At 43.8% G+C, this 144,179-nt stretch overlaps 2 protein-coding genes across 2 annotated transcripts; one reads left to right on the top strand and one right to left on the bottom strand.

Moving 5' to 3' along the window:
* Positions 1 to 43,902: 43,902 nt before the first annotated feature.
* IGFBP1 (insulin like growth factor binding protein 1) lies at positions 43,903 to 53,482 on the top strand. The gene is made up of 4 exons (XM_084857731.1): positions 43,903 to 44,315; positions 47,862 to 48,040; positions 49,653 to 49,781; positions 52,205 to 53,482. Exons 1-4 carry the CDS (start codon positions 43,973 to 43,975, stop codon positions 52,334 to 52,336), a joined length of 783 nt encoding a protein of 260 aa, XP_084713857.1. The 5' UTR covers positions 43,903 to 43,972; the 3' UTR covers positions 52,337 to 53,482.
* Positions 53,483 to 68,230: 14,748 nt separating this feature from the next.
* On the bottom strand, positions 68,231 to 100,984 carry IGFBP3 (insulin like growth factor binding protein 3). Its single transcript, XM_084857730.1, has 4 exons — positions 99,652 to 100,984; positions 93,179 to 93,399; positions 88,174 to 88,293; positions 68,231 to 69,159 (listed from the first exon to the last, which is right to left on the bottom strand). The coding sequence occupies exons 1-4, from the start codon at positions 100,076 to 100,078 to the stop codon at positions 69,034 to 69,036; spliced, it is 894 nt and encodes a 297-aa protein (XP_084713856.1). The 5' UTR covers positions 100,079 to 100,984; the 3' UTR covers positions 68,231 to 69,033.
* Positions 100,985 to 144,179: the final 43,195 nt, after the last annotated feature.

Genomic DNA, 144,179 nt, shown 5'->3' with positions numbered 1-144,179 from the left:
GACAAACATGAGCCAAAGTTACATCCACTGGACCTGTATCAACTATGGCATCCAAGTCAGAATGGATATGATCAATTTTATCTGCAACTTGTTCCACAAATTGGTCACAATAGGCTATCAAGTGGTCCACCTCTTCTTCTTGTGAGCCAGAGTGTCACAGACCTCTCACCACCCAAAAAAGCTCTGCTTGGCAACTCTGACCAGAACAGAAGTAATGGTGGTAGAGAAGTACAATTTCTTCACCTCCCTCATTGCCACAGAGTAGGCTTTCAAATGAGCTCTAGCCTATGTTCAATTGGACATGTTCTAAGTTCTCTGCCAACGTTGCTCTAGTCAACATCCCCTTTGCTTCATCACCCACAGTGCCCTGGAAAACCAGGGAGGTTGTTTAGCTCCTCTCCGTGGGAGAGGGTGCTCAGGAGTAGGGATGTATGGACTGTGTAAAATCCATTCTATCTGTGTTTCGCAGATTGTCAGGCGCCTTTTGTTCCATCGTCTGCTCACAGGCAGGTGCAAATTATTATTTTATTTTTCATGCAGAAAAAATTAGGGATGTCAGAGAATTCCGCCACGGATTTCGGTGAGGCCGAATGCCAGTGCATTCAGCCCCCCGAAATCTGTGATGGATCGGCCTGCCCCCCCCATCCCCCCCAGGACAAGACTTACCTGGGGCGGATGTTCCGGGCGGCAGCGGCTCTGGTGGCGGCTCCAGAGGCGGCAGCTTCGGCGGTTGGTCTTCCGACCAGCTGCCGCCGCCGTCGCCATTTGCAGTCCGGCGTTTGGGGTTTGGTTTTGTTTTTTTACAGAGACGTGATAGGCTACATAAAGCCTTACGTAGCCTATCACATCCCAGTAAAAAAAAAAGAAAACGAGTACGCAAATAGCAGAGGTTAAGGCCGCCGCCATTTGCGTTCCTTAATTAGGGATGTACGAAAGGTACTTAACTTTCACGAATTATGTTTATGGTTGGGGGGGGAGGCGTTCCGTCCCTCCCCCTGGAATCCTTGCCAGGGGGAAGCGCTCCGTTCCTCTCCCCCCCCCCCGGAATCCTGGCCAGCCGGCTTTTCTCCGCAGCAGTTCTGCGGAGCAGCCAGCCAGCTCCGCCAGCAGCCAGACATCCGGCCGCTGGCTAGCAGGGACGCAAATGGCGGCGGCCATAGCCACCGCCATTTGCGTCCCTGCAATCAGCCGTGATAGGCTACGTAAATGTTTACGTAGCCTATCATGGCTGACATAAATTTAAAAAAAAACGCGCGTACGCAAATGACGGCAGCCACGGCTGCCGCCATTTGCGTTCCTTATTTTGGCACTTCTTAGTCTACGTAAACATTTACGTAGACTAAGGCGGCGAAAATAAGGGGGACGCAAATAGTGTAGCATCTATTTGCGTATGCATGTGTTTGTTGTTTGTTTTTTTAAAGTCAGCCGTGATAGGTTACGTAAACATTTACGTAGCCTATCACAGTTTTTTTAAAAAACCTAGCCGTGATAGGCTACGTAAATCTTTACGTATCCTATCAAATTTTTTTGTTTTTGTTTTTAAACTGGAAATGGCGGCGGCCAGTCGGAAGACCGGCCGCCGCAGCCACCACCGCCAAACCGCCACCGAACCGTCACCGGAGCCGCCGCCACCAAGAAGATCTGCTCAAGGTAAGTCTCGTCCTGGGGGGGGTGGCGGGCCATTCCGCCACCGATTTCGGGGGGCCAAATGCGCTGGCATTCAGCCCCCCCGAGATCCGTGGCGGAATTTTCGTACATCCCTAATTTTTTCACCATCTTAGTCTACGTAAATATTTACGTAGACTATGACGGCGAAAATAAAGTGGAACGCAAATAGCATAGTGGACGCTATTTGCATCCCTTTTTGATTCACCGTTTTAGCCTATGTAAATATTTATGTAGGCTAAAACGGTGAATCAAAAAGGGACGCAAATAGTGCCCACTATGCTATTTGCGTTCCCCTTTATTTTCGCCATAAGAGTCTACGTAAATATTTACGTAGACTAAGACAGCGAAAAATAAGGAACGCAAATGGTTGCGGCCATAGCCACTGCCATTTGCGTCCGCCTTTTTTTTGTTTTGTTTTTTTTACCCAGCAGCCACCGCAGCCGGAAATCCGGCTGCGGACGGCCCTGGCCTGGCTGGCTGCTCTGCGGAGCCGCCGCGGAGCACAGCTGGCTGTCAAGGATTCCAGGGGGGAGGACCGGATAGTCTCCCCCCCGTCGAGGATTCTGGGGGGAGGGACGGAACGCCTCCCCCCCCATGAACAGAATCCGTGGAAAGGTAAGTGACTTTCGTACATCCCTAAGAGAAATACGCAAACAATTACGTAAGTGATTTTGTAACAATTTACATAATTTACCTCAGTACATAACATTTAGAGTATCATCCCCCATTCCATTCAACTTTTCTTTAGCAGAAACTTGCATATTTTCTGACGAATAACCATGTGTAAATTTTGGGAAAGTAAAAAAATAAATAAATCCAAAAGTCCATGTACTCCACAGAGCCTGAGGGGGTTGCTCCATAGCAGGTTCCACAAGTCAGATTCTTAGAAATCCGAGCTCCTTTTGGTCCATCTCTGCAGCATCCTTACTCAGGCGTGACTGTGTCAACTGCCTAGGGATGTACGAAAGTCACTTACCTTTTCAAAGGGTGACATTCGCGGTGAGGGGGGAGGCGCTCTGTTCCTCCCCCCGAAATTCTCTCCAGCCGGCTCCGCTCTGCGGAGATTCCACAGAGCCACCAGCCGGGGCCGCCCACAGCTGGACATCCGGCCGCTGGGCAGCCTGCAGGGACACAAATGGCGGCTGCTGTAGCCACCGTCATTTGCATCCCTGTATTTTGCCATGATAGGCTACGTAAATATTTACGTAGACTATCACGGCAAAAAACAAACAGTGAACGCAAATGGCAATGGCTACGGCAGCCGCCATTTGCTTTCCTTTTTTTTTTTTTTTGCCATGATAGGTTATGTAAATATTTACGTAGGCTATCACGGCCCAAAAAAAAGAGAACGCAAATGGCGGCTGCCATAGCCACCGCCATTTGCGTTCCCTTTTTTTGCCGTGATAGGCTACGTAAATAGTTACTTAGCCTATCACGGCTTCCGCAGGGATGCAAATGGCATCCCTGCATTAGCCGTGATAGGCTACATAAGTATTTACATAGCCTATCACGGCTATAGTGATGAAGCGAATGGTGGCCGCGGCCACCATTCGCAAGTCAGCGCGAACAGCAGCAGGTAGGTGTCCCGTTTCGCTCACCTTTCGCGGGGCGGGGGGCTTCGTTCCACCACGGATTTCAGGGGGCCGAATGCATTGGCATTCGGCCTCACCGAGATCCATGGTGGAATTCTCTGACATCCCTACAACTGCCTGAGTCATTTCTCTATTCCAGAGATCAAGCAAGGCTATAACAGAATCACCTGCAGAAGTGAAAGGAAAATCCTCAAGAACCATCAGAAAACCATGTGGATCCGTTAGTCTCCTTGGGCAGAACATCTTAATTGGCCCCCACCCCTGTAGAAGCTCCAAGTCCCAGCAAATCTAATCTCCCCCAGGTGGTGATCTGTCCATGACAAGGAAACTATAGAAAGTTCCTCCACCCCCAGTTCACGATCATCCCACCCTACATAGGAGAAAACCAGATCCAAAGTGTGACCTGCTGAATGGGACAGATACTAACTGGGGCAGACCCATGTTCGCCACAGAAGCCATGAATGCCTGACCCACTCCCAACAAGGTGACCTCAGCATGTATGTTGCAGTCCCCCAGCACAACAAGCCACGGAGACGCCAGCACCAACCCGAAGCCCATCTTGGCTAGCTCAGGAAGGGAGACTGGTATTCTATCCCAAACACCCATCTTCAGATGCACACTCAAAATTGGAAGACTCCAGGATAGGGCACCTGGACAGGAAGATAGCATCACCCTCTGCTCCCCCCCCTCCCAGGTCTTGCCTGCCACGACATAGAGAAACCAGATGGAAAAAGCTGGGAGAAATTACCCCTCCAGTCTCATCCAACCAAGGTGGAGAAGGTCTCTGTGATACAGGCCAGGTCGACACATGCAGGATCAAGTCCTGGATAGCTGTTGTTTTCCCATTCACCAACCTGGCATTCAGCAGCGGTACCTTCAACCCAGGGGGACTATCGCCAAGGCTACTCTGGGATTCTGATAATGGGAGATAGCTTGGGAGCAACCAACAGCCTGTGGTGTTCAAGACTCCCATTATGACCCAGTTGCCTCCCACCACCATATCTCCCTCTGCCCTTTACTGTTTCGATGGCCGGTCCCCGTACCCCTCCACCTCTCTGTGTCTTTTTAAAACACATCTCTCTCCCACCAACAGAAAATAATCGTATGTCTAATAATGCTATCAAGAAGGCAAACATACAGTTTGCCGCCTGCACATTGGGGTGGCAACTGAGGGCAGCAGGTTCAATAGAGCTCTGGGTGAGAATCTCACGTTCGGCCAAGTATGCTGAAGGAAATGGGCACTCTACTCCAGAGAAGATGAGATCACTGTGATCCTCAAAATTTACCAGGTTATTCTGGATCAGTACGTTGGCATTACATGGAGAGACATTTGCACCATCATCTAGGTGACACAGCATGACACTGGAAATGTTACATGCCAGGCCGTTGCTCCCTGCACTGGGCTGTATAAAGAACAAGCAATTCAGCTATGCAAGTAGTACATATCATTGACCTGACAGGTTGGTTTCCTCAAGCCACAGCACCTCTAGTCTGAAAAGCTAACTACTAATATTCAAAATGAGGTAAGGGCTTGGTATACCTCTTCTGTGTTTACAAAGGACCAAGGGCTTCATGCTGATTTGGGGGGGGGGAGGGGGGTCTGGCCACAAATCTCTTAAAATAGTTTGAGTTCATTCAGTGTTCTTGCTTCCATTGGGTGCATAGCAAATAAATAACATGCCCTGGATAGACTATTTCCAGGATGTTTACTTGTATGTTCAAAAATGTGACTTTAAAGTGCTTCCATTTCCCAAGCCTTCCTTCGTCTCCTTGGGGACACATAAATGTAACTGCAAAGCCTCTCCATATGTACTCATGGACTTTTCCTCTGCATAAGAACATATGGCTCAATTATCTGTACACCTAAATGACTGAGAAGTAAGCTTAGGCTTGAAATGTTTCCTCTTCGAGGGGTTGCAAGTTTGGATTTCAGCAAGGCCAACCCATCCCTGCATTCTACTATGATATATTTATTGTTATTTATTGTCATATTTATTAGCCTTATATGCTGTTATTCTTTTACACGTCTTACAGGGGTCTCTAGTGATCGCTCGCCTAGGCATTGATCAGGTCCACACTTGCTTAGCTTCAACAGGTGGTCCAGGTGCATTCAATGGGCCCAAACAAATTCCGTGTAAACGAATTCCATCATCCTGCTCCAGCTAAGACAATCGATGCATGTATCAGGAACTGTGGGACTTAATTGGCTGTGTATCCCAAAGTGCACTGGAACGTGCATCTGAGTTAGATGCATATCCATACTGCATTGCTACCACTGGAAGGTCTTAAGAGGGCTCATTCAAATATGCAGGCCATCCATGTATTGGCCTAAACTAGTCACACGACCGACAGACAGACAGATGCTGATCATCTGGGTTCAGATGATCAGCAGGGGAAACAACGCAGCATTGGCTGTTTCCCTCACCCCTGCACATGTCGGTTGCGCAACCAGGATCCTAATTACCCCGGCCTCATTGCGGGTTACTACTGTGTCATTGAAACCCAGGGTGCAGCACAGCCATGGTGACTTTTCACCCATGCTACAACCCATGGCTTGTAGTAGGGGTTGGGGGGGGGGAGTGTGAAAAGTTGCCATGGCTGCGCTGCACTGCACAGTGGGTTCAGACACTGCAACAACCTGCAACACAACTGCACTGGGTAATTAGGGTAATCTCAGGCATGCAACCGGCACACGCAGGGCTGGGGAAAACAATCAATCCTGTGTTGTTTCCCCCACTGATCATCTGAACACCTGCACAGAGAGACAGAGAGAGAGAGAGAGAGAGAGAGAAAGTGCAGGTAGAGGTGGACTACTGAGTGGGTACAGAATCACCTAAATCATGCCTTGGATAATCTATATGGACATTCAAATGTCAGGCTACTGTCTTCCAGAGAAAACATTTTCAAAGTCTGTGATCAGAACTATCAGCCTTCAAGCCATGCATCTGATGACACTGCCTCTTTGAGTTACACGGACCAGTGCAGTAGGACCGGGTTGTGGGTTCAAATCCCTGCACTGCCACTGGGTGACTTTTGGCCAGTCATAATATCTCAGGCTAATCTACATTACAGGGAAGACAAGGATGGGCAGTTCTGTCAAGTTCATTTCTGAACAGGTTGCTGGATTTCTGCATCCAAAATTGTTCTGACCTGTTTCTGTACTGAATTGAAGATTATTCTTTTAAAAGCCACAAATAAAGCCATGCTTTTGGTCTGTGTGCATTTTTCAAGATGTGCGTAATTCTGTGTGCATTTAAGAAATCATTGGATTTCCTCCATAGGATAAAGTGATGCTATGTGCATCTTTCCAAATGTGCCCCTCTTTGTGGGCGTTTTTAAGTATGCACATTTTTGTGCACAGTCGCAACCACACTTCAATCTGTGTTTTGGTCCGAGTGGGTCTTTGTGGATTTCAAAGTCTGCCTCCAAATACAGACCCAATAAAATTCTCACCCAGCCGTAGCATGTGGATAAAATGAAGTGGGGTGGGGGTGACAGGGGACATAACACCATTGTTGTCCTAAGTTCTTTGGGAAAGGGATGGGATGTAAATTCCAACAAATAAATAAGATTCTGCCATGGCCCACTCATAGGCTCTGCCCTCTCTCATTCCAACTCCCTGGTCCAGCTTGGGCTTGGTGGCATTTTGAACATTAAAAGCAGGGGAGGCTGGTGGATCGAGTTTCGGTGGGGTGGAGATTCCATTCTGGGTTTTAGTTACAACCAGCCAGAAGTCTAAAGGAGCTGTCCAAGGTGCTAGATCCTATCAGCACCTTGGATAGCTTATTTAGATGTCTGGCTGGTGATACCAAAACCCAGAATGGCATCTCTACCCCACCAAAATTAGATCCGCCAGCCTCCCCTGCTTACAAACTGACCATTGTGATGCTACATGTTGAACAAGATGAAAGTGACGATGGGAAAGCACTCCTAGATAGGGATGGGAGAATCAGCTAGGCTGGAGCTCATCAAGGTTCTCTGAGCTCCACCTCAAAGCTTAGGCTGCCTTATTCCTATTCTCAGTTGTGAGCTTTCCCCCGCCCCCCTGTTCAAACAGGAAAAGTACAATTTTGGGTGCACATTTTTAATGCGTACTTTCCCCCCACTGACATGCATTTTTCCAAAATGTGCATTTTTAAATTGCATATTTTTCCTAAAGTATGCATTTTGCGAACAAACACTGCAAGCTTCGAAATGTGTGAGCTTTGCCCGCAAAATGTGCTTGCGTTTGGTGGTGCAAACAGGGCAAGTTCTGGTCTTAAAAAGAAACTAAATTCTCGTACATCTCTAATCCTGGAAGGTGAACCCCGTCTTAAGCTGAACTACAGCAGTCCAGCTCCAAGGTCATCAGGACGTAGGTCACAGTAGCAAGCATAACAATTTTTTTAAACTATTATTTACTATTACTACCTGGGTTTCTTTTTAACTGCAAAGCGAGTCATCATGCAGGTCACAGTGTCATCCGAGTTATTTTGTACATTGAGAATGGAGAAAGAATTCCTGCTCAGCTGTAAAGTTTCTAAACCAGCAAACATCCTGCCCCCCCTCGTCCCCACACACACACTCCCTCCTCTTCCACTCCAAAATTGTCTGGCCTCATTTATGCAGCCAGTCATAACACCACATGAGCAAGGAGCCTACGACTGAAATGGAGAGGGCAGCAAGTTCATGTCTTGATGCTTTGCTAGAGTCACAAGGTGTTCAAAATGCCAATGTCATTCATATCCAAAGCTATGATTTGGAACCAAATAGTCTGTGCAAATTGAGAGAGAAAGGTGTGGAGTTTGGCAGCAATGCACATTAAAAAATAAATCAGGATGCTCTTTCAGAACTAAAGAAAATCATGTCTATACTGTCTATAAATAACACCAGTGGTTGCAGGGTTGGTTCTCTTGCCTCTTCCCGAACCCCAATTTTTTGGAGGATGAGATTCAAGTATATCCATGATATTAGTTCAGGATGTATTTATACAATATTAACAGAAGGGGAGAAATGAATGAAAGGAGAACACCCTATAAATGTAAGAATGACTGTTAAATACAAGCAAATTCCCAGAACACAGTGTAATTTTTTTTAAAATAAAAATCTTACAATGCAATCTGATGCATGCCTACTCAAATGTAAGACCCAATGAAGTCAGTGGGGCTTACTCTCATGTAAGTGCATAAGACTGTATCTGAAAAGAACAGAACAAAGTGTGAGAGAAAGAGGGGCAGATATAATTTTTAAAAATAACACAGGTTCCATGTTGCAGCAGATGGGGCCCACTTTTAACACCAAATTCTGAAAAATGTTGAAGATTTCTCTAGGATGTGTGGCACTCACATTTTCAGTGGAGGTGTCACAAGTGGTCTCTTGGCTTCAAATCAGCCAAAGTTAGGCCAAACCCCCCTATTCTCATCAAACAATTTTTTTGACAGGCGACTCGGCAGTGTGGGGAAAGTGAACAAGCAGAAATTCAAAAGGTGTAGCTTCCCTAATTACTGCAGATCTAGCCAGAGAAATCCTCTACCAACTAAATATACCCAACTAATGAACTGAAACAGCACAATGTAATGTAAATTACTCTTGAACGTGTGCCAACTTGGAAAGGAGAATTCATCTTTAAACTTTTAAGATAAACAACATGTATGAAAAGCTGTTAGAGTAAATTAACAGTCTCTCTAATATTATGTTTTAAGAAGAACAAAATAATAGTTAAGGTATTAATAATACAATACTAATTATTTAGTAATCACCTAAAAAAGACTTGCCAAACCTGCTGGGAGTTGTAGTCCAAACCTGCTACATTGGACTAGCATTTCTGACCGTTGGCCATACTGGCAGGGGCTGGGGGGGAGTGAAGTTCAACACAGGATCCTCCTTCCCTATCCACATCAAAGGATAGGGAAGGATGACCTAAAATCACCAGCTGCAAACCATACAAAGCACATTAAACAAACACACCTGGGACACATATTTAAATCTCATTGAAATCCCAGGGATTTATCTCACTAAACTTTAGTGACTGAAGCCTTTCTGAGTTCTCTGCCCAGCCCACAAGCCTAAGAAGAAATTTCAGCAAGTACAGCTGTTCTCACTCTTGCATGATAGATAGGCCGAATCTGCTAGGATTCCAGGGTCTGCCTAACTCTTTCAAAATACAGGCGTCCTCTCCACCTTGGTGACTGTGTTGCCCTCTGCTTTTGAAGCAGAGACCCTCAACAGGCTAAAACAAACAAACTTTATTTACATAGGACTTAAAGAAGCACATGCACTTTCATTTTCTCAGCCTTCTCACACTAAGGCCAAACTAGACAAGCAACCAGGCATGCAGTTAGCAATGGGGTGAATGATGCCCCATCTAGCTTGCTTGGCCTGTACCTGAGTCAGATCTTCAGGAGGCGAGCTCCAGGCCACACACCAGGTAACTGGCTAAGCATACATACACTGCATGTGGTCACAATAGAAGTATTTTAGTTCTAGGCTGAATTTACACATAGCAGTTATACCATTATCATACCGTTACCATAACTATTGGTGCCTACTAGTGTCATGTGTACATAGTTATGATAACAGTATGATAACGGTATAACTGCTATGTGCAGATTCAGCCCTAGTGAGATTTGATGGCTTTAATAGCCATATGACAGGGAGAACATTTGCAGTCCATGCTTCTCAGATGCCACACTTGCTGAACTTCTCCCCCATCTCCCAGTATTAGGGGTCTGGTTGCCATATGCTCTCTTTTACTTTACCAAGTTCCTTGAAGGACTGCCTTCACCCATATCAGTCTGCCTGCACTTTAAGATCAGAAAAAGAGGCCCTTGTCATTTGCCCACCCATGAGAGCAATCAGGAAGGTGATCACATGTGAGAGGGCCTTCTCTGCAGTGGCCTCACACGTTTGGAACAAGTTGCCATTTGAGGTCCACCATGCTCCAGCATTGCAGGCTTTCAAGAAGGCCTTAAAAACATGTTACTTTACTGTGGTCTTCTCTTGATATGACTGCTGCTGTTGCTATTACTGCCATTGTTGCTGGTTTTATTGTTGGTGTTTATTGCTGTTTTTGTTGTTTTCATGTTTTTATCACTTTTAATATTTAACTGTTTTAAACTATTTTATTGCTGTAAGCTGCCTTGGGAGGACTTCTGCCCTGAAAGGCAGCGAAGAAATGTTTTAAATAAATAATACATTTTACAGAGGACAGTCCCCTATTTGAAGGGCTGCCAGAGGGCCATCCTTTATTTGAAAGGCTGTCATGTCTAGTTCTGGGCTAAAACCATAGGAAGGGACAGCAGCAGGGGCCCTGAAGTTGCCTATCAATAGTGAAAAACCTAAACAATAGGCAGAACAGGCAGGGACACAGGTCACCTGGTCAGTGTTCCACACTAAGGTGAGATGTACTATATTTCTATTTAAATTATAATTATTTCTAAATTTACGTCTATATACATATGCATTAGTATATGCACATTTTAGGCGGATCTGCACCACCACCCCATTTTGTCCCTTTTTTGGTGATAAATTGTTGGTGATTAATATGTGGCCACACTACTCAGGGGCACCATATTAGGGTTCATGTGTCTTTGCGGCGGGGGGGGGGGAGATATAAAGTTCGTTGATATATTTAACATTTACATGTTGTAAATTTTGCCGGTTTTATTGTTTATTGTAAACATTTACAACCATGATCTTATCCATGGTTTCTCAGAACTAAGTCAAACTGTAATTAAAGGCAATGTGTCAGTGACAAGTTGAAAAGTTGGTAACTCTTGTTTGCTATCAGTTCCGGGTAACGATTTATACACAAAACTTTGATCCCATTTGAGCGTCCCTTCCCACTGGAAGGTTTACTTGTGTTGAAAAATTTGCATGATGACAGACATGTGATAGAAGTGTCGGGATGTTCAGCCTACATGGAAATGAAAAAGAGGATATGACTGTGCAGCTCCTCTCCAACTTAAATGGCCACAGGTGGACCCCTTCTTGTGTCGTTCCTTACAACTTGTAAATGTAATTCAGTGGAGACCAAATAAGTCTCTGGCCTAGGCAGGAAGCACACCACGATTCAGAAATAGTGTTATCAATCATTTTGATAGTATAGAATCAAACTCTGGGGAATTTGTCTGCTACCGATGTCCAGGTGGATGGCAGAGAGAACAGCTGGTTCAAAATTAGGACAGCAAAGAAGGTAAGAAATTATGGCTGCAATCTCATACTCTCTTACCTGGTAATGCCCATGGAACTCAATGCGTCTTCTCAATGGGTATGAATAGGATTGCACTGTAAGATTAAATTGCTGAATTAAAATCATGCAGTGGTTCTTGTACGTGGTCTTCTAAATTCTGGTATTTTAAATCCCCCCCCCCCCGTGACTAAGGAGCAATTGCACACCTTCTTTTAAGTGTGACTGGGACTTGGGAGATCCGGGTTCTAGTCCCCACTCGGCCATGGAAGCTCACTGGGTGACTTTGGGCCAGTCACACACTCTCAGCCCAACCCACCTCACAGGGTTGTTGTTGTGAGGATAAAATGGAGAGGAGGAGGATAATGTAAGCAGCCTTGGGTTCCTTGCAAGAGGAAAAAAGGCGGGGTATAAAAACAATAAATAAATGAATAAATAAATAAGTTGTAAAGAAAAGGCCTTTTTGCATAAGAGTTGGGTGAAGAATGCTCCCACTGTTACAGCTCTGGCTGAAGGCAGCAAAATGTGGGAAGGCATTTTCAGTTACTTTCTCTGAGGGCATGAGAACAATCAAACTGTTTAGGAGTGTGTGGGGCTTACTGGTAAAGTTGTGGTGTCTGTTTCTTTTTTTTTCTTGTTTTAAAAAACATATTTTTGCCACTTCAAGTGGCACAGAGCTTCTGTAACTGCAACCAGGCGGTCTACCGTTCCCCGCCGCGGCCCCCATGCATATGGAATGACGTGATATAACGTAGCATCATTCCAAATGAGGCATTGTTTGGGGGGAAAGATGGCATCTCCCACGGGCGAAAGCTTCAGATCAGCTCTAATTTCATGTACAGGGTTAAGGTCAAGGCTCTCAACTTTCTGACTGGTCCTTCTCATATGGGTTTAACAGACTCCTGACACTGGGGGAGGGACTGTGGGAGGTAGGTAAAGATTTTTTCTTCCATGGAACCAAATGCATCACCTCACCTGCTTCATTTCTCTGTGTTATCCTGCTATTGGTTACAGGAGCAGGGCTAGGGGGAAAAGAATTAAAAAAACAAGGTTGGCAACTCTAGTTTGGTTATAATCCTGTTTCTAGTGAAAGTAATAGGAACATTCTCACTGATTCTTAATAGAGCAGGATTGCAGCCATGCAGTGTGATATAGGCCCATTTATTTGAGTTTACTGAGACTTACTGCTTAGTAAGCATGCTTAGAACTACACCTTTCCAGCCTAATCATGTGCCTATTAACTTGGAAGCAAATGTTCAGTGGGAGTTACTCTTAAAAAGGTGCATCACCACATTTTTAGGGATTTGCTTCTGAGGAAATGTGATATGATTGTGCAGCAATTCCCTTTTCAGTGTTGGCATGCTGCAGTGGCGTTCAAACTTTCACTTTCTACCTTCGGGGATCCCTTTCCACACTGGCCAATCTGCTAGAGATCCCTAGGTGTCTGCCAGTGAAACCTGCACGTTGCAGAGGATTCCAGAGTATGTTTCAAGGGGTGGAATTCTCACACTGCTTGTGCAGAGCATTGACCGGTCCTTTTGAATCCTGTCATTGCACATTCGATGAGTGAGTGCCCAGTAATGCACTCCATGGTTGCAATATTGTAGGGGAAGATCAGATTGCAGGGGAAGATCAGTAATTGGTAGGCCTCCTGTCTTTCAGGGAAACGTGTCTACCATTACTGTCATCTATTATTATTATTATTATTATTATTATTTTATACCACAGTATCTTAAAATCTGTAAACAGTTCACATTATGTATATAATAGAGAATAAAACTGATGTAAAAACACTAAGAACAATATAATATAATTTAAAACATTACAACAAAGAGAATAATAAAATGGAGCAGTGTCACAGTCCAGTACAAGTTAGGGAAAACTGGTGTAGACAAATATATCTTCAAGAGCCATTTATTTATTTAATTTCTAAATCGCCCATCTGGCCGGTCACCCAGCCACTCTGGGCAATGTACAAAGTGTATAATAAAACAGTTTAAAACAATAAAATTCTACAGTAAAAACACCATATTTCTAAAAATACCCTGACCCACCCCAAATGCCTGCCTGAACAACCACGTTTTTAATGCGCAGTGGAAGCTCATTAAAGAGGGGGCATGGCGGAGTTCCCTAGGGAGGGAGTTCCACAGAGTAGGGGCCACCACAGAGAAGGCCCTCTCCCTCGTCCCCACCAGTCTAGCTGTCCCGGCTGATGGGACAGAGAGAAGGCCATCCAAGGCTGATTTTGTTAAATGGCCTGTCTGGTGTTGCTGGAGGTGCTCTTTAAGATAGGCTGGGCTGGAACCATGTAGGGTTTTAAAGGTCAAAACTAACACCTTGAATTTGGCCCGGAAAACAACTGGTAACCAGTGCAACTCCTTCAGCACTGGAGTGATGTGATCTCGCTGGCGGCTGCCTTTAATCAGGCGAGCCACAGCATTCTGTACCAGCTGCAGCTTCTGAACCATCTTCAAGGGTAACCCCATGTAGAGCGCATTACAGTAGTCTAAACGAGAGGAGACCAGGGCATGTACTACCGATGGTAGCAGATGGTTGGGAAGGTAGGGGCTCAGCCGCTGTATCAGATGTAGGGATGTATGAAAGTCACTTACCTTTTTGAAGGGTGACATTCGCGGTGGGGGGGGAGGCGCTCCATCCCTCCCCCCAAAATTCTTTCCGGCCGGCTCTGCTCCACAGACATTCCGCGGAGCCGCTGGTTGGGGCCACCCGCAGCTGGACATCCGGCTGCTGGGCAGCCTGCAGGGACGCAAATGGCAGCTGCCGTAGCCGCTGCCATTTGTGTCCCTGTATTTTGCCGTGATAGGCTACGTAAATAATTACGCAGCCTCTCAAGGCAAAAAACAAAACAAAACAGCAGATGCAAATGGCGGCGGCTATGGCAGCCGCCATTTGCATTCCCTTTTTTTTTGCTGTTTTAGCCTATGTAAATATTTATGTAGGCTATTTCGGCAAAAAAAAAAAAAGAGAGAATGCAAATGGCGCAGCCGCCACCATTTGCATTCCCTTAGTTAAGCCATGATAGGCTACGTAAATACTTATGTAGCCTATCACGGCTTCCGCAGGAACGCAAATGGCGTCCCTGCATTAGCCGTGATAGGCTACGTAAATATTTATGTAGCCTATCACAGCTACATGGAAGAAGCGAATGGCAGCTGCAGACGCGGCCTCCATTCGCAAGTCAGCGCGGACGGACAGCAGCAGGTAGGTGCTCTGTTCCGGCCCCATTTCACGGGGGGTGGGGGGCTTTGTTCCGCCATGGATTTCGGGTGGGGGGGGGCGAATGCACTGGCATTTGGCCTCACCGAGATCCGTGGCGGAATTCTCTGACATCCCTAATCAGATGGAGTTGATACAGTGCTGTCCGGCTCACAGCTGACACATTTAAAGCTCATCACAGTTTTCACCTCTTAAACAATGCATGGAAGGGTGTTACAGAGGGTGTGTGACACTACTAAGAAGGCCTATTAACCTAGCAACACTCTATTGGTCATGGAGCTAATATTGCCTACGTACTGTTATCGACCACTCCACTGGTTACAGAGGAACTCAGGGATCGACTGGGTGTATATAGGGAAAGGTGGTCAGCTAGGTATCCTCTGGTCCTGTGTAGTTTGGGGCTTTGTATCTCAACAACAAAACCTCTAACATGGTTTCAAGCTAAACCTTGAACACGTTTTGGTACTACCCTGATAAGATTCCAAAGAACCTCAGGCTCCCCCAGAACATACTAGAAAATCCACTGGTTTATCAAGGAAGATGAGGCAGTCACAGTCCCAGGATAGATGGGTTGAACTGAATGTAGGACAGCATTTAAAATAGTTGAATAACTTAGAATTGCCTTTTAAAAAACGATATTCCGGTCAGATTCCACAGACTAAGGTTTGTTTGTTTTTTTCCATAGGTGGCATTTTGATACAAAGATGTCTGAGGAAAACGACATTTCTTCAAATGTCAAGAGGCTGTCGGAAAAGGCAATGGTGAAACACAGCACTCCAGCGGAGGCGTCAACGTGCTCTAAACTGTCTCTGGGTTTGGTGCTAAATTCCTCTGCATATCTATCTCCTATGCCAAAGAAGTCATTTGAACCTGAACAGTCCTTTGAAAAGCAGACGCTACAGCCTAAGGCACGGGGCTCTTGGGGTCTGCTTCAGAAAAGGCTTTCTGCAGTGTCTTATCCCAGGGAAGAACTGAGCAGCAGCTCCCGGTCCACATTTCCTAGAAGAAGACTCTCGACTATAATCGGCTCAGAGGAGTCCGCTGAGGCTTCGTGCCAAACAGTTGTCCTTCCCATGACATCAAGCAAACGATCCAGAGATCCTGTGGATTTGCACAGCAAAAGCTGGAAGGGCGCTTCAGAACAACAGATGTCCATTTGGCAAGAAACAGCTGCCTTAAAAGAAACCGCAGCGAAAAGAAAGAGAAATGAGAAAACTGCCAAAAACAATGTGGTAAATGCCCCTTTGACTGTCTTTTCTTTAAATCTCTGCACAGCACTAAAGCAATTTTAGGTCCCTGATAATAAATGATAAATAATAATGGGTTGGATCCAGGATCTGCCTTCCACAAGAGCCCCACTCACAGAAGGTCCATCTGCTTAATTTTTGAAGATCCCTCCCTACACACACACACACACACACACACACCACAGCTCACCCCATTCAGCAGGGTCTCCTGACGCTCTGCGTAGCATTTACAGGGGGCTGGATGGGCTGCCTTGGGAAGGAGGCGACAAGGAAGTCCACCTCTGTCAGTGCAGTTAATCCAGCATAAATCTGAATCCACCCCAATATTTGCTAACATGATTTTACCGAGAGGAGGTTCACATTCATTGCATTAAAATTATTCCACATTATGAACAGAAGGTGGATTTAGGATTTGTGTGGCCAAAAGCAAGGATAGGCTGTTTTCTCTTCCTGCAGAGCAGGGGTAGGCAATATTTTGGGGCCATGGGCACATTTGGCAATCTGATAAACTGCCCTGGGCACCACCACAAAATGGCTATCTTGGGAGGCATGGCAAAGTACAATCTGCCAAAAAGACTGAGTACAAGGCAGAGGTGGAGTCTGAGCCCCAACATACTAAACAACTCCTTTGAACCCAGTTTTCAGCACCATCAGAAACCTATTTCAAAGCAATCCCAGCTGCTGGTAAGAAAAAGAAAATATGTTAATTTTTTTTTTTTTAAGTGGGTGGGGGAGAGCACCTTGGTGGGCAGCAAGAAAGATGTCTGGGGCCACATTGGTGCCCATGGGTACCACATTGCCTACCCCTGCCATGGAGCAACCTGAGCTGGAAGAGGCCCTAACTGGTGAGATGACCAAGGAAAGAGCAAGAGGTGCAGCTGTCAGATTCCTGCTCTGACGCATTGATCTGGGAGAGGCTATAGGTGTCTTCAGATATTATTAGCAGAAACACCAGTGATCAGATCCACAAGTGCTAGCCTTGGCATTTGACTAGTCAAAAAACTCACACCCTTGGCCAATTGACTAGTCATATGTTGTCAAATAGCAGTCATGTATTGGTTAATAAACCAATTAATGCATTAATAAAGCATTGGTTTATTAAAACAATAGCATACAAGAGGAATAAATGGGAGTGGGGGACCCTCAAAGAGACTTCAGCTGCTAGACAGAGCACTCTGCTAGAGCACTTGGGGGGCCAAATGGGTTTGAGGGTAGTCCTGGAGACTTATGACTTGTGCAGGGTTGCCACTATGTTTCATTTACAGAAATTCTGGTGCCTGGGCATTAGTGACTCAGAGTATGTGTAGTTTTGTTTTTTTTATCTCACCTTTCCTCCCAAGAATATCAGGCTGGGGTACATCATTTTCCCCTCACCCCATTTTATCCTCACAGATAGGTGGATCAGAGAGAAAGTGACTGGCCCAAGGTAGCCAGTGATCTTCATAGCTGAGTGGAGATTTGGTAATGGGTCTCCTCGCTCTCTAACCATTACACCAGAGTAGCTGTCCAGAATTCCTTTTCAAGGGGTAATTAGTCTTTCAAAAAACGGCCTGAGACTAAAGTGCCCTGGTGCATGTTCAGAGGGCCTTTCCTTTGAAATCTGGTGTCCTCTACTTTGCCCTCAGTTAGGTCCACAGACGCAATACCTTGGATCCAGAGTAACTGAAAGGACTTCTCAGAAGGGGATGCAATCCAGCAGAGGCACTTGCTCACAGGAGAGGTGACAATTTTCACTAATTTCCCCTTTCCTCCTGCAGACCCCCGTGCCATCTCCTACTCTGTCCTAGAGGGCATTCCAACCCTCCAGAGCAGATTTTCAGGGGGCTACAGGAGAAAGGAGGAATCACCTCCCCTCCTGTGAGCAGAATTCTCATGAGCTCACAGGATCCAATTCTATATGTGTGGTCAGTTTTCAGGATCCCAATGGGACTCCAAAGCCACTGGAAAGGGCAGACTACAGGTTGGCAGTGTCTCTGCCCCCATTATCAGAACGTCTGCCATGTTTTTTCATAGGTTTTGGGTTGTCCTTTATCCAGTCTCCAGAAACTTTTTTTTCTGAGAGATTAGCTCAATTTCGAGGTCTGCTAGAATCTGAGCGTACTACCCACCATTGCCTAATGCTTGCACATAGGCCATAGAAGATATTGTTGGATGTGCAATTTTAATTCAGTTACTAATGCTACTACATAGGACTGGCATTCTTTAAGATATTAGAATAATGAATCAAGTTTTGCAGTTGTGTGTGTGGGGGGAGATACTCAGGCTTGGATCCAGATTTACTTATACTTAGGGTACACTCATTGAAATCCATGGGGCTTAAGTCCTATAGATTGCAATGGGTCTCCCCCAAGTATGACAGAATCCAAGCCCCACTGAGTTTTTGGCAATTAGTGTACAGTAGAGTTGAAAAAAGCAGTTGTTAGTAGTAGTAGTAGTAGCAGTAGTATTAGTAAAGCAGGCTTCACATCTCATGTACTTATTTAGCAATTCTCCACATTTGCTTTAAGTAGGAACACTTAAAGCAAAGTTCACGCATCCTAATTTTCCAAAGGTTCAAGGCATGGATGATGCAGTTATATTCCCAGGCATTAAATCCTAAATAACATTCAACCCAAATCCTAATTTTTAGCATCAGTACTATTGTATTGTATTAATGACCAATATGTGGAAACTTTAAGAATCATGAAAAAAAAATATTTCAATTGTAGGAAAAGAGAGTAAGAGAGTGGGAACTACGTCAGCTTAAAAACATTGAAGAAGCCACTACTCATGAACTGACCATTGAAGAAGTTTGAGCCTGTAAATGAACCGAGATTACCTATAACTTCTACAGTTGGTAGGAAGGAGGGGGCACAGTAGAAAGATACTGAGAAGTGATATCAAGTAAGATCCTGCACATCCTGATCCTGCACATCCTGATCCTGTAGTCCGTGAATGCTTATGGGAGTCTACCCACAATCCATTTGTTTGTACAGAATCCACAACTTCGGTAGAAAATTGATGAATGTAACCTCAACAGCATTTATTTATTTATTTATTTATTTATAGTAACCCCGCCTTTTTTCCTCTTGCAAGGAACCCAAGGCGGCTAACATTATCCTCCTCCTCTCCATTTTATCCTCACAACAACAACCCTGCGAGGTGGGTTGGGCTGAGAATCTGTGACTGGCCCAAAGTCACCCAGTGAGCTTCCATGGCTGAGTGGGGACTAGAACCTGGATCTCCCAGCTCCTAGTCCAGCACTCTTGCCACTACACCACACTGGCAGCATGGGGAAGAATTCCAGTAGGTTGCTTGCAACATAACCTTTGTTGGCAAAAATATCTTTTATCTATAGAGTAATCGCAGATGATGCAATGAGGAATGTTTTTGCTGTTAGCATGGGGAAACAGCAAGAGGCATCAAGATCGGAGGACAACCTTTGGTGGATTACTTATTAATGACATCTGTTTGGCATACTTTAAGTCTGGGTTGTTTCTCATTGAACTTGCCGTTTTAATTTTCCCTCCCCTGCCCTTCCAAGTTTTGTAGTTTTCATATATACACAGTATGTGACCTTCCAGAGCTACCTGCAGCATGGTGTTTACAGAAGTGAAGAGGGAAGAAGCACCATGGACTAACAGCAGGCGCTGGTGCTCGAAAAGGGAAAATTTATAGTGCTCTACACATTTCAGAAATGTCTCCTTCAAAAACCGTTGAAAACCGTTCAGTCTCTTGTTCTACAATGAACAATAATGCTTTGCTCTGAATGGTTGCATCAACTACTCCTAAAGGATATCCTTCTCATCAGAAAGGTGAGAAGGGTATGCTTTAGGAGTAGCACAGCCTGCCTCCTCCTGCTTTGTCGCATGGTGTTTACGAACAGGGGCCGCCTCAGGATTTGTGGGGCCTGGGGAAGAGGGCAGCTTGGGTACAGCCACTGCCTGGCACTGGGACTGCACAGCTGTCAGCCAAGGAGGAGGCAAAGGACCAAGAGGCTAGCATGGGGTTGCCTGAGGTTCTTCAGTATCTCCGTATCTTGTTGACTTACAGAGGGCAGCAGATATTGTGAAGTCCAAGGCTGTGGATCCAGTGGCCAGGGCTGTAGGTGTCCAGAGGCTGTCATCTGCTTGATGGGTGCTGGAGCCTATAAGCGAGTGTGATGCAGATGGAACAAGACGTGGGTGGAAGGCAGGGGGGATGCAGAGCTGCTCTGTTGTTCTGCCAGGGAGGCAGAGGTTCATGAGGATTCAGATCAGGCAATGAACACACACTGGAAAGTTCCTCTGTTATCTTGGTTTATTCAGAAAAATTACAACGTAAGAGGAAACAAAACAGATTCACAAACTCACATCCCTTCTGTTGCTGAGGAACCCCTCAATTAGCAAAGACATAGCTCCTAAGCAAGCATGCTGTGGCACACGTCACAATCCCGGCCCACAGAGAGGTTTAATGGTGGAAGGAGTCCTTTGGGTTTATATTCCTGCTACCACTGACTGCAATGTAAATTAAATATTCATCACATGGGCATTTTGGCCTTACTGGTAACGCACACCTGACACTGAGTAGCTCATTGTCTCTAGCCCAAAGCACCTGGACCCAGGTACAGCAAACACCTAGGCATAGAGAAGACTTATTGTATGCATCAAATCCTAACCTCCTTGCCACACAAGGGTCTTCTGGTGGGTCCCACTACAGCTGTATACTGTGCTGCACATTATAAGAAACTGAAGTGGGGCAGATGCAAAGTGCCATTCAAGTATTCCTGTTGCATTTACCTGCTTGTGTCACTGATGCTGACTTAACAGTTCATAGGTTAGCTACAGCCTGACAATTACTTTTAAGTTTAGCTATGTCTTGGAAGCTTTAGACAATTATTGTGACCAGAGAAACAATAGTGGGATGAATGTGCATGGCATGGGCAGTGGTGGTGGTATACCATAGTCTAACCTTGCCCAACCTGGGGTCCTCCATATGTGTTGGGCTACGGCTGGGGGATGATGGTAATTGTAATCCAACACATATGGAGGGCTCCAGGTTGGGCAAGGCTGCCATAGTCACTATGGCATAGCTGATAAAAGGCTGAGTGCTCACTTGGAAAGTCCCTGGTTCAAATCTTTCCTCTTTCATGAAATCACTTAGGTTGCTTTAGGTAGGCCGCTGTCTTTCGGTCTTAGTCACCCATCTGCAATATGGGGCTAATAAGACTCACCTATCTTACAGGGTAATTGTAAGAACTGCAGCATGGGCGGGCAACTTTTGGCCCTCCAGATGCTGTTGGACTGCAGCTCCTATCATGCTTCGCCATTGGTTATTCTGGATAGGGCTGATGGGAGTTGCAGTCCCACAACATCTGGAGGGCCACCTGTTGCCCTCCCCTGAATGACAACAAAGGTATATGAAATGTTTTGCACACCCTAAAGCATATGATGAATACCAAACATTATTATTGGTTTCTCTATTATATCAACTTCAGCTCTAAAATCACATCTGTGTCCAGCCTTGGTGGTGGGGGTGGAAATAGGGCATCTTGAACATTAGTGTCTTCTTAATGCATAAATGGGGTTATCAGTTCCTCATGGTCGTGTTCCATATCGTAACAGTAGGGACCACACCAGGTGAGCTACATGTGTTTTACCAGTTAGCATGCCAGCATGGCAACTGCCAGAGCCATGCTGGCATGCTCATGCTTCACAAGAGGTTGCCAAGCCCTGATTTACATAGGAAGTTTATGTAATGTGACATGGGCATGCACGTTGAGCGCACCTGGCCTCATGTTGGAATTGGGCCTAAGGAAATGCCCTTGAACATGTAGCCATATTGTTTTCTTTCCCACAAAGCTGGGGAATCCCAGATGTTTTGGACTACAGCTCCCATCATCCCTGATCATTAGCCATGCTGGCTGGGGCTGATGGGGGTTGATATCCAAAACATCTGGAAGGCACCAGCTTGGGGAAAGCTACTCTAGCCGGATGGGAAGCGATCTTTGTTGTTGTTCAGTCGTTCAGTCGTTCAGTCATGTCCGACTCTTCGTGACCCCATGGACCATAGCACACCAGGCCTTCCTGTCCTGCGCTCTCTCCCGGAGCGTGCTCAAGTTCATATTCATTGCATCCGTGATGCTATCTAGCCATCTCATCCTCTGCCGTCCCCTTCTCCTTTTGCCGAAGCGATCTTAAAGAACTTCTAATATTAAAAGAAGACTGCTGATAACTTCCAGATGGTTTGCATGTAACAAAAAGGACTCCCCATGATGCTCTCCACCTCTTCTCGGAGATTCACTTCCTTGGAGGACCACATTGAATAAGCTGAATCATTCACAGAAAGCTTCTCAGTGCCAAATCCTATGATTACAGCAGCACCTTTTTTAGCTGCTGTGATAGCAAAAATAGCTGGGAAGCCACAACAGTATCCAGGGCTGAATTCACATAGGATTTCATTTTTATCTGAAAGCAACCCTGGGAACATTAGAACTCTTTTTTGCAGCATGTGAACCGGCACCTAATAAGTTGTTTATAAGTAAAGCAAACCTTTTAAAATTGTGCAGTGACATGAATCATCCTCTGTCTTAATGAAGGGTCGGTCTCCTTTACCCAGTCATGTATTTTTGCATGATACTTTTCGTTACAGGTTATAGTCTGGTTACTTGAACCTTTCATTATCAAGCTGACTTCCCGGTGTGGTAGCCTTTTCAATCGTTGTAAACGGTAATAATGCATCTGAGAAAAGTTTACTCCTGAAGAACTGGTTGTAAGTGTAACAGGAAAGTTACGTTGGGGCCTCTGGATAAAAGCTAAGGTTTCTCAAGGACCAGAACACTTAAATGATGCAACAAAGACATTTGGAAGGAGAAAGGAATTAACAATGCAAGGTGCAATAGAAACAATAAGGGAGGAGTCCAAGTCACATTCCCATGGAGTTCTTTTTACATGACCGGGCAAAAAGCCAGATGGCAACCCAGGTCAAGCTGACACAGGTTGCAGACTTGCATGGTGATGGTGGGTGGATGGAGGGCATTTGCAACCATCTTCCAAAATGTCATTCTGACCTGGCTTGTTTTTGAGCCAGCCAGACCTAAAATAAAGTTGCATCTGGTTCATTGAACTCAATGCAGATTGGTTATTGCTACTGGGAATGAATAACTATATTAAATAAGAACTTAGGGCATATCTACACCACAGACATAAACTAGTTTAATATGCATTACCAGGGAATCCTGCAAATTATAGTTTCCCGAGAAAGGCCAGGCTGGGGATCTTTAAAAGGCCATTCTCAGCATTCTTACTCTGAATTGGCTTTGTGACATTGTCACATAGCCAAATCTGACTGGCATCGTCATATTCATGACATGGCATCATGACATTCACGTTCACTACATGATCTTAATTGGCTCGGACCACCAGGAAGGAAATGCAGTTGAAAACTGGCAATGAAGTAACTGATAACTGGGCAGTAAACAGGCGCCCCAAAAAAGTGAGCAAGGGGAACATTTCAGCCCCCTTAGAAGCACTAGTTTCACACTGAAAATGCTTGCATGCAAGCATTCAGAATTCCACCGGTATAAAACCAATACAAAGCTGTGGTCAGTGTTTCCTAGAGCTTGTTGTTGAGGTGCAACCTGTGTTAGCATGTCTGTTTCCTTCCTTAGTTCTTGATACCTGCTTAGCTGCTGTTGCTTCTCAGCTCCCTTACTGCATTCCTTATACACCCTATCAGATTTTCCTTCCTCCAGCTTCATAGCAATCTTTCCTCACCCTCTTGTCTAGTTCTCTGGCACCTCTTCCTGTTCTGTTTCATGGGTTGGTTCAGACTTAGTTATGGTTGGAGCAGACCAATCGAAATCAATGGGGCAAGTAAGTCATGACTAACTTAAGTCCCACTCATTTCCATAGATGTACTCTAAGCATGAGCCTTCCCCAACCTGGTGCCTTCCAGACATCTTGGACTTCAACTCTCATCAGCCCCAACCAGTCTAGTCAAGAATGCTGGGAGTTGTAGTCCAAAACCTCTGGAGGATACCAGGTTGGGGAAGCCTGCCCTAAAGTATACCCACCTCCCAGGATTGTTGTGTAGAAAAAGGGTGGGATCATGCATGCTGCCCAGAGCTCCTTGGAAGAAGGGTGGGTCATAAATGTTATCAATCAGTCTAGTAACCTAGTGCACCGGAAGACAGGGTTCCTATACCTTTAACAGTTATGGTGAATGAGGAATTTCAGAAGGCGCAACTTTCTTCTGCTCTCCAAGGCAAGATGCACCTACCACAAATCCCTCATAAGCCAGCCAATTCCTCAGGCCACCCGTTAAATTGGGCCAGCCAACACGTTACATGATTCATGCTTTTAAAAAGTCTCCTTAAACTTGCCACCTTTTGTTTCAATTGAATTTTTAAATATTTTAAACATGCAAAGTAAACTAGGTTGTCCTATCCCAAGGCCCATTCTAGCAAAACCAGTCAGTTAAGTGAGGAAAAATACAATATGGCTGAGCCTAGATAGAGGAATAAACAATATATCAAGATATGACAACAATATGCTAAAAACTATGGTAAATTGCTTTTATATGCAACAGTGACATAAAACGGTCGCACTCCAGGGGCTTCAGTTTTCCATATCTGTTGATGACAAACCTCTTCTGAGCAACATCTCAAGTTCTGCTAGCCAAAATACAGCAAAAGTTAACCAAAAAGTGAAGTTCCATTTTCAAAATGTGGTTTGATTATTAATTCTGTTCAGATGTTGGGGCACATAATTTTTATGAAGGAAGTCTATAAGCTATGTGTTACACTCCACAGTGGTTTTCAAACATTCTGTCTCCATGGAACCCTCTCTGCCTTGCTTTGAGTGCTGTCTGCCATTGTCATGGTCCCCTTGCATGTTGCAGAGGACCCTGGGTAGCGTTCTGAGCTGCAAACTCAATTTGGAGCACCAGTTGAGCCTATTGGACCTCACACCATTGTCTTGAGTGAACTCTGTGCCCAAGAGCAAACACCTTCACCTACGGCTAGCTGTGCAGGCAAGGGAGATCAGTAGCAGAAGGAAACCTGTTTTTCAGGGAAGCTTGTCTCACCTTCTTATTCAGGAATCCCTGAAAAGCTTCCAAGCAGACCCAGCTTTTCTTGGAACACCATTTGAAAACCACAGTCCCACTGTGACTCCCACATGAGGCCTGTAGGGTGACCAGATGTAAAGCAGTACAGGGCTCATGTGCCTTCAACAGGTGCAATCTGATTAATTTAACTTTCTTCAAATTAAGAATCATGCCTCCTTTTTTAAATGCAACATTGTATTTACCATCTTTAGATATGGGCACCAAACCCAGGCTGCTAACTAGATAGCTAGTTATGCAATCTAGATAGCCAGGGATGCAATCTTTTAGAGCTGAATGACTGACTCTGAAGAACATCTCAGTCCTCAGATAGGTTTTTGGGAGAGCAAACACCCACCTGAAAATCAAGGGATGGGGAAGACGTTTGGGGGGGGGGTAGGGGGGAGAGGTTTGGGTGCATGGGATCCTTGCAGGTTTACATGGTGGTCTCTACAGGTGTTCTGTCTGTTTTGGTTTCATTTCACATTAAAGAAAGACAAGCTGCTGCATGCAGCAGCAGCTGTTTGCTTTTAAAATCTCTTAGGAATGGCTCTGGAAACGTTGCTTCATGATGACGTAGTGTGGTTCCCAGGGACTACGGTGGCCACTTATGCATTGCAAAAAAGAGAGGAAATGCAACACCGAAAAAGCAGGGACAGATGTGCATAACATTTGTATATGGTTATAGATATAGCTATAAATATAGATATATATGTGCAAATACAAAAATACCATCCATCTCACCATAGCATTGAAGACTATGACCAGGTGGCCTGTGGGCCTGCTCAGACTGCCCCCGCTGCTGATGGGCAGCTTCAGGGCCCTTTTAGGGCTCTCCTTTCTTGTGGTTCATTATCTTTAAACTGGACATGGGCTGGACAACCCTTCAAAGAGAGAATGCCGTCAAACAGAAGACTGTCCTCTGTAAATAGGACACATGGCCACCCCATATGAAGGTCCAGTGAAGTTTGGGAGGGATCTGAATCTAACCCTACAATCTTTACCCAATGCCATTAATAAAGAAGCAATAGCTGATGTCAGTAGTTTTCTGAACCTTGTACCTGTGCTATCAAAAATGCCAAATCACGCAACGTATGCATATATGGGCCCTGTTACCAGAGAGTACTAGCTCACCCACATGTTATCCCCACACTGTCACCTTGATTAATAACCTCCATCTTCTCTGTAACAGCCAGCTGGGCAGGGGCTGGCAATCCAGAACAAGGTGTGTTTGTGGGACGAGTCACCACCCACTATTGATGTTGACAAGAAAGCATGGCCACTAGCGCTCCTGCAAGTCGTTACTATTATTTAAGGATGTCAGAGAAATCCACAATGGAACCAAATGAGTTCAGGTTTTCATGAATCTGACCCACGGATTCTGCAGTGGACCGGCTCTTTCCCTGTCAGGCAGTCAGATTCCACGAACTTATGGGCCCAATTTTCTAAGTTTCCTGAATTTTTTTGCAAATTTTGTCGTAGAAAAATACACACACACACACACACACAGTGGCCAAAAATGCACATTTCCCCCATAGGCTAAAATCCCACATTTCAGGGGATTTGTGCAGTTTTGCACATGCACAATTGTGCAATTTCACAAATGTGAATTTGCGCAAATTTGAAAACAAAAAAATCCAATTCTATCAATGGGAGGATGACAGAACGAAAGGTGTCTGACAATTAGGGATATACGAAAGTCACTTACCGTTTCACGGATCTGCTTCGTGGTGGTGGGGGAGGCGCTCCATCTCCCCCCAGAATCCTCGATGGGGGGGGAGGCGCTCCGTCCCTCCCCCCGGAATCCTGCCCGGCTGGCTCTGCTCCGTGGGGATCTATGAAGCCACCAGCCGGCTTTGCTGGCAGCTGGACATCTGGCTGATGGGCAGCAGGGACGCAAATGTAGCCACCGCCGTTTGTGTCCCTGTACTTAACCGTTCTAGCCTACGTAAATATTTACGTAGGCTAGAATGGCTAAAAATAGTGAACGCAAATGGCGGCCGCCGTAGCCGCTGCCATTTGCGTATGCTGCACCCAGCCGTGGCTGGCCAGGAGATCAGCCGCCCCCGCAACTGCCACCCCCGCCGCCGCATCTTCTGCCGCCGCTGCCACCACCACGCACCCACTGCTGCACCCACCGCCGAAGCCGCTGCCGAATCCCCTGCATCCGCCCCAGGTAAGTGCCATCCGGGGGATTTCGCAGGGGGGGGGGCAGGAGGCCGTTCCGCCACGGATTCCAGGGGCCGAATGCCAGTGCATTCGACCTCACTGGAATCCGTGGCGGAATTCACCACCATCCCTACTAGGGATGTACAAAACAACTTACCTGTTTCATTTTGTGACATCCGCGGTGGGGGGGAGGCGCTCCGTCCATCCCCCCAAAATCCTCCGTCCATCTCCCCGAATGCACTGGCATTCGGCCTCACTGAGATCCGTGGCGGAATTCTCCACCATCCCTAATTTTGCTATTAGTTACAGAGCATCATCAATTTCTCACCTTATGTAGCTGCACAGACATATGAGCTCCCAATAAGCTTACAATCTGAAACAGACAATGGAGAAACAACAGAGGAAGGGAGTGGGAGACAAGAGTGGCAAGGTCTGAATTTGAGCAAACGCAGTTACATGTACCTCAAATTTGGAAATAAGGATTAACAGTGCAATCCTATACATGTCTACTCAGAAGTAAGTTCTACTGAGTTAAATGGGGTTTACTCCCTGGTTAGTGGGTATAGGACTGTAGCCTAAGGAATTAAAGAAAAGGCTTCTTGGAAAAGGTGAGTTTTCAGTTTCGAAGAGGGTTTTGAAAAGAGAGATCCACATGTAGAACTGGATTGGGGATTACGTACCTTGCTTGCTTAATTAGCAGCTATACCATACATTTTCAATGGCTGAAAACCACTACTAGAATATAATTCACTACTATGGTTCAGTGTGAGAAATCACCCCACATTTTTGCATGCAATTAACTCATTATGGATTCTGTGTTTATTTATTCTAAGGGCTACACCTGAAATTATGCAGTACAAATTAGGGAAGAGATCTCTGTTGGGATGATCTCTGATCAGCAAAATCTTGAGGCAAAGGTGGAGGTTCCGAATTCTGAGAAACATTTCAATTAAGTGTTTCAATCAGACTAGGAAATCTTATCTAACAGAAAACTAAGGTATAGCCACACATCTCCAGTTTAGACCCACAGAAAATATTAATTCAGGCTGCAATTAACACTGTGCTGCACATGAGCTGCCTTACAGCAGTATTGAGTACTGTCTTGGGAGTCCAGGGCTGAACCCTCTGGGGTAGGCAACTTGTGGCCCTCCAGTTGTTTTAGCCTACAACTCCCAACATCCCTCACCACTGGTTATGTTGGCTAGAGCTGACATGAGTTGATGGCCAAAACATATGGAGGGCCACAAGTTGTCCATCCCTCCTCTACACTGTAAGTAAAATTGAAAGACCACAACAAGCATTGACACAGAACCTCACCTAAAGCAATGTTCTGAGATAAATTTGGAGATTTCTGCTTGGGAGAAACATCTGCAGGATTTGGAGAGAGGGTAGAAGCAACAATAATGTTGATACTGCTAGCAAAATGTCTCTGGAGGATTCCACACATGCCTACCTGGAACCCATCCAGCCTAGAGCTAGCTTTGGTATCATGATGCTAGAGCATAACAGTCTACTCTAAAAACTTCTGGCAGGATTTCAGACAAAGGGCTTCTGGGAAGTATAGTGATAATTGTGGGAAACCCCTGACATGGGGCTCATAATGCCGTCATATTCCTTTTCCATGTTAGTCTATAACCTCACAAAAGCTGTGTGAATCAGAAATTAGATGTGTCCGTATGAATTTAAGACTCAATCTTTAGGTACCCAGAAAATCCTGGCTGGCATTTTCACTTTAAAAAACCCAATAAACCAAAGGTCAATGGTTTCACAGCCCCAAGACCCTGTGAAAACCATACTCTTTGGCCCCGTGTTCCCACATTGTGAGATTTCCCAGCAAACGGTCTGAGCAAAAACAAGAACTTTAACAAGTTCTTGCCTCACGCTCCCGTACTGCCTGATGAACGTGACGGCTTTCTTCTCGAAAGTTCAAAACAGCTTTCCCTAGGAGAGTCCTTTTGATTCCACAGCTTTCCCACTCTATAAGTTAAATGGTGACCTTGACCAAAGGGTTGTTTTTCAGTACATTTCATAAGCACTCTGAAATGCTGAGGGTGACTAAGCAGTGATGCTGGAGCGAAGACGTCCGTGCATTTCAGGACAAAGAAGCAAATTAATTGAAAACAAATGGTAGGTAATGCCTTCTAAATGTAGGGTTATGATATTGAACTTGCCGCCGAAAATAATGGCAAAACCTTCAAAAATTTAGAACCTTATAATATGTGCAAGGATCTCATTTGGTGAAGAATGTCATTAAACAGAGCTACAACAAGCAGTCTAGCAAAAAGAATGTAGGGCACAATCCATCCTCCTGCATGCACATCTCTGCATGTGCAAATGAGGATGCATATGCACAGTGTGTGTGTGTGTGTGTGTGTGCATGCACGTGCATGTGTAGATATTTCTTAGTGTCATCTAATATTTCCTATATCACCCATCTTTCTTGCTTCCTATTGCTTCTTTATGTGTACTAGCCTAGATCTTCTTCAAACAGCTTTCCATGTTGTACATTCAACTGTATGTTCTTCTACCCTAATACATTGGGTTGGATCCAGATTTAGTCATGCAGACCCATTGAAATCAATGGGACATGCTCCTGCCCACACTCTCCCAGATAATGTACTGATAATTTCCTAGACTGGTTTTTGGAGCATGAGAACAGCTTTGGCCCTATTTTCAGGATACCTGGAGTAACATGGCTGCTTCGAAACTAGATCCGGTAACATCTATAATGCAGAATATCTAAAGCCCATCATATAGGGAACATGGAGTGACATGGTTGCTATGGAATTAGCAGTTACTGCTATCAATATTCAGGATAACTGAGCATGAAGGCTGATACTTACTTAAACTTTCTAATTGATGCCTCTTGCCAGCAAAGCAAACAATAATGAAACTGGTATATACCCAACTGGCTCATGCATCTTTCATGATAATGAAAGCTAACATCAAGAAGGGTCAATAATGACTACAAATAGGATCAGACTTACAAAACATTTCTGTCCTCACAAATCCAGCATACTTATCTATTTATCCATTTGTTTATTTATTAACATTTATATGCTATCAAGCCATCGAGGCAGTGAACAACCATTTCAAACAATAAAACTGTAAGGGCACAATCCTATTGAGACAGACGGTCGCCTCCAACTTCCTCTGAAGTCAGAGGTGACAATGAAGGGTGGCTGATGCACCAAGGAGAGGATTCCCTCCATGCTCCGCCTGCCCTGCAGTTTGCCTTAGTTCCCAATTTTAGGTGTCTAAGCATGACTTTGGGGAGGGGACAGGAATGGGGCTGAAGACCGCATAGGAAGCTGTCTAAAACAGCTTCCGTGGTCCCCTCCCCACCCCCGGGAACACCCCCTTGTTGCCCTGTTTGTGCTCCATGTTATGAGCATGGACAGGCATTGGGGGCAACCGCTGCAGTTCTCTTCACCTCGGTTATGAGGGGGAGGGGAGGGGGAATCATGGTTTTCCGGCTGCGAGCGTATAGTGCTGTCTATGAGCTCGGAGGTGGGAAACCGAAAAATCCTATCTCTCCCAGATGCTGTCTATAGGATTGCTCTCTAACACAATGTTGTTTTTTTTAAAAGAACACTAAAAACGATGAAACACTGAGGGTGCAATCCTATTCATGTTGAGACAGAAAAAAAGTCCTACAACTCCCAGCATTCCTTTGAAGACTGGTATGAAAACCCTGTTCATTAAAGAAGTGTCCTTCAGCCATCGCTGATAATTTCATAAAAATATGTATACCAGTTCATTTCTCAATACCTATGTAACCTCAAAAGATATATTTATAATTTGATAGCTCTGAGATCAATGGGAACATCAATCATGAGCTGCCTTGAGCATTTAAGTTAAACTGATATGCTTTTCTAAATATTAATATTACAGTGTACTGATGATGATTTTTCTCTTCATTTATTTGCCTGTTCATATTTTGCTGGAAATCAAAATAAAAATTTACAACTTTAAAATAAATAGTATCTCCTCTGGTCATTTTTTAGCCCAATTAACCCCAAATTAGGCAAAACTGTAGAAACTGTAGCCTCAAACCCTTAAACCAGTGCCATGCAAAGATTACTCTGGAGTTTTGGCTTTTAAAAATACCTCTAAAAAACCTGCAGGAAATCTTGTGGCAAACATTTAGTCCAAAGTGAGTGAAAGAATTTCTATAACACAATAATTGGGTTTAACTCGGTGGCCTAATAGTGGGATATATAAAAGGCTTAAATAAGTAAATAAAATGCTACAGATCTCTGGGATGTTTGGATAGTGTTATCAACCATCCATTATTTTACTGGTTCAGTAATTAAAATCATGTACTTTCAGGTAACCAGTACAAAGTCTGAAAAGCCAGCAAAGCCTGTTGGACCAACAATGAATTTGTACTAGTGACCCCCCTCCCCACAGGCCTGTTTGGCACTGCCCATGATCCAGCAGACTCAAACAATGACTTGACATATTATGCTAGCCTGGATCCCCCCATGACCTACCAAGTTCCACCTGGCACCATCCCTAAACTTAACTTTGCCTTTGTAATAAAATTATTATCTACAAATCATACAGGTTGAGCAGCAAGAACCATTAGGCTGGCTGGTACTAGTGCCAGTGTCTTTCTCAATGATGGCCCCACAACTGTAGAATTCCCTTCCCAGAGAGATACATATGACTTCATCGCGGCTGGCCTTCAAAAAACCCCTGAAGATTAATTTATTCCAGTCTGCATTTGGCGCTTAAAGAACATTAGCTGCTGATGCTGCTGATGACTGTGTGTTTAACAGTAATTGTATATTCGTGTTTTGGTAATTCTGTGAGCTGCCTCGTGAGTGCAGTGCACCCTGAAACGTGGATTAAAAAAATGCTTGAATAAATAAAATGTTCTCTCTCTTCTCTCCCAGAAAGTGCAAATATCTGTGTGTCTGTCTGTCTATCTAATCTTCACCTCTTACTCAGGCAGGTGGGATATGGAACAAATCTGGATGGCTCAGAGTAGTCACTGGGCATGAAAAACCACTAATCAGGACCTTCTTGTACATCAAGTGCCAGGCAGTACAAAAACCTAGAGAAAAAGCAGGTTAACACTTTTATTCAGGAAGGCAAGTGCATGGCCCTAGCTTCAGATTTCTGTGGGCCTACACACACACACACACACACACACACACACACGTGACCCCATTACTTCCCTCCAGCACATCTCATGCTGATAAGAAGCTCTGCATCTGTGCACCCTCTGCATCAGGCCATAGAAGTCCTTGAAAGGCGTAAGAGGGGATGTGGAAAGGGAGCATCACCTGTGGGGAAATGGGCAACTGCAGCATGTGATGCTATCATTGGGTGCATGGGGCAGGCCCAGTAAAATGGCAGGTGATGGAAGAAAGAAAAAAGAGAGGGAGCAACAAGCTGGACTTGGTTTTCTCCTGCAGCAGGAGTGTGGGTGGGGTGGTTGAAAGGGATAAAGGTGGGTATGTGCACAAAATATTACAATTATGGTTTTAAAAAATTCAAGGTGAAAATGTTGTGGGCTTAGGGTGGCAACTTCCACTTTGCCAAAAGTGAGGAAAGGCATCACCAGAAAAGAGGACAAAAGAGAACAAAGCCTTGCTTAGAATGTGCATATGCTAATATAAATGTATAGGTGCAAATTTGGAAATAATTACTATGGGTCGGATCCAGATTTATGCTGTATCAACTGCACTGACAGACATGGACTTCCCCACCCCCTTCCCCATATTAACCCCCCCAGCCCCCTGAAAATGCTACACAGAGAGTCAGGAGACCCTCCTCAATGGGGTGAGCTGTGGTGTGGGGATACCCAAATATTGTGTGGAGGGAAGTTCCATGAGTGGAGCCCTTCCTCTTGTGGAAGTTCCCTTCCTCTTGCAGAAGGCAGATCCTGGATCCAACCCTCTAGTTTAAATTGAAATACACTGCATCTCACCACAGTGGGGAAGACTGGGACCAGATGATCCATGTGTCTGTTCAATCTGCTGTCCAAGTACTACATGTTTATGGGCAACTTCAAGGCCCCTGGACTCCTTTCTTATGGTTCTTCACCTGTAAACCAGACTTTGACTGGAGAACGGTTCAAATAGAGGATGCCTTCAAATAGACAACTGTCCTTTGTAAAGTAGGACACACGTCCATCCTTTGTGGGCTCCGTTTGACTTTGAGCCCCATGCCGGCACATAGGTCTGACATTTCCAACCTTTGATGCCTGGCTGGACAGTGCACTATATAGCAAGTTCAATTGCTCCTCCGCACAGTGCGTAGCATCGATAAAAATTTCAAGGCAACGTGGTGCACGAAGGAGCGGTGCACATATATACAGTGCCTCTAACAGGGTCATGATGACATTTTAGAGATTAGCAGAAAGAACATCCTGACCTAGTGCTGGTCACCCTATATCTTTCCAAATAATCTAGCACAGACAGATATGGGCTCAGAAAGGGATAACCGAACAAGAAAACATTGACGTGAGGAGAAAGTGAGGAAGGATATTGGCAACAGGAAAGAATGAGCGGGAGCTCGTCATCAGCACCTTCTGCATTTTATCTGCGTCTCACCATCTCAATGAAACCAGACTCTTGAAAGTGACAACAATGCCTCTCAAATGGGACAATACATAAAGGGCAAATCCCAAAGACCGCAGGAACACATGGTCAGCAGATGGGATTTTAAAACTAAGGAAGCTTTGTAGAACAACTTTTAAAGATGGAGACAAATACAAATGGATCTTCTTATGACCAAAAAACCCACAGAAGGTATGTCCTGTGACTGTTTTTGCACCCTCCTGTCCCCATAACTATCATTACCCCAAAGGAATTGGGCTGATTCTTTACCACTCTCTTTATTGGCTGAACTGTGATGAAGTGGAGAAAGAATATGTGCAGCAGCCTTCACCAACCTAGTGCCCTCCAGATGTGTTGGACAGCAACTCCCATGATTCCCATCCTGCATAGCTGGGAATGATGGGACTTGACATCCAACACATCTGAAGGGCACCAGATTGGGAATGGCTGCTGTAGAGGATTCCTGCATGTTGAGTAGTATCAACAGTCAATTTGGGAAAGAAGCCCATTGCCTTAATACAGATGCTGCTAGGGTTCTCCTATTGGTAGAGAATGTCTGGTTAGCTTTTTCATGGCACTTGATAGACAATAGGGTTTGGGGCCATTATACAAAGACAACACACCCCTAGAGACACTGCTAGGGTTCTCCTATTGGTGAAGACTATCTGACTAGGTTTTTCATGGAGCTTGATAAACAGTGAGGTTTGTGGCTGTTATACAAAGGGAACAAATTCCTAACCATCTCAAACTCAAGAGTTTCATGGGACAATCATGGGGCAGTCCATGACCTCCATGGGAAAATTATGACCTGAATAGTGTTTTTCTACATGGATCACTACCACTGCATGGAGAGAGAGCTTCCATACCAACTCCAGCTGCTGCCATTCATGTCTGGCAGCAGCATGGAGAAGTCTCCAAATGATGAGTATTGTCCACAGGACATATTGTGCTGCATGTTATGGCCATCAGATGCAGCAGTCATTGCACAGCCACCAGTTTAATTTCCAGGCCCAGTTCAAGGTGCTGGTTTTAACTTTTAAGTCCCTGTGTAGTCTGGGTCCAACATATCTTAATAAACACCTCCTAGATGAACCCCTCTGTTTAATCAACTTGTGACCTACTTAGGCCAAATGCTGCCCACCAGTGCTGAATGGAGGCCCCCAGGGGCTCAGCTGACCTCCTGATTTTAATGCCCACTTTGGACTGCAAAAACAAGGAGGCTGACAATCACCTGACAAGCGGTAATACATGGCAGGCGGGCTTCATTCAGTTTTTTTTTGGGGGGGGCACAAGTTGTGTACGTTTTGGGCAGTGCCTTCAGAATCTAGGTTAGGCCCATAGGAAGCTGCCTTATATTAGGTCAGATCATTGGTCCACCTAGCTCAGTATTGTCCACACTGATTGACAGCAACTCTCCAGGGTTTCCAACAGAAGCCTTTCCCAGCCTTACCTGGAAATGCTGGGGATTTGCACCTTTACATTGAACTATGGAGTCGTGCCAGGCTGGTGCCTTTCCTGAATTTAGAAGGGCAGGGAATTTTTTATTCTACAGGACATTCACAGATGGCTAAGGTGTGTATCTGCATAACATTTACCAGACTATTGATCCTAGTATTTTGATGGTTGCTGCTGTTTCCGCTGTTGTTTTATTGTCCGCACTGCTTCTTGTTGCGGACCATCTTGGGAGCCCTGATAGAGTGGAAAGGCAACATAGGAGGGGAGTGGGGGGAGTTAGTACATGTTAAAACCTTTATCAAAGCTACACGTGAAAGGTTATATGAAGGCAGCCAATACCATAGAGGTCAATACTATATCAAAACCATGAAGTTTCGATCTATCTCAGCATTGCAGGAATATTTGCCCAACGGACTGTATAAATAATACTGCCATCAAGCAAGGAGATTACACACAGTTTCTACATTCAGCAAATCAATTTCATTAATGTATAATGAAAAAAGGGGGAAAGCAAAAAGGCAAATATAGGAGCGTGGAGGGATGTTGTTAGAGATGAAAGCAGACATCCACGCCTTACAAACAGCCACCTATCAATAAATGATCACTCCCTCTCTACATGACCAAATCAGGACAGGTAACCCTTGTTACTAGACAAAAACAATTTTCTGAGACTGAACATGCACTGAAAACTCTTTGCCATACATCTCCATCTTGAAGAGCAGGCCTGGAGCGTTTGAAAGACCTCAGCACTCTGCACTCAGACAGGTCCCATCAGATTCAAACCCACCTGTGTGGTCATGCTCATGCTGTTTAGAGCTGGATCCTATTCATGTTTACCCAGAAGCAAGCCCCATGGAGTTGAGACTGTTTGTGGTGGACAGCTCTTCACAGGCATCTAGTACTCAACATGAATATGTGAATTGGGTCTTAGATGGAGGCATTCCCAAATCATATAACATGTTTACCTTAATGTATGTTGACATAGAAATGCCAGATTAAATTCTGCTTCGGTGCCTTAAGCCTGCATGGAATTGGAAGCCTGAATTTGCAATTGCTTTTAATAGTGCGGAGTTGGATCCAGGATCTGCCTTCCACAAGAGGAAAGACTCTGCTCACAAAGGGTCCCTCTACCCAATTTGAGGATCCCCCCTCCCCACCACACCACAAATCATCCATTCAAAAGGGGTCACCTGACTCTCTGTGTAGCATTTTCAGGGGGTTGGAGGGGCAGCCATAAGAAGGCAGGGGAGGGGAAGTCCACTTCCATCAGCATAGTTGATCCAGCATAAATCTGGCTCCAAGACTTCAAGTGTAGCAGAAAATGTAACAATTTGACTTTTATCCGATGCCAGCGTCAACCTTTTGTCATTTGTTGGCTCCTTCTTTCTATTATGCAAAAACAGTGTCTCCAGTCCTGTGCACTGAACAGGGTTCTGTTAAAATCAGCCTTCAATGTCAGAATATTTTTGTCCTTTGCTTGTCCGTTTGTCCTTTGTTTTATCCCACTTTGCCTCTTCTTCTAACACAGGGGTGGGCAATGTCAGAGAGTCTGGGGGCCAACTTCCCACCCCCAGAACCCACCATGGTCCACACACACCCCACTGCTGAAATTGCCACTGCCACCAAATTCGGCAGCAATTTGGCGGGGCAAAAAAACCTGCCTTTCACTTTAAAGCAAGGCATATGGGGAGTGTGTGTATAGTAGTACACCTGGTGACAATTCAGCAGCAGCAGAGACTTAGGAGGCAGCAGGAGGGGCAGTGGGGGCACACGTTGCTCACTCCTGGTATAACATATTGGGGCATCCTCACCAAAAACTGAAGCTCCAAAAGAGAAAGATTGGAGGGTTGGTTTAAACATGACAACAGCTATGCAGAAGGCACCAACGAGTACTTGTGACTGGTGTCATGTTTAAAGGAGTCCAAACATGTCTATGTTTGCAATATCAGCACACCAGCTCATTTCAGGCTGTGCCACAGATTGCTTCAGTGCAAAAAATGTGCATTTATGTGCCAGTGCCTGGACTTCAGAGCCTTTTAAATAGGATGCTAGCTGTGTGGAGCATCTACATGGGTAAGCATTCTGGGTGGCTACTGCTAGAGCATTATCATATTTATACTGATTTTTAGGCTCTTCCCCTTAATCTTCTAGTCCTCAGGCCTTTCTCCCAACGGTTTCACTGAGAAGGTAAGTAAAATCAAGAAAATCATGGCAGATATTTTAATATGTGTATTCATCCAGCTGATATCCTCAAATTAAATGTGTCCTCAAAGCAAAACAAATGTAAGATTTTTTATATTGTCATTCTTTAAGGGTAAATGTTACATTAGTCTGCTGATGTTTGCAAATTTGAATCCAGACAACTCCTCCTTAGCTTGTTGGCAAAGCAGCTAATGAAGAAAGCTTTGCTAAACCTGAGTAGCTAGATAGGCCAAATCTAAAGACCTGCAGGGCATGCTTGCAGTTTTGTACAGCTTGCACAGGAGATTCACCCCCCGCATCAACACTTTTTCACTCTTTGATTTAGCAAATAGAACTTTTGAGGCAATTTCACTAGGAACTGATCAGGCTATCAGGAGATCGCTTTTCAAAAGCCACATGGTAGAAAACCTAAAGACCGAATGTCTTCGGCTGCAATCTGATGCCCAGTTACCTGGGAGTAAGCCCCATGGAACTCAGTGGGACTTAAGTCTGAGTAGACACACATAGGATTGTACCAACAGGGAAGGTTGCCTATGAAGTCAGGCCTCACGCATTTTGTGTGTGTGTGTGTGTTTAGTGGAAATGTACAACCTAGTAAGTTATTTCAAAGGTTTGTGTTGAAAACATGAAGTTTCAGATAGCTTTCATTCAAAGCAAAGCACACAGGATGCAAAGCGCCGCCAGGGAAGAGATGCTAGAACAAATGTTTATGTATGTTTTGTTAGAGGTAGTACTATAGCTTCCCCTTCCCCACCCCTTCAACCTTGACATTGCTGTTAACAAAAACAAATAATGAAAATCAGGGCCATGAGGTCAAAAAATATGTTCTGACAGTAACAGCTGGTGTTCCCTCACTACTATCAACTTCTTTTCTGAGTCATCATAAAACAGCAAATGAATCATAGCCGCTGTGTACTTAGATTTACAAGCCCTTGTTTCTACAGTCCAGTGAGCTAATATTTCATTCCACACTCAGTCTGGGGTTTACAATGACATCTAGTTTTTAGATGATGTGTCTGAAATGGTCCTTGAGGGACCATGTTGTACAACTGGTACGTGCAATTCAAAACCATTGCACCATCTTCCTTGAATCCCATTCATGGGCTCATGGGCTTTCAGTGGCTCCCATTAAGCTCTGTGAGCTTTTCAGTGATTGATTTCAATGGTCTCAGGCATGCTGAAAATTAAGTGTACGCACCCTCAAATCAGGTCCCACCAAACCATTTTCAACTGAGTATTGAAATCATCTTTGAAAAAAGAGCCTCCGCAACTGATACAAGAATGTTCACTTTAAATACTGAATATGAAGAGACTAACTATGCATCATGAAACACAATGAATATGAAGTATGGGAAGTGTGGCACTGGTTCTGAAAAAAAGTAACTAGGAAATCGCTTTCTCTGCCATCACAGAATGATGGCCAAAATCAGTATCAGAACTACCTCTGAGGGAACCAATTATGCCCAGACGCCAAGAGCAAATGGATACTTACATGAAAACTTGAGGGCCATACACAGGCATGTTTCAATAAGCAGAGCACAGGTACACCACCACATAGAAAATCTGAAAAAAGATCCACAAAACATAAAATTCATTTAAACTGGAACTCTGGGGGAAAGCAACCATGTTATACTTGAGTTCATGGTTCTAAAGGAAGCAAAAGCCAAGTGTAGCCAAACCCGTACCCTGGATTTTAGGAAAGGTGATTTTAATAAACTCAGAACAATGATAAGTAAGGTCCCATGGCAAGTGACTCTAATGAGAAAAGGAGCCCAAGATGGGTGGGAGTTTTTTAAAAAGGAAATTCTCAAGGCAAATTACAATTCCAACAAGAAAAAAAGGTGGAAGACAACAAAAGAAGCCAATGTGGCTTCACAAAAAGCTTAAAGATGCCCTGAAAACAAAAAAGGACACATATAGGAAGTGGAGAGAAGGCCAAGCAACAAAGGAAGGGTACAGGCAGGTAGCACAGAATTGCGGGGATGGCGTCAGGAAGGCTAAAGCTGAGAACGAGCTGAGGTTAGAGAGGGATGCTAAAAGCAAAAAAAAGGCTTTCTTCAGCTACATGCATAGTAAAAGACAGGAAAGAAATGGTGGTTCAGCTATTAAATAAGGATGCAAAATGATAACAGATGACAAAGAAAAGGCAGAGGTGCTCCATTCCTACTTTGGCTCAGTCTTCTCCCCAAAAAGGGTCTATGACCCCCCTGGCAAGGTGAAGTACAGGCTGAAGGGGCAGGATTGCAGCTTGAGATCGATAGGCATATGGTCAAGGAACACCTGATTACTTTGAATGAGTTCAAATCTCCAGAGCCAGATGAACTGCATGCTAGAGTAATAAAGGAACTGGCAGAAGAACTCTCAGAACCGCTGTCTATTCTCTTTGAGAAATCATGGAGGACGGGTGAAGAGCCAGATGACTGGAGGAGGGCTAATGTTGTCCCTATCTTCAAAAAGGGTAAAAAGGAGGAACCTGGGAACTACAGACCAGTCAGTCTGACATCAATCCCTGGGAAAATTATGGAGCAGATTATAAAGCAATCCATCTGTAAGCACCAACATGGAATTGTCAAGAACAAATCCTGCCAGATGAATCTGATCTCATTTTTTGATCAAGTAACCTCCCTTGTGGACTGTGGGAATGCTGTGGACATCATATACCTCAACTTCAGCAAAACTTTCGACAAAGTGCGCCATGATATCCTGATGAGCAAACTAGCTCAAAGTGGGCTAGATGAAACAATGATCAGGTGGATCCACAGTTGGCTACAGAATCGGACTCAAAGAGTGCTTATCAATGGGATCTTCTCAAACTGGGGAGAGGTAACGAGCGGGGTACCACAGGGCTCAATCCTGGGCCCAGTGCTCTTCAACATTTTTCTTACTGACTTGGAGGAGGAGGTGCAGGGAATGCTGATCAGATTTGCAGATGACACAAAATTGGGTGGGATCGCTAATACTTTGGAAGACAGAAACAAAATTCAAAGTGATCTTGATGGACTGGAGCACTGGGCAGAAAATAACAGAATGAAATTTAATAGGGACAAATGCCAAGTTCTGCACCTAGGAAAAAGAAACCAAATGCACAGTTACAAGATGGGGGATACATGGCTCAACAACACTACAAGCGAGAAGGATCTTGGAATTGTTGTCGATCACAAGCTGAATATGAGCCAACAATGTGATGTGGCTGCAAAAAAGGCAAATGCTATTTGGGGCTGCACGAATAGAAGCATAGCTTCCAAATCCCGGGAAGTACTAGTTCTCCTCTACTTAGCACTGGTTAGGCCTCATCTGGAGTACTGTGTCCAGTTCTGGGCACCGCACTTTAAGAAGGATGCAGACAAGCTGGAGAGGGTTCACAGGAGGGCAACAAAGATGATCAGGGGACTGGAAACAAAGCCCTATGAAGAGAGACTGAAAGAACTGGGCATGTTTAGCCTTGAGAAGAGAAGACTGAGGGGAGATATGATAGCACTCTTCAACTACTTGAAAGGTTGTCACAGAGAGGAAGACCAGGATCTCTTCTCCATCATCCCAGAATGCAGGACATGGAATAATGGGCTCAAGTTACAGAAAGCCAGATTCCAGCTGAACATCAGGAAAAACTTCCTGACTGTTAGAGCAATATGACAATGGAACAATTACCTAAGGAGGTAGTGGGCTCTCTCACACCGGAGACATTCAAGATGGGGTTAGATGCTCTGACTTGGATTCCTGTAAGGAGCAGGGGGTTGGACTCAATGGTCTTGTTGACCCCTTCCAACTATTCTATTCTATTCTGTTCTGTTCTGTTCCGTTCTGTTCCGTTCCGCTCCGCTCCGTTCCGTTCCGTTCCGTTCCGTTCCGTTCCACTCCACTCCACTCCACTCACAACACTGTGACATTTTTTATGTGGATCACTTCTCTCTGAAGTGATCCACATAAATTATCTCAGATACTCCCTAAAGCAGGTCAGGATTACTTCCCCCATGTTACATGTTTGATACTGAAGCTGATGGGTAGCTGCTTGGCTGAGGCTGCAATCCTATGCATGTTTAGACAGGAAAAAGTCCTACAGCTCCCAGCATTCCCTAGCCAGAATGCTGGGAGTTGTAGGACTTTTTTTTTTTTGTCTAAACATGCATAGGATTGCCCCTTTAGGCTGGCAAATACAGCAAGCAGATACTTGAACTTGGGGTTTTCCGATTCATTGTTTGCACTCGTAACCACTAAGCTACAGCCTACTGTCCCTTCCTGCATGCATGTACATACAACTAGGGTAGGTGACCTGGTGCCGTCCATATATTTTGGTCTACAACCTCCATCAGCCTCAGCCAGCATCACCAATGGTCAAGAATTTGGGGTGGAGGGCCTTCAACAAACACACACACACGCTCACACACAGCATTCCTACCCCATTTCCTTCTGCCTCCTTGAATCTGTATGTCTGAGGCCTCCATCCTCCTGTTTTCCCCTGCTTCCCAATTTTCCTCAGACCTGTCACTCCCAAAGTTGTGATTTCCCCAATTTGTGACATTTTGCTTGTTGTTGTTTTTATTTTGTTGCATGAAGATATATTTTAAGTTGTAATATGGATGCCAGGAAGGAGAATTAAATATAGTATGAGACAAGGTTAAGACAGCAATGCTATACCCACTCACCTGGAAGTAAGCCCCACTTAATGGGATGTTCTTCTGAGTAGACCTATACAGGCTTGCACTGTTAGTAACGTACATCATGGTTTCAGTTATTTCCTACAAAATAGTTCCTCAAATATTAGCTGAGCACGAGGGGTAAAGAGGCAGCTCTGTGCAGTGGGTAGAAGTTGGGGTTGAAAACAAAGACCTCAGTTCAAATCCTTGCACATCCCTAAAGCTGCCTCAGGCATTTTATGGAGATGCAGGGCATAAATGGACTAAGGCTGCAACCAGTAGGGCTTACTTCTGTGTAAACATGTACAAGCTTGCACTGGAGATGAATAAATGAAATTCACAGAGTAGTTTCTGACAAATAACTGTTGGTGGGTGTTTCCAAGCAGAGGGCTCCTATCAGTCAGAAGGCACTGTGCAGCTGTTCTGTCTTTTTCTCCTTAATGGATTTTCTGTAGTAAGGGAAAAGACTGAAGAAGTGGTAAGAAAACAAGGGAGGGTCTCAAGTAGAAGACAATGTCATTGTCTGGACCCCTTGTAAAATTGTGTGATGGAGGCAGGGTGGTACCCCCATAAAAACCTTGTCTGGGAGAACCCTCTGTCTCAGCTGAACCTAACTGTTGTGAACCACCCAGAAAACTTCAGCTATTGGGCATGGTATAGAAATGTAGTAAAAAAAAGTATTATAATATAATATAATTAATATAATTGTTCTGGGGATGAATTAAGATTTTTTTAAAAAAATACACTGTAGCCTGTTATGGGACTAGGTCAGGATAGTCATCTAAATACCTTTCTCCCTCATTAACCTCTATTTTATTTCTTTAGCAATTTTACATGTACTGCATCCTAGGGCCTGAAGAATCTACACATTCTATGCTAATGCAAATGCTATGTTATGTTAATACTTTTAACATTTAATGCTGCCAGGTGGGTGTTGTTGTTTTTCTACATTTTCTTTTTTCTTATGTTTTTAATAGTTAATGGTGGTGCCTCGGTTTTCTACTGTTTACTGCTTTGAAATGGTTTTTAAATTGTTTTATTATGTGTACATTGCCCTGGGTCCTGGCAGCAAGCCCATTTCTTTCACCCTTAATAGCAGCGCCATAGAAATGATTTCCAGCCTGATCTGATACAAATTTATTTATTCCCAGTGTGAAGTCCCCCTGGCTTCAATGAGATTTACTCCCAGGTAAGTGTGCATAAGATGCAGTCTTTGTTTATTGATTTTAAATTTATATACCTTAAAAGAGCCACCACTATGGGAGGGATGCGAGATGGCCATCTCCCCCACCCCTGATATTGGGGGCTCATGTTTGAGCTCTGTTGTTAGCACAAGCACATCCACAGGAAACTGTCCCAAACAATCCTTGCAAGGGCACTATTGACATTAGCTCCTACGTGCTGTGTTCAGGACTTATTGGATCTGAGGAGCTTTGATTACCCTCTGGGGGCCTCTTTTGGTATGTCATTGTCCTAATAACCTCCAACCACATGACAAAACTTAAGCAAGAGGTTGTTGCATCCGTTGCCATGGGAGTATGAAGTCAGCTACTGAGGTTTCAGTGAGGTTCTTCTCCCCTCCGCTTCCCCTTTCTCAATCAAATATTTTATGGGCTCTCTATGAAGGGGGAGATGTTTAAGACAGGTGGGGAAAGAACACCTTCTCAACAGACGTATTTAAAACTGTCCTGAAAAGGTTAAGAATGAGTGGAATAGTGATGAATAATTATGTTATTAAAATAATAATAATAATAATAATAATGGGGGAGGGACACAAGCTACCAATGAAATGATGATTTTCTGTCCCTCCTGCTCAGATAATTGTTAACTTAGGGTTAAAGATTAACAGGCTGACAAGGAACTGTATAAATGCCTCACAGCTGGGAAGACAGGACTAGATGAAAGTGGGTAAAGTGACTGCTGCTCCTCCCCAGACTCAGCTGGCTCCTTGCAGTCCTCATCCATCATGCATCCTACAGGCCTCTCCTGTGAGCTGCTGCTCTTCCTTCTGTATCCTTGCCTCATCATGGGAGCTGCCCTCCATTCAATACATTGTGCCCCGTGCACTGAAGAGATGCTGGCACTGTGCCCGCCGGTGCCCGCCAGCTGTCTTGAAACGGCTCGGCAGGTGGTCTGCGGCTGCTGCCATGTTTGTGCCCTTCAGCTGGGGGAGCCTTGCGGAGTACACACAGCACCCTGTGGCCAGGGGCTCAGCTGCCGTCCACGCCCAGAAGAAGCTAGGCCCCTTTATGCCCTCACCCACGGGCAAGGCAGCTGCGTCCTCGCCGCCGACGTCACAGAGAATGCAGGTAAATAACATGCCTTTCTCATATGTACTCTTCTTTCCAGCGCACTTTGTTTTAAAAAGCCTGTGGGAATAAGTGAGGCCTAGATATGGCTGGCTAGCTGGCTAGGCTAGCACAGAAGGTTAAGCTGTCGCGGACTGGCTGGTGTGAGAGAATGCCATGGGTGAGAGGGTAAGTTGCTTCAGCATTCAGCCTTCTCTGCAGCAAGCAGCCTGAGGCAGAGTTTTGTACCTGCATGTTTAGGAGGTTCCCTGGCCCATCAGAAAGTGGAGCTTTAACAAGCAGAGGCTGGAACACAGCGCTTGGGGAAATGCTCTGCAAGTCGAAAGTTCCAGGTTCAATCCTTGGCTTCTTGGCTGTGAGGCGACAGGGCTGGCTCAGACCACTGCCTGCGACTGTGGAGAGCTGCTCTATGTGTCGGGCCAAGGGTATGTCTCAGAGTAGGGCAGCTCCTTAAGTAAAGAGCACAGCCTCACAAAGAGACGTTTCCCTCGTGGAAAAAGTTCATGGTCTGATTATCAGAGAGAGAGAGAAGGAGAGCAACTAGACTGAAGTGGAAGCCAAGAGGGCTGTGGGAAAGTGTGAGAGGAAGAATGCCCATAAGGTACTTTGCCCCACCCACCTCCCAACAGCAGCCAAAGCAGAGACTTTGCCTGTGAATATTGTTGGAAAGAGGAAGGAAAGGAAATAATGATTTCTGCCTTTTTCTTTTGTCACTCCTGTGCCTTTACAGCAGCCTGACAAACAGGAATTCTCTCTTGCTCTCCCACGTGCACACACACAAACACACCAACTACTTAATTTTTCCCTGTCAGGTTGCTCAGCTGCTGCTGTTAATGACAGAGGGGTTTCAGGGCATTAAAAATGGTCACAGTGCTACTGAGGAAATAAAGGAAAGTGGGATTGAAAGCATTTTTATTAGATTCCTTGCCTGCCAGCCCCAACAATTAGATATCTTTCTAAAGCAACGATTCTTACCCTTTCTTTCTGTAGCTCTAACAATACACTTTCAGAAGTCAGTGAAAATATGTTGTATCTTTCAGATGGACCCCATTGGGGACAGATGTGTGTTTACTGTCACTATAGCTCTAAGAAAAAAATATGTGAACCTCTGAACACTCCCTGAGGCCTGCATCTGCCTTAAAGTTCTTGGGTTGGATCCAGGTACAGTAGACCCATTCAAATCAATAGGACCTAAGTTAGTCATGTCTGACTTAATTCCCATTCATTTTAGTGGGTCTTTTCTAAGTATGACTACATCTGGATCCAACCCCTTATGCACCTGGCCTAGCTATCAGTGTTTCAAGTGCTGACAATTATATAAAGCAAACCATACTACACTTTTGAAGAATTGCACCTCAGTCAAGAGTTGCTGGAATTCTGTTTTCCATTAAGAGTAAACCAAGGGTTTATGAATGATAAAGAATCTGAATACTATTGTTCAGAAGGAAGCCAGTTTTGCTATTGATTTAAAATACTCATGAATTCCTGAGCGTTATATTTTGGCAGGTATACTCTCTTTTGGTTTCCTTTCTGTTCTAAGAAAGGAACAATAGGATTCCCGTTTTAAGACAATGGGATTCACTACAGTTTGGGTGGAAGCATCGCTGAACAGAGAAGCTGGCTCCATAGAATACATTACCCAAAATGTTATAATTTGAGATGTAATGAAAGAAAATAGTGTCATATGTTATCACCCACCCCACTCCATGGGGCTCTCATTGATCCCTAGCACTCCACTGCAGTTGTCCCCCATGTACAAACCCCTGTGCATCCCCCACAAAGCTACAGTCTCCAACCCCATTCTGTTACCTCCTCCTTGCTCACACAGGAACTCTCTTGCACACTGTTGCACATATTATTAGCAGCAAATTGCATTATGTCTGCTTCACATATTAAACAGTGGCAAACCTGAGCTTGCCACCAAGTATACCGGGGTGGGATACTTTGGGGAGTCTGGGGGTCATTTTCGCAGGGGTGAAAGGGGTCACATGATGCAGCCTGTTGGCCACATGTAGTGCACCCTTGAAGTGTACACTCAAAAGGGAGCCATAGTCAATCCCATGTACATGGCACAAAAGTCTGAAAATATGCATTCACCATATTTGGACATTATATTTTTAGCTGTACACTGCAACCAAAGCCATAGTGGTCCACTTGTTTATGATCTTTAATCATCATGTTCTAGCATGACTGAAATAATTGTTGCTAGAAGACATGTTCAAAGACATCCTTGTTCCCATGCTCAAATAGGCACATGCTTCTGTGTATCACTAGTTGCCCTACCTTTTGTCTATCTGGCTTATCGCATGGACATTATATCCTCTGCTCATGCTAGCCCATTTTGTGAATGTTGGCATCTGTGAGTGAGGTCATGCAATAAACTGAAACAAAGGGGTGTCGTTTATGGCAGTTGTAGAAACACTCATTTGAGTTTCATCCTGAAAAACCCTCTCAGCTCTTAGTAATCGCCAGACGAGCCTTCCCCAAGTTGGTGCTGGACCCAGCCTGGTCCAGATGTGTTGGACTATGACTCCCTTAATCCCCCAGCCACCTATGTTGATGATGGGAGTCATAGTCCAACATGTCAAGAGGTACCAGATTGGGGAAGGCTGTGCTAGACATTCTCTAATAACCCATGTAGTTGTTGTTTAATAGGGGTTTCATACAACCCAGGTTGGCTGTGTCTATTCTGCACTGGAATACTCCAAATTCTACCCCAACATTTACCCACCTTTTCTGATGAGAAAAGCTGAATCTGGAAACCTGCATTCATTGTACACAATTTATTGTTATTTGTGGCCATTTTAATTCTCACTCCTTCTAATGGGCTCAAGGCAGCATACATGACTCTCTCTTTCCAGATCACCGTGTTATTCTCACGGCAACCCTGACAGGTAGGTTACGCTGAGAGATAGTGACTGGTTCAAGGTTGCCAAGCGAGCTTCATGACCGACTAGGGATTGGAACCTAACTCTCTGTAGTCCTAGTCCAGCCTGGTGCCATCCAGATGTCTTGGCCTACAAATCCCAGGATTCCTGACCACTGGCTGTGCTGGCTGGGAATTATTGGAGTTGAAGTCCAAAACATCTGGAGGAGACCAGGTTGGGGAAGGCTGTTCTAACCATTACAGCATGCCCATGCCATTTGTCTTTTTTCCCATTTTTCTGCTTTAAAAAAATATTTTTCGAATTTATATTGCTTCTGCTAGTCATGGGAAGGGAAAAGGAGTTCTGCTGGGTACTGTCTGGAGTTCCTGCTTTCTGGCCACTGGAAATCTGACTCAGTAACCCCTTCGGCTTCTGAGATTTCACTAGCATTGCCCATACACTGACTTCATGAGTACACTAGCTTTTCTAGGTTCTCATAGAACCATAAGCCTTCCATACCATATATAGACTTATTTTCCATTGAAAGTTGATGGTCACCACTGGCACATGGTAACTGTGCTCTTCTGCAGCTCCCATTCATTTCAGTAGAGCTGGTACAGGAGAATTCCCACCTGTATCATATGTATGATACATCATCTTCCTGATTGTTCCCTTTCAGAGTCTGTGGAACCTGAAGACATGCCCACTGATGACACTGAAATGACAGCTGATCAACTGCTCAGCTATCAGCTGATGCTTCCTATTGGCCAAGACAAGTCTGTCGCTTGGAATGCGATCAGTGCCTATGAAAGCATGAAAGCAAAGAGACTTGCCGAACTTAAGAAATGGAAGGAACAGGTGAGTCCTGCAATACCCCTGAAAATGCTACACAGAGAGTCAGGAGACCATGTGTGGAGGTGGTGGGGATCCCCAAAAATTGAGCAGAGGAATCTTCCATGAGCAGAACCCTTCCTCCAATGGAAGGTCTAAGGCAGATCCTGGACCCAGCCTATTATATTTTAATTTACAAGCTAAAATATAGGCAGTGAAGCAATGTGTGTCATCCTTGGGAAAAGTGAGTACTTGCATAGGAGGGTTTGATGGACAACCATAATAAGTTGCATATATCTGAATGCCCAGCGGTCTCGTTCTGTTACACCACAGTGAGAAAATTCATATTCCTTCACATCCAATGCTTTTCAGTGGAGTCAGTCCACGTATCCAGCTGTGAAGCACCAAATGATGCACATGCATGTTCATACATCCACCCTAAATTGTGTTGGAAGCCTATAACCAAGGCAGGAGTCATCGTACAATTTCAATTTTAGCCTTCACTGAAGTTAAAACACTGGACTTCAGTACCCTCTAATGGGAAAATACCCCCAGATATTGGGCACCACCAGCTGATCTTTCTCTATGGTCACCTGTTTGGGCTCAGGAAGAAGTAATGGTACAATAGTCGTGCCATTATTCTTTCATGCTCCCCCTTCCTGAATAAAGGATTAACAATACTGACCTACCTGACAAATATATTGTAAAGATGATTAAGATAACGTCAACGAAGTTCTTTGAACAAAGTAAAGCACTATATAAATTACTTAGTTGCTAATAAATAAAGTCATAAGGAATATTACTATGCACTAGGATGGGAGGGTTTGCTGATATTGGCATATAATTAAATAGAAGAACCACTTGAGGGCACCAAAGAACAGAAAGTGAACTAACCAGGCCAGAATAGCAGAATTTGATGGAACTCTAGATGATTTGCCATGTTGTTTGTTTGTTTATTGTATTTCTATGCTGCCTTTCTGAGGCCAACCAAGGCAGCTTACAAAAAAATAATAATCAAAACATAAAATACATCTTTGAATAAAAACATAGTAAAACATTAAAAACAATATTAAAAACCATAACAAGTTAAAAAGCCAAGTTAAAAAGATGTTAACCTGTTTCAAGTGTTAACGTTTTCACAGTCCAGAAGTCCCAGACATTCCCATGTCTAACAAGATGATAAAGCAACATGGATTATATATGTCTGCTTTTGGCAATGACCCATGTGTTGAGAATCTAGCAGTAGAGTCTCTTGTCTTTGTCTGAAAGAGACACACAAATCTCTTCTCACCTTGTGTTTTTAGATACAAGAGCAACTGGTATTATTATGTACAATCCATCCTATTCATATTTATTCAGATGTAAACCCCATTTGTGCTCAAGAACTGTAGCCTTAAAATGCAAATTGAAGGACGTCTTAGACAAAAAGATTAATATGGGACCACAGTCCTGCAATGGGTAGAGACTACCTTTAGTTTAAATGGATGCTAATTCATGGAAGTTCTTAAGAATATTGTTACCACATTAACATATTATTTGCTCGATATTTCTTTATAACTGACTTATATACTGAGTCCTATATTTCAGAATTTGCTTTAATGCTTCAATATTTACAATTGTTTAAACACTGTTCTTTCAGCGGCCATGCCAAAAAGAACTCTACCATGCACTGGATAAGTTAGCAAAAGCTCAACAGAGAACCGGAGGAGAGATATACCGATTCTATTTACCCAACTGTAATAAGAATGGATTTTACCATAGCAAGCAGGTAATTTTGTTGTGGGGGTGATTATTCTCATGCTACTGAAATGAATGCTTAGTCTATTACCTTATAAACCAGGGGTGGGCAACATGTGAGTCACAGGCTGCATGTAGCCCCACATCTTTTGTGTAGCCCCTGCCACCCCCAAATTTCTGCTGCCATGCTGCCAAATTTCGATGGTGTGTAGCAGCTAAAAAAAAGCCACATTTTAAAACAAGGTGCACAGGGAGCGTGTGCCTTGTTTTAATGCAAAATTGTGCTTCCCGGGTGCCTAGGATTTTGCTGCCTGCATAAATTGTTTTAAAGGGGAAATGCAGCTTTTTTTCTTGCCACTGCCACATGCCGCCAAAATTCAGCAGCAAATTGGCAGTGGCTTTTCTAGTGGCAGGAGCCTCGTGTGGTGCAGAATAGTAGGCGGCAGTATTGCAACCGAAACTCTCCCCACGACCTGAGTTCGATCCCAGCAGAAGCTGGGTCCCAGGTAGCCGGCTCAGGTCGACTCAGCCTTCCATCCTTCCAAGGTCAGTAAAATGAGTGCCCAGCTTGCTGGGCGAAAGGTAGTCACGACCGGGGAAGGCAATGGCAAACCACCCCACTACAGTCTGCCATGAAAACACCAGCACAAGTGGCGTCCCTCTAGGGGTCAGCAATGACTCGGTGCTTGCACAGGAGGAACCTTTCCTTTCCTTTCTAGTGGCAGGTGTGTGTGCCCCCCCCCAGTGGGTTTCAGGGGGCAGAAAGTGGCTCCCAGACCCACAGAAGTTGCCTACCTGTGCTGTAAACTGACTGGAATCAATAGCATAGAAGCAGTTGTGTTGGAGAATAATAGTAGCCAAAATGCTCACTCCTATGCATGGTTACTCAGAATTAAGTCCTATTGTGTCCAATGGGGCTTACTCCCTTGTAAGTGGCTTTAGGATTGCAGCCAAAAGTATTTTTTTCTGTAGAAGGAACAAACTTGGAGTACTCAGACATGGTAGTGATGCTCTTCTAAGATATTTTAACTTTCTTGAAAATATACAGTCTCTAAAATATCCCTGGATTACTTGCTCCAGAAAAGCAAAATTCAGCAACAACATTCTCTTTGTGTTCAATCCAGTTAAAATTATATCCTATAGATTATTTATAATGGGAAAGTTAAACATATGCTTAATGCTCTTCCATTGAATTAGTGAGATTTTGAAGTGCTTCACTTTGGATAAACGGGATCCACTGACTTCCAGTGGGGAAAACATTCAACTCGATGCACCTCATTCCTTATGCCCCTGGAGAGCACACATCTCTAAAGGGCCCCAATCCAGAGAAAGATGTTGTATCATTCTCTTTGGAATTGATAGGATGAATTAGCTTGTGTGACTAACATGGGACTTACTTAAGTGTGTCTGTTTTCCTTGGAAAGGAAAAGCAAGGTAGGAAGAAAGGAAGGTTAGACATAGAGGAAACTGAGCAAATGTGGAAGCAGAGTGGTGGGAGATTACTTTCATTTGTATTGGTTTAGAAAAAAGGAAACAACACAGAGGAACAGGAACCCTCTTTAGACCTCTGTTTCCCATAAGCTTTGTGAAAATGTTCAATGTTGTTCAGTGTGTGCATGATTGCAATGGATGTGTAATACACCTCACCCCATCTGCATGTGTAATACATTTGCATGGAGGCCTTCATGCAGAGTTGCTTTTGGTCTGATCAATATGTAATACAGATCATACAATTTGAACATATGCATGGCAGAGGGGGTTTACACACATAGGGCCCTGTGCCAATGTTCTTTGGTATGCACACATGGATATTGGATGCACAGAGAAGGCCTGCACTTGCAGCTGCAATTCTCTCTCTATGCATAAAGAAGAAAATATGCACAAGGCTTTAGGGAGTCTCATGATTTTAAACATGCGTTTACAGTTTGTTTTAACTTGGCATGATAATATTAAGTTAATATAGGCATTCATTTACAGTATTATGTATAACTACTTGACTGAGCAATTAGAACTCATATGGCTGAACAACTAAGGTTTCTCTAAATAGGTGATGATTCAGATTACTTTCAAATCCACGTAAAATCTCCCTTTTAGTAATTTACTCAAATCCCTTCCCTATTTCTAGCCTCCTGTGCAATTCTTCTTAACTTTGCCCAGCCCAGCAAGGGCGGGGGGGGGGGGGACACACAACCCAAACAGTTGTCCTCTTTACAAAAGTGGACAAACAGAATATAAATCTGTTTTCAAGGTCTGCTTGGCAACAGTACAGCTGAAGTTCAGCTGAGGTCAAAGGGACCAAAATCTATGTAGTTTAAAAATGTGGTTAGTGCTCTATGAGGATAGGGTGTGGTGTAGATAACAAGATGTTCTCTAATATCTAACCTAGTCATTGCTACATATTTTAAATATTTTTATTATTTCCTAAACGTGCATTTTTGTTTAAAAATCCCATAGTGTGAAAGTTCACTTGATGGAAATCCTGCGAGATGCTGGTGTGTATATCCCAAAAATGGGAAGAGGATTCCTGGATCTCCTGAAATGACAGGTGACCCTGAGTGTGAACAATACCTCAGCTCACAAGAATAAGACCAAAGATGCAACAAATTTTCTACAAGTAGATATCAAATGTTTTGCAAGTCGAGAACCCGATTCCAGAGCCTAGGAAACCATCCATCACAGCTGTTTAAGCATGGGTCTGCTCAAATGGCCTGATCCTATCCTCGCAAGCACATATTAGGGAGGAATGAATCTGTCAATTTTTGTTTCTCAATTTCTCATTTTGCAATCTTAAGTTTGGTTTGGCCTGAACTTTGAGATTTTTTTTTTAAAGGCTTGAAAATTCATAAGCATTTTCATGCATATTATTCTAATACATCCATTTTTGTATGAAATCTTGCCCAAGATACACTTAAAAAAACAATTTTCCTAATATAATGCACTTTTTAACATTATTTTCCCTAATAATATACTTTTTGCCACATTGTTTAATTGGAGAATTCCACTGTAAAATTTGGAGAAGTGTGAATTTTGAAGGATAGCTGAGTTTTGGTTCACATAGTGGTTCAAAAGTGCGAAATTAGGTAGGTCCACATTAAAATATGAACTGAACGAATTTCATTAGAAGCCTTTACACTTTCTAACGTATAAGTAACTATAACAAAATGAGCTGCTTTTGTAGTCTACCCAATATTCAAAAGACTGCTGAATTATTTATTCTATATGGTTTTTTATTTTATTTGTCTGTGTTATTAACTTATATATCCATATTCTTCAACACTTGACAACTATATATGTAAATACTTTAATATTTTTCTCTGAAAACATGCACTTTTCTGTTTTCTAAAAGCACAGTATATCAGTTAACCTAACACAAAAAATATGGAGAAAAATGCTTGTCAATGATGAATTTTGTATCATGTATTTATAACATTTGGAAACGTAGTGTAGAAATGATTATGACACAGAACACAGTTCAAGTATTTATTTAAACGTCTTTTTCATTTGTATATCATGTTAGTTTTGCACCTCCACTTCACTTTTCATTTCTGTGTCAAGGTGTTGTAAATCTGGATAATGTTGCGGAAAAAGGTGACCTTCACACACATGCACTGCCTTTATATTGTAAAAAAATAAATAATAGACATTTGGACAACATTTAATGGGTGTAAATTTTCATGAGTTGACCTCGTCATGTTATTTAAGATGAAATATAAACCATTTTCTTTGGATGCTATTTCTTTTGCTGTCAGTGACATACTGGCTCGCAGTCAGCTGTAACTGACTGGCCCTCATCCAGAGATAGTCCTGCACAAGTGTTGTTATGAGTAATAAATGTTCAGTGATAGCAGGTGGGCAGGTCCATCTGCATCTGCATTTCGAGATGAATGGGAATGTGCATCCCCATCCACACCCCGCCATGCAGCTGGGTTTGCGGTAAAGAGCTTCCACCCATGTGTGCGCCACAATGAAGATGTGTGTCAAGATGTACATCCACATCTAGTCTTCATGCGCAGCCTCAGCCCAGCAAGGGACATCTCCCTTGCTAGACTGAAGCACTTGGATATAATCATTTAGGCCTATAGTATCAAGCTACTCTGTACACAGTGGCCTGTGGGCTCATTTTGTAAAATGAGTTTCTCAAAACAACAACAACACCACTCTGTGGTTCTGTACATGCAATAGAATCACACCACCACCTGGAGATAGTGGTTGGCATGATAAAGAAACCATTTTTATTTGTTATTATTACATTTATTTATTATTACATTTATATCCCTCCTTTTTTCATCTTGTAAGGTACCCAAGGCAGCTTACACAGTCTACCTCCTCCTCCCGTCCATTTTATCCTCACAACAACTCTGTGAGGTAGGTTAGGCTGAGAGTCAGTGACTGGTCCAAAGTCACCCAGTGAGCTTCATAACCAAGTGGGGGCTAGAACTCGGATCTCCCAAGTCCGAGTCCAACACTCTAAGCATTACACTGGTTCCAGTGAAGTCTTTTTGTTCTTTGTGGTGCCCAAAGTTACATGATCACAGATGATGGCATCTTGATTAATTTTGATTAATTCAATGTTTCTTAGTTTTTTGCGGAAATGGTGAACTACACTCTTGATCTGTGTCTGTGGTGATGAGATCATTTATACAGCTGGCTACCCACCTCCACCTCCCATCATCTTATGGTAGCTTTGTCACCTCAGAATGGTGATGTTGCTCTGTATTTGGCTCTAGCCACCATCATCATTCCATATGTTAAGAAGAACTAAAAAGAAAGAATACATCCATCTGCCACGTTTGAACATTTGCAGTGCATGTACAGATCACCTAAGTCTGTTAGTGAAGTAACAAATCTGTCTATGCCTCCACTAAAAGCAAGTGTAAAACTTGCCCAACAAGAATAGGACTCATTCAAGAGTTAGGGGAGGGGAGATACTGGGTTGGATCCTGATTTAGGTGTATGCAACTGGACTGGCAGAAGTGGAATTCCTCACCCCCTCCTCCCTGTGACAGCCCCTCTAGCCCCCTGAAAATGCTACAGAGAGGGTTGGGGGACCCTATTGAATAGCATGAGTTGTGTAGGGGGATGGGTGATCCCCCCAAATTGGGTGAAGGCACATTCCATGACTCGAGCCCTTCCAACACAGAAGGCAAATCCTGTATCCAACCCACAGTATAGTACCCACTCCCAACTCAATTTAGTTTCATGTACCTGACTGATATTATGGTCTTTCATCTGACATTCAGTGCATAGTAGCTGCTTGAACATCTTGCATGTCCTGCTTCTTGCCCATGGGCAGCAAGTTGTGTGAACCCACCATGGTGACAACTTTTGGCCACCTTGGCCACAATGGTTGTGTGAAATAGCTCTCAGGAAGGAGAAAATGATGTATATCACAAACCAGTATGGTACAGTGGCTAAAGTACTGGACTTGAACCTCAGAGACCCAGAGTCTTCTCACCCACACGTCTCACTGGATGGTCTTGGATAAATCACATAATCAATACAGGATTTAGTTACCACAAGCCATGTGTTATTCTTTTAATGGAGTAAGTCTCTCAGTGGTTCTGTGATAGGTAAATGGAACGTACACATTTAGGGGCAGTATAATGGATGGGGAAGGTGTGGTCCTCCAGATGTTGGGTGGCAACTCCCATCATCCCCCACCATTGGCTATGCTGGTTAGGCCTGATGGGAGTTGCCATCCAACATCTGGAGGGCTACACCTTCCCCATCCCTGTGTAGGGATCAATAAGAGGGGAGATCTGGATGCTCACTATTGGAAACAGAATGGTGGATGAGGTGGAGCTTTGGTCTGATCCAGCAGGGCTATTACAATGATAAAATGTGCAGCATCGGTGTCACATGAGCCAATATCTGGGTGGCCATATTCTGCATCAGTTCAGCTTCCAAACCATTTTCAAAGACAGTCCCACATTACAATAGTCCAGCCTGGATGTCACCAGAGCATGAATAACTGAGCCAAGGTCATCCCTCCCCAAATAGGACCACAACTGGCATACCAGCCTAACCAGGAAAAAAGTGCTCCTGGCCACTGCCACCACCTGAGCTTCCCCAGTTAGCGCTGAGCACAGTCAAATTGGACACTTGGTTCTCCAGGGGGAGTGCAATCCCATCTAGGAGCAGATGTAATCCTCCATCCAGATTAGTCAGTTTGACAGTTTCCCTATCCACAGTACTTCCATCTTTTCTAAATTAAACTTCAGCTTGTTTGCCCTCATCCATCCCAAACCTCTTCCAAATACTGGTTCAGAAGTTCAACAGCCTCCATAGGATCATTAGATAGAAACAAGAGGTAGAGCTGAGTCTAATCTGCATATTAGTGACACTTCAGCCCAAACTTCAAAATGACTTTCCCCAGAGGTTTCATGTCAATGCTGAAAAACATGAGGGAACAAGATGGAACCCTGCGGCACACCACATGCCAATGGCCATGGGATGGAGCAGAAATCCCCAAGCACCACCACCTGAGACCATTCATCCAGGAAAGATGGGAAACAACGTAACACCGTGCCTCCTATGCCCAACCCAGACAGACGATCCACAAGGATACCATGGTTGATGGTACTGAAAGCCACTGAGAGGTCCAGGAGAACCAACAGGGATGCAGCCTCCTCATCCATTCTCTAGCATGTCATCTACTAAGGCGACCAAGGCTGTTTCTGTCCCCAAACCAGCCCTGAAGCCATGCTGGAATGTTATCCTGAATGCTTTGACAGAAGGACAGAATACAAATGTGATAAATAACACAAAGGTGCCCAAAGAGAGGAGAATTTCCATGAGATTCCCCTGAAAGAGCATTCAGCCACAATGTCTGTGTTCTCTGAAGGGAAGAAAGGACACATGCTTACTCCATATCAGACATCTTCCGTGTCTATGTATTCAGCTGTTAGCTTTCTGCTATTACATGTTTATGATACCCCTGCTGCTGATTCCCTTTGCCTTCATTTCTAATCCCGATCTTTCGTGTTTTTCCCTTCAGCAAAATGGTTCTTGTTAAGTAGAATTATGAAACCGTGTCTTGGTTAGGAACATAGTAACCAACCATTCCTTGGTTAGGAATGTCACCCTCCTACCTGAATACTGCAGTGCATCCAAGTGTATTTTTAAAAGTTAACAGAACACTGACTAGTAAAGACAGACAATAGCTTGACAGGTTTGTAAACAATGGTATGATAAAGGCATAATTGCCTCCAGTATATACACTCAAGTATTTTGTCCCTCTGTCATCACTAGTCACACAAATTTTGCAGGGTTTTGAAAATCCTGCAAAACCTGTACATCAGAGGATGAGCACTCATATCACTGGCAAGAATGACATCTCTGTCATAAGAACAGAACAGAACAAAAGATGAACCATACTGGATCAGACTAAAGGCCTATCTAGTCGAGCATATTGTTCCCACAGTGGTCAATCAGATTCCCCAATGAGAAACCCACAATTAAGACATGAGTGCACCAGCACCCTACAGCTCATGTTTCCCAGCCTTATACATATCAACCATGACTAGTACCTATTGATAGCCATACCCTCCATGAATTAGTCTAACCGCTTTTAAAGCCATCCAAGTTGGTGGCCATCACTACATGTTGAAGAAGCAAATTCCATGGCTTAACTATGTGCAGTGTGAAGAAGTACTTCCTTATTGCCTGTCGTAAATCTCCCAGCACTCAGCTTCATTGGATGGCCGTGGTTCTAGTACCATGAGAAAGGGAGAAAAACTTCTCCATTTCCACTTTCTCTACACCATGCATTATTTTATACATCTCTATCATGTAGCATAGCGAAGAGGATCTAAAGAGCCTCTCGTTAAGGTGAAAGTGGAGAGTGCAAAAGCTGGTTTGAAATTCAACATTAAAAAAACTTAAGATCATGGCATCTGGCCCCATCACTTCCTGGCATATAGAAGGGGAAGAAATGGAAGCAGTGACAGATTTTATTTTCTTGGGCTCCAAGATCACTGCAGACGGTGACTGTAGCCATGAAATTAAAAGACGCTTGCTCCTTGGGAGGAAAGCTATGGCAAACCTAGACAGCATAGTAAGAAGCAGAGACATCACCTTGCCGACAAAGGTCTGCATAATCAAAGCTATGGTTTTCCCAGTAGTAATGTATGGCTGTGAGAGCTGGACTATCAGGAAGGCTGAGCACCGAAGAATTGATGCTTTCGAACTGTGGTGCTGGAGAAGACTCCTATGAGTCCCCTGGACTGCAAGGAGGTCTAATCAGTCCATCCTAAAGGAAATCAACCCTGACTGTTCATTGGAAGGACAGATACTGAAGCTGAACCTCAAATATTTTGGCCACCTAATGCAAAGAGAAAACTCCCTGGAAAAGACCCTGATGCTGGGAAAAATTGAAGGCAAAAGGAGAAGGGGATGGCAGAGGATGAGATGGCTAGATAGCATCACCGATGCAATGAATATGAACTTGAGCACACTCCGGGAGAGAGCGGAGGACAGGAAGGCCTGGCGTGCTATGGTCCATGGGGTCACGAAGAGTCGGACACGACTGAACGACTGAACAACAACAAATCATGTAGCATGGCTACATTTTTAGCTTAGCTAAAAAGCCCTGAACGTAACCTTTCCTTTGCTCCAGCCCCATGATCCCTTGATAATTTACTGGTGGGGTGGGAGAGGAGGAGGCATGGATGCATTCAGCATGCCCCTTTTCAATAGCCATGGATAACCTTCAAATGTACAAATGGCTCACTGTCAAAACAGCTCTCTATATAAACACTTCCTTTTCAATATTAAGCTCCTGCCATCTAACAAAATTGCTCAGCACTTTTCATACTTTAAATATAATTTGAATGGCTAATACAGAAAATCTCTGTGGAGCCGTCCATGGTTACCCATGTTGTGTGTGTTTTTTTAAAAAAACTGTGAGCAGAGATACCAAAAAATGATTTCCCAAAAGATTTATAAAAACCATTACTTAATTTTAGGGCTTGGGTCAATAAAGGATTATGCTGTGCTAATGTTTCTATGGAATTTAGTCATAAAAAGTTCAGACTGTACTAAAAACTAATTAATTCTGTGGTTTTGGTATGCATTGAACCTTCCTTCTCGTGCACAAATAGCTAACATTATGCCCTCCGGGCTGTGTGTGCCAGAGAAGTGGAAGGCGATATTCTGAGCTCCAAATACTATTGCACTGTGTATGGATGGGGGGCGGGGGGAGGACATTTTCCCAAGTAGCTTAAGAGATAATAGATCTGCCTACGGGCAGCATTAGCTCAATTCCTTGTTGTTTATCGGGGGTTTATGCAGCTATTTATTGCTCTCCCTAACATAAATATTGACCACATCAGCCTTATGTTGCTTGAGTTACCCATGTAAGAGATCATTATGAATAACTAGCACAGGTCTGCACAATTTGTGATCCGTCACTCTGAATGCAGCCCCTGCCCCCTTTTCCCCATTCCCTTCCCCCAGCTATGTACAGCAGCCTACGAGGGACTTGATAAACTGGCTTTGGGGGGCCTTTCTTGGGACTGCAAAAACATCAGGAATGGCAAGCACTTGGCAGACCAAAATGCATGGCTGGTGGTCTGCATTTGACTTTAGGGTGGCCACTTCCACATTGCCAAAAAAGAGGATATGCCTCACCAAAAATAGAGAACCAAAGAGGACATCCATTTGCATAGCATTTGTATTTGCATATGCTAATGTATAAAGGAGAAGGGGACGGCAGAGGATGAGATGGCTGGATAGCATCACCGATGCAATGAATATGAACTTGAGCACACTCCGGGAGAGAGCGCAGGACAGGAAGGCCTGGCCTGCTATGGTCCGTGGGGTCACGAAGAGTCGGACACGACTGAACGACTGAACAACAACAACAACAAATGCTAATGTATATGCATAAAAGTAAATTTAAAAGCAATTACTATTATTCATTCATTCATTCATTTACAATATTTGTGTAGTGCTCCACATCCAAAGATCTCAGAGCAGTGAACAGCAGACAGGATAAAAGAATAAAAACACCATATTAAAATAATTAATATTTTTTAAAAGAAACAGAGTTCTGACAAACCAAGTTTTGATAAACCATGACTGGTCACTCAGGGAAGGCCTCCTGAAATAACAATGTCTTCAGGAAGCACTGGAAGCAACACAATGTTGGTGCCTGCCGACATCCAAAGGCAGGGACTTCCACAGGAAAGGGGCCACCACATTGAAAGCTCTTTTCCTGGTGGACCCCAATCAGGCCATGGGTCCGTGTGGAACCACCAGGAAATAGAAGTACAATATATCTCACCATAGTGGTAAGACTGTGACCAGGTGACCTGTGTGCCTTGCTCAGTCTGTGGCCCAGGCACTCACTTTTGATGGGCAGCTCCAAGGCTCCTGCTCACCCTTCTAATGGTTCTGTATCTTTAAACTGGACAGCCCTTCAAATAAAGGACAGCTTCAAATAGATGACTGTCCTCTGTAAAGTAGGACACCTGGCCACCCTATAATTGACTTGGACAAGCACAACTTAGTGAAATGCCTGTTATTATGATGAACAGTGTCTGTGGAAGGGTGCTGCTGCGGCTGTAAATTGCAAGATCCCTCGAAGGCAAGTGAGATGTGGTGATCTATGTAGACTTTGCACACATAGACACATCATGTGCACTTACACACACACACATGGCCAGGCTCTCCTCTTTCCCGGGATTGGATTTAATCAGACCACTCCTGAAAAAGCCTAGCCTGGACCTGGAGGATGTTAACAATTATAGGCCAGTGGCCAACATCCCCTTCCTGGGCAAGGTGCTTGAGCGGGTGGTTGCAGGACAGCTCCAGGCACTCTTGAATGAAACGGATTATCTAGATCCATTTCAATCGTGCTTCAGGCCTGGTTTTGGTTTTGGAATGGAAACTGCCTTGGTCGCCCTGTGGGATGACCGCTGCTGGGAGAGGAACAGGGGGAGTACGACCCTGTTGATTCTCCTGGAGCTCTCAGCGGCTTTCGATACCATCGACCATGGTATCCTTCTGGATAGGTTGTCTGGGTTGGGAGTTGGAGGCACTGCACTGCAGTGGTTCCATTCCTACTTGGATGGCCAATTCCAGAAGGTGGTGCTGGGGCATTATTGCTCTGTGCCTTGGCAATTATGCCATGGGGTTACACAGGGCTCTATTTTATCCCCCATGCTGTTTAACATCTACATAAAACCACTGGGGGAGGTTGTCTGGAGGTGCGGGCTGAGGTGCCATCAATATGCGGATGACACCCAGTTCTACTTCTCTTTCTCATAAAACCTAGGTGAGGAATGGCTGTTCTGAATCAGGGCCTGGGCATGGTAATGGACTGGATGAGGGCCAATAAACTGAAACTCAATCCAGACAAGACGGAGGTACTGTTAGTGGGTGGTTTGTCTGCCCAGCTAGGTGATATTCAACCTGTTCTGGAGGGGGTTGCTCTCCCCCTAAAGGATCACGTTCGTAGTTTGGGGGTGCTCTTGGATCCAGAACTCAACTGTCACTTGAGGCACAGGTGAACTCAGTGGCATGGAGCACTTTTTATCAGCTTAGGCTGGTATACCAACTACGCCCTTATCTGGACAGAGATAGCCTAGCTACAGTTATCCATGCTCTGATAACTTCTCATCTGGATTACTGAAATGCATGGGGCTGCCTTTGAAAATGGTCCGGAAATGTCAGCTAGCCCAAAATAGGGCATCAAGTTTGTTAACAGGGACTGGCCAACGAGCTCATATTACGCCACTCCTTTTCCAGCTGCACTGGCTGCCAGTCCATTTCCGGGCCCAATTCAAAGTGCTGGTATTAACATTCAAAGCCCGTAAGGACTTGGGGCCAGGCTATCTGAAGGACTGCCTCCTCCCATATGTGCCTACCCAGACCTTCAGATTATCCTCAGTGGCCCTTCTCCGTGAGCCCCTGCCAAAGGAAGTGAGGTGGGTGGCTACTAGGAGGAGGGCTTTTTCTGCTGTGGCACCCTAGCTGTGGAATAATTCGCCTGGCACCTGCATTGTATTCTTTCCAGCTCCAGGTGAAGACTTTTTATTTTCCCAGGCATTTTAGCATTTTAGCTTTCTAGACTTTTAGCTTTGCTGTTTTAAATCTGTATTTTAAATCCCTGCATTGCTGCTAGGTTTTATTCTAGTTTTATTCTGGTTGTATTGTTATACTGTGGTTTTAATGTTTTATATCTTTTATATTGTTTTATTGTTTAACATGGGGGAATGATTGATAACAATATTTTATATTGTTTTATATATTTTATATTGTTTTATATATTTTATATTGTTTTATTGTGTGCTCTTTGTTTTTAATTTTTTGTGAACCTTCCTACAGCTGCCCCTCCAGACTCATGAAAATGCTACACAGAGAGTCAGGAGACCCTGTTGAATGGGCAGAGCTGTGGTGTGTGTGGGGAACCTCAAAAATCAGGAGGAGCCACCTTCCTTTTGTGGAAGGCAGATCCTGGATCCAACCCTAATTAATTTTGTCGAGCTGCAGGCGACGTCCCACTTCTGAATCATTCCCCCACATTAAACAAAAACCACAAGCCCTGCTGCAAGTACATCAACCTGGCACATTAGGAAGAAAGCTTCTAGCACCCAGCCCTCTTCACTGCTGTGCTAGTTTTCCTCCTGCAGGGAGTTTTTTTATTTTTATTTTTTAACGCAACTCCTCACATGTAGCAAAACTTGCACAGCAGGGAAGACTGGGCTACCGGGCAACAGGCAGAGAGAGGCAATGGCCTTGGGCAACAGTTGCTGGCGAAAACAAGGGCAGCCCCCTGGCTGTTCCTCTAAGCCCGCCAGCCATTCCTCTCTGTTGGGAGACAGCTGTGTGTGCCACATAGCCTGGCCTGCATCCTTAAACTAGCCTACCACCCTCAGGTCCAGTGGAGGATACTGTCCCATTGCCATTGTTGAAGTAAAATTCAGCAGTCAATGCAGTTCACTTCTATGTGATCAGGGTGGGGATCATCTTGTCCATTGCCTCAGGCGGCAAAATGTCTTGGGCCACCTCTGCTGGGTTAGAAGGGAGCAAGAGCATTCAACAGTGTGATTCCCCTGGCATCTTAAGTGGTACAGTCTATTCTACGCCCCTTGGGTTTTTACCACCTCGTCCTGCTCCATGTGTAGAGTGCAGTGAAACATTGGGAAGCAGCTTGGATGATGAGAAACATGGAACATGTGCATTATTACATTATTTGCTTCTAATTTATATACTTTTCCTGGTTTGTGTGAAAACTATTAGCAATAATCAAGTGTAATCACGAAGATGTTTATTGTGTTTTCTTTGGGATTTTTAAAATTGCCTTCTAAATCGCAAGCTAAGTGTTTGCTTATTAAAATATTGAGCTGGGAGCTGAATGAAAAAGGAGACCCATGAAAGCACAAAAAGAGGCATTAAGTCACCTCTACAACATTCAGCTCTCTGCGTGCCAAAAATAACAGAGCTAATTCCACACATTTTACTGAATTATGTCCCGCACTAATTACAGCTGTCATCTAGGAGGATGAGGTTTTTACGTTTCTGGGTGGAGTGAAAAGAGAATTTCCCTAAGCTGATATGGATTGACTTATTTTTATATTTGCCTGATCCTGCTCATATAAATGGCATTCAGATGGATCCCACAAATCTTTTGAGTTTAAATTGGGACTTCATTGTGCAGTCCAACTCCTGAGCATGATTTCCATGGGGAAAAAACTACTGGATGCTCTTTAAAAAATCCAATCTCTGCCTTAATCAAAAGGTATGGAGGTAGAAAGAGAACATTGTGTTCACATTCATTTTAATGACCCAGTTCACATAAACATGGCGTGGGGAATAAGCCATGGTGACTTATTTCCCTGCAACACGGGTGCCAGTTGTAGGCTGGGAGGATTTACATAATTACCCTCATGTTGTGCGAAGTTGGCGAGGGTGGTTTATTGCCATGTTAAAGCCACCCCAGCAACCTACAGCAGCCCATAGGTTCTGGGTGGCTTGCTAACCACACCAAGAAGCCAACCTCGCCAAGTTTGCATGACACAGAGTAAGCTGTGCCTGTGAGGGTAAGTATGCAAATCTCCCCCACATGCGACCGGCATGCACGGCAGAGAAATAAACCAGTGTGGCTTGTTTCCCCTGCCGTAATCATGCGAACTGGGCCAATTAAGTGTTTTTATGAGAGTAATAGAGTTATGTTGTATATCACGTCAAATGCCATTTGATAAGATGAAAAATGTTTGCTTTTTAAGGCGATGACTACAGTCCTACTCACTCTGTCCACAGAGAGCAGGGCATGGAATGGTTCCACTGGGATGTCATATTATATTAATAATGATATTAAAATTTATTAATAATGATGCCTTGAATATAACCTGAAAATTGAACAAGACTCCAGTGGTGCTTTTCTGCATGGGCGGAGTGATCAGGATGGCACCCTTGGCATTCTGTAAATCACCAAGCACATTACTGATTCCGCTTTTTAAATAAATGGTGTGTTTCTTTCTTTCTTTTAGGTATTTCTATTCTGATTTTGAGGTGGCTTTCCCAAAATGGTTTCCATAAAAGAATTCTGGAGTCAAATATGACCCCTGAGTCTTCTTCTATGGAGTGGGAAGTATTTTTTTAAGTCAACAATATTTATTTATTTATTTATTTATTTATTCTTTTCATTTCATTTCTATACCACCCAATAGCCGAAGCTCTCTGAGCGGTTCACAAAAATTAAAACCAAACAACACACAATAAAACAATTTAAAATATATAGAACATTAAAACCACAATATAACAATAGAACCACAATAAAACCTAGCAGCAGTGTAGGAGTTTAAAATACAGATTTAAAACAGAAAAGCTAAAAATTTAGAAAGCTAAAATGCTAAAATGCCTGGGAAAATAAAAAGGTCTTCACCTGGTGCTGAAAGGAATACAATGTAGGTGCCAGGCGAACTTCACTAGGGAGCTCATTCCAGAGCTGGGGTACCACAGAAGAAAAAGCCCTCCTCCTAGTAGCCACCCACCTCACTTCCTTTAGCAGGGGCTCACAGAGAAGGGCCACTGACGATGACCTTAAGGTCCGGGCAGGCACATATGGGAGGAGGCGATCCTTCTGGTAACCTGGCCCCAAGCCGTTCAGGGCTTTAAATGTTAGCACCAGCACTTTGAATCGGGCCCGGAAATGGACTGGCAGCCAGTGCAGCTGGAAAAGTACTGGCATAATATGAGCTCGCAGGCCAGTCCCTGTTAACAATCTTGCTGCCCTATTTTGGACCAGCTGAAGTTTCCGGACTGTTTTCAAAGGCGGCCCCATGTATAACGCATTGCAGTAATCCAGACGAGAAGTTATCAGAGCATGGATAACTGTAGCTAGGCTATCTCTGTCCAGATAAGGGCGTAGTTGGTATACCAGCCTAAGCTGATAAAAAGTGCTCCATGCCACTGAGTTCACCTGTGCCTCAAGTGACAGTTCTCGGTCCAAGAGCACCCCCAAACTGCAAACCTCATCCTTTAGGGGGAGTGCAACCCCCTCCAGAATAGGTTGAATATCACCTAGCCGGGGAGACGAATCACCCACTAACAGTGTCTCCGTCTTGTCTGGATTGAGTTTCAGTTTATTGGCCCTCATCCAGTCCATTACTGTGCCCAGGCACTGATTCAGAACAGCCACTGCCTCACCTGGTTTTGATGAGAAAGAGAGGTAGAGCTGGGTGTCATCTGCATATTGATGGCACCTCAGCCCACACCTCCAGATAACCTCCCTCAGCGGTTTCATGTAGATGTTAAACAGCATGGGGGATAAAATAGAGCCCTGTGGAACCCCATGGCACAATTGCCATGGCACAGAGCAATAATCCCCCAGCACCACCTTCTGGAATCGGCCATCCAAGTAGGAGTGGAACCACTGTAGTGCAGTGCCTCCAACTCCCAACCCAGACAACCTATCCAGAAGGATACCATGGTCAATGGTATCGAAAGCCACTGAGAGGTCCAGGAGAATCAACAGGGTCACACTCCCCCTGTCCCTCTCCCGGCAGAGGTCATCCCACAGGGCGACCAAGGCAGTTTCCATTCCAAAACCAGGCCTGAAGCCCGATTGAACATTTTTGGATAATGCTGATAATAACAACATTATCCAAAAAATAACACTTCAGACCTAGGAGTCCTAAGACAATATACAACAACCACAAACCCTAATAATACAATTCACAATTATGTTGTCAACAATGTGCAGTAACAGGAATATATAACATCTTGAAATGTGGAATGAGATCTTATTTTTTAAAGGTTGGTTTATCAGGATTTGCTTTTACCACTAGAAGATTGGAGAGATGTAGCACAGCAGCAGTAACTAATTTAAAGTGGACCAGAAAAAAAAATTCAAGGATTCAACATCTACATATATGGATTTGATAAAGGCAATTTGCTGAAACAGATTTTGACTGGGGTTCTGTTGCTCTGTACATACACACTGTTGACAATATAGCTGTGAACAGTTTTATTGGGGTTTGTGGCTGTTGTATATTAAGTCATCAGCAAACACGGCCACTGTCTAGCACAACTGCTAGGTGCACTGAAGCCCAATCAAAGCAAAAGGCTTAAAAGTGCTTAATTCGTTCCTGAATTGTGGCCCATATATTGAAAAGAGTCAATTGCCCTATGTTTAATTTAAAAGGTACTTTGTTCTTAGAGACCATCATGTTTTACCTATATTTAGATACATTTTTACTGCTGTCCAGGGATAATTCTTCTCCCACAAACTTTCAAATAACTTACAAGCTAACCAGAAATGTTGCCGCAGGGTTATGCTTTTTATATGGATTTTCCTAGGACAGAGGCAGAATGTTGCTTGCTTAGCCTGCACTCTCCCCTCTCAGTAATGCTCTGGTTCACATTTTCGACGGCTCATAAATAAGAGCTGATATACATAAGACACAGGGCCCTTCCCTGTGCAAGCTTCCTTGCAGCCCAGTGTCTTGTACAAAGCACTGGTAACTAGTGTGTCACCTGCTTAGCATGCAGTGTTCACATGCCAGTAATTTAGGGAGCTACACCAACATGCAGGCTGGTATGTGAAGGGGCCAACACACAGGAGGCAAACCTCTTAAACAAGCTGCTGGGCTATATGGATCACTGGACAGGTAAAAACAAAAGAGACCTGTGTAGTGCTTAATACACTTATTGTGGCAATGTGGCATACGCTTTTGTATCAATCCTACTTTGTCAGATGCACCTAACATGCAGGTATTTTTTGCATACCCTATGTCTCATATCAGTTAGCCCTGAGAGTTTCCTACATCTTGAAATGCACTTTTTTTTTTTTACAAAACCCAGATTATTCGTTTTAATTTATGCTGCCTTGAGTGCCATTATGGAAGAAAGGTGAAATATAAACATAATAAATTAATATATTCTGCCTTTCCTCTGTGTAACAAGATGGTGTACTCAGGGTAATCCAGGCACTAACCAGACTCAGGCTTGCTTAGCTTTAGCAGAGGCGTTGCATCATGTACCTTTTGACCAGGTCCTGGGACCAAACATTGAGGTTCATGAGTATCATTTCGCTGTGAGTGACCCTTCTATAAAGATCATTGCCCTGATTCAGCAAGAGAATATGGAATATGGAAGCTGGATTCCACATGCAGTTTTCTTGCTGGATCCACAATCAGGCTTTTCGCATGTGTACATGCAGGTACTTGTGGGCATATATCCAGATTAGCATCACCAGAGAATGTGGATATAGACAGGATGAACCTGATGTAATCCCTATACGTAGCTGATTTTAGATGCATTTTCCTGTCCATTGCCTAATCAAACCTATGCTCTCCCCACTCCCAACCTTCTCCAACCTGTGTAGCTAATGGCTACTCAGCCAACCTTATAAATACTTTGGAGGGAACTAATCGGACAAGCCTAGAGAGATATGATGGAGAAAACCCATCATTCCTAAACAGCAGTTCAACATTTAGGAGCTGATCACACAACAGTGGTTGAGTGTGAGTTGTTTTGAACTGTGGGTTGTTTGTTGAACCGTGGGTTATCATGTTGTCTGAATGCAGCCAGGGTGTCTTGTTAACCATGAAGTGTGACTTATTTTCTCAAACAAGCCACCTTGACAACCCACCGTTTGTTCTTGAGTTGTTCAGGGTGGTTAACAAGCCACACTGCATGGTTAACAAGCCACCCTGGCTGCATTCAGACAACATGATAATCCACCCTGCCGAAAACATGCGCCACAGTGCTTAATGCAAATTAGCCTTCATTAATATGAAAAATGGAAAATTCATCTTCGAATAAGCTTCCCTGACAGGCTTTTCAATAGTACTACCTCTTTCTGTCTGTAGGGTCTTGTACGTTATTGATGGGTGGTCCTTCAGGGTGGCCCCCTACAACAGGGTGGTCCCCCTTTTCCACACCATTACACTGTCTCCTGAAGATGCACAGGCTAAGGCTTTGGCAAGGCTCCTGGGGAACAGAACTTGACAGCGTACACTATAACAACAATATAACATAGATATTCATATGTTCCATTTAAATAGTTTATTAAAAAACAATTATATTAAATACAGACTAACAGAATATTCATAATACAGTATATTTTACAGGGAAAAAATAGCCATCTAAAAACATGTTTCTTTTTAAAAGTTCTTTGAGCGTCTTTAAAAAAAACAAACAAAAAATTTTTTTACCCGTGAAGATAAGTTTCCCGTCAGACCTGTAACAACAACAAAAAGCTTAAAATGTAAAACCTTGTGTGCGGTTCAACCCAAGCGAAGCCCTTCTAAGTTCCTTTAATTTCAATGGGAGAGAATTGAGCTTATGCTTAACTCTCCAGCTGAAATCTATGTGACTTAAAAGTGCTTAGCCTGGGCTGGGTCACACCCAATGTCTTTAATATCTTTACAAAGCTTACAGTCTATAAATTCTTCAAAATAAAAACACAGTTATCTTTCGGGATCAAATTGGTCACAGGCCGTTATTTAAAAACAAACAAAAAAACAAAGTCAGTGGAGACTCCCTGAATCCATTCTGAAGTGCCTTTTTTCTTATTCTTTCTGGGGATCAATAGTGCAGATTTATTTGGGATTTCAGAGCTCCCTGTGTGAATCTATGGAAAGCTGGAAGTGTGTCAGTGGCAGGATGCAGCTGCAGCGTCCACAGAGTCATTGAATCCCCTAATATAAGTAGGGGGCAAAACACGGAACTCCCAAGTCCAACGCAGTCCATGCTATATATCCCAGTCACTCCAAGGCCTCTGACGGGTCAAGATGCCACACACAGATTCCATGGAAGAGGGTGAATGTCCCTCATTTGCTTTCTAAATTGTAGCAATGGACATCTCCTTTTCCCTTCCCATCATATCCAGGGAGTGGTTGCCCATATTTATCCACACACCAGCAGTAGCCTCTCTTTCGGCCTCTGGATGGACGACACTGCAAAACAGGAGAAAAGGTTTGGTTAGTTGCATTCTGATCAGTGCTGCAAGGGATCTACTTAACACAAGTACGCTCAATGGATTTAGGCCTGGTCCAAAGGGTGAAGACACATGTAGCATTCTAAAAGCAATCACAGCAGGTACTTCTACCACAAGATAAACTCATCTTCACAACTTGTGCTCATGGTGTATGTAACAACCAGCTGGTTTACTGGACCAGCAGGATCACTGAGCTGATTCCCATGACAAGAAGCTGCATCAACCCTCAGTCTTGCCGTTCTCCTCATGCCTTAGACAGACTGTGCTCCCTTTTATTTTAAAGTGCCACATATACATTTATTTGCACACCCTCTTCTGTTAAACATTTAGAAGGGCTGTGGCAAAACTCTCCCAGAGATTTGGGCAGAGAGAGAGAGGTGTGTGTGATGGCGATGTAATGGGTGTTAGCTAATAATTTAGTCTTTTCCTAGTTCAAACTGAATTATACAAAGAATCTACAAAATCTTTTTTTTCCCCTTCAGAGATTGCCCTAAGTCAGAAAAACATGCATCTGGAGGGCAGCAACAATGCTAAAATCTGCCTCATTCTTAAAATGTTTTGCCTTTCTTCACTCTAAGACTTGGTGGCAAAATACATTAATGAAATGGGACACATGGGCCACTGTGTGGAGTCATATTAGCCTGGGAAGAAAAGACATAGTAAAATCAGGTACCTGAACAGTTAAGACACAGTTGAGACAATGCTGAGCATTTTTAAGTCCCACTGATTTCAATGGGAAAGGGATATGAACATCATTACCCATCCATCAGAATTAAGCAGAAGTTAACTACTTAACTTTGGCTATGCTGTGCCCTAACTGGTTTATTTGGGTATGAGGATCCCCTGGTGCCACAGGCATATACTTGGGCAAAACATTTAAGATCAGGGTGCCAGGTCTGAATTGTCAAACTGAAAGGACCTGGTGGTGTCAGAGAATTTCCACTGTGTACGTGGTTTGAGGCTCAAGGCCTAAGCCATACATCTTCATCTTATCAACACTGCCAGTGCTGGGAATGAGTGGAATTTTGATGATCCTCACAGAAGAATTACAATGAAAGTTTACCTCCAATGCCAAACGGCTATTAAGGTTCTCGTTATCGCACCATAAAAGCTATTCTTAGTAGCCCCAAAATGTGGAGAAGCCTTATAAATCACTTCAAGTAACACTACACACTACAGCTGTCCACCACCATGGAGTTACATCAACTTTTAATGGATCTATGGAAATCTCACGGGTAAGGGAGTTATGCATGGACCCTTTATTTGGGAAAGAAAGGCAGTTGATTCTTGATAGGCCTCAAAGAGAGCACATGCCTGATCAAGACAGTTTTGGCAGCAGTAACAACTCCACTTGCATCTGTTTGACAGAGGAATTCCAGGCTTGCAGCTGACATTTATTAGCAGATACATAATCCCCTTCAACAGAGTTATCACTTCAACAACTGCTAGGTATATTGGAGGTCTACGTGTCTATTTTTTTATGCACACGGTTGCCCAAATACATAACCTAGATAACGTCTAGAGAAAATGCAATTGCCTAGCATGATTTATCCAAAGATCAAAAGCAGAAGTTTGCTCCATTAATAATTAATTTAGTAAAGATGGTGGGCAAGAGAGGCCATTTTCTGTCAGTTAAAAATAACAATGGTTATGTCCAGATCACACATATCTCAGTGCTGATGCCTTTTTAGAAAACCCTGCTCTACAGAAATCTCTTATTATGCATTCCATGGTTAAATTTCTCCCAAATTGAGGAACTCACCTTCTACATGTTAATTGTACTGTGAATAGGTTTTATGCTATTTGATTCAGGGAGTGTCCCACTGCTGCGACATTAGAGCTCTGGCAAAGTTAATTTGACTCCGGAAAAAATATTTTTAGAGAACACAGCATGAATTTACCAGTCTTCATTTAACTATGTACTACAACAAAGATATTCTTGGGGAAATATAAGTCACATGGCCTGAAAATCCTAACTCTTCCCCGTGCAAAAGGAAAAAAAAAAAGAATGTAACAAAGCAGGATCATCCTAAGAAAAAGAGGATCAGTCAATTACAGAAGATTGTGGCCTCATCTGAGCCCACAATTACCATCTGCAGAATGGCAATTTGGACGCTATATGGTTTTTAGATGTTAAAAATGTGTGTATGCAACAAACACAAGCATCATACAGATATACTCCTTAGACAGCCAGAATTAGCTGCCAGTCCCCACTGGTGGCAAAAGAAAAAGAAAGTTTGCCAATGTCATGTGTAAAAGGTTCCCAAGTTGCCAGAGCAGGATTTCAGATTCTCCAACCATGTCATAGGGACCTTGGGGAAGTCAAAATCTGTTTGAAGTCTCTCAGTCCTCCTTCACAGATTCTAGACACACCCATCCATGATAGCAGACAAGATGAAAAGGAACCTTCCATGCTGCCAAAGGGCAACGTATTATCACTTAGCCAGTTGCGCTGCACTGATTAGGAGGAAGGAGACAGGAATGCTGCCTCTTAGCCCAATCAGGACACCGCTGAACTAGGGTGACAGTATCCTAGCAACTCAATGATAAGAAGGCAAAAGAGTGATAGGCAAAAATAAGAAGGGTGCTACATGCTGCTGAAGTTCGCCTCAGCAACACTTGCAGCCGAGCATTTGGTGCTGCCCCTTCATGGATCACTGCCTTGTTGTGGCGAAGGGGCTTGCGTAACTCAGTGAAGCCATAAGCTATGCCGTGCAGGGCCACCCAAGATGGACAGGTCATGGCAGAGAGTTCTGACAAAATGTGGTCCACTGGAGAAGGAAATGGCAACCCACTCCAGTATTCTTGCCAAGAAAACCCCATGGAACGTATCACAAGGCTAAAAGATATGACGCCGGAAGATGAGCCCCTCAGGTCGGAAGGTGTCCAATATGCTACTGGGGAAGAGCAGAGGGTATTTCCAAGTAGCGCCAGAAAGAGTGAAGCGGCTGGGCCAAACCCGAAAGGACACTCAGCTGTGGATGTGTCTGGCGGTGAAAAGAAAATCCGATGCTGTAAAGAACGATATTGTTTAGGAACCTGGAATGTCAGATCAATGAATCAAGGTAAGCTGGAGGTGGTCAAACATGAGATGGCAAGATTGAACATCGACATTTTGGGAATCAGCGAACTAAAATGGACAGGCATGGGTGAATTTAATTCAGGTGACCATCATATCTACTATTGTGGGCGAGAATCCCTTAGAAGAAATGGAGTAGCTCTCATAGTCAACAAAAGGGTGGGAAAAGCAGTACTGGGGTACAATCTTAAAAATGATAGAATGATCTCAGTACAAATCCAAGGCAAACCATTCAACATCACAGTAATTCAAGTCTATGCCCCAACCACTGAGGCCGAAGAAGCTGAGGTTGATCGGTTCTATGAAGACCTACAACACCTTCTAGAACTAACACCAAAAAAAGATGTCCTCTTCATCATAGGGGATTGGAATGCTAAAGTAGGAAGTCAAGAAATCACCGGGATAACAGGCAGGCATGGCCTTGGTGTACAAAATGAAGCAGGACAAAAGCTAATAGAGTTTTGCCAAGAGAACATGCTGATCATAGCAAACACTCTTTTCCAACAGCACAAGAGGCGACTCTACACATGGACGTCACCAGATGGTCAATATCGAAATCAGATTGATTATGTCCTTTGCAGCCAAAGATGGAGAAGCTCCATACAGTCAGTAAAAACAAGACCTGGAGCTGACTGTGGCTCAGATCATGAGCTGCTTCTTGCAAAATTTCGGCTTAAATTGAAGAACGTAGGGAAAACCACTAAACCTTTCAGGTATGACCTAAATCATATCCCTGATGAATATACAGTGGAGGTGAGGAATAGATTTCAGGGATTAGACCTGATAGACAGAGTGCCTGAGGAACTATGGACGGAGGTCCGTAACATTGTTCAGGAGGCAGCAACGAAATCCGTCCCAAAGAAAAAGAAATGCAAGAAAGCCAAGTGGCTGTCTGATGAGGCTTTACAAGTAGCTGAGGAAAGAAGGGAAGCGAAAAGCAAAGGAGAAAGGGGAAGACATATCCAACTGAATGCAGAGTTTCAGAGAATAGCAAGGAGAGACAAGAAGGCCTTCTTAAATGAACAATGCAAAGAAATCGAGGAAAACAACAGAATGGGAAAGACTAGAGATCTCTTCAAGAAAATTGGAGATCTCAAGGGAACGTTTTGTGCAAAGACGGGCATGATCAAGGACAAAGAAGGCAGGGACCTAACAGAAGCAGATGAGATTAAGAAGAGGTGGCAAGAATACACAGAAGAACTGTACAGGAAAGATCTGAATGTCCCTGATAGCCATGATAGTGCGGTCACTGAACTTGAGCCAGACATCCTAGAGAGTGAAGTCAAGTGGGCCTTAGGAAGCATTAGTAACAACAAAGCTAGCGGAGATGACAGTATTCCAGCCGAGCTATTTAAAATCCTAAAAGATGATGCTGTTAAAGTGCTGCATTCAATATGCCAACAAATCTGGAACACTCAACAGTGGCCACAAGACTGGAAAAGGTCAGTTTACATTCCAATTCCAAAGAAGGGCAACGCCAAAGAGTGTTCAAACTACCGCACAATTGCGCTCATTTCACATGCCAGCAAGGTGATGCTCAAAATCCTACAAGCTAGGCTTCAGCAGTATGCGAATCGAGAACTACCGGAAGTACAAGCTGGGTTTCGAAGAGGCAGAGGAACTAGAGATCAAATCGCCAACATTCGCTGCATCATGGAGAAAGCAAGAGAATTCCAGAAAAACGTCTATTTCTGCTTCATTGACCACGCTAAAGCCTTTGATTGTGTGGATCACAACAAACTGTGGCAAATTCTTAAAGTGATGGGAGTACCAGACCACCTTACCTGTCTCCTGAGAAACCTGTACGAGGGCCGAGAAGCAACAGTAAGACCCAGACATGGAACAACCGATTGGTTCCAAATTGGGAAAGGAGTACGACAAGGCTGCATATTGTCACTCTGCTTATTTAACTTATATGCAGAGTACATCATGAGAAATGCCGGGTTGGATGAATCAGAGGTCGGAATTAAGATTGCCGGGAGAATTATCAACAACCTCCGATATGCAGACGATACCACCCTAATGGCAGAAAGCGAAGAGGATCTCAAGAGCCTCTTGTTGAGGGTGAAAGAGGAGAGTGCAAAAGCTGGTTTGAAACTCAACATTAAAAAAAACTAAGATCATGTCATCTGGCCCTATCACTTCCTGGCATATAGAAGGGGAAGAAATGGAAGCAGTGACAGATTTTACTTTCTTGGGCTCCAAGATCACCGCAGACGGTGACTGTAGCCATGAAATTAAAAGACGCTTGCTCCTTGGGAGGAAAGCTATGGCAAACCTAGACAGCATAGTAAGAAGCAGAGACATCACCTTGCCGACAAAGGTCCGTCTAATCAAAGCTATGGTTTTCCCAGTAGTAATGTATGGCTGTGAGAGCTGGACTGTAAGGAAGGCTGAGCGCCGAAGAATTGATGCTTTCGAACTGTGGTGCTGGAGAAGACTCTTACGAGTCCCCTGGACTGCAAGGAGGTCAAATCAGTCCATCCTAAAGGAAATCAACCCTGACTGCTCATTGGAAGGACAGATAATGAAGCTGAAGCTCCAATATTTTGGCCACCTAATGCGAAGAGAAAACTCCCTGGAAAAGACCCTGATGCTGGGAAAGACTGAAGGCAAAAGGAGAAGGGGACGGCAGAGGATGAGATGGCTAGATAGCATCACGGATGCAATGAATATGAACTTGAGCACGCTCCGGGAGAGAGCGCAGGACAGGAAGGCCTGGCGTTCTATGGTCCATGGGGTCACGAAGAGTCGGACACGACTGAACGACTGAACAACAACAACAACAATTTGGTGCTGCAGCGCCCACCCTCTGGAACATTTTACCAGCTGTCACTAGACAGGCCCCCAGAGCTCTGATGTTTAGACATCTTCTCAAGACCCATCTCTTCACACAGGCTTTTCCTGAAGTGAGAACCAGCCAGCTATGGTCTGTAGCACACAGCAGAGCGCCCAGTTTCACCGCTGATTAACATTTTCATTATTGTGTTGTTTTATTGTTATATTTTATTGCTGTTTGATATGACATTGTATGTTCACTGCTTTGAAACTTTGTGAAAATGGTATATAAATTTGATTGCTAAAATAAATAATAAATAAATAACCAAGGGATGCATGATTTTTTTTTAATCTCTCCCCCGCTTTACTATGCTGGTGTCCCAAATTTCTAATGTATTTCACACATAAATGTTTTTTTCTTGGAACAAAATACTTAACATATAAAATAAGAAATCAATATTTTGACTGAAACAAATCTCCTCCAGAGCACATGGGGCTTATTCAGAACACATTCTAGTCAAATGATGGAGATTCTCCATGACAATAAAATTGGAATGGGGTGTTTTCATTTCTTATAGTTGCAAAATCACTCCATTTATTCAGAAGCAAGCTGGTGAAAAATTAATTCTAAATACTGATGCTTTGTTTATGTGTTCAGTAGTTTCCCTAAGGAAAACCACTTATCTTCAAAACACAGAGGAAATCTGGAAATAATCTGCTTAATTTTGTTGTTGTTGCTGCATCCCTTGGTTTTGCTTACTTTTCACTCTCCTTTTGCAGCCCTCCTTCTAGTTGCAGACAGTTCTTTTCATGACTGCATTGCCTCCTTCCCTGTAGAGACTACCATTCCCCCACCACACCCTGTCCGAGACCCAGGGATTTAAGGAAGATTCAAGTATCACACACATGTGACCTACAGGACATCAAGAAGTTCTGGATGAGTGAAGATGTTTAGCAAAACAGGAAGCTTATTTGTATTATGAGTGGTTTGGGCTCTTTTTATCCCCCATCTCTGTTAGCTCTACAATTCCTCAGCTAGGACGGTTTGGGAGGAGCTGGTCACTGTAGTGCTTCCTTAGTCGGAAAAACCGTCTTCTCTGGCTGCCGTCTCCTGCCATGGAGCCAGCATCACCCACAACCTTCTAGGGCCTGTGTTCCTCAAAAAGCTGAGTATTGTGCTGGGCAGACTCCTCTCCCTCCCAAATGTTTGTTTTATCCATGTTTATATCATTACAGTATATGAACTAACACCACTTATTCTAGCTGAAAAATAAAGGGTGTATTCTCTCTATACCTTTGGGCAGGAAAAGCAAACATCATGCCACATGCTAGAATAACACAATGCTGGCTCTTCAGCCCTCCTCATATGCAACAATCCTATGTGCTTAAACAGAGCACAGTCACAGAATGAAAGATCAGGCCCTGCATTAATCAACACATGCCTATTTTGAGGTCACACAGGAAAGCATTACTGACTGACTGGATAAAGTAATGGTGGGGAATAAAAACAGCTGAGCTGGATCAACCAAAGCCCCATCTAGTCTATCATTCTGTTCCCACAGTGGCCAATCAGATGCCTATGAAAAGTCCTCAAACCAGACATGACTGCAATAGCACCCTCCTGCTCGTGTTCCCCAACAACTGTTATTGACAGGCTTGCTACCTCTGATAGCAGAGGTAATATATAGCCATCATGACTAGTAGCCATTGATAGTTATCCTCCATGAATTTGTCTAATCCTCTTTTAAAGCCATCCAAGTTGGTGGCCGTCGATACATGTAGGGGAGAACATATAAAAAATTGCTTTGATTTGTTCCTTAACTACATAGGTGAATTCTGGATTGCTCTGGTTTAAATGCAGTTTCTTCAATACACTGTTATAATTAATAACAACAACAGCAACATCTAGCATTTATATAGTGCTTTATGAATGAACGGGGTTCTTAAAGTGGATTGCGACTCATTTCTCTCTCTCTCTCTCTGATAATTCTAGAACTCACGTAACCAAATTGATTCACTATTAAGTTTGAACTTTTTCTGCACAAAACTGGTTCCTGGAGTTCACTATCACAGGATGCAGTAAAGGCTACTAGCATGGATGTATTTAAAAGAATTAGACCCATTTGTGAAGTTTAGGTCTATTATTAGTGGCAGCATCCCTCTGAACACCAGATGCTGAAGAGAAATAATAGCAGAGGGCTGTCAACTTTGTGCCCTTCTTGCCAAGTTTGGAGAGCCATGTAGCTAGTCATGGCTGGAAATAGAGTATGAGGTTAAATCAGCCTTCCCCAATCTGGTGCCCTCCAGATGTGTGGGACTGCAACTCCCACCAGACTGGGTAAGGCAGCGATAGATGTGTGCTGGTGATCCAACACAACAGTTCTTATGTTCAGAGCACTTCACATATATTATCTCAATCTCACTAGTCTTTACAACAACCATTCAGCAGCCAGAATCAGAATAACTCATGCAGCAGGCAGAATAAAATTTCCAGTGGCTAAGGTCCTTTGCTTCAGTGCTTCCTATCCCTTCCTATGACTAGCAGAAACAGAATAAATGATGCAAAACAATACAAAATCCCAGGTAAGACTGCAAATAACAGAAATTATGCAATCTGCTTAATTTGAATAATTCATACCCATTGCAGAAATCAGCTTTTTTGGTGCAGAAATCTGGATTACTTGAATGCAGAATTTCATATTAGTGGGGAATACAAACAGAACTGTATGTACTATATGGATAAGACCCAACCAGTTCTTGTAATGTAGGCTATTCTTTTGTGTATTACTATTACTGCTTAACATTTCTGTTGCAAATCTCTTCTCTGACTTCATGGTGTTTGGCCAGTGAGGAAATTCTGTGCAGCTTCCAAAATCTTATTAGATATCCAGGGATCTTCAGTTTTGTTTTGTTTTTTAAGCTACCTTCTAATCTTCATCGTTGCTGAGAAAAACTTGAGAACATGATAGGAAACTTGAAAGCAAAGCAATGCCTCCCCCCGCCTTCATCCCCTGCACTGTGGCTTAGACTTAACCATTCCTGACATATGTTTACCTAGCCTCTCCCTAAAAATGCCAGTGAAGGAGATTCCCTAGGCAACTGGCAACTTCCCCAGGCAACCAATTCCATTGCCCTCTGTTCTGCAGCCCAGAAGAATTCCTTAATATTCAATCTAAACGCTGAAATTTAACTCTATGGGGTTTTGCCCTTAGCCTCATGGCAGGGAGGAACAGCTGTTATCAATTTTCTTTAATAGCAGCCTTTAAAATAGCAACCAATGTTATTTCTTAGGAAATGCCACATTAATGCTTCTGAATGGTAAGAAAGCAACAGCACCAAGGAAGGAATCAAAATCACTTCTTTTAAAATATTACATTTACAACCTGATCCTATGATAAGTTTGCACCAGCAAACAGATGAGAAAGGACCAGGAGTGCACGAACTGCACAAGCAGTGCAGCTGTCACAATGTGTGTCATTATGGTAGCAACATAGCCCAGGTATGCAGGTAGCAATGCTACTGCAATAGCAATAGATAAAGTGGGCAGACAGGGGTGGCACTGTGAGGGGTGGGATGGAGAACACAGTGTAATGATTCATGTATATTGGCTCAAATGGCTTTCTGTAACTTCCCAGCCAGCTGTATAAGTACCGTACTAATATGTCACCATGGATTTGCATCTCATGGGCAACACAGCAGGAGAGACTTGCTCTGCAAGAAAATACGGTCAATATGTAATTTCAAACAGCAAATTATATAGCCTATTTTTCTGCTGTTACAGAAAATGAATGACTGAGGCAGGAAGAGAGCACATCATGGTTTTGTTGGTTTTAGGCACAGTAACAGAGAATACAATCATTTTTTGAAAACTGAATTTGTCCTTCTTCAGTACTTAATTTCACTCAGAAACGGAGAATCGTGCGTCTGGAAGAAATCAGAAGGCCGTGAAGCACAACCCCTTGTCCCAGAGCAGGGTACTGCACATAGCCGTCTCCAGCAGATTCACTGGTATCATCCAGACCATGGCATGTTATAAACAGAGAACAGGACTAATCAAGATGGATCAAATTAGGGTGTCTGGCCAAGCAGGTATTCCACATATGGCAAATACGTGAGCCAAGCCACATGCAACAGAAATTATTGAAAACAAAGAACCACCATCACCAAGCATGTAAACCTAACTACCAATCAACCAATCCCTGGTGTCATTGCCCAGATTGATTTCAACTTAATGGCAAATATGGAAACCAAAGAGCATGACACTCTATGAAGCAAAACACTAGAGATGAGTTGAAACTATTCAAAAACCTTTGGCAGAGCTGAAAAACGCCTCCCTTTCAGCCATTTCTTTTAACCAAGAAAGTGTACTTAGTTAATTACATTGCCCCCATCATCTGCCCTCAGTGAAGTCACCACATAGCCAAGTCTGATTAGCTAAATAGCATTGTAACATCATCCTGTCTACTGCATGATCCCTGCTTCAGTGGGGTCGTGCATGCGACTAATCTGGGAAGGAAGCAAATACCTGTACAATCTAATTGGGTTTTCAGAAAAATGTCCACCCCACCAAAATCGCTGCTAATTTCTATGCAAAACACATCCATGATGTCACCCTAACAAGGAAATGATATTTGTAGACTATGTTCAAACTCAGGATACCACATTTATGTGAGGAGCAGTGGGAGTTCAGTTCATACCTACTGGAGGTGATCTCTATAATTATGGTAGTATCACTAATTTACAGATACCAAGTTATGCATAGCATAATGGTGCTGGGCTTGAAAATGCCTGACTTTTATAGCTTAGAGTCAATCAGTAGCTTACAGTCAATCATGCTTATCCCATACCTACAACACTGTGGTAGGAAGTTGACTTTCTACCTCTGCCACTTCATTAATAAAAGAGCATGTGCACTCTGGGCCAGGAGTTGTCATCAATACTCTCTCCCCATCCAACTCTCCACAAATCGATTAAGTAGCAGCACATAATCTGTATCAGAAATTTCCAACGGCTTAAAAAAACACCCCTAACGCCTGTTCTGTAATTTCCAGCCAGCCTTCTATTTGGGAGATCTTAATGATATAGGGCGGGATGCAAATGTTTTAAATATAAATAAATATGGAGCATTCCAGCATATAAGCCCCTACCTGCACTCTTAAGTGGTACAGTCCAGAACCAAGTTTACCACCACAGTGAGAACTAGACCCTTAATGCCGCTTTGTGTTCACTCTACCTGTGATGTCCAATTTGCTGATATCACCTATAAGGTAGAGAAGCCATCTCAACACTTGAGGCCTAACTACACCTTACACACAAATGCATGTAAGAAAACTGGTGGCAGCTTCTTCTGAAAAAAAGCAGCTTCAGGATGGGGCACACTGAAATGCAGGGAAAGATGCTTAAGCCTTTCCCTGCTTGCTGTTTTTCCCCTACAGCTTCCCCTCTTCAAATCAATTTATCCCCTCCTCCTAGAACTGGGCAGGGTTCTAGATGTATATTCTCCCCCTTCTGATGTGGTTTTTCCTTAGAAGAAGATACTGTTGGGGTTACATGTTTGCATGTAATATGTAGTTATGCTCTTGCTGAAAGGGAGACAGGGACAGGTGTGTATGGGGTAGCCAAGCAGGAGAGCATGTGAGACCACAGAAGAATGCTCTACATCTGACAGGACAGAGCCCCAAAGGCACATTTGAAATTGTCAACCATTCTGAAAGACTGTTCAGTGTAGCAGTACAAACACTCAGTCCTTCTGGAGCACAGCTGCTGGGATTTCAAATCTGCCCCCCCGCCCTCCCTTGGTGGAATGCATCTGATGCTTACACTAATATGGAGCACTGCAACAGCTGCTACTGCATGGAGTCGCCATCTGAAATTACTGCAAATGATAGCTGTGAGAGACTGCACGGATTTCAAGGAACATTTATTCTGCTATTGTTCTCATTAATACCCCAGACAACAGCACAAACTGGCAGAAGCTATACTTATCGCTGATTAATTTAATTTGAAGCTTATGATTACTTTGTTGTAGCAGATTTTTTTTTAAAGTGTTGCAAATGTTGATAACAGCAGTCTCTCCTTAAGAAGATTGTATTTTAGTGGATGAGAAGGGAATATGAATCCTAATAGTGCAATCCTAAACATGTTTACTCATAAATAAGTCTCACTGAGTTCAGTGGAGCTTGGTTGGGAGTAAGTCCCACTGAAGTCACGTCTGAGTAGACACACATATCAGATTGAACTGTAAGGCTGCTTGCTTGGGAGTAAGCCCTACTGAACACAGTGGGATGCAGATTGCACCTTAAGAGTATATTAGAAAGGGCTCGCCACAGTTTTTCCTCCTATGCAGCAAGTCCGACTTTCCCCAGCTTCCCAATCCATTTGGCAAATGGACTCATCAGCAATTCTAATGCTGATCTTGGGGTCAAACCAAATACTACTTTTATTATGTGATTAGCAACCAAACTTGGGATTTTAAACAATGTAATACTTGACACCAATGGGAGCTTCTTTTTTTCCTAACACTAATTACCATGCATGGGGCAATTTTCATCAGGATCAGGGTGGGAAGGGAAAGGTTCAACCTCCCCGCCCCGCGCGCGCGCACACACACACACACACACACACACACGCTGCAGTCCCAATTAAAACAGGGAAACCCTTTGCACCAAGTAGTATTTAAAAGACAAAACAAATCAACACCAGGCGTGGTTGCTAACTATGCAATAAACGTATTGTGTGGTTTGGTCCTCAGTTATCTGTCTTGCTCCTACTCACTCTATTCACCTTTTTATTTTTTGAAGTGCAGCATGAATGTTTATTTATTTAAACATTTCATTATTGCTTTTTTTTAAAGAAAGGAAATCAGTTTTTAAAGACCTGCAATATTGCTTGAAGATTGGGAGTAGGAGAAGAGGGGGATGTGTTTCACCCAAAGTGTCAGCTAGTCAGAACTGTGCACATTTGGACAAATATTGCATGTCTGTACAAACATACCTTTCTTCTTATGTAACAAAGTTGTACTTTTGAGAAATTGCTTGAAATCATTTTGTTTTTAAGAATATGGATACTCCATCCCCTTTTCAGGAAACTGCTTATTCCAGATTAATATATGTAATGATGTCCCACAGGTGTTCCTAAGGCATGGTGTGAAAGCACACGACTCAACAACCTTGCTGAAGCTAAGCAGGTCTGAGTCTGGTCAGTGCCTCGTTGGGCGACTGCTTAAGAACGCTATGTACGCCTCTTTGAATTCCATGATTGAAGAAAGGCAGGATATAAATGTAACAAAATAAATAAAACAAACCACAGAGTCAATGAATCTGCAGAGCTATAATCACAACAGGGAGAAAGGAATATGGCCTCCACTGAGAAATTTAGCAGCCTGCACAAAGTCTGCAACATCTCAATATTTTGGTTTTAAGAAAAGCAAGTCTTTTAAATATCAGTATGAAGAAGGTATTGACTTTTTCTGTTAAAAGAATAAAGAACAGGGAATGTTCAGGTTATGGCTTCCAAGGCTCCAGAGGAAGCTCTTTCTTCACACAGCAGAGCTCTGTGTCCTTCTCTGCCCTAAAAGTGCTAGCCCTCTGCCCATTTTCTCATCCCTGCTCCTCATGGTCTTGATAAAAAGAAACTGAATGAAAGATTCCAAATTCTGTAAAAGGCAGCTAGGGAGGGGGGAAGGACACCCTGCAAAATCAGTTACATGATGGTATGCATGACAATTTGACCTATTTATGTAACTAGCATGTGGGCTTTCTGGTCATGGAATTTGGGATGTTCCCAGTTCTCCTACAATCACTGAAGGTACTTGCTAGCGCTATTCAGCTCTGATACCAGATGAAATAAATTTGCACCAATATGTTCACTCTATGGGAAATTATTTGTGCTTGTATTTCATAGGGACAAACAAAAATACTTTCTGTTCCAACCACAAAGGCTGATCAGCAGTGCGCTCAATAAGTAAATCAGGATTCCCATATGAAATCACAGAAAGCCAGTGTGCTGCTGTAGGTAGACGGTTAGACTTGGACTAGGGAGATCAGGGGCCTATCTACATGGGAGGTTTACACTGGTGCTACTGTGACTTACAGTCTTCTATGTCACATGACATTGTTGCCACTCCGCAGCAAACCCGACCTTTCCAGCCAAAACCCCGTATTTTTCGCAAAGGCATTTTGTGTCGCATTTTTTCCTTTAACCCAGCTTCCACGCAGTTCCAGTGGCATATGCCCACATCCCTGAATTAAATGTGGCTTACTACATGTGGTGGTGAGGGGGGGGTGTTTTTATGTTGTGTCACTGTAGGTGGGCTGCCCCTTGTCTTTTGTTTCTTTTTCCATTGCATCCATTTGCAGCAAGGAAGATCGGGGTGGGTTGCAAGCCACAAACTGGCTAATTGCCAAGAAAAAGGTGTTGGCTAAATATGTCTATTCAGATGTAAGGAGCAGAGAGAAGGGGTGAAACTGGGGAGCCATTCTCCCAGGCTCACAGATGAAAAGATCAGAGGGGAGGAAGGAAAGCTGCACTCATAAGTGCTTTTTTAGACATGTGCAGGAGCGAACAATCAGGGCTTTGTAAACATGTCTTCTCAGATGTAAGGAGCAGAAACAAGGGGCGAGGTGCAGGAGCAGGGAAAGGGGCGAGGTGCGAGCCTGTAGTTTTAAATCTCCACTCTTATAAGAGAGCTACGGAATGGAAAGAGTTAACCTTTGGCTTCTCCCTATGCTGATCACTGCTTGTCTCTGTATCTCCCCACCTTTGGATTTGAATGGGGCCAGTTCTCTCCTTTCTCATTTCTTTCCCTCAAGGAATAATGAGTTGGCATGGATAACCATGTCTACTCATAAGTAAATAACTTCTTTTTTAAAAAGTCCTGAGAAAGTCAGCAGGTTGCTTTTGGGTTCCTTGTGTAAACAAAAAAAAAAATCTCCATGGAGCAGCAGCATCGTACTATCGCACCTCTGAAAGCTTACTGAATGGCAAAAAAAGAGAGGGAAACATTGATCCCTCCCCCCACACACAGAGTACTTTTTCACTCATTCCTGCAATGCTCACCCCCCCACACACACCTTCCCAGTTCTCTCCTTTCTTTGCCTCAAGGAACAACTGCTGAAACCGGGCCAATAACCATGTCTGTCCAGAAGTAAATCACATTCTGTTCAATGTGCTTTAGCCTGTCCCTACGCAGACCATCGAGGGTCATATCACCGTATCTCATTCCAGTCCATTGCACTTCACTGAGCACAGAAAGCAGGACAGGGGCAGGGAGCAAGCCTGCTGTTATGACTGTGTGTGCATATGGAAGAGCAAAGATCCACATAAATTCTGATGATTTTTTTACACTGATATCCCCAATTAACCCTTACTCCCACCGAGAGAGGGAGGATGTGAAGGGAGGTGTTTGCTAAACATGCCTACTCAGAAGCATCTCATTCTTGTTGATTGTACTTCACTGAGCCCGGGCACAGGAGAGCAGCTGGGAGCAAGGCTCCACCCATTCACTGCCCCTCACCTATGCAGTTCATGATGTTCATTCTACCCACCCAACCCTGACCAATGTGGTTTCAGGTGCCATTTGGCCCATGTAAGCAGGGTTGTTGTTGTTTTTTAAATGTATACATTGTTTTGCTGGCACTATCTGCCGCTGGAGAAGCAAACCCAAATTGATGAAAATCTGGATTTAAACGGAAACACATCATAAAGTGTCTCCATGTCGATAGGCCCCTGGATTCAGATGCCTGTTCAGCCATGATGCTTACTGGATGACCTTTGGTGCTCACCATCTCTCAGCCCAACCAACCTTACAGGGCTGTTCTGAGGATAAAATGAGGTAACCCTCATGTATGCCACCCTAAGCTCTCTGGAGGAAGGGTGAGATAATAATGAAAAGCATACAAAATTAGATTCTAAGGAGTGGCCAATTTCCGGGGACTGAGGGGGGCACATTGCCTGCCCCAACCTCAGAACCCACTGGGGGCTGCACACCACTAAAGCAAAGGAGCTTAAATCATCATTCTATTTTTTAACAAGGTCCAACCAAAATTCACAATTCAGTGACGGAGCTTTTGAGTTCAACAAAGCACTTCTTCAGGATGGATGTGAAATGAACAAAAAAGGGAGAACAAAATGTTTCTGGTGGAATGCCAGTCTTCTTTCCTAGACTATTTAAGACAAGGTTGTTTTCTGGGACAAAGAATCAGTGGCCACTTGTTTTGAAAATATAAAAGCCAGCAGTCGTTAGAATCTGTCTCCAACACAAATTGGAACTTATGGTGGTCCCTTGTAAGGCAGGGAGCAAAAGGAAGGAAAAACATGGTAGTCCACAATGACTATAAATGAATATAATCTAGATTAGGAACTTAAATTAAATCTCCAGCCCCAAATATAAACTGAGGAAAAGCTATAGGGAGAAATATCAATTAAGTGTTGCACCACTCCTTCTTGGACATGAGAAACAGTGAAATATAGTCCTTGCAAATGCATTTAATGCAGCTTCCACAGATTGCAACTGCCTTTAAAGATGTTACACACAGAGAAAACCAATATAGAGCAATATAAGCAATATATAGAGCAGCAATTTTTAAACAGGGAAGTCTGTGGACTCTTCGGAATCCACAGCAGGTTGGCTGGTCACTTGATGTTGACTTTCCTCATTTCCAACTCCCAAACCACATAAAAGGCCAGCTAAAACACACAGAGAATGCTTTGCTAATAATATTTTCTAATGAAAGCACTGCAGTCATTGCTGCAGAGCTGTTGCAAAATGGCAACTGGATGCAGGAGGTGTGGCTTGAGGAACCTTTCATGGGAAGGTGGGTGGTCCACCAGGCAAAACTCTTTTTCTGTCTGTATATCTGTTTTTCATACAACCTACCTTGTGAAAAGGGGTCAGAATGCCTGATGCACTGCTTACTAAAAATCAGGTAGATCGCCTCCAGGTGCTTAGTTTCTGAAAATGGATGGTGTTGGGGCTCATGCCTGCTAGGAAGCCAAACCTTCTGACCTGGAAGCCATGCCCACAAATCCCAGGTGGATGCAGGCTAAGTTTGTTCTTTAGTGAGGAAGGGCTTTCTCCATATGTTGAAATAAATGCTCATTCTTTAATTAATTAATTTCATTTCATTTCTATGCCGCCCAATAGCCAAAGCTCTCTGGGTGGTTCACAAAAATATACAAGTGAAGAACGAATTTGACCATGCCTAAAACAGGAATATTTTCTCTACCTCATGAAAGCAAACCACTATAGTCTGGCCAAAGACTAGTCTAGACTTTGCTTTAACCTATTGTCATGGGCATGTCGTTTTGTTAGCTACTTTTGTTTTGGTGAGGGCAGGACTGGACCAGGAGGCAGAGTGCAGAAGAAATGAGCAAGACTGGAAAGAAGATGATGACTAAATCGGCCAGGATGCAGGTTCCTACATTCCCAACATACTCAACCTTACAAACTGTTATGGCTACTGGTCATAAGACTACAATGCAGGGGTGGGTACCAAATTAAATACAGAGAAGCTCTCAGGGGCTGAATTCTGTTGGTGGGCAGGGCTGAAGGCAAAAGGGTGTGGCCAAGAATAGCATATTGTAGCTTAAAGCTTTTACTGCCAGAAACTAAGTCTTAGGAGAGGCATTTCCACCTTTTAGAATGGGGTTAGGACTACTTCTCACTGAGGAGATAAACTAGCGGCTAGACTGTAGCACCTCAGACTGCAGGTGGGGGCTCACATGATGGAATGCTCCTCCATAAAAACAAAAAGGAATTCTCTCTGACAAACTAGCTTTCTATGTGGAGGGAATTTTTCATATATTGAGGAACATTCCATCTTATAAGCCCCAATGTAAAGTGGTACTGCCAATCACAGGTTTACCAGTTCAAGGAGAACTAGGCTAAGAGAACATAAAATCCACTCCTTGATAGATGATTATTCAGAAAGGAAAAAGCCATATTGCATGTACACAACGCAGCAGAAGTACACAAAATATGGCCACAGAGAAGGATTCACTATTCACATCATAGAGTTCCAGATTATGGCTGAGCCAAAATTACTTTTTGTTTGTTTGTTTGTTTTCACCTACCAATATTTTAAAATGCCTGCCATTTCTGTCTCTCTTTCAGCACCTCTCTCAAAATGTTTCATCCACTGTCATCCATGTTTCATGTTGCACAATACTGCATTTACCCTCAGTGATGTCATTATGTCTAGCAGCGGAATGCCATATCATAGTTTCTCACCAAATTATTTAATATACAAGTTCAGTGGCATCATTGGGACACCCATCACAGCATAATGTTACCCCATTCACTCTGGTTTTGGAACGGGTGAGATCTACATGATCTTATTTAAGGAAGTTCAGATAAGTTTAGGTAAGTATTGTTGAACATACATACACATACATAAATAAAAGTGCATTTTTTTGCCTATTTAATGGCTGCTAATTAAATACATTGCAGCAGTTCATTCTGGAGCTAACAAAGGTATGGGTAGCTGTGTGGTGATCTGCATTTGTCAAGAAAGGTCACAACCTCATGGGCTGATGCAGATGGAAAACCCAGAGCACTTGAGAGGCCAGCATTACTGCGAAGTAAATGTTGAGTGCATATCACTTTCATGATCACATGACCTAGATTTTGGAAGCAATCCTCTGTAGCGCATAAAGGACAGATATAGAGAGGTTGCTCAAGTTGCTGACTGTAATATGACCCAACTCAATTCTTCTAGCAACTCTCAGGCAGCTATTTACAATTCAAAGCATTGATCTATTACAGTCATATGGTGATGGCAACATTTTGCTCAGTCTTTTTTTGTTTTGTTTTTGTTTTTCAGAGAGCTGCTTCTTTTTTTAACTGAAGGGCACTGGTATCCAGGAGTAGGGTCAGCTCATCTGTATGGGGTTTCTCCGACTTAATCTGTTGTCATGAACAACAGCAAATAAAAACACCAGCCACACCTGACATGCTGCTTTGGAGCTAAGCCAACAGGTGTCCCAAACTGGTGTCAAATTAGCATTCAGTTAAAATGGCATGGTTTGAACATTATTTTTTTTTTGTTTAGTGGTGCTGATGAGACTGGAATTGATCTATGGTAAAACAGGGGGAAATGGCCAAGAAATGTAACTCACTTGTTTTTTCTTGTAGAATCCCTTCTTGTCACAATTTGGAATATGCAATCCTCTCGGACTTAAGACGTTCAGAATCTTTAGGTTGTTTAGCGTGTCTTCCATTTCTCTCCGACAAGGACCCTGTCAATTAATTTATTTTACAAATCAGGAAATCCTTACATGCCAATATTCTCAGCAGGGTATTTTACACCATGATAAACATCTGCAGTAAAACAGCAAAGCACACTGAAGAATTAAGGAAGGTGATAACAAAAGACAACTCCTCAGCTGAGGGTTTCTTGAACATTACACTAAGGCAACTGTACTCACACACATGCACATAAAGAAACTGGCTGTTTCACTACTATTTCACGTAACTTTTTTAATATATATTTTTATTGGCTCCAATCCAACAGTACTCCCATGCAGAAGCACACATAGTTCTATCAAATAAGCTGCAATCTCACTGAACAGATGTTTGGCAGGCAGGGGACAGGTCATCTAAATACAGCCCCATTCCCCCTTCTGCACACTGAACAGTGCAATTGCAGCTTATTCGAAAGTGCCATGCATGCCCAGCCTGGATGCTGTTCAGACATGGAAATTAAAACAGCACCAATTTGCATGTGCAAAGTCTCCTTTCAGCCAGAGATCTGCATGTCGCATCCTGCTTCTGCATACACAGAGCCCCACAGAAAGATCAGGGCAGTTACTTGCATTTGAAACTGCACATGAATGATATAAAAGCCTCTTATAATCAGGGCAGTGGTGTGGATCCTAAGGTAAGTTAACGTAAGAAAGTAATTGGAAGGGAAGTTTACTGCCCCCTCCTCCTCCCTGCAGCCACCTGTGACCCATGAAAAGTGTCGGTTGGGGGGTGTCTCTTGAATAACGTGGGATGAGGTGCAGGAGGCTACTGGGGAGGATGGGAAACCTTCCTTCCATGAACTTCCTTTAGCTAACATATTTTAGGGTTCCAGCCTGATTTGGGGAAATTCCCCCCTCCCCCAACAGCATCCTGTACCTTTTGTACTTTTCTCTCCCTGCTGCCTCCTCCTCCCTCCCCTACCTAGCTGGCTAGTTCTTGATATCCTCATCTTGTAGAGCCCCTACAGCCCTCATCTCTCCTGGAGCGGAGATATCAGCCTAGAACTTCACACCCTGGAAATGCAGGGCCAAACTAAATGTTCTACCTAGTATGCATTGTGGAGCTCTGCATGGTAGATCTCTGTACTCCATGTAAGCATGTGTGGCGTGGCCCCGATTGGAATAGGGACCATGGTGCTCTGGGCGGGGAGGGTTTAAATCTTTCCACCCCACCCAATGTTTGCAAAATTCCAGTGGAGCCCCCCGCCTTTTTTAACACCCACCCCCAGCGTGTGTGCACTTTTACAAAAAAAACCCAGGTGGAATAGAAAGGTTTAACCCCTGCCCCCTCCCGGGGCGCCCCAGTCCTGATCCAAAATGGGGCCATGCACACTTACACAAAGGGAAAGTGATCTAGCATGCATAGGTCAACCATTCATTATAAAGAGAAAGTTTAGTTTTGCCCATAGACACCTGGTGGATCTGCCTGAAGCTACTTAGAAACACATTTAGGCCCCTTCTGACATCACCTCAGTGGTGTCTGCTGTAGCATCACTCCTTCCATGCTGCTGGGGTAACATCAGAAGCCTGAAGTCCTGTGGAAGGGGCTGCTGGTATGATTACTTCCCACTACAGAATCATCCCAATTCCTACACTGCTGGGGTAATGTCAGAAGGGTTCCCTCAGGGACAATAATGTGATTAAAAGAAATTGGGATGAACTTTGTAGACAAAGGCTACTTAGCATGACCCTCGGTGAAGGCCTCAGCCCCTGATTAATCTTCAGAAGAGGTAGTTGGGAAGTGGCAAAAGAGCCATCACATTATAAAAAGTTCGGACACGGCAGTTGCAGACAGAAGGCATATTTGAGATGTCGGTGTCATTGGAGGGTGAGTGATTACTGCCTGCAAGTATTACTTGGGCTATAACTTTGCAGGTTCATTGATCAAACTATTTCTGATGGCACAGACTTCTTGCATGGGTTGCCCTGGAACTCTGGAAAGACTGCAGACTTGCTCATGGATTCTAGTGGGAGAGCACCTCATGCAAGGCCATTACCACTTGAACAAGGGGACAGAGAGAGCATAACTTGCCCTGAGGGCCCGACCCTCCACCTAAGGTCTCCTAGAACCAAGCCCTGGAATACTAACCACTGAACCACATTGACTCCAGAAGTATAGGCTTCCAAACAAACAAACAAAATTTTGTTTACAGATCTTATGGCCTTAGATGTATATGTATCACTACATCAACATGAAGCATCATTGGTGTCTTTTTAATTAGGCACGTAATCATATAAATAGCTATACCAATAGATTGCACATAAAGCACTGTTCATTCAAGTGCCCCCAAAGCATATAGACCCAATATTTTTACATATGTTTATAGCCTGAGATTCTGGTCAGCAAATGTTCTCTCTAACAGGTCTCATACATTTGCTTACAAGAGGCAATTGCTCCTGGCTTTGAATATGTTCTTTAAATTGCTGCACTTATTGGCAGTTCCTTAAACAAACAAAGCAGTTGAGACACACTGACTGCAGGTCACATGCTTTTTAAAGATAGTTGTTTCTGAGCTTAAATGTACAAAAAGAGATTTTAAAAATCCCAAACAGCTTCAGAGCCAATTTTAAAGAGCTCTGAATTTACCACTTTTAGGGTTATACTCAGAATAAGTCAGAGGAATTTCTCAATCTGTGATCCCTTTTCTTCTAGTCTGGATTTAAAAAACAAAACAAAACAAAATCCTACATTTGACAGCAGAAACAGTTAACTGGATTAACAGCCGTCAAGTGAGGAGTTTTTTTTAATCATCACCACCATCCTTCATATCTGTTTTGAAAGGATTTGGAAACCAACTCAGTTGTGACCATAACTGCACTGATATTAGTGATCTTTCAAAGATATGAGAATTTCATTCCTAAAATTAATCTTCTAGCCCTTAAGGTTGCAGAGAAAGACACTTGAAACCATGTGGCCAATGTTTTTTGCAGGCTCACAAACAATGAGTCTAGATCAGGGATGGTGGTACTCAGGAATCTGATTCTGATTGCTAGGAATGCAAAACATTTATGGTGGAGTCTGATCTTCTGATATTTAATCAGAAGCAAGCTCCACTGAGTCACAAGTAAGGGTGCATAGGATTGCAGATGCAATTTTGTGCATGGCTGATGCATAGCAATTTGAGGATGGTTTCTAAAAATCGAATCTGATACCTAGCAAACTCCACCCACCAACCATTGCCTGGATGGACTTTCCGTCCTTGGCATCCTACCTCTCATGATACCACGTGAATTCACTGGCACACCTATTATTCCTCCCCTGTCACCAATGCTTCTGCTTCTCCCAGTACTGCAGTCCCCACTTTAAAAAATGCATAAGGATCTGCCCTTTCACAGTTTGCACCCAGAATACATTATGAAATTACGTCACTATGTAAACATCTGAATTATTCCAATTTCAGAATTTAAGGTTCCTCAGGTTTGGATTGGGTTGGAAGACGGTAGCATGGAAATAAAATAAACCTGCTTATTTCCCCTTACAACAGATGTTTAGTTTCCTCCTTGTGAAAGAGACAGCATGCTCTGAAAATCCAGGCACCCTTGAACTCCCTCTGGAATGTCTCTACTGTGACAGACTGAGCAGGCTTAGGATACTTTTCACATTTATCAGACTCTGTGCATTTTCCATTTCTGTAGGATTTTGGAGTGGTCTCTCCCTGCAATTTTTCCTTTTCAACAACATAAAGCTGTGTCTGGATCAGCCATGAGTATTTTGATGCAAAGCCAAGAAATACCCAGCAACATTTTGTGTGCCTGTTGGCATGGGCATGGGGGATAAGCAGCTTGCCTGCCAAGAACAGTACATGAACCAGAGTATTCTCTGCTCACATTTCCTACAACCCGGCTGGCCTACAAACTTTGTTCATGCACTGCACATAAGGAACAAGAAACAGTGGCCACTTCATCGCCATGTGTTATTTTGCCCAGAGGCATTTTCAGCATGGCAGAGCAATCACTAACGAAGCTAGACACTGCTTTATGTGCAGTAGAAAACTTTTGATAGCCAGCCAAAAGTTGATACTGAGTCCTGCATTCACAGCACTTGCTATAATTTGCTGCTTGGGATACAGGCTCAGAGACACAGACTGAAAGCAAGGCATTTTTATTTATTACCCAATCTGTCTTGTCTGTAGGAGGAATAAAACTGAACCAATGCATTACTAGTAAAATAACTGGTCTAATTGGGCGGTACGTATGGGTACTGACCCCTCTCGGAAATGTTACTAGCCTTCTTAAAACGTTTGCTTCCTTCAAAGTTACTCAGATATTCCTGATACTTCCTAATTCATCTCAAATTAGGTGAATAACGCATAGCACAAGACTCACATCTTATTAGCTTTGCTTACTGTGTAGAGACTTTGTCCACCAACTCTGGGCTCCCAACAGGACACTCAGTGCCGGTGGGAGACAAATAAATACCAACAGCACAGCTTGACTAACAACCTGTATGAACATTTGTTATGGCATCCAAATTAGGGATATGTAGCATCCTCTTGAGAAACTAGCCATCAAAACTCATGCTGTTTCCTTTAAAGTTCCTCTGATATTTCTCCCAAACAGCAACCTCCATTTTTGCATCAAAATTTCATTTTAGGAGAAATTTGGTTGCATCTCTAGTTATATTTGTGTATGATAACTGAAAGAGCAAAGCTTTTAACCTTCTGCGAAGTAATGATTAATAGACTAAACATGTTCATAAAGGTTCTGCGTAATTCAAATATCTTGTAGCTGTCCAGCTGTCAGAATCCCCAATTCTAATCATTCTGGTGGCTACAGAAGCTCCAACAACTAACAGTATCAAGAGTTTTTATCCATTTGAGGTCACCTTCAGGGAGCACACGTATGTTGCTTTTCCTGTTAAACAAAGAATAATACTTACATATTCAGTCTCCTGTTTGGACTCAGAAGAGAAATTCAATGTGTCTGTGCTTTGTGAGTCGTACTTGTAGCGCTGGGTATTTTTGGTATGCTCTTTCCTGATGACATCTATTTTGGTGTGGTGAGCATGTGACTTGGAATCCAACAGCCTGTGTGTGGGGGGGACAGACTGATTCTCTGTGCTACTGATGTTCTGGTCTTCTTCTGAATCACTGGAATTCCCTTTAAAATAAAAACATGTGCAAAAAAGTTAGCCAACCATTCATTAATGATAGTTTAAGAGCTTGCATAAAATATGTTCCTTATTATTATTAAATTATTTTTTTTATTGAAACATCCCTCTGCATGGAGTGTTATGGAGTTGCAAACAAAAAAGACAGGTCCCTGCAATCTACATCAGCCTTCAAGTTGGTTGGGGGATGCGGGGAGTTGTAGTCCAAAACATCTGGAGGGCACTAGGTTGGAGAAGACTCGTCTTCAATTTGACAGTGGGGAAACAAAAAAGGGAAGGATGAGGCAAAGGTAACAAGGGACAAATTGTGAACAAATGCAGTTACATACCTAGGCTTTCAGATACATGCATACACGCACACACACGTGTGTGTATATATACATTTTCAGCTACTCAGGCCACAATGCTTAAAAACCAGCCACTTATCCCGGAGTAGCCCACTGAAGTCAATGGCACTATTTTGGAGTAAGTGGTCTGAAGATGGTAGCCTTCAGAATCATATAGACAGCAGGATCTATTTCCTGAACAGAAAGAGTTCAGTGTTCTCATGACTGAAGGGACCTAGTGACTTTTCAACCTATCATTCCAGCGTTATTATTGGGTTGTAGGGCTTGTGTATCTTTCACTTATATTTAGACATTTGAAAACTGTCCTATAAGTTCTAAATTGATTTGTTTTCCCAGTCGTAATTTTAAAACCACTAAAATCTAGCAAATTGCCTTCCCTGTATTTGAAGAAACATTTCTATTGCCAACCAGGAGAGGGCAGCTTTGCACTGTGGCTTGTTCGTTTATGTCTGGACCCAAATCAGAAATCTGTTAACAACTTTGCCAAATAAAAATAAATAAAAAAATGAATGAATCCAGGTAATTTGTTACTGACTTAATGATTACATATTACATAAAATGCTCTGTAAGGGTGTCCATATTTGTTATTGCCATGAACAGCTCTGTGTTTCTTTCTATTCTGTATGGGGAGGAAACAAACAACTAAGATTTTCCTACCTATGACAAATGGGCCCATATTTAATTAAATGGATACTATTATAAATTGCTGAGGCAACAGTAAACATTAGGTTTTGTGCCATATCCTTAATTATTTCATATTTAATGCTACTTTGAAGAATGTGGAATCCATTTCAGAGATGAGAACATTTCTGTGCTGTGGTCCAGAAATCAAACATTATGCTTGTTTGATTTTTCCTGTGAGTTAAAAAAAAGAAAAAATCTCCTGTGTAAAGGAAGTGCTTTCAAATATGGGGAAGACACAATGTTTCTTTCCATACAGTTAAGAGGCATGCATCTACACTATATTTCTCCCGCAGTGTAACTGTACCTTGTTATCTGTGATATTTTTCAAATTAGTATCTCTTAGGCTCACTGGATGCTTACATTTCAGCCAAAGGCCACATGTGGCAATATCACTAGGAATGTACAACTATTAAGTGATGGGCAGGGAACAGACTGACTTTACATTCGACCACAAAAACTGACACTAACGTTTTATTCAAAACCACACACGGCAAGAAATTCAGAACGGAAGATTAACATTGCAGTGCAGTCGGAAGAACCATGTAGTACGTTGGCAAGAGAAGGAGTGGGTGGGATCAAACTTAACATCTTGCCGTCAGTGGTTTTGGCACAGCCAATGTTGACAAGAACAATCTAAATTTCCAACAAATAGTTGAGGACGCAGCATGTCCTGCATTCTATAGGTTTAATTCAAAATCTCAGCAATGTTTAATCCCCTCCTTGATGTTGTCTTTTAATTGGGGGGGGGGGAGATTCTTTTTTTTTTTTTACATAATACACATTTTGTACATTCTTTTAAAACCTGGTTATTTTCTTTGTAGATTTTTTTCAAGCATCCCATATTATTATGTACTCTTCTATCTGCATATATAGATTTAGACAACATTTTCAAATATATTATTTGATCATGAAAGGACTTATTTCTGTAATCTGGCATGGAGAGATTTCTTAAAACAAGTACTCATTATGAAATCTGATTTCCCCCCACCTTCAATTCTATGCACAGTTAGAAATATGTCCCACTGACTACGCAGTGACAACTAACTCAGTGGCATCCAATTACATTATACAAGTGATGCCAAGTTAGATACATTACTTCAGAATCATTCTGGAAAGAAAAACAATGTTGCCTAAGCAAAGCAGCCTTTTTGGATTTCTTTTTTGTTTGATTTGATAATATGTCATGGTCTCTTAAAGTATCTGAATGCTACAGGCTCTGGCCAATGTAATGAAAGAGAGTCATTTTGCCACCTACATAATTATCTTAGGACTGTATCTTAATGACAAAATGGATACATGACACAGCACGTACGTCCATAAAAAAGGTCATTACTGCTTTGCTAAAAATTGACCCTCAGAACTCCAATTTATGGTTGATTAATGCTGTCTGCCCCTTAGACAGACGGGCACTACTGATTTGTTTGTTTCTTATTTGTCCCACCCTCCATCCCAGAAGCTCAGATCCAGATTTTAGCCTAACACCCTTATGAATAAGGCTAGGCTAGCAATTTGCCCAAGGTCACCTAGTGAGATTTGTTAGCCAGGTTCTCCCCACATCCAAGCCAAACACTGCAAAACAGTCACTTAGGGTACAATCCTATGCATTTTTAGGCAGAAAGAGCCCTACATTTCCCAGCATTCCCCAGCCACCTTGGCTGGCTGGGGAATGCTGGGAACTGTAGGACTCATTTCTGTCTAAAGAAGCATAGGATTGTCCCTTTAGAAGGTTGAATGCTTCATCTCTCCTCACCCTGGACACTGAGAATACAACTACAATGGCTTAAAAAACTTTCTACTTCCATGGAAATGTCTGTCAAGAAATCCAGGCATGTTCCAGCATGTTGCAGAGGATTCTGTAACATGTTCTAGGGTGCACACATAGTTTAAGTAGCATGCTGCTTGGGCCTTTTGGGCCCCACCATTGTCCCATTCTAACAGGCAACGTAACTTGGATGACACTGAACACTCCCCTGCAGATAAACACTGCAGGTGAAGACTGGTAGTGGCTGGCAAGCTCTTGTCTAGGAAGGCTTGCCTGCCATTGCTGATCTTCACACTGAACACTATTTGTGTTCCCCAGAACATATTTTGAAGGCCAGTGCCCAATTGCATGCAATAGTGAGGGTCCTGCTATTTGCTCTAGGCGAATCTCTACTTGGTTTCCAATTAAAAATACACTGCTTTACCAGATTTCAGGAGGATGCATCCTCCACATATTTCAGTAGGTACTGCATGCTAGTGCCCTCAATAAGTTCCACTGAGAAGGAAGAAAGGTTGCGCATCAGCAGCGTTTACTGAACTGAATCCTTCCACTCTCCTCCTCTTCTCACCTCAGGCCACTAAGAATCCTTTATCCCCTACTATAGGGAGACGGTCCTGCTTCTATTCACCCTAGGAAAATCTCTACATACTTTCTAATCAAAGATGAAAGAAGAGAGCCCAGTTATGCAGAATATCCTGAAGTTGAAAAAGGAGCCAGTGCAGCAGACATCTGCCTGCCCTTTGCTGATGGATATGGTTTCAAAATCCTCCTCCTCCTCTTAACTGATAATTATGCTCGCTAGGTCTCACTGACCTGGAAGGAACTGCCTCTTACTCTGAATGTGCTTTAAGATAGTGTGAACATCATATTCTTGATAAAGGACACAGACATTTAAAGCTTTTTCTTGTTCAAGTTGTCACAGAGTGGGAGTCACAAGTGTATAATAATTAATTAATAGACTATATTGAGTCCTTTGGGGATCAGTTCAAGAGGAGACTTGAGTATCCAACTTCTCCAGTGAGAAAAGCCCAGCCAAAGGATGGGCTGCTGCGGTCAAGATCGCAAAACCTCCACGTGATTATATTATTATTAATCATAATCATAACAACAATAATAATAAACCAGTCTCTTACAAATGCTTTCCTGCAAAATGTTATTTTTCTCAATATGGTGGAATTAATCTCTCAGGTGATACAACGTTTTTTCAGATCCTGAATCCCAGTTTGATCTGTGTTCTGAGAAAATGTACATGTACAAGGAAGTTGTTTCAACCACCTGTGATCAATTAAAGCTGCACTTTAAGCGGAACCACTAGATTTCTCTTGCAAATCATCTTGCAAATGGAGATAGGGCAGCCTGGGCTTTAAAACAAACCAACAACATCATGCAGTTAAGATTCCTCTTTATTTGCCCCTTCTAACATCACCTGTGAGCCAGTTTAGGATGCAATCCAGCTCATGTTCAGACAGGAAGAAGTCCTACAACTCCCAGCATTCCCCAGCTAGCCATGCTGGCTGGGGACTGCTGGGAGCCATAGGACTTCTTTTCTGTCTAAATATGCACAGGATTGCACCCTTTATTTGAAACTGATCATTTACACCTTCTTCTGTGCATTTGAATAATATATCAGTATTTTCTAAACAAATTAAAGCTGCAGTTTTAGACACACCCACTAGGATGCAAGCCCCAATAAACTCGATGGGAATTATTTTCTAGTAAACATGCATAGGATTGGTCTGTACAGCTCATTGTTTTTACCTCAGTCTAATGCTTCCAGAACTCAATGCAGCATTTCCCTGCCCTTCCCCTCCCACTTTCTAGGAAATTTGCAAATAAATCATTGGATATACTTTCTGTAGCCTGCTGAGTATGAGCAGACTGACACAGTTTTGCCAGATCACTAATTAATTTGGGAAGGCTCCTACACGTTTAATCAGTGGTTCCGACCTATAACTTTTGCAAAGTAGTAATCCATTTCATAGATGGATTACTCTTTTTTTTAAAAGGCCTTTCTTTAAAAATATATATTATTGAAATGATCCATAGTTTACATATATATACAACATAATATGGTCACAATTTTAACATAAAATGGAGAAATTCAACCTCCCAAGGTAATGACTACACTAAAATAGAAGTTATTAAAAAAAAAAAAAACCCTACTGAGAAGTATTTGAACTTTTTCTTTTTAGAAACAAGTGACATTTTACATCAGAATCCCCTTCCATGCTGTATTAAAATCAAACTTTTTGGTAACAAACACACACACAAACCAGAAACCGAGCTGCCCCAGGCTGTTTTAGACGTGAACACAAACAAACCATTTTAGACATGAACACAAAGTAAACCTTCCATGTTCTCTGAACAGCAGGGGCTGAAATTGCACAGGAAATTACATACACACAATTCCACCATCAAGAACTAACCCCAAACAGAGCAATTTACATGTACATACAATGACAGGCTAAAGTACTGCCCCCCAAATTACTGCCATCCACAAAGACTACTAACTTTGTAAAGGATATTTTATGTGTATACAGGGCACATGAGTACCGGCAATCGTATACCCGCTCTATACATCAAAAGCTCGTATTGCACCAGGAAATACTTTGGAACATACGAAGCTTAACAGTACATAGGAAAACTTACACACACACACACACACACACTGAAGTGGGTGAAACTGAGACATTTCTTAGTCATAAGTTACTTCACTCACTCCGGACTGAAAACTATTCAAGAAACACTTTCAGGCACATGCACACAAAAGATCTGCCTTTGCCCAGGACACTGAACATGCAGAGGGAGCCTGTGCTTTTGCACAGCACAGGATGTTCTGCTTGCACACACAGGAACCAGCGCACAAATGTGTAACCACGCCTGTGTGCACACCCACATTCTCTATAATGCCCTAAAAAACGACATAGGTGGCTCAGCACAACACACTCAACCAAGAACTTACGTATATCAGTCACATGGGGGGGGGAGGGGGTTATGCATAATTTACACGCGCGCGCGCATTCATGCACGCTAGAGAGGCAAGTCTAGCCACACACATCCTATGGGGTTTAACATTACTGAGGCTGTTGCTTCATACATGTAGTCCGCACAACGCAATCTCTCCCTCTCCCTCATACATACACACACACACACACACACACACACTCCCTCCTCACGAGGTGCTGGCATTACTACGACAAAGAGACACCGCCTAACACTGCAGCATTGTCTGTTACGCGCACAATGAAAACGGGCTCTCGTTCCTCCACGCAGAGGGGAAGAGGCCTGAAGTTGCCCAGTCCGCGAGCTACATACACCATGGGCTGCTGCTGCTGCTGCCTTACACACACACACACACACACACCCAGAGGGGGAAATGCGCCCGGCTCGGGGCTCGCCTTCCGCGCCGCCCTGGATCCCCTGTCCTTCCTCCCTTTCTGCCTCCTTACCTGGCCCGTGGGTGCTTCGCAAGAGGAGGTCGCGGAACCTGCTGCCGGCGGAGGCGCCGCCGCCGGAGCTGCCTCCTCCTCCTCCGGCCGCCGCCGCGTCGCCGCTGACGTTGGTGCAGAGCCCCTTGCCGTCGAGCAGCGCCTGCAGGGGTTTCTGCTCGTCGCCTCGGGGCCGGCAGCCGAGGCCGGCGCCGCAGCGCTCGGTGTACACGCCGCACGGCTGCCCTTCTTGCAAGGCGCACGTCAGGCAGCAGCCGCAGCCCGGCTCCCGCACCAGCTCCGGGCACTCGGGCGCCAAGGGCTTGCACTGCTCCAGCGCCCGGGCGTCGCACGGGTCGCACCGCACCACCGGCCCCACCGCCAGCGCGAGCCGGCTCAGCAGCGCCGCCGCCACTGCCCACAGCGGCACGTAGAGCCGCGACACCATAGCAACGGCGACAGGGGGCGAAGAGAGGGGAGAAAAGGTGCGGCAGGCAGGCAGGCAGGCAGGCGAGCGAGAGGAGAGCAGCGGCCGGCAGCCGCCGTGGGGCGGCCACCCGCTCGCAAAGGTGGCGACGGGCACCCCGGGGCACAGGGCAAGGAGCAGGCAAGCGCGGACACCCCAACACAGAAGGGGACACACAATCTCTCTGTCTCTCCCTCACACACACACACACACACACACACTTCTGAAGTGGCGGCGGCGGGGGTGGGGAGCGCGACGCCCTCACTGCCTGTCCGAGGGGGGGCGGGAGGCAAGAGGCACAGGTACTTGTACACTCTGAGGGTGCACCAGTAGTCTAAAAAAAAAATCTTGCGGGGGGTGGGGAGGGAGGTCTTACACACCCTTCTCTTAGTCAAGAGATTCGAGGAGAACAGCCTCTTTCTCTCACACACAACATCATGTGCGGGAACAAGCCAGGACAGGAGACGCGCAGCCCCTTCAGTGCTGGAAGAGGAGACCAGCAGGAACAATTCTCCTATTTCCCCCCTTGGATGCTAAGAGAGCTGTTCAAATTTTATATATCTAAAGCTAGCTCTTTGCCCTCCCCTTTCTTTGCAAAGCTGTTAAATCGCTGGCTTTGGGGTTGTTGGGTTTTCCCTTTTCTTTTGCAACACAATTTTTAAAAAGAGAGAAAAAAAAATAAAATCCCCCTCACATACACACCAGCTAGAATGATATGGATCTCAGGTGGGGAGGAAAAGAACTCCCTAAGACTGAAGAAGGAAAGGAGGAGAGAAAAGGGAGATGCAAAATAGTAATTTAAAGAAGATGAAGTTCCCTTCTTTTTGGTCGTTTTTAAATCTCTTTGTTGCCTGCAATTTGCTTCTACTCTCTAACTTTGCTCCATCTGGTCTCTCATTCAGCTAAAGGTCTTGCCTATATAGAACCCCTGCTTAGGACACGCCCCGGACTATGAATAATGAACAACTCTGGCAGTGGGATAGAAGGGGAGTGACTACTAAAATCCAGTTTTCCGTTCAGAAAGTACTGTAAGGGGGGAGGAAGGCGGGAGGGAAGGCGAGTGATTCATAATGGTGATTTAAGTGCACTTCTTAGAAACTTTCTTCAAGCAGATACTTTGGAGAAGGTGGGGGGAGGCAGAGAGAGAAGGAAGAAAAACTTAAAACATGTGCCTTCGTTTCAAGGAAAAGTGATTCCTACCCCACCCCACCCCCCTTCCTTGGCTCAGGAAGAGAAGACAGGAAGAAAACCAAGTGGGAATGCCTTTTTTGGATTCTTGTCTGCAATCCTGTCCGCGTTGGAGCTGGCTGAAAGAACAGATAAACCTGAAAGGCGTGCTTTTTAAACACACAGTCAGTTTCTAGGACATTATCTTGGAACCAGCTTTCATCTCACATGACAGTTTGCAGCTCCCTGTAAAACTGAAATATGTATGCAGACATATGCATTTATTTGTGTGTGTGAATGTGCATGTATGCACGCACCCCTCTCAGCCTCTCCTCTAATCCAGGTACCCTGGCATGGCGACCATAGTTCTTTTCTGTGCACACAGATGCAAGATTGCTTTCTCCTAAGTACCATATTCAAGTGCTCTGTAAAGTCCTAACACTTTTTTTTATTTCTCCTGCTAGAGGGGAAAGGGGGGTATTTCTGCCCTCAGTACAAATTGTGTGTTATATCACTTTAATTATATACTTCTTTGTGCTTCCTATCAAATACTCCCTGTAACTTAAATTGAGGGTGACATTTTGGTTTTGCGATTCTGTACAATATTCTTTAAACTTACAAAAATGTGTTGCCCATCTTTATAAAAAGGGAATCATCTGCTTGTACATAGATAATGAGTAGCTCTTCTTTCATTAAAATCAGTTGTATATATTCCTGCAAAATCAATAATGCAGATGCTCCCAAACTATTGTCCAGTAAACAAGTATCCCGCCCCCCCAGTGCAGCAAGACTGATAAATTTCTGCCACTTTCCAGCATTAACAGCTCCCAATCATTCCTCTGTCACTTGGGTTATATCTCTAAAAACAAAGAAGAAAAAATGAAAGGAATTTATTTCTTGAAGTAGTACCACTACGAGTCATCTGTGTAAGCAAAAATCTGCTTTTTTAAACGACATAATTATAAAACCACTTGGAAAGTCAATCTTAGTGACTTCCTGCTTTTCTGGCAATTTATAGATGGTCCCATTAATTTTTGCATATTCATGTCTAATTCCATTATACAAAAAAAGGAATAATGGGACTGACGTTTCTGGTAGCTGACATTAGAAAATACCTTTTAAAATGGGCTCAAGAGAAGAGCAATTAATTTCTCCCCATTTCCCCTAAAATCTTACGCAGGGATGACTTGCAAAGCTCTTTGTCTCTCTTCTCATTCTGTAAACTCACCAACAGAGGTCGCTGGTTGTCCAGCACTGAGTTGAGGGAACTGAATAAATGTGATTGAGCTGATTTACAAAGAGGGTATTGATCACTTTCTCCAAATGAAATACTATTGCAGGAAAGGTTTCTCTTAATTAAAATAAAACATAGATCTCTCATAGGCAGTGTGGTCTGAAAAGCTTTGGGGTCCTACTGTAGATTGTGGCCACAATCTGATGCAGAGTTAAGTGCATTCAATCCTTTACTTCAGTGGAGTTAAGCACACTTAAGCCTTGTGTTGGATTGTGGCCTGTATTGAAGGAACACAGAGGTTGTTCATGGATTGGGACCAAATGAAAGCTTAGACTTTTGTATACTCCAAATACCAGCAGGAGTTCTGTACTAAAGTAAAGATGTCTAAAAGCATCTGTTTTAACTGTGAATGCAGTGGTGGCAGGGTTTTATACCAGCAGGGGTTCTAGAGTAAAGAACTCTATTTTTGAGCCATGCCACAAAAATGGGTGAATTATTGCGGTATGGGACGAATAATACTAAATGTGATTTATGGTCAAGATTTACACCCCGAAATGGAAAATAGGCAGTAGAACTGCAGCAATCACATGATTTTGTGTGTAATCACAATTTATATATCTTGCCCAGGACAAGTCCTGCCATGCGGCCAGGTGAGTGACAACCCCAGCAGCGGAGAATGTGAGATCCAGAGTTCTTTCTGTGGTCACCCACACCTCCCAGACAGTGTCTTCTATAAGCATGAGCATCTGGTCCAACACTTGGTTGAGCACAAGACACTGTCAAACATGGCACCCCCATTCCAATAATGAGGAACACATTACATTGTGTAGAACTGAATAGGCAGCTGGTGGTGTGCATCACACAATCTGCTTTGGACCACCCCAAACCCACACCTCATATGTCCTCTGTAGCACAGCACAGAATCATGTCCAGTCCAACACTTTGGGCACAAGACTGTCAAGTGTGGCAACCCCATGCCAATAATAGCCAAAAATATGTTTCAGACACATTACTAAAGCACATTTCAGAGACATTACTAAAGCATCAATCCATGTAATTATTTCATTTGCAAGTTCTATGTTCACAGCCAGTTTTAAAAAATCTTTAAAGGTTCTGTATTTGAACCAACTAGTAAGAAATGCAAAATGTAAGATTCCAGTGCAAGGGTGAGCCAGTGCTTTACAACCCACTCCTGCATGTCACAGGATGTGTAGACAAAGCCCTGTAAACCACTGATTTCCAATCCATGCACACTCCAGCTTTCCCTAGTGTAGTAGAATGCCATACTTCACTCAGCTCAAAGTACACACATATACAAAGCCAGACACACCAAACACGCATACAGATCAGCTGTCCTACCTGTTGTGCATGTCTAATGAATCCCCTGTAGCCCACATAAGCATCCCTGGAAGCCCTTGTGTGGTGTGCACACAAACACCTCTGGAGCTTCCATTATCCATACCTCCTGGTAACACCACCTTTCTATACCCCTAGCTGGGGCATGTTCATAAAATGCAACTGCTGCTCAGCGGAGTTTATTCATTTATTTTTTAAAATACATTTAGAGTCTGCTTTTCAGGGTAAAAACCCTCACAAAGCAGATTACACTTCCTTTAAAATATAAAATACATACTCCCAAAAAAGCAACATGCAATACATAAATCTTTAAAATGACAAGATGGCAGGAGCAGATGAAACCTTAATTGAAAGTACAGTACCGTAACATTAATGAAATGCAGGCTAGAATAAACAAATCTGCTTAGAGGCTAGCGGGGGGGGGGAGGGGGGCTATACGCTCTTCCCTGCGAAGGGAATTCCAGCCATAGGGTTCTACATTTTCCTCCTATACTTCACAATCCTTGCATAGCTGGAAGAGGACAGGGTGATAGCCTGATAGGCCTAGGCTTTCCCAAGCACTTGCACAATGCACACGTTTTCCTATTATTTCCTATAAATAAATTGGTTATTTCATTTTATTTATGGTCAGCCCCATTCCAAAAGTTGGGGTGGATAACATGTTGATTGTAAAACTGCACTTAGAAACCTTATTTCACCCTATCCCTGGCTACTCATTTTTATAAAAAGTTCACACACAAAAAGTTATATATCACATCCAGAAACACACAGACTCAGGCCTTGGTGGGTCGGGAAAGGGAACTTACACAGACAGAACAGGAAACTCCTTTATATGGTAATATTAATATAACAATTTGTGTGCAAAGCCCCTCACATATATCTGGTGGGGGGTGGGGGTGGTAGAACCTTTTTCAGCTTGAGGGCCAATTGCCACCCAGCAAACCTCCAAGGGGCTGCAATGAGTGTAGCAAGAGCCCGACGTGGGCATGACACCCCCACACACACATACACCATTCACACACAGCTATACACACTCCACTCACAGAAACACAAACCCATATTGACAAACACTTCCATAAACACTTCATCCACATACACACCCATAGGTGAGGGTGCCTCAAGCAAAGGAGCCAGTTGCATGCACTCATCACTTTTCCTCGGACAGGTGAGGGGTGTGTGGAGTCTTCCAAAGTTGCCACTTCAAAGCACCTGGAGAGCCTTGAAGCAGCAGCTTCCAAGGGGCATACAGAGCCCCTTGGGATTGGGGGGGGGGAGGAGAAGGGGATTGGGTGTAGGGGGGAGTTCCTCAGACGCCTTGTGGGCTGGAGGTTCCTCACCCCTGACCTACATTAGTTCAGTAATTCATACCGCAACCCTATAAGTTGATTGATTGTAAGCTGCTCTGGGAGCCTTTTCTGGCTGAGCACTGGGATAAAAATACTTCAGCTCAATCAATCAAAGAAGCGTTAGCTGCATGTTGCAGACGTAATACATCAGGCACGGTTCCATCGGTGGTGGCTTGCTTAATGGTACCAAGCAATTTCATGGCCAGAGTCAGATTTGTAACAGAGACATCCTCGCTCACAGCTCACACTCTGGGCCGCCCTGCTACACCAGTATATGGAGATTGCTTTGGGGGATGATGATGATGAAGCTGATGGGACAAAATTGAAGCTGATGGGACAAAATTGCCTGAGGTTCACCAGATCCCATTAATACTTGTGGATCACTTTTAGCTTTGGCACTGGACCCTGATTTTCCAAGAAACCAGTTTACATTTATTATGCTGTTGTGTCAGTGGAAATACTGACCATAGTGAAATGAAAGAGTTACTTGTGGGTTTATGATATCAAAGCATTCTTGATAACAATTTCAGTGATCTATAATTGTATTTATTTATGGCATGGCTTAATCTGGTCTAATTTTTATTAAAATACACACTTAAGGGAAGAATTCTGTCTGATTTATAGTCCTTGCAATCAGCACATTAGGTGTAAATCAACACATATTTCAATGTGGTGCATTTTGTCAGTAATCAGAAACTCTGGCCCCATCTACACTAGCCTTTTACTCTGGGGTGGCTGCGAGTCGAGGTCCCTCAGGATAGATGCCGCAGATGCCACTTTGCTGCCATCCATGGTTTTCTCCCAGAAAATGTGGATTTCCAAGCAGGTGTTTTGCTGCGATGTTTTTCATTTTCTGCAGGTTTCCCGCTGTTGCGAGCCATCTGTCCCTGCCCCAAACCGACTTCGCATTTTTCAGTGGGCGTGTTGTAGGCATGCATAGTGCTTGTGTCACTCTGTGATGCCCCTTTACTCCCCCTTTCCCTTCACAGCTGCGCAGTTACAGAGGTACAGAGAAGTGTTTTCATTTATTTAATCGCACTTTTGCACATTTTTGCAGCTTCGTATCTTCGCAATGGTTGTTTTGGACTCAGTGTCCAAGGGCTGGGGGGGTCTTGAGGGAGGACCAACTTCACTCCAGTCAGCATTTCAGAGCGATGGGTAGGCATGTACCACTCATGCGAACCATTGCGAGAGTCTCAGGCTGGGGAACTGATGAACAGATGGCGTGCAAATGAAGGGACACAGAACACCCACATTTTACCTACAGAGGGATGGAAAGACACAACAGAACCCATAAAATCCAAAACAGACACTGCAGTGTCGCACCCCCATGCTCACGGGACTGCACAGCTGTGTATCAAAGTATAATGGCAAAAAAAGGGCATGGTGGAGTCTATTAGGGGACTGCACAGTAAATCGCAAGTGTATACTACCAGAACCTAATTCGAAGCTGCAATGCTGTGCAGTTGCGATGGGGTGGGGGGTGAAAGCGGTGCCATGTAGATGGGGCCCCAGTTGACCAATGTTTGAAGATAACACGGTTTTTACTAAAAAAAAGAGGGGGGGAGGGGAAGAATGTTCAAGAATTCTGATTTAATGAAATAAACTATAGACTCAAAATCAATCAGAGTATCCAAACTATAAGGAAACAGCATACATTTCATTAAATCCACAGGTCTAGAGAATTATGGAGCTATGCTGATACCAAAGTGATGACACTCCATCTGATACCAGTAGCTCTGTTTCTGTGCGTTTCTTGCTCCTATGTTATCTGCCAGTTGCAGTCCAATTGTAAACTGTTACTTAGGGCAATTCAAAACAGGATATTTTTTAGGTTTACTCCTAATATTGGTTAAATATACACCTAAAAAAGAAACACATATTTAGAAATGTGTATATCATACAAGTACATGCATTAATAATGTAGGATTGGCTATAACTCCCTGCCAAGCACACACTCGGTTGCAAACCTGGGTTTGCTGCCATATAAGTGTGGAAAGGCTCTTAATGTGTATTAGGTGTGCAGGACTGAGCACAAATGTAGATAGCTGAAATTGAATTTCTGTTCTATTCTGAGCAGCACAAAAGCCTTTATTATACCTTGCAATGATGGCTATATTGCTGGCAAAGCAGTGTCAACCCATAATATTCCATTGAAGCAACATCGTTGGTTGGTTTCTATGTGTTTCAGCAAAGATAATTAAATCTGCCACAACTTTTCTACAGGAAGCTCAAATTATCACAGCAGCTTTTGGATGTGGACTTTATTTTCTAAACAGTTTAATCTCTACAGTCTGATAAGTATGGAACTGCGTACAACCACAGACCATCCATCTTTGGGATGATCAGTATGTTAAGTTGAGTGGGGTGTATGGTTAAAAGAGTTTGCATCTTGGGGTAAATTATAATAGAGTGGCAAGCAGTTCTAATTCTTTTTAAAGATAGGTCATGGAAGATACATTCTCTGATCTTGTCTTGAAGCCTACCCTCTAACCTAAGAAACACAGGACACACTTTAGTTATTGAGTGCTGGGAGTAAATCAGTCCGCATATCCTCAGAGGTACTTTTTATTATTATTCTACTATCTGTTTTGAGATTGAGTACTTGACAACATCATCACTATCATCACCCCCTTTAAAAATGAAAATTTCTCAAGATCTTTACAGAATATAACAAAACAATAAAATTACAACCACAATTAGAACAGTATCATACAATAAAAACAAAGTGAAGAAACCACATTTAAAAAGGTGCTGTACTGGCGCAAAAGCCAGATTCAATTTAAACCCTAGTACCACAATTCTCTAGGGTGTCATCAACTGTTAGGGAAAATATGAGTCTAACTCCTGTCAGTTTAAATCTTCTCTTTCTTCTTTGGCTGCAGGAGGAGGAATAATGTAACTTTTTCATCTATCTGAAAGGCTAGGTAGATGTGCAGTTTCAGTATAAGTTATTATGATGAAACTGCATTAAAAAAAATCAGAATAATGACCTACATCAAAAAGCTGAAGAGATCAATGTGAAACAAATGTTCTCAGAAAATTCCATCACTGCTGAGAACTGTGGGACTTAGTATTAGTTTGTTTATTTGTGTATTTTATTACATTTCTATACCACCCAATAGTCAAAGCTCTCCAGGTGGTTCACAAAAATTAAGACCACAAAGTACAGAATAAAAACAGTATAAATATAAAAGCTTAAAACTACAGTATAAAAATAGAACCAGAATAAAACCTAGCAGCAATGCAGAGATTCAAAATGTAGTAACAAATTAATACGGCAAAGTTAAAAGACTATAATGCTAAAATGCTGGGAAAATAAAAAGGTTTTCACCTATAATAATAATTAGAACATAGAATAATTTCCACTACCTCAGTTCATTAACCCAGGAGAAACTATTAAAAACCCTACACATTCGGGCATTCCTGGCAGTAATGGGGGCTTCTGAGCAGACTGGCTCTAGCGTTCCCTGCCACTGGTTTCCCTCTTTCCCACAGCCCTCGCAAGGTAAGTTTGGGAAAGAGGGGGAGAAAGGAAACTGGGGACAGAGGAGGTCTGATGAAAAGCGTTTGGAATGGCACTGATTTCAGAAAACTCTCAGAAAAAGCCCAGACTTTCCCCAAAGAATTCACTGAAAATGCTTGAAAAGTTTCAGCCCATCCCCAAATCAATGTAATTGTGAATAATTTATCCCTGAGCAAAGGCAACCCCCCCATAGTTTACAAAGATGAAGTACAAAGTGCAATGCCACTTATTTATCTCCTTTCCCACTGCCTTGTCTCCTCCTGAGGACAACTGAAAATATGTAAACAATTCTGAGCTCTACAGAGGAAGAGAGGAGTATAATTAATGAAATAAATAAATAAATAAATGCTAGAGGAGAACTCTGAACCACGTAGGTTTTCTTGTGAAATACAGCGGTCACAGCGAGCTGTGAAATATCTCCATAATCGCCAAGTCTGGCCTTTGTATCCTGACCACATCCAGTATTTATTTATTACATTTCTATATTGCTCAATAGCTGAAGCTCAGTAGCTTTTACCCATTCCTGGTATCACTTTATACATCCTGTCCATGCTTACAGTACCTTTCCTGTTGGCATCAGTGAAACATATGTAGCTGTGACTCTTTAAGGATATAAGAAGAACCCTCCTGGATGAGACAAATGGTCCATCTACTCCAGCGTCTGTTTCCCCCGCAGGGGCCAACCTGATGCCTCTAGAAAGCTTACAAGCAGGCCATGAAGGCAAGAGCACTCTCCCATTTTCAATCCCCATCTAGTATTCAGAGGTATACTGCCTCTAAACCTGGAAATTCCATATATCCTTCTTGACTACTAGTAGCCATTGGTAGACTCATCCACTTATTGCCTATTCTATTTCTGCTTGGGTGCCATGAACTTTGCTCATCGTTATGGAAATCATTTTGATATGGTAAGAACCAATAGATAACTTTTTACCCGAAAATCTGTGTGATCATATGATGGGATGGGCCAATCTTCACCATGCTTGCTTTGGACATCTTAGATTGTATAAACATATATTTCCTTTTGTTTTTAATCTGATCCTTGACTACTGATATGTCTTTGACGACTGAGTCACATTACAAAAATATTCACGGAAGAAACCATAGCATTGAACTAAATGCAATCCCTTTTAGTTTTAGAGCTTTGCTCTTTGTGGTAGAGTTTCAGAAGCCTAGTGTCTCCCACAGTCAATGGTTTTATTCAGTAGTTAAATTTATGAATGTGCATGCCCACTTCAATATATGAGTGTGCATTTCCAGTTTTGGACCTATGGAGTACTGAGGGTGTACACTTGGGGCTCCTCATATTGAGCACAGGATAGTATTCTGAGTAGTTTCCAGACTGTATGATCCACAATGGCCCCAGATTTCAACTGGCTGGGGCATTCTGGGAGTTGTAGGCCTTTTTTTCTGTCTAAACATGCATAGGATTGTGCTCTTAGTGTACTTAATACTATCTTCATTTAGGCCCCCCCAAACTTAAAATGCCGTTTGTAGATTGCTTAGCTCTGAATCTGTCAGCATGTAGATGTTCATGCCATCTGTTCAGAGAATAAAGTCCCTTGGTAAGTATAACACCTAACCTGCTTAATTGTCTATTCACCATACATTATTTTGGGGGTGGCTTACCAAAGACTAGAACTTTGCTTGTTATTTTTTCCACACTGGAGAAAATAGCCATCTAAAATATCCACCTGTGTAAGTTAAAGGAGTACAATATAATTGGTATATAACACTGGGAATTTCTTTGAATCAACTGGGGTGGGTTAGGGGGAGAGACTTGTCATCCTTTAACTTGGCAATGACATACTTTATACAGAAATTGAAAAGAAAGGGTGCCTGTTTGACTCCTCTGGTGACCATGGTGTGTCTGTGCGTGTGCACGCGTGCGTGTGTGTGTGCATGTGTTTCACCTGTGGGAGCTGATGTTACTTTAACAGTTTTGTTAGTGTACAGTGCTCTAAATACAACCATCAGTAATCAATGGTTATATTGAAAAGTTCAACCCATAATCTCTCTCTTTGCTAAGAGAATCAAATGCAGCTTTCAGCTCAATAAATGCTACATATAAATGGCCCTTCTTTACATTAAGTTTAACACTGAGTTCGGTCTAAGGTAAACATTGATGCAGGATTAAAACACCCACAATCTACATGTGTGTCTTTATTTTCCCATCCTGTATGTAATACTTTTGATTTCTCTTTGCTGAGTTTCATGTTACCATTTGTATGGTACACATCTCCAGTTTATCAATGTATATATGAATTTCATCTAATATTTTTTGCAGTCCCTCAATATAGCATCATCTGGAAATTTGAGGAGTGTTCTTTGTCATCCAAATAATTAAGTAAAATATTAAATGGTGTAAGAGAAGATAGGCATGTAGATAACTTTTAATGAAAAGTGAGGTATGCTTGGAAGGATAAAATGAAAGATAATATACAACCATATACACTTTGGGCAATATTTAACTATATTTTATAGTGCTATAATTATAGGTATTTATATATAAAATCCCATATTCTTGAGTCGATTGGGTTAATGAAGTTTTATTGAATGAATCTGAACTTTCAACATTAGGCATTCCATTGTTAATATGAATAATTATTCAATGAATTGATTTTATTGTGCTAATTTTGCAAGGTATTTGTTAATACATTAGGTATGTCATTAAAGTAATATTATATTACACTGGGTGCATAACAGACATCTGTGAAAAACCACTTACTGACCTGGTTCGCACAATCATGTACCAGTGGCCATTTTGAATATTCAGCTCTTGCGCGGGAGTTGCCATTGGTTTGTCATGCCGTGTCATCCAAACTTGGGCAGCAGGGGTTATCTGAGGGTTAAACAACCCTCAAACAACCCATGGTTAATAATCCACTGCCTCCTTTCAAGTAGAACACAATTCAGTAATTCTTGCTCTTTTTAACCAGTGGCATACATTGCAGTCCTATGCATATTTATTCAGAAGCAGGTCCACTGAGTTTCCCAAATCAGGCTGCAATCCTATGCAGACTTAACTGGGTGAATTCACTGGGGCGTACTTCTGAGTAGACTTGCTTAGGTTTGCGCTAATCACCTTACTGGAGCACTCTCTAATCCACACTGCTCCACTTTACTGAAGAAGATGTCTGATAATTGTGAGTGCAGCCTTGCTAAAATCAAGCTATATATTGGCCTTTTTCACAGAAGGAAAAGCTGATAAGGTGTTCTTTTAACAAATTTATGATGGGAACTAGTCTATGTCATATTTTCCTTTAGATGCTTTCAAGAGGATTTATTCTAATAATGTGTTCGGACTATGTCAAACATGTCAACATTCCCACACAGAAAGCATTTCTGTGTAAGAAATAGCAGCCACCCAGCGTGCAGATGTTCATGTTTTTCCCTTTTGATTTTTCAGAGCATCCAAGAATTCTTACCCATTTTGTTGTGTCTTTTGAATTGTGTCTTGAAATTTCCTTGCATCAGAATACATCGAAATTTTGCCTCCATAAAGAACTGCCAGACCTCCCAGAACCCATTTCCTTAATTCTTTTCCATCCATTGATCTTATCGTATTTAAACATAAGAAGATGAAATCTACTTATATTTCAAAACCATCTTTTTGTACCGCTAGAGAGCCCCACCCTTCCATAGTTCTACTTTAGCTAAAAAAAACCAGTGTTGTCTTCCATGAATTTGCCTATATTCATTTTTGTTACTGGGATAAGAACACAAGGAAACTGATGTACTCTCCTAGTATGACTGCTGTTATATATAAGGAAACAGAACAAACTACTGTGTAAATTTATAAGAATAATATGCTGCTAACTTAAGGCTGCTTTTACTTACAAAGATGTGATACAAGGTGCAAATCTGAATGTATTTTCTCAGTTTTTGTGTAATATGATTGGTGCATTTTGTGGGTAATGTCCAAAGTGAATGTGGAAAGAATTTCTGGCAAATATATCATTTACTTTTAGTGGGGAAAACTTACTATTCTTAATTGAGGGCTGATTCACATGTGCATCTTTATCATTTGTTGTGGCCTTGCATGTGTGAATGCACCATGCTAATTTAACACCACAGTTTGAACTTTCGTATCACCTGATATCAACTCAAACACAATACTTTTCAATAGAGGCAGTTCAAGACTAAGGCTGTAATCCTACATTTATTTAACTGAATTGCTCCTACTTGATGTTATGCTTCACTGCTTAAGATACATGGGGTTGTACCCAGTGTTAGTCCTACTTAGAGCAGACCCATTAAAATGAATAGCACTTAAGTTAGACTAACATTGGATACAACCCACTCGTGCAGAGTTGACATGGGTGACACCTTCCCCCACTCCCTTCAGTTTCCTTAAACAGGCTTGGGAATTAGCTCAGATTATTTGGCACTGATTTGAGTCCTCTCGACTGGGAGCATGATATAGTCCAATCCCTCTGCGATCCCCTCCCCCCAAAAAAAACCCTTCAAATCCCTCCCCTCCTTCCTCCTCTCCCACATACCTTCTTCTCTGGCTTGGATTAAAATGTGAGCCTGGATAGGAACTCAGGGGTCATAGTGATCTCATATTTGAGGTGAGCATTACAAGTCACCAAATTTCATATTCCAAGCTTATGAATTACAAAGTTCCATGACACTGGCAGTATGGGGAAGCAGCACATTTCCATCTGATAATTCATTCCTTTCAGTGCTTCTGTAAAGAATGACATCCTGAGACTGGATGCTCTTAGCATATTCTGGAGCGTGGGAGTGAACCATAAGAATGTATGAATTGGCTCCCAGTTTCTGTCATCTTTCCTTTAAGACTCAAGACAGGCTACTGAAAGTATCACGGATAATAACCCTAACACTATACTAGCAGCACTCCCCGCCGCAAAAAAAGGAAAGAAAAAAAGACTGTGTCTTAAACTCCATACAAATTTTTGTACAGTAAAGAAATCTCCCCCAAACCCCTGAATTCTAACTTTTTGTAGCTGTTTGCTACAGATCACAGCCACTCCTCCCTCCCATTAGAACTATTTTGGCAGCCATTTTTCATCTATTTCACTCCTCAAATAAACCAAGCCAATAAGAGATCATGTAATAAATGTGATCATGTCGTAATGCTATGTAACCAAACAGATTTAGCTTAATTCCTGCTGTCACTAAGAGCAAATGAAACCCATTTAGAATGAGGGCAAAGCTTCCTATAGGATGATTCTAGCCAATCAGGGACCTTCTAGCAAAAAGAAAAACACACACAAACAAACCCAAACAACCCGCCTTCCCAAAACAAAGAATTTTGCCACCTTTTCATAATGATCCCTGAAAACTGGAGGTATTTGATTCTGGCAAAGGTTTTTGGGATATGCCCCCCTTCAGCTCAGTCCTGGTAGAAAAGTTCATTATCAAAACTGAACTGCAACATTAATCTGGTCCCAAGCATCTCTCCCCCCGACCCCCAAGATCACTTTTAGAAGACAAACATAAAATCCTGGCACTATTTTTTTTCCAGACAACTGCACAAACTAACAGTTCAAACATCTGGAAAGGATTAGACTTACATAAATTATCTTTCATGTAAAAAGACTGAAAGCAATGAAGACTCTTCTGGACCAAGTCATCTTCTGTGCCATTTTGTGGGATGAGCAACATGTGGCAATAAGAGAAGATAATGAAAACACAGCCTAGAAAAAATCTGGCATTTTGGAACTAATCAAAACTGAGTTTGGCACTTTGTTTAAACAAGAAAATGTCAATGATGACTTTCAACACAACATTTAAAGTGCACCAGTAGTCATACAAAGAGGGCAACATTTAATAGCACTTTGGAGGCACTAGCATTCCTACATAGTTTTAACAACCTTTTTGATATTAAAATACAGTACATATCTTAACTAAAACCTTCAATTGAATTTAAAGGCCTGTTATCGCTGCAAGAGTACTCTACTTATCACACAATTTTCAAAGCATGAATGGACTATGTGCTATTGTTTGGTGTAAAAATAAGAACAAAGAATGAAAAGGTTCCCATTTGCTAATTTACAGCTCAGTCCTAAGCATATTTACATGAAAGTAAGCCCCACTCCCATGTAAGTTTGAGCCTTAAGTAATAAAAGCAGCATGCATACTTACACAAGAAAAAGGTGTGATAAGTGTAATTGTTTTATTTTACTAAATAGAGAAATGGGGGAGATTAATTGTATATGCAACCCATCCTTCGTCCCAGGCAGAGCTGTGTTCCCTTGCATGTATTGGACAAGCCCAGCCCTGTTTAGCTTCAAACATCAAAATATATGACATGGCTACAGATAATCTGTACATTTGGACAGGAGTTCCACTTGCTGCCTGCTATCTGTAGCTAGCTCTGCTTCCCCCTTCTACCCCTCTTCCCTCAGTCTCTTCCCCCAACTCCATTCTTATTCTTTTTCCTTCAGTTTAGTTAGGGACCCACAGGAACAAACTGCTTCCCATTACCTGTCAGAGCCTATACATAAGGAAATCTGGTAGTGCAGAAGACTCCAGGGACTTGCAGGGACTGTTTGCTCCAAATTCTCCATCAAGCAATCTTGGTGGCCTGGAACCAAGGATGGCCTCCTGATCCACAAGCATTCCTCAAAGAAGCCCTCACTCTAAGCACAGTAAATACCTACACTCCAATTCCTAGTCACTCTCTCCCCCCTGCTTTTCTAACCTGTAACCTTGTCTACAAGTGCTGCCCCAAGCCTTGAGTCATGAAATCTCAAGTTTGCCCAATTGTGCATTGGCCTCCTGAGTCCCCATTTACATCCCAGCTCACTTCTGTATTTGGTGTTAAGGTTATCATTTCCTCTGCACTTGTATGTTACTCCATTTCACCAGTTTGTTATTCCTCTTCTCCTTCCTCTCCCTACAGAGTTAATAAAATAAACTGCTGGTTCAAGATGCACCCTGTATAGACCTTATACCTATTTTGAACTGAATTTACATATTACTTAACTTCTCTATATTTTGTAATAAAATATAATTGTTTTTATCTGTCTTGGTCTGTGGTCCATTGCTAATTTCCCCATTGTAAGTGTAAAAGGAAACCTCCCTATGGCATGCCATGGCTATAGGCCCAAGATCTGAAAAAATGCATGTCAGTCAAGTGCACGCATGTGTGCATGAGATCAAGGACATGTATTAATACTGGTGTAGCATAATGGCTAGGGTACTCTGGAAAGTTCCTGGCTTGAACATCATCTCATCTCACTTGGTATCCATACACAAGTCACTAAGCATCAGCCCTGCATTTTCAATATGCAGGGCTAATGTAAATATCACTGAGATAATGCGAAACTTGCCCTATAAATGCTGTGCATTATTACTCCAGCAGCCCATTTCATTGGCAGCTATTCCTGACTAGTGGACTAGAATACATAGAGCCTGACCTCAGTTACACCACTGGCACAAAAACAGCCATTGGACAGCTACATGTATGATCTAATCACTTATGAGAAGTTCTCTCTCGCTCCCAGCCATCTTTCCCACCATTCACCTTGCAGAGTTCCCCATTTACTTGTTATAAAGATATGCAGGCAGCATATCAGCGGCAAACCTACTCTGCAAATATTTGAGCCTTTTAGGGTTGCACCATATTAGGTATATCTATTCTTCTGTTCTTCTTACTATAACAATAACTAGATGGCCTGCGGCTGCCTTACTAGGTTGAGTAAGGTCATCTAGGGATTTAGATGTCATGACATCAGTATACAGATGACACCCAAATCTATTTCTTTTTTTCCATCAGACTCAGTTGAGGCAGTGGAAATGCTAAATCACTGCTTGGTTGCAGTAACGAACTGGATGAAGGCTAATAAACTGACACTCAATCTAGATAAGATGGAGATACTGTTAGTGGGTGGTTTATCTGCCCAGGTGAGTAGTGAACCTGTTCTGGAGGAGGTTGCATTCTTAATAAAGGACCAAGTTTGTTGTTTGGAGGTGCTCATTGATCCAGCTTGGTTGCTAGAGGCATGTGGCTCAGAGAACATTCTACTAGTCAGCTTAGGTTGGTACGTCAGCTATGATCCCATCTGGGCAGGGATAGTGAGGCTTCAGTTCTCCATGCTCTGATAACCTCTAATCTGGATTACTGCAATGCGTTATACACGGGGCTGCCTTTGAAAATGGTCTAGAAACTTCAGTTGGTACAGACCATGGCTGCAAGAGTGCTAACTGGGACTAGGTGTTAAAAATATATTATGCCAGTACTTTGTAATCTTCACTGGGTCTCAGTCTGTTTCCAAATCCAGTTTAAAATGCTAGGTTTGATCTTTAAAGCCCTTCACGGTTTGGGGTCTTGCTACCTGAAAGATCACTTCTTTCCACATGGGCCTACCTGTAAGATTGTCATCCAAGTCCCTCCTTTGAGTCCCTTAGAATGCCTACACCAAATGTGGTACGGCAGGTGGCTACGAGTGAAAAAAGGGTTTTTCAGTAATGGCTCCCCATTTGTGGAATGCCCTCCCCAGAGAGGAGCACCTGCCACCTACATTTATGTCTTTTTGGCCCTAGGCAACCCCCTTTTTATTTTCCTAGGCCTTTAAAATTATGCTGTGGTTCTTAATATTGTTGTAGGTCTATACTTTTTTTTTATTCCTCTGCTCCCTGTTTTGAATTGATCTGTTTTGATCTTAATTTATGTTTAATTTGTTGCATTTTATTCCAATGTAATTTTGTATAATTGTATTATTTAACTCTGTAAGCTGCTCAGAGAAGTTTGTTATGAGGTGGCCTATAAATAGCACACATAAATAAATCAATAAGTCATCGTGCTGCAGATCTCTTAACTGGAGAACTCTTGAGATGTCCCTAGCTGCACAAGGAAGGCATGTGTCCCTAAAAAGGTATCCTGTATGATACCCAAGACAGGATAATCTGCTAATGGGAGAAGGAATGGCAAAATAATACTTCCTGAGTCTTTCCATCCCTTTTCTACTTCCCATAGATGGACTGTAGTGCAATTAGCAGCAGCAACGGGACCTCAAGGTCCAATAATTATTGTGGTTCTGGACTGGAACACATTTGGATGAACATGTTTTTCTGCAAACCTATGCCCAATCTCCAGGACTGAACCCTCAAACTGGACTGTCAACACAGTTATACACAGAGAAAAGGCATTTCAAAGTCCTTCATTTGTTTGCAGTAGAAAACCTTTCCTCTGAAACATGCCTGGGGATTAAGAAAATCAGAGGGATTAAATGGCTGGCTAATGCAGGGAAACATTATATGAAAGTGTGAGTAAGGAACAATGTTTTATAAAGACAACCAAACCTTTGCCTAGTTGTTTAAGTAATGAAAATATTAATAATGCAGCTGCGAGAGGTGGGAAGCACAGATTTTGGCCTACTGCAATTCTGAACATGTTTATTCATGAGTAAGCTTCATTACATTGAATTATTTAAGTGTGGGGATGTATAGAACTGGGTCCTTGTAGAGCTGCCAATTAATTTTGTCTACAGTGGACATTTGAGGCAAATATTGGAGAAGATCCTACTCAAGTTAAACATCTGTAGGATTTTTGAGAGAAAATTATTTTGAGTTAAGGTTAGCATAAGGAGAAAGGTGGTACATCTCTAAATTGCCATGGAATTCTCATTTAAAGTGGAGAAAGTACAGGCAAGTTTGGCCCATTCAGACAAATTAGGAATGTTGAGGGGGAATTAGCATTCAAATCAGTCCATCCTAAATGAAATCAACCCAGAGTGCTCATTGGAAGGACAGAAACTGAAGCTGAAGCTCAAATATTTTGGCCACCTAATGCGAGGAGAAAACTCTCTGGAAAAGACCCTGATGCTGGGAAAGACTGAAGGCAAAAGGAGAAGGGGACGACAGAGGATGAGATGGCTGGATAGCATCACCGATGCAATGAATATGAACTTGAGCACAGGACAGGAAGGCCTGGCGTGCTATGGTCCATGGGGTCACGAAGAGTCGGACACGACTGAACAACAACAACCATTAGCAAAGTTCCTCAGGGAAATTTTACAGAGTTCCAATGCTGCACTGTCAAACCTTCCACCTGCAGTCCCACACCGTAAAGGAATCCCAAACAAAAAAGATGCTCCCCTTCACAATAAATACGATTTGATTCACCTCCTTCCTGCTCTGCCCCGCACAACGGAATCTAGTACATATGTATAAAAATAACATACATTTGTATGCAAACACATCTTTTAAAAAATGTTTTATAACAATCATTTTCGATTACACGTCCCATTTACTTGGCATAGGCACAGCACTCAAGACTCAGACCCAGATTAGAACTGGGTCCAAAGGTGGCAGCTTGCAGAGTGAAGGGGTGTTAACAACATGACATCAGGTGTCCCTTCCCAGTAAGCTTTAAAACCAGGGCAAAGTATTATCAAGGGCAGTGGGTGTGGGGAGCATCTGAAATTATTTTTAAAAGTGTGATCATTATGCATTTCCTGTCCTCCTGGGGTTGTACGTTCAATACGATCCGGATCTGTTCCCTTTACACAGGGCTCTCGGTATTTATGACAAAGGCAGGATATCATTACAGAACAAGGATGCAGTTAAAAAGTTCAGCAGGTCTTCGGGGTGGGGTGGGGGGTGCGTGTGTTTCAAACGTAGGATAAAAAGAGGCGTGTGCGTCACGGGCGCGCGTGGGTTGGGCGGGAAGGATCCCACGCCGAAGTATGACCTGCCACCACAGCGGCAGGCGAAGTTAACCCCGCCTCAAGTTTAACTTGGGTTGCTCAGGGGGGCGGGAAAGCTGCTCTGGAAGACGTGCACATTCCTCTCTTTCACACACACACACACACGTACGCGGTGGGGGGAGGAGGTGGCTGGGCACGGGCAGGGTGGAAGTCCAGCTCCTTGTGAGGAAGAGGCGCGCTCAGAAAGCGCACGCAGCAGCGGAGCGGGGAAGGCCGCGGCAGCAGCGGTTCGGGCTGTGAGGTGCATGCGGCGACAGAGGGACGTGCTCCTCGCCTCTGACGCGCCTTTTCCCTCCGCCCCTCCAAGCCCCCACGGCTTTCTCAGACCCGGGAAGGCGAACAAAGGCGTCTTGACTGACGTTTCGGCCTTTGTCCTCCCTGCGCGGCTCTCCTGAGAGGGCGGCAGCTGGAAGGCGCGTGATTCACGCAGGTCAGCCCGGGGCTAGCACGACCTCCTCTTCTTCGCCGCCTTCTGCTCCAGCGTGACCACCTCAGGGGAGTCCCGCCGCCGCCTCCTGCCTCTCGAGGCTCCCTTTCCCTCCACCCGGCGATGGAGAGAGCTGCGGAGGAGCACGTCCTCCGCTCGCTGCCTCCTGCTCTCCCGTCGTCACCGCCCAGCCCGCGCTTCCTTTCCCAGAGCCTTGGGAACGAAAGGGAGAAAACGCGCCACGCGGCGAAGCCGCTCTGTGACGCCAGCTTTGCGTCCTGCAGGGGTCACAGCGGACGCCCGCGGCTGGCGCACGGCCGCGGGCTTCCTTCGCTTCTTCCCGGCCCCAGCCAGCCCTGCGCGACGCCGCTTGGTGATAGTCCGTAGTCGTCAGGGCGCCCGCTTACGCGTCGCCACAAACAGGAAATTCATCATTAAAAAAGATACAGATTTGCATCGAATGTGCATATGCTAATTTAGATGTAGAAATAATTACATTCTAAGTGTAATTGAAATGTATAGATGCAAATTTAGAAATATAATTTAAGGAGAAATGCAACGCATTTCACCATAGCAAGGAAGTCTGTGACCAGGCAGCCTGTGTGTCTGCTTGGTCTGCTGTCCAGGTGTAATAGTTGATGGGCAACTTCAAGGCCCCTTCTCTTCTGTCTTATGATTCTTTATCTTTAAACCGGGCTTGGAGGGACAGCTTTTCAAATAGACGGCGGTCCTCTGACAACCTTGCAAATAGAGGACTGTCCTCTGCAAAGTAGGGCACATGGCCACCCTAAACAATCGTCATCTGCATTGTATATATTACTATCTGAGAATGGCAGGCTTCTCCAACCTGGTTTCCTCCAGATGTATTCAACTACAGTGCCCGGCCAGAATGATAGTGGGTGTTGTAATCCAACACATCTGGAGGGCGCCAGGTTGGGGGAGGCTGGTGTATGGAGTGATTTACAGATTAAGATAGGCTAAAAAAAACCCTGCTCACAATTAGTCCGTTACTTGCATGAGCTGTGTAACAGACTCAAGGAAGATCACAGTGGCTACTCCTGAGATTAGAAGTGGGATAGTATCTACTGCAGTCTTCCATGATTGCATGCAATGCTGGATGTTGCGCGGCTTGCATATTTATTTAAAGCATATTCTGATCTTCAGCCCAAAGCTGCCAGAGCGACTTAAGATATAAATCTATATATCTAGCTAGCTATACAGATAAAACAATAAGCTAAAACTTGCAGTTATCATAAACAGCAACAACAGTGTGGCAGATACAATTCAGTTAAAACAAAGATCTCAAATGCCTGAGGCTGAGACTCATCACCAGGCGCATCTCAGTAGACAGTTCCAAAGCCAGGGTACCACTACCAAGAAGGCCCTAATTCATGTCAGTGCCCACCTCACCTCTGATGGGTGTGGGACCTAGAGAAAGGCCTCTAAAGCTGATCTTAATGCAGGCAGAAGGCTGCCCCTGAGACAGCTGCGTCCTGAGCCATTTAGGGCTTTATATGTCAATATCAGCACTTTGAATTGTGCCCAGAAATGGGCCATGATCTCATGTAGCTGTCTTAAAGCTGGCATAATAGCACCAACAAGCAAGCTTCAGTAAAATGTACACCTGCTGTGAGGGGGCATGGCTATGTACAAGTATAATCACACATACAAGCCATAGCTCTTGAGGGGGTGAAAGGGTGGGGCCTGCAAAGAGAGGCCCAAAGTCTGCAGAGCCTGTAAAATGACCTGCTGCTGCTGTACAGGCTGTGGCACAACCATCCCGTGCCCTCCAAAGCAGCACCGGTGCCACAGCCAACTACCGCTACCAGCTCTGCCCGCTGTGAGGTGCAGGCCATGGGAGGTTGTTGCTTCCTTAGTTGTTGCTTCCCTTCAGCAGCCTGTCTTGGGGTGACAGGAGAGAGACGCAACAACAGCAAGGGGAGGGGTCATCACACGAGGCTGAAATCCTGCATCCTTATTGGGGCTTTCTGCTTCCAGATTCTTTGTGGGATTAAGATCAGCTCCTTTACACGGATGGACATATGCTTTGAATACAGGAGTTCCTTTCTCAGCAAGTTCTATCTGTTTCTGTATGGTATGTTTCATTTTACAGTCACTAGGTTGGGCTGTGATTACTGCGTAACACCATCATTACACACAGCTGATAGATCGGATTAACGTCCCTTCTTGTGTTATCTCCAATCTTTTAAAAAGTGGAATAAAGGTCATAAATGGGGGAGTGGCCCTGGAGGTTGACGACGTCATGTAAAGGGCCCGCAAACTTCCATGAGCAATCAATCTTGATCGCAGGATATAAGCCCCGTGTGGAGAAGCCCTTAGGCTTTGTTTCAGTTGGGGTAAGGATGAAGGGGTTATGACAAGAGTTCATGGGTGGGTTGGATCCAGACTTAGTTGCACTTAGTTCCAATTGGAATCAATGGGATTTAAGTTAATTCATGATTAACTTGTCCCACTGATTTGAATGGGAAGTATGTGCAATGAATGTGGTCTGGTTCCAACCCTTTGTATTGTGGTTTAGCAACTAAGCTTCAAACCAGTAAGTGCTTCCTCCCCCAGTTTAAATCTCACATCAGAAGTCACTAGGGGTCTTAGGGCAACCAACTACTATTGCTAAACCTCAGAATCTGCTCCTCTGAAATATGGAAATAAACTGGGTTTACTTCACAGGGATGTTGTCTGGGTTCTGCAATAGTGTATATGAAGTGCTTTGAGCACTTATGACCACTGATATATAAACACTAAGTAAGAATTGGAAATTGGTTGCTCTTCCTCTTGTCCATCAATATATGTATTGCAAAAGTGAGTGGTGTGCAAGGGAATCCCTGCTCTTACCTCAAATCACAGATCAGAGATAACAGCCGGAATCCCTTTACTTAATCTGCTGCTTCCCCTCTCAATTGGGGGGACACGGAGTGGATGAAACAGTTAGGATACTGCTTGCTCTCCCAATTGGGAGGGCGAGTAGCACACTAAGTAAGGGGAATCCCCCTATTATCTCTGATCTGTGATTGGAGGTAACAGCAGGGATTCCTCTCCCTGCCTCCTCAAGCCCCCTATAGCTTCCAGGGGGTGGAACTTGGGGAAGTGCTCGTGGAGGGAGTCCAAGCCTCTGGGGGCCAGAACCTCCATGCTAGGGGTGGACGAAAGTCCCTTACCTGTCCTTGAAGGATGTTCGCGGTGGGGGGGAGGCGCTTCGCTGCTCCCCCCGCGAAATTCAGGCCGGGGAGGAGGCTTCCCGCCTCGCCCGGCCGCGAACGCGAAAGTTTAAAAAAAACAAAAAACGCCCCCTGATAGGTTACGTGACGATTAACGTAGCCTATCACGGCTAGATCTGCAAAGTCAGCCGTGATAGGCTACATTAATCGTCACGTAGCCTATCACGGGTGACTTAAAAAAAAAAAAAAGCGCGTACGCTAATGGCGGCCCCCATAGGGAGCCGCCATTCGCGTTCCGTATTTGGTCGCTGTAGTCTACGTAAATCTTTACATAGACTACGGCGACCAAATAAGGAACGGGAATGGCGGCTCCCTATGGGGGCCGCCATTATCCGTACGCGCTTTTTTTTTTTAAGTCACCCGTGATAGGCTACGTGACGATTGACGTAGCCTATCACGGCTGACTTTGCAAATCTAGCCGTGATAGGCTACGTTAATCGTCACGTAGCCTATCAGGGGGCGTTTTTTTTTTCTTTTATTGCAATGGCGGCGGCGGCAGCTGGTTGAAAGACCGGCTGTCGCTCCTGCCCCACTCAAACACCCACCGAACCGCCGGCCGGACCCGCCGCCGGGAGGGACATTCGGCGAAGGTAAGTCCCGTCCCGGGGGGGGGGGGGCGGGGGGGTTCGGAGGATTTCTCCCCGAAACTTGTTCGGGGGGCCGAACACGTTGGTGCTCAGCCCCCCGAAGTTTCGGGGAGAAATTCTCCGCCATCCCTACCATGGGCCAGATTAGGTTCCCCAATTCTGGTGTACATCAAAAGAGGCTGTCTCTTAGGAACTCTGTTCAATGTCACCTGAATGCCACCCATAAACAGGCAAGTTCTCCAAATATATGTTGCCTTAAGGGTCAATTAAGTCTGTGTGCGCAAGAGACACTTAAATTGGGCTTTGCATTTTTCCACACCTGTAATTTGAACAGAATGTCTGCAATGGCTAATTTGATTTTAAAATGGTTCTCTTCCATTTCCTGTCCTGAATTGACAGTATTGCCACATGATCCCCTCACACATTCCCTTTACTTGAATGCTCGAGGTTTGTGTGAGCCCTCGTACTGTCACATAGCCAAATCTCATTAGTTACATCATGTTGTGATGTCATCGTGCTGTATACATGATCCTTGCCTCTCAGATCATGTTGCCAGCAAGAAAAGGATTAAAAACCTAAACTGCGTGGCACTGAAATATTCTCAGAACAGGCAGCAGAAAAAGATAGGCACCTGGGGAGCATTTCACCCGTTCAGTCTAGCCTTATATGAGTTTTAAAGTTTATTGGTTTGGGGCAGGATTCAATGGTGCCTTTGCGTGGTGGCCCTGTCCACAGGTCCTGGTGCACACATGGCTGGCCCTGCGGCCCCCGCCACACGCATGGCCCCTACCACTGGCAGCTGCGATGTAGCACTGTAGCCCCTGCCACTGGCAGCTGCAAGTTGCGCTCCTTCCAGAAATGAGTGCTTTCACTCATTTCAGGACTTGCTCTGGAAGCGCTACATTGGGGCCACCAGTGATAGGGGCTGTGCATATGCTGGGGACAGCCATGTGTGCACAGGGACCAGTGGACCTGGCCACCCACACAAGGGCACCATTGGATCCTGCCCATTGTGTATGGAAATAGCTATAATCTTCCTTCAAAACTTACTGATGCCAAACGTTTACATATGATTATTTTATTCTCCATTTTGGCTTTATTTCTGTAAAATAAATAATGACACGGTGTAATATGTCATGTGTTGTTGTTCATCTGAGGTTGTATTTAAGACCTGCTAAGGACCAGATGATTTTTATTATGTCCTGATACGTAAAAGCATAGAACTCAAAGAGGGTGTACTTTCTTTTTCACATGACTGTATGCCCCTTCCCAAATCAGTGATGCAGCAAGTCCATTTCATATTTTGATCTTATGGCGAAATCTACAGCATCAAGTGAATGATGCATATTTGTAGCTAGAACAATGGTTCCTAATCAGCTAATCACAGTTAACAATATCTTCTTCATCTCTGCAAATAGGCTACTTCAAAGTAATGGTTGAATGTCATTATGCAAGAGTTCTTAGTAATAAAACAACTTCGGCTATTGGGCAGTATAGAAATAAATAAATAAAATAAACAACATTTATCTTTTTTAAAAAAAAAATTATGATTTTATTTGTGAACTGCTTTGAGAGGCCTTTTCGCTCTGAAATGCGGTATAAAAATAATTTAAATAAATACATTTCCACAGCAATATCCAATGTTTCCAGATGGGACACTGCCTGGGAAGGGTATGTATATTGCCCTGAGCTCCATCATGGAAGAAATGTGAGATATAACCTACTTCACAGGACTGCTGTGAGGATAAAATGAAAGAGGAAGAACCATGTACTCTGCTTTGAGGTCCTTGGAGGAAAGGTGGGGAATAAATATATTAAGTAAGTAAGGGCACAATCCTTTGCATGCCCTAGCCAGCCATGCTGGGAGTTGTAGGGCTTTTTTTCTGTCTCAACATGCATAGGATTGCACACTAAGGGCACAGTCCTATCTGGATAAGTGGCCGCCTCCGAAAGCAGAGGTGATCGCCTATCCGAAGCAAGGCAGGAGAAGCATGGGGGGGGGGGATCGTTCCCTCCACACCTCTCCTGCCCTGCTTTTTCTGCTAGACAGCTGTTTTCGGCTGTCTAGCCGTAGGGGGCTGGGCGAGCAGGAGAGGACTGAGGAGGCTGCTGAACAACACAGGATGTGTTGTACAGGCAGATCTGCTCTCCCTGCCCCAGCCCTGCCGCTTTTCAGCTGCTCCGTGCTCCTCTTCCGAGCGCGGACGGAGCTTCTCCACACTGCCTGTGAGGCAGTGTGGACATGGGGGGAGGTCGGTTCCCAGAAAACAGCATATCCAATGGCCGTCTAGCCACTGTCTAGCGGCCACAGGATTGCTCCCTAAATAAATTTATGTCAGGCTTGTCACAGCCTAGTACAAATAAAACATGTATGAGGCAATGAGTAATGATGCTCTGCTGACTTCTCTAAAACATGGTTCTTTAAAGTGATTTGCAGAATGTTAATCAAGGATTCCCAATATATATATCACAGAATTCAACCTAGTAATGCAACAAATCCATTTAATACTTTGAACTGATGGAAAAATCTACAAGAGCAATTGAATCATGCAGTTTTAACTGTTATAATAATGCTATTTAGTTCATGACAATTATTTTAAATGATCCAGAGGTCAAAGCCTTTATTTGAACAAGATAGAAAATGCCCAGGAACTCCCACAATGGCCTGCAGTCAGCCACTGGCTCATTATGGTACACCAAAGCCAGCGTTTCTGCTTCTGCAATTCTACAAAGTGATTCCTCCACCTGCGCAAGAATTCCCTATGCAAGCAGATCAGGGTGGCTTCCTTCTGCTATTTAATCTCCAGGATGTATTTATAATTTCTGGCGGTGCATAGCAGTAATTCTAGTTTGTCCTAATGGTCTGAGTTAAACCTCCCAAGAAGAGCACAGGGCCACATATAGGATGAGATGTTCCTTCAGATATCCTGGACCCAGGCTGTTTAGGAGTCACCCAGTGTAGCAGACATTTAAAAACAGCAACAGCAGCAGTGCATTAGTTTTATTCTTTTTGCAGTGTCTTTTATAAGCTGCTTCATTCACTTCAGTGGGATTAGTTGTGCAGTAACATGGTAAATTAGCATTACAACAGACCTGCTAAAAGCAAAAATAATTATAATATGAAAGGAAATATTAATAAACCTTTTCTAAGTATGTTTTAGAAGGAACGTCCAACATTTCAAATATCTTCATAGCTATATACAAAACATAGGTGGAACACATGACATTATTGATGCCAGACTTCTGAAAGCCACACATACCTTTAAAGTTTCAAAGTCAATATAGAGAAATACAGGTCTTACTCTCCAAACTAAACTCTGAGCTTTTAACATCAATGTAGAGTTTGTCTTATTATATGGCCCAGGAACTGGGATGCCTGGTTAACGTTACTATCTAAAGTCTGGGCTTTCAAAAGTAGCTTCCACAGGCAAATCCACAACATTAGATGGCCAAGAAAAAATGACAAATGAGTCTGGGAGGAGGATGAAACACAAATTAAAATGACAGGAAATTATGGAATGAAGATGGAGAAGGGCAGGACACATGAAAGAAAGCTGTGAACTATAGCAAAATAGGCATTGGTTTGGAATCCTGAAGTCAAGAGGTGACAATGAAAAACAACACTGGAAATCAATTAATTTTTTCATTCATTTATTATATTTTTCTACTGCCCCAGAGCCAATAACAGGCATGGGGGAATTAAAAGCAATCAAGGATAAATAAAAAAAGAGTGAATAAGTAAAAAGCGAATAAGTAAAAAGAGTAGAACAACAGCACATAGCCACGTGTAATCCGCCCATAACACAGATGTGACATTGCCACTGTAGCATAGAATTAAAGGAAGAAAGGATGTCTTCTTCACCGTCACTCCACTAAAGATTCACCTTTCCATCTACTCCATCATCCACCCATCTATCTGTACCATTCAGACAACAGAAGAGTATAAGCAGAAGGTGCCTGCCAAGCAAACAGTGGAAGCAATCCTGCCAAGCTGGATGCTGTAGGGCAATGGTTTCCAAAGTCAGGTCTGGGGAACTCTGCGGTTCCTGAGAGACAGCTTCACCGCCACCATTATATCTTCCCCTCCAATGTCCAGCTACAAGAGAGTGTTGAGTGCATTTTAGGAGGCACCTTCAGTTCACAATGGAGAACTGGGCCCAATAGGTTGGCCAGCATTCTATATAAGCTGGCTAAGCACCCTAAAATGTTCCCCAGAATTCTCTACAGCTTGCTGGGTTCCATGGCAGATGCACTGCGGTTTCTTAGCTGGTAAGATAATGTGCAGAGGATTCCCCGAAGGTAGAAAGTTCCAAGAAATTACAGTGAGGACAAAGTATCAGTCAGTGTATGATCATGGTTTCAGTATGTTCACATTAGGCGGTGTTAATGTGAACTATGACTGCATTTGATTTTTTCCCCAAGAAAGGAATGCTGAAGAAGGAAAATGGGATGACAAGAATATAAGAAGAGCCCTTGCTTGATCGGATCAAAGGCCTATATAGACCAGCATTCTGTTCCCAGAGTGGCCAACCAGATGCCTCTGGGAAGGTCCACAGGAGATCTGAATGCAATATCAGCATTCTTTTCAGCGTTTTATGAATATGTTGCATAATCTGAATGCAATATCAGGAGGTGGAGAATATTTGAGAGAATTGTTTTACTGGAAAATGGGAATGGGTGGTACCTTTTTCAGGGCTTCTCCACACTGGGTTTTTATCCTGCAATCGAGATTGGTTAGTCAAGGAAGTTTGCAGGTCCTTTACGTGATGTTGTCATCCTCCAGAACCTCTCTCGCTCTTTGTAACCATTATCGTGGGTTTTTTCATGATGGGGAAAGTCTAATATTTTCTCTCTATTCCACTATATCCTGCCATAGACGCCTGGTGAAATGCGCAAATCCATTATACCGCAGTGTCACCTAGTGGCGGAATAATGAAACTTGCCAAGAAAGAAAATCCCCCCCAAAATAGCCCGTGTCAGCCTGTGTAAAGGAGCAGAACTTAATCCCACAAAGAATCCAGAAGCAGAAGCCCTGGTAAGGGTATGGGATGTACCCTTACGGGATGTACCCTTACCAATTTCTACCCCCATGTAGAAATTGCCTCAGTCAGGGCAGCATCGTCCATCTTTCAGGCAATGTCAATATTTTAATTTCTACGAATTTTCAGGAACATCTCTTTAAAATAGTATACTCCCATCACACTCTGAACCTCCACATTCCTGGGGCGGGGGTGGGCGGTGCCAATGCACAACATCTTGAAGCTGAATCACTTGGAAAGTACCAGCAAATATTACAGCCAGGACATATCGTTCACCAGAGGGAGACCATTTTAGCATTAATGCATCCCTGTGGCTACCACAACTTGTGCTTTGGGTAGGATCTGTGGCATAAATTGGGAAAAGTGGGATGGAAGTATCTCATACATGTTCCTGTGATATACACTAAGAAGGAAAATAGGATGACAAGAACATAAGAAGAGCCCTTGCTTGATCGGATCAAAGGCCTATATAGACCAGCATTCTGTTCCCACAGTGGCCAACCAGATGCCTCTGGGAAGGTCCACAGGAGATGAGTGCAGCAACACCCCCCTGCTTATGTTCACTAGCAACTGGTATACAGAGACATACTGCCTCTATTACTGGAGGTAATATATAGCCATCATAACTAGTAGCTAGGGATTTCAGAGAAATCCACAATGGAACCAAATGATTTTGGATTTTCATGAATCCAGCCTGCAGATTCCACAGTCGACCGGCTTTTCCCCTGTCGGGTGGATTCTGCAGACTTGCGGACCAGTTTTCTAACGTTCCTGAATTCTGTGCAAATTTCATCATACAAAAATTGCCATTTTTTTAAAAAAAAAGAACCCGGCCAAAAATATCCATTTCGCACATAGGCTAATGTGTGAAAATGTGCATTTTGGGGGAATTTGCACAGATTCAGAAACAAAAGTAATCTGATTCTGTCAATGGGCGGACAACGGAACGAAAGGCACCTGGCAATCCGGGAAACACAGACGGAATAGATTTTATACAGTTAGTAGCCATTGATAGCCTTATCCTCAGAATTTGCCTAATCTCCTTTTAAACCTGCCCTAGTTGGTGGCCATCACTACATCTTGTGGTAACAAATTCCATCGTTTAATAATGCACTGTGTGAAGAAGTACTTCCTTTTATCTGTCCTGAATCTCTGGGGCAATCATCTGTCCTGATGATGTGCAATTCTGCTTCTATTCCCGGTCATCCAATTAAAACAGGCTTGCTAACTAATGAAAGAATTTGGGGCCATGGCAGGATTCAGTAGGGACTTCAAGTTTCTTGACCCAGGACTCCCACTCAGGCCTCTGGAAAAGGCAGGGCCTGCCCTGCTATGCAGCAAGGCAAAGCAGCCTACTTCAGGTGGCACAATAAGAGAGGGATAGATGAAGGCAGGCACTGATATCTGAATAGTGCACAAGACTTTTTAAAGTATTGACTCTATTCTGCTTCAGGCATCAATATGTTGAACAGCACCTGGTTTTCATCCTCCTTGCCACTTTACAAGCCTCCAGCTGAGCTTCAGAGGAATTTTGTTTAGCCTGGTGGCCTCTTAAATGCTGCCTCCTACTGAACACCCACCCACTTCCTGCTTCTTCCCCAGCTGCTTCCTTCCCAGTTGATGGCTCACTTTCTGTTTCCTCCTCCAGCTCCACAATGATTGCCATCTTCTATGACACCAAGAAATGTCTCTCCATCACCAGGCAATGACAGACCAATTAAGGTGGTCTGCCCAAGAAGGCTGATTGAGATTCCAAAATGCCTTGGGGGGTTTCTTGGCTGGTGCCGCTGCTGACCCTGTCGAGTCCCTGGTCATTCGGTTAGAATGAAGTTCTGACCACGGTTGTTGACACAGTCGCTCCTAAACATCCTCTCCTACCCACTTCCAAACAAACTCCATGATTTACAGAACAACTGAGGGAGCTGAAGCAGCAAGGATGATGACTAGAGCGCTGATGACGGAAAACTCGACTTGAATCCGACAAGACACGTCATAGCGATCATTTGAAGACCTATGAGGTGGCGATATGTGCAGCGAAGAGAGCTTTCTACTCTGCATGTATCGCGTCTGCAAACTCACACCCAGAGGAGCTGTTCAGTGTGGTTAGGGAACTGAGTCAGCCCCTCCACACACACACACACACACACACACACACACTAAATCTGATCTTAGAGTCTTCGGTAGCTTGCTGTGATGCCTTTAATGAGTTTTTCGCGGATAAAATCTCTCGGATATGAGCCAACTTGGATGCTGTCATGGGGACAGAAATCAACAGTGGGGTGTCCAGCAACTCTGCTTTCTCGATTAAACTGGATCATTTTCAGCTTGTGGCTCCTGATGATGTGGACAAGCTGCTTGGTTTGGTCAAAAAGACAACTAGCCCTCTCGATCCCTGCCCATCCTGGCTTGTAGCCCAGGGAGGGGAGATGGTTAAGCAAGTTTTGCTGAATATATTATTAATGCCTCCGTAAAGGAAGGTAATTTTCTGTCGTGTCTAAAAGAAGCAATTGTTAGACTGCTTCTGAAGAAGCCTTCCCTTGACCCCCTAGACTTCAATAATTATAGGCCTGTAAGAAATCTACCATTTTGGGGCAAGGTAATTGAGAAGGCAGTTGCCATTCAACACCAAGGAGTCTTGGATGAAACTGATTATCTGGACCCATTTCAAACTGGCTTCTGAGCAGAATACAGAATTGAGACTGCCATGGTCGCCTTGGAGGATGATGTTCACCTGGAATTGATAGGGAGAGTGCATCCCTGTTGATTCTTTTGGATCTCTCAGCAGTATTTGATACCATCGACCATGGTATCCTTCTGGATCACCTGAGGGAGTTAGGTGTTGGGGGCACTGCTCTGCAGTGGTTCTGCTCCTTTCCTTCAGGATGGTTCCAGATGGTGTCACTCGGGGATAGTTGTTCCTCAAAAAAGGAACCATTATGTGGAGTCCCTCAGGGCTCCATTCTATCCCCGATGCTGTTCAATATCTACATGAAATGGGGAGAGGTAACGAACGGGGTACCTCAGGGCTCAGTTCTGGGCCCAGCGCTCTTCAACATTTTTATTAATGACTTGGAGGAGGAGGTGCAGGGAATGCTGATCAAATCTGCAGATGACACAAAATTGGGCAGGATAGCTAATACTTTGGAAGACAGAAACAAAATTCAAAGTGATCTTGATAGACTGGAGCGCTGGGCAGAAAACAACAGAATGACATTTAATAGGGATAAATGCCAAGTTCTGCACCTAGGAAAAAGAAACCAAATGCACAGTTACAAGATGGGGGATACGTGGCTCAACAACACTACAAGCGAGAAGGATCTTGGAATTGTTGTCCATCACAAGCTGAATATGAGCCAACAGTGAGATGTGGCTGCAAAAAAGGCAAATGCTATTTGTGGCTGCATTAATACAAGCATAGCTTCCAAATCCAGGGAAGTACTAGTTCCCCTCTACTCAGCACTGGTTAGGCTTCATCTAGAGTACTGTGTCCAGTTCTGGGCACCACATTTTAGGAAGGATGCAGACAAACTGGAGAGGGGTCAGAGGAGGGCAACAAAGATGATCAGGGCGCTGGAAAGTGGAAACAAAGCCCTATGAAGAGAGACTGAAAGAACTGGGCATGTTTAGCCTTGAGAAGAGAAGACTGAGGGGAGATATGACAGCGCTCTCCAAGTACTTGAAAGGTTGTCACAGAGAGGAAGGCCAGGATATCTTCTCGATCATCCTAGAGTGCAGGACATGGATAACAGGCTCAAGTTACAGGAAGCCAGATTCCGGCTGAACATCAGGAAAAACTTCCTGACTGTTAGTCTTAGAGCAATATGACAATGGAACCAATTACCTAGGGAGGTGGTGGGCTCTCCCACACTGGAGGCATTCAAGACGAGGCTGGACAGCCATCTGTCAGGGATGCTCTGACTTGGATTCCTGCATTGAGCAGGGGGTAGGACTTGATGGCCTTGTAGGCCCCTTCTAACTAGGGGTGTATGAACCCCACTTACTGTTCCGCTCCAGGGTGCGCTGGGGGGGGAGGTGATCCGTCCCTCCCCCCAGAATCTTCCCCAGCTGGTTCCACTCCGTGGAATCTTTGCCTATCATGGCAAAGAGCAGGAACACAAATGGCGTAGCGGATGCCATTTGTGTCCCTGTTCTTTTTATGATTGGCTACGTAAATATTTATGTAGCCAATCATGGGAAAGGGCAGGGACTAGGGATGTACGAATCCCTTACCTTGTTCCAGTGGCGGCGTCCGCTGGAGGGAGGGAGGCGCTCTGTCCCTCCCCCCGGAATCCTCGACGGGAGGGGAAGCGATCCGGTCCTCCCCCCCGGAATCCTCAATGGCTGGCTCTGCTCCGCGGCGACTCCGCGGAGCAGCCGGCCAGGCCAGGGCCATCCGCAGCTGGATTTCCGGCCGCGGTGGCTGCTGGATAAAAACAACAACAACGGCGTACATAGTCTACATAAATATTTATGTAGACTAAGACGGTGAAAAATAAGGAACGCAAATGACGGCGGCCGTACTAGGGATGCATGAAAGTCACTTACCTGGTCTCGCAGCTTGCTTCGTGGTGGGGGGGAGGCGCGTCGCTGCTCCCCCCAAAGTTCAGGCTGGGGGGGGAGGCTTCCCACCTCGCCCGGCTGAAATTCAGGCCGGGGGGAGGCTTCCCGCCTCGCCCGGCCGAAATTCAGGGCGGGGGGGGGGCTTCCCGCCTCGCCCGGCCGCGAACTTCAAAAGAAAAAAAAAACCGCCCCTGTGATAGGCTATGTAACGATTTACGTAGCCTATCACGGCTAGATCTGCAAAGTCAGCCGTGGTAGGCTACGTTAATCGTCATGTAGCCTATCACGGGTGACTTTGAAGAAAAAAAAAAAAGCGCGTACGCAAATGGCGGCCCCCACAGGGAGCCGCCATTCGCATTCCTTATTTGGTCCCTGTAGTCTACGTAAAGATTTACGTAGACTACGGCGAAAATAAGGGCAACGCATTCGGCCTCACCGAGATCCGTGGCAGAATTCTCTGACATCCCTTGCAGGGACGCAAATGGCGTCTGCTACGCGGGATGCCATTTGTGGCCGCAGCCCGGCAGTGGCCGGCTGCGGAATGAGGAAGACGGACCCGGACCGGCCAGCGCCAGGTAGGGTCCATCTGGACCGGGCTTTGCAGGGTGGCGTTGGGAAGCAGTCCATTCCGCCACGGACTCTGGGGAGTCGGATTCTGAAGAATCCAGCCTCATTGGAGTCCATGGCGGATTTCTCCGCCATCCCTGCTTCCAACCCTACTATTCTATGATTCTATGAAACTGCTAGAAGAGATTATCAGGAGGTTTGGGGCTGAGTGTTATCAGTATGCTGATGACACCCAAATCTTTTTCTCCTTAACTTCTTTATCCAAGGAAGGTATGACTCCTCTGAATGACTGCCTGAAGTCGGTAATGGGCTGGATGAGGGAGAACATGCTGAAATTGAATCCAGGCAAGACAGGGGTGCTCATCATGAAGGGTCCTAATACAGGTATTGAGGTATGTCAACCAGTTATGGATGGGGTTGCACTCCCCCTGAAGGAGCAAGTTCATAGCTTGGGGGTGCTTCTTGACCCGACCCTACTCCTAGCACCTCAGGTGGAGGCAACGGTGAGAAGTGCCTGTTATTAACTTCAGCTGATACACCAGCTACGCCCATTCCTGAAAGATGTGGACCCAGTAACAGTGGTGCATGCGCTGGTAACCTTTAGGCTTGATTTCTGCAATGCACTGTTCTTGGGGCTGCCTTTATATTTAGTTCAGAAACTTCAACTGGTACAAAATATGGCAGCCAGGTTGGTCTCTGGGACATCCCGTGGAGACCATATTACACCAGTTTTAATATCTTTACACTGGCTGCCAGTTTGTTTCCGAGCAAAATATAAAGTGCTGGTTCTTACCTTTAAAGCCTTACATGGTCTAGGTCCACGGTACCTTAGGGAGCGCCTTCTCCCCTACGTCCCAGTCTGCCACCTAAGCTCCTCTGAGGGCTCTCTGCTGCGGCTGCCTAATGTGAGACTGGCAGCCACACGCAAGACGGCCTTTGCCGCCCCTCAGTTGTGGAATGACCTGCCAGTTCAAATGCGCCTGTTGACCTCATTGAAAGGTTTTTAAGCGGGCATTAAAGACGCTATTATTCCGGCAGGCCTTCCCTTTTTAGAACTCCCGCTGACTTTTGTATACTGTTTTAAGCAGTGCTGTTTTAAGCTGTGTTTTATTCCTCGATTTTTTAAAAAACGTGTTTTTAGTTCAAAGTTGTTTTGGTTATATGTTGTTGTATATATTATCCATATGTTTGTATGTAAATGGTTTTTAAACTTTGTATATTGTAATTTAATGTTTTAACTTTGGTAAACCACCTAGAGAGCTTCGGCTATGAGGCGGTCTAGAAATATAAATAACAACAACAATAACATTTAGACACTTAAGAAAAGGGTCATATTAACCCGAATGTGTTAGACATAAAACATATTTATGGGTAGGGATGAACAACTGACATTAACAGTATGGTTATACAGATGACCTTTTTCTTTCTACTGTATTTTTTGGAAAGCAGAACAGGGAAGCAGGTGGGACTAACCTTATTCATCACTAGTTTATATGTGACATTCCTAGGGTGTAGAGAAGCCACACAAAGGTCTTGAAGCTACAGAATGATGCAAATCCCACGCTGTAATCTATTTAGCAAAGGATCACATTAAACCACAGAAGAAACATGTGAAGGAGGAGAAAACGCATCCCCTCCTCCCACCCTGCTGTGAAATGACTGTAGACTTAAAACTAGATCATGGGAATGGGGTGGAGATGTTCCTTTACGTCCTCCAACAAACACATCAATGACCTTTTGTAATGTGTTGTGTTTAGGACGTGTGATTCCAAACTCCCACTGCCCCTGTTGCACTGACCAAACATCTTAACATTTTAGTGGCTGCTTGACTGTATCAAAAACAAAAGTGTTGGCAAAGCTCCCTCAACCCTGCTGGTGACGACAAGTAAAAAGAAAAGGGGGAGGGGGAACTTGGCACCCCTGTCCAGCACCTCCTTGGAACCAACCCAAATTGCCTACTCTTCTGGCCTCCTTCCTAACCATGGCTCTGCTGGTGAAGCAGGTGCCCAGTTGCCCAGCAGGGTAACTGCCCTGTAACTGTAGTTGCCCTGCCCAGCAGGTTCCGCTCAAGCTCTTGCACTGACTTCACCATGCTGCTTGCTCCATGTCACAGATAATCCACACTCTCTTAGGGCCAAAGTAAGTTAAGCAAGCACTTTTTCCTTTATGTGTGCTTAACACTGCCCCTTTCCCTGTGAAGGAAAAGCAGCAGATCGGCAGTGTTTGATGGCCTCTCCTTTCCAGTAAATAGCCAGCTCTTTCCCCTTCCCTTCCCTGCCCTGCTGGCTGCAGAAGCCAGATAGGGACAGGCAGGGCGCCGGTGGAGGGTCCCACCCCCCAGCTCTGAGCTCTGCTGCTTGGCTGGGGGTGGGGGGGGGGGAGTGCAAGCAAGGGAAAGCAGCAGTTGTTCCTATCTCCTCTCTCTTATTCACCCTCTCAGGGTACGTGCAGGAAGCAGATGAGAAAGCATGGTCACCTTTGCCCACTCACATGCCGCCTGGGCCTGGGTGGTGCATTGTGCTCACTTCTCCCCACCACACTAGCCAGAAAGAGAGGAAGGTGGTTGCGCAGGCAGAGGGGAGGCTGCTTCTCCAAGGAGCAGCCACCTCCTTTGGCCCCGCTTGCCCTCTCTCGGTGGCCCTGCTGGGCCCAGTTCTTCCTGCTGTGCTGCTCAAACAGAGAAGGGTGTGCTTGCAGGCTGAGTCTTCCAGGGAGAGAGAGCAGGTGAGCAGCTAGAGACAAGAGCAACCATCAGTTGCCCAAACTTTTCTGCTCAGAGGAAGAAAAGCGGGAGAGATCACATGGAGGCTGCCGGCTTTGGCTTGGCCTCTCTCTTGCTCTGGGTGGCACAGCTGACTAGGACACCACTCTGAGGGAGCCCTCTGTGAAGTGAGACGATGGGGTGGCTGCTCCTTCCATGACCATCCCTCTATCCTGCACCACCCAGAGAGAGAGGATGAGTGAGCAGAGGCACTTGTCCATGCTTTCTCTTACGCAGCACCACAGGCCCAATCCTCCCCTAGGGTAGCAACTTATGAATCACCCAAAAAGAGGAAATGCATTACCAAAAACCAGAACGAAAGTGGAGAGGGATTTGCATAAAATTTGCATATGCTAATTTATATGTGCAGATGCAAATTTAGACATTATTATTCTACTTCAAAGAGAAATACAGTAGATCACATAGCAACTTAGGAAGCTGCCTTGTACCGAGACAGATCATTGGTCCATCTAGCCCAGTACTGTTGACACTGGCTGGCAGCATCTCCCAGGAATTTTTCCAGCTGTACCTGGAGATGCCAGGGATTGGACTTGGGACTTATGTATGCAAAGCAGGTGCTCTAGCACAGAGCCACAGCCCTCCCTTACCATAGCATGGAAGAAAGGATATGACCAGGTGACCTGTGTGCCTGCCTGTTCAGTCTGCTGTTCAGGTACTAACTGGTGATGGGCAACAGTTGGTTCATTATCTTTGAACTGGAATTGGACAGGATAGCCTTTTAAGTAGAGGACATATATTCAAATACAGGACAGCCCTCTGGCAGCCCTTTAAGCAGAGAACTGTCCTTTGTAAAAGAGGCCACATGGCTATCTTACAGCACCCAAAGAGGGTGAGCAAGAGCGAGGAGATGGGAGCAGCCACTGTCTTCTCTTCCTTGCCTCCCCCCGCCCCCCGCCCAGAAGGAGCAAAGCTCAGAGGTGCCAAGTGGAGATTCTAGGTGGCTTCCTGGTTGCGGGGGGGGGGGGGTGTCCCTCGAATCTGCTTCTTCCTAGCCTCTGCAGGACAGGGGAGGGGAAGAGAAGTTGGTATTTACCATTTACAGCTTGATCCAGATACTCTAGAGGAGGAGGGGCAAAAGAGGCAGACCCCCTCCCCCTAAGATCAGCACTGCCCCCTGGGATGTCCTGCCAAAAAAGACTGCTGCTGTAGACAAGGCTAACTGATTAAGGGCTTCTCCACATGGGGCTTTTATCCTCCAATTGATACTGGTTACTCACAGAGGTTTGCGGGTCCTTTACATGATGTCATCGACCTCCTGGGCATCTCCCATGCAAAATGACCTTTATCCCATTTTTTAAAAGATTGGAGATAATGAGCTATCAAATTGCAGCACGTTGAGTTTCCTCAGGAAAAGAAGGAATCACGCAATAAGAGGAGCTGAACCACAGCGCCATCTATTGGCTCTACAATGAAACATATAGAACACGCAGATAAGTGGGGTGGGGGAAGGGAAGCACATGTAAAGGGAGCCTATCGTGAACCTGCAAGTAAAACAGAAGCAGAAAGCCCCGGGAAAGTTGTGGGCTTTTAGCCTGGTGCAGAAATGCTCAAAGAGGGAGAGGTACTGCCTGTTTCCTGGGACCCAGCTACTGATTGTCTTGCTTGTTGTTGGAAGCAGAGGCTTGCTGGGGGTGTGGGGGGAGGAGCGAAGGCAAACTGAGCTGACAGCTAATGTGTGGAGAAGATCTGAGAGAGGGAGAGGGAGACAGAGTTGAGGTTGTGAAGGAAGAAGTCAAGCCCTGAGTGACAAGCTTCCAGTACTTCCACCATTCTATAATATTCATGTACTGCATCTTTTCAGGTAGGATCCCTTTTGAATTCACTGTTTAATATTGGACCATGATGAGATCCTTAAACACATTTCCAGGGTCCCTGGTTTGATCCCCTGTCCTCAGCAACAGCTGCTCAACAGCTGCTTTTCCTTTGAAATAAAAGTGGCACACAGATGTGCTCAACATAAAGCATAGTTTGGCCCTAGTTTCATCTGCAGACTACTTTTTATTCTGGTCAGCTGTATGGTCTGCTGTTTAGTTTTACATTCATGATTGGCTGAAGGGCAGATACCCATGCCTGGATGGGATTTTTAGGAAGGGAGCCTGAGGAACTGAAGCAAACACTGGTGACAAGAAATGAAGTTCTAGCTTTAATGACAAATCAAAAATTAACAAGGCCCAGGTGGTATCTGCCTGAAAGTTCTTAAAGAGCTCAAATGTGAAATTGCTGATCTTCTAACAAAAATATGTCACATGTTCCTAAAATAGGCCTCCATACCAGAGGACTGGAAAATAATCAATCTAACACCAATTTTTCAGTGGGATCCAGGAAATTACTGGCCATTTAGCTGGCCATCGGTTATGGGTACATACCATACATTGGTGGAAAACATTATTAAAGATAAAATTATCAAGCATATAGAAGAACAGGTCTTGCTGAAGAAAAATCAACATGGCTTCTGCAGATGTCAGTCCTGTTTCACCAATATTTAAGAGTTCTGTGTGAATTTTAAGAAGTATGTGGACCGGGGTGACCAGGTAGACCTTTTAAAAGTCTTTGGAGATTTTTTTTTTTTTTTTTTTGCAAGAGAGAGGGTTTTTCCAAATACCAAGAAGGGAAGGATATAGTTCTAATTGGATCTAAGATGTTTTTCCATGGGAGAAGCATACAAAAGTGTGTGGTATGTAAGAGGAGTTTTGCATATAGGTCCCTAACCTCAATAGATGCCAATCAGTGTTTATATGCCAATTAGTTTAGCAGTGGTAGTAGATGCCAATAAGTTTTGCTGTCATAGTACTGTCTTGGCATGGCATACCACAGAAGGCAAGTAGTGCCTTCCTTGCTAGGGCTCCAGCCTAGCCCATTAAATGGGTGCATCTTGGGTTACTTGCTTTCGTTAGGAAACTGGCAGTGAGTTACGTATTTGCATCTTTCTGGAGGTTCCACACCTATTGCACAAAAGCAGGAGCTCTTCCTGTTGTACGTGCTGAAGGAGGACAGCCAATGTACACCTGGCGTGTTGCCCTGGATGACTAAGCTTTTGCTTTGCATACCTTTCCTGGACAAAATGGAGATTCCAGGAACCAAGGTGTTAAGAGATACTAAAAAATGGCAGTGAGGTGGAGCCTCTTGGTAACATAGATAACAACCACAGAAGACATCATCGTGTCCATTACCTTGCAGCCCACCCCATGTCACTGTCGTATAGGTTTTATATACTTAAATATGTCCCTTTTCTTGATTGAATTGGTAGATTAACCAAAGGTGGGCTGATTTCAGTCTGGCATGGTCTACATTTGTAAACAAACAAAAACTAGAATTCCTGGGACCCAACAATGCATTTTAAATTTTACAAAGCAAAAGTGCACACGCGCGCACACACACGATCTCTGCCTCTTCAGGCACAACTAAGCTGTTTTTAAGTGATCCTGAGTAGGCATTCTTGCTCAAGAACCTAGGAAATACCTTACTGGATCAGACCAAGGGCGAAGGGCCACTCCGGGCCAAAACAGATATTACTTTAAATGTGTGTCCAGCAGCTATACCTTTTTCTAATTTTTACCCTAGAGTAGGTGCAAGGGCTCAGATTCAGATCAGGACCTTAGTATGGGGGCTAGGGGGGACTTTTAAGATCTGGATCAGACATGCTGCACCTACTCCAGAGTAAAAATGAAAAGAAGACAAAGCTGCTAGAAAGTAATGTTACATTTTTTAAAGTAATGTCTGTTTTGAGCCAGAGTTCAGCATTTGGGGGAAGAAGTCAAGCAACCAGCGGCACTGAGGCGTCCACCATAGATTGGCCACTGGTCCATTAATGCACCACCATCTACCTTTTGTGTATCTCTGAATTCATCAGCTGGAGGCCTGGAGGAGCTCTATTTATCACGGGGCCAATTTTCACTGCCAGCACTGAGAGTTAAGGACACATCTGTTTACTGTGCAATGCTATTTTGGTTTTCAGCTGTTACTATAATCGGGAATGAAAAAGAAAACATTAAAAATTAACTTTCCGTCTAATAATAAATGGTAACCTTCAACATCCTCAAAAAGGCACCAATACTGAGGATTTGATAGTATATACGTATATCTAAACTGGATCCATTAATTAACTTATGAATTGGCTAAAAAGCAGATGATTGGTGAGCTAAAATTCTTTAATAGGTTGACAACCAGAATAATACATCTTATTTCAGGTGTGCACTAAATGTCCTATTGAGAAACCACCGCATATTGTGGATAGACTGTCGGACCAGGGATAGATGGGTTCAAATCTCCACTAATCCATATAGATCACTAGGAGATCTTGGGCCAGCAACTCTCTCTCTCAGCCAAACCTACCTCACAGGGTTGTTGTGAGGATAAAAAGCATACAGCCCAAGTTCCCCGGAGGAAGGGGTGATGGCGGTGGTTTACAAATGTGATGAATAATCTTAGAACAAGTGGTTAGGGAAAAATTGTCAACAATTCCTCATCCTTTCTTCAGATAGATATCTACGTTCGGCCCTCTTTTCACCAGACTGAGTTTTTCAAGGCTCATTCTGGTTCTTTGTGTTGCTTAATGGTGTCTCAGTGGAAGGCAGGAAGGAAGCGTCTTATTGACGAACAATCTCCTCAGTCTTTATTTCACCCTTTTGTTGCTCAGAGAGTCCTTTGTGGCAGACTTTACAGGCAGGGATATCACTTCCTCCATATCTACGTGCCTGGTATCAGCAACACATTCGGGTTTTTGCTTTTCTCCTCCCACTCTCGTCAATGGCAAGGCTGGTATTATCCCCAAGGAAATAAGAATGTGTGTGCCCTCTGTTGAGTCTGGCATTTCACTTTCGTTTTGTGTTGTTATGACCCTTTAAACAAAATTGACTAATACATCCTGCCAGGGGGAGGAACCAGACTTTTGTCAGTTCTGATAAATACAATGACGACGGTACATATGGTTACCAAATACCCCCTTGACCGTGTCCAGTTTTTGCCCTGGCTGCGCTGGTTCTCTCTCTCTCTCTCTCTCTCTCCAATTTTTGTTTAACTTGGGAAAGCTGCCTTTTTACTCATTTAAGCTTTTGTAATGGAAATAAACTAAATACGTCATGCTGAATTGTTTGCTTTCTAAGCAGCAAAGAGAGGGCAGAAGCCTCCAAAAGTGAAAACATATTATTGCAAACATTATTATTTTACAAAGATATTGTATATTTTTACATTGTTAGTTTACACCAATGTAAATTATCTTTTACAAACACATACAATGCTAAAGAAAAATCACACATATTTTTCAAGATATACAAAGTAAATACTTTAAGGGAGGTTTACAATTACAAGTAGGCACACTTCCCAATCCTGCTTAACACCAGACCTGAAATCAGGCACCCTATAGGAAGGAATTACACATTATATGGAACAGAGGAACTGTTGCCAAAAACAGGAGCCCTGTGTAATGTTCCTGTCCACAAAAGGCAAGAAGCAATGGAGCTAACTGAATCCCACTGGGGTGGGGGAAGGGGGGAAATGACAACATTCCACAGCTATACAGCCATGACCGAAAAGACCCTATCACTTTTCCCATCTAGACACCATGCACCTCAGATGGCAAGGGGACTCAAAGCAGGGCCTCGGATAGTGACTGAGTGTTCGGATAAAAATTGTGGGAAGCAGCAGTCCTTAAGATATCCTAAGAGTCAAAACTAGCACCATGAATTGGGTTCAGAAATATACTGGTCACCAATGAACTTGGAACAAGATTTGAATTATATACTCCATTCAGTGAGCTTCATTCTCTGCCACATTTTGGACCGGTAAAAGTTTTTGGTATTCTTCAAAGGCAACTCCATGCAGACGATGGGTGCTCCTAGGAGCACTACTAATTAGAAGGCATAATGCGGCTCTTCTGTCTTTTCTACCTTAACAGATTTTCTGCAGTAAGAGAAAAGATGGAAGAAGCAATGGGAAAACATGGAGGGGGGGATGTTACAAGTGGAAGAGGATGTCATGCGCGCACGCGCACACACACACACACCCAGTAAAATTCTGTGAATAAGGCAGGGCTAGTGCACCATAAAAGCCTTATCTGGAAGCAACCCATATTACAGTAGTCGAATCTGGATGTTGTGGGGGAATGGATGGCCCCTTTGCATGTAGAGATGTACACGCATGGGGCTCCTCCATGTGAGCAGAAACTCTGATTGGCTCAGGGTTCCTGCTTGTATGGAGGAGCCCTGTGTGTGTATATCCGTATGCAGGTCAGACCCCTCTACATTTCCATGAATCTGCAGATGGCACGTGTGTCAGCATTTGGAGGTGTGGCCAGTAGACATTGCCCAGCACACACACACCCTCCATGCATTTGTGAATGCATATGGGGAACTTGCTTGAACTCCCCTAACAATAAATTGACAATGGAATGGTTTGCCTGAGGGCTATCGGGCCAGATTTTAATTAATTAATTAAATTGATATCCTGCCTTTCCACTACAAATAATGCTCAATGTGGCTAACAACAATCACATATAAGATGAAATACACAATTATAATTTGTGAGACCTGTGCAGTTTTCCCTGAAAAATGGAGTGTTTGGAAAGGGCTGGACAAAGGGCCTTGCCCAAAGTAACCCAGTGAGTTTGTGGCTGACTGAGCTGGACCCCATCTACACAGGGCTTTTACTCTGATTCTACTCCACCCCCAAGTCGATAGTGTCAGATGGTGCACGCTGCTCTCCATAGCTAACCCAGTGTTTCCTGCCCTAAATCTGTTTTTTCCCCCCAAACTAATTTTGTGTTGGATTTTCCTGCCACAGAGGCTTCAGTGCTGTTTGGGAGTCTGTGTGACCTCAGCTGGGTTGAGTTGCATGGCGTGGGGGGGTGGGGAGAGCAGAAGGGTAAACATGTCGGAAGCAACTCATTGCGTTCAGTTCCACTTTGCTGAGTACAGAAGCAGCCCTGCTGCTTCGAAATGGCAGTGTTGCGAACGCGGGCTCAGTCGCTGCCTCTCACTTTACATAGTCATTGAACTCGGGAATGTGGGGGGGGGTAGATGGGGGCTCAGTCGCTGCCTCTCACTTTAAATAGTCATTGAGTTTGGGAGTGGCAGGGGGAGCTAGCCCTGCTATTTTGAAACTGCGCAGCTACAAAGGAGCACAGCAAAGAAGCGGTGGACGTCTTAGCTCTGCGCAGCTATGAATGGCAGATGCCAGGGCAGATGTTTTTCATGAACATGTACTCAGAAGCACTTCATTGAGCCCATGTTTGTGTGTGTGGAGGGAAGGCTGTTGATGTGGCAGTTAATATACATCAGCGACAACGTGCTCCCCCTCCTCGCTGGCTCTGCGCCCTCGGCTCTCAGCACCTCTTGCACTCCCGCTCATTCTGCTCAGTCTCCAGGCGGCAGCGGCTGCCTGCCTGCCTGCCTGCCTCATAAATGTGTGTGTATGTGGGTGGGGTTTGTCATGAACGTCTACTCGTAAGCAAGTCCTCCAGTGTACTTCATTAAACACGTGAGGAAGGGGGAGCAAGACTCCACCGGGGGAGCAAGGCTCCGCTCATTGGCTGCCCCGCAACTGCTGACATTAATTTCTCCTTGCAGCAGGACTCCCCT

Source organism: Heloderma suspectum, chromosome 5, assembly GCF_057233095.1.
Source record: "Heloderma suspectum isolate Gila_16-S chromosome 5, 16-S_ref, whole genome shotgun sequence".
Lineage (NCBI taxonomy): Eukaryota > Metazoa > Chordata > Lepidosauria > Squamata > Helodermatidae > Heloderma > Heloderma suspectum.
The sequence above is the reverse complement of the archived record's forward strand: the minus strand, read 5'-3'. Positions and strand labels throughout refer to the sequence as shown.

What these genes read in the sequence shown, in the direction of transcription:
- IGFBP1 (XM_084857731.1), top strand. Translation starts at nt 43,973, where the DNA reads ATGCATCCTACAGGCCTCTCCTGTGAGCTGCTGCTCTTCCTTCTGTAT. An exon ending in CGACGTCACAGAGAATGCAG is followed by an intron (nt 44,316 to 47,861) that starts GTAAATAACATG and finishes GTTCCCTTTCAG; the next exon opens with AGTCTGTGGAACCTGAAGAC. An exon ending in GATTTTACCATAGCAAGCAG is followed by an intron (nt 49,782 to 52,204) that starts GTAATTTTGTTG and finishes AAAATCCCATAG; the next exon opens with TGTGAAAGTTCACTTGATGG.
- IGFBP3 (XM_084857730.1), bottom strand. Translation starts at nt 100,078, where the DNA reads ATGGTGTCGCGGCTCTACGTGCCGCTGTGGGCAGTGGCGGCGGCGCTG. An exon ending in GCGAAGCACCCACGGGCCAG is followed by an intron (nt 93,400 to 99,651) that starts GTAAGGAGGCAG and finishes TTTATTTTAAAG; the next exon opens with GGAATTCCAGTGATTCAGAA. An exon ending in GATTCTACAAGAAAAAACAA is followed by an intron (nt 69,160 to 88,173) that starts GTGAGTTACATT and finishes CCTGTTTTGCAG; the next exon opens with TGTCGTCCATCCAGAGGCCG.